Below are 144,179 nucleotides of genomic sequence, written 5' to 3' on the forward strand. Positions count from 1 at the left end.
GATATCAGCAAGTGTGGATAGAAAGCAACAGGGCATTTTTAATTGAATTTATTAATAGTCATCATTGGTAGTCAAATAAGAGATTGCCATGCGCCAGAAGGGTTATTTCATATTATATTGAAGCAATCTTATATGTGCAATACCAAATTGTACTTCAAGTTATGTATACACACCATATGTGTACGTGAGTTAATTAGGCAAACATGGTTGATACATTAAATAAAAATCTCAGCACTACAGTTTTTTCTAATGTTCTTAGATTTGATATACTGTGCTCATTGACTGCAGTTTCACAAGGAATTATTGCCTTATCACAACTGCCTGCTTTCCTAAGTAATCACATTATAGACTTTTCACATAAAGTGGCGTTAATCTCCTTTCCCCCAACATGTGGCATGAAGAGTATTCTGCCAGAACATCAGAAGGAAACTAGATTAGAAACAGCAATGCTTTCACGAGAAGTTTAAAACTCGGATATACTGCTGAAGGCATAGTGGTTTTTAGCCTGTAGAAATCATGGCTAATTATATCCCCCCTTTATGAATGGGAAATGGGAAAGAGATGGCTTGGAATCAGTGTTACAAAGGTGTGGGGGTGGGTATACCATTAAAAATGTCAAAAAGTATTTTAAAGTACAGGAAGATACACTTCCTAGCATCTTTGTCGAGTTGGGTAGTAAGGAGCAAGGAGCCCATCCCTGCTAAATCCAACTACAAATCCCACCCAATGCTTCCAGCACTAGTCAAAAAGTTGAGGCAATATTATCACGAGATGTAATTAAAGACATCACAAGAAAATTTCCATGAGGAAGACAAAATCCCACAAGGTAAACAAAATCTCACAACACTTAAGCCAACTGTTGTTGTCAGTAAAAATTCCTTTGCAGCCCCATGAACCAGCAGCTAACTTCTGTTCACAGCAAGATGATGCTCTCCAGAAGACAAGAGCAGGTGAGAAGGAAATCATTCATGATGAAGTCAAAGCCAGGCTAAGATCTCTATGTACTGTATGGCTCAGAAGTGGATCTGAAGAAAGAGCTCTCTCTGGTCTGCTCTCTGGAGACCAACACAGCCAACTCGTTCCTAAGGTGGGACCTAGGCCACATCACGATCAGATGACTACCCTAGACAGACTGCTTTCAAAACATCTCTCCTTTCCACTCACTTCCATGCACCAGGTGTAACCCAGCATCCCCAGTACTTGAAGAGCCAGTCATAAATATTTATACAAGAAACAAAATATTCCATATAAACCAATTTAAGGGGAAATTACTTTATACACAGGTGGTAGAAGGCACCAGTTAAGGTGAGATGCATATATTTAATAAAATAGGATAAATGTTGGAGGTGTCAACACTTTCATATTCCATGGACTTGACCAACAGAATGAATAAACAGGTTGGCTGGAAATGACCGTAGTGAAATTTCAGCCAAGCTGTGAACTTCTTAAGGAAAGACACAGGTTGATCTACACAGAGCTTGTTCTCCACAAGCTCTTTGTATCCCGTAAAATATTATGGATGGTACAGTATAGAACATTTCTGAATCTGAGAACAGGTGTCTATGGAACATAAAATACTCCACAAATCTCTTGGGGTAGTTTTGCAGCACCTCTGCTTATTACATACAAATTGTTACAGACAATTAGCAATAACAAAGGGGTAGAGTAAAGCCAATATGGATTTTCACGTCAATCTCACCTGCAAGTGTTTGGACAATTATTTTGTACAAAAAGTAAAATGGTTTACAGAGAGGTCGAGTACATTCATTGATCAGCACAGCAGGCCAGATGTCAAGGACTCCTGGGTGTTGTTCCTGCTTGCTGTTCTAATTTGTTTTCAAATTACCTCTCTGAGACCCGGTTTATTCATCTGTAAAAATTGCTCAGTATGGATATTTACTGCAGCGGTATGCAAAGACACTCGATGTTATGAAACATTCAGTAGCCTTAATATAATTTAAAATTACAAACTGTTACTAATAGGTCAAACCCCAAACCCCAAATTAGATCTTGGTGCTTTAAAAAACTCTGGCCTCCTCAGTTCTCGACCAAATTCTGCCTTACAGACGATGAAGAACAAAATGTTTAGTAGCTTTCCTGTTTGCACATACAATGGTCCCAAAAAATCTTGAACACTGGGTCGACAAAGCTACCGTGTTTCTCATATTATAAGACATGTCTTATATTTATTTTTTCCCTCAAAAAACACACTATGGCTTATTTTCAAGGGGTGTCTTATTTTTTTCCTCCTCCTCCTGCCGCGGCCCACATTGCTGCTGCGCCTATCACTATGTCTTATTTTTGGGGTATGGCTTATATTCCTTGAATGCTTAAAATCTTGCTATGGCTTATTTTATGGGTATGTCTTAAAATATGAGAAACAGGGTACTTGCTCTGGCACTATGCTTAAATTGCACAGAATTAACAGAAAGTGTGTAAAAGGAGTGTACAAAATGTAGTGCCCCGGGCCTCCCTGTATAAAAACAACCGTTCTCAGTTCTCTGGCCAGCTTCAGATGGCTGGATCTGGAAACCATCATTTTAATTTCTCATAATGTCCTAGAGAGATGCTACATCAATAGGATTGTGGGGAATTTAAATGGTGGCTTCCAGACATGGTTGTTCAATGGATCACTGCCACTGTTGTTAGGTAAGTCCACCATTGACACACGTAGATTTAGAAAAGCACTTTACTGATGGCCAATTCTGGAGAGTCTATGGATCAGTATGAGCAAGCAAGGGTTGCTTTCTGTTGCATCTTGTTTTGGTTTTTGGATTGGCCAATGCATGGCTAAGAACCCATTTGTAGCTCCTGGTGTACATGTGTGTTAAATGTTCAGCAGAAACAACCCATGCTCATTCTTGATTTTTTTTCCTCCATAACAAAGAGAAGCATAGTCTTTACAAACAAGAAGAAATTAATATCATAGTCCTGAGATTCGTATTCAAGTGCTATATTCTCTTATTAATGGCCCACTTGCAGGCATCAAGGTTCCTGGGCCTTCTGGGATCCCCAAGTGCATTTCTAGGGGAAAAAACAATCTCATGAACAGGATTTTCTTCAATTAGCATTTCACCTAATTCCTAAATCCAGGCAAACAATTGTTTCTAGCTTTAGCATGGCTACTGTTGTGGGAAATTCAACATCATTTGAATTCTTTTTCCATTTGCTCAGAAGAGGCTTTTTAGTCTCTTGTCCACATCATGTTTGTAAATGTTACATCCATATTGTGTATGTCTATAGTTGAAATCAATACATTCATTAGGCCTTTTCTTTTCCAGGGTACAAAGGCAAAAAAAGAAAGAAAGGGGTGGGCAGGGGGCGGGGGGGGGGAATAGTCTGTAGTCTTGGATGCATGGAAGAATTAATAGAGGAAATTATTTCTAGGATTAGGGCATCATGTGCACATATACATATAAAGGTATGCCATTTGTGTCCCAAAGCACAACCACAGCAGCTCTTACTTGAGAGTATTACTATTTATTATTATTCCACTTTTAGACCACTTAAAATGTGAAAGGTATTGAAGTGACTTACAATACATGCATATATTTTTATATGTGTATATAGGTGTGTGTTTGTGGTAAAAACATGCCAGATGGTTCGCATAGGAACAAAATAAATGATATCCAAACACATAAATACAATATACAAATAAATAAAATCAGAAAGCATTACAGTATAACATTTAAATCAGTACATGTATACAACCACACACCTAGTCTCACTCCCCATCTCATGCCATCACAACAACCATCCAGGAGTTCAAATCTTACTCAGTCAACCACCCATTCATAAACCACTTAGGCTCAACAATATTACAATCCACACACAAAAGGCCACAACCAAGCACACACATATAATAAACTTCCTTAATATCTAAAGCACTGATGGGCTCATTCCCCACTCCCACTGAACTATATAACACTCCTCTCTCATTTCTCAGTGGATAAGGACCCAGCACCAGAGCACACTTTCACCATGAGGAGTATAGAATTACTGTCATCCATTCATTCCCAACTACAGAGTCATAACATGCATGGTACTGTACAACCTCAACACCTGATAAACCAACAGAAAACACTTTTAGTAGACATATACATCAACATCACACCCTAGGCAGGGGCGTAGGAAGATAGGGGCGGTGGGGGCGGGCCGCCCCGAGCGGCGGGCTCCAAGGGGCACCATCGCGGGTGCCCCCGCCCCCAAAAAGCGCACCATGCCCCCAGAATGTGTGCCACGGCCCTCCGGGAGGCGCGCCACAGCCCTGGAATGTGTGCCCCACCCCCAGAACGGGCGCCAGCCCCGCCCCCGGTGCCAGAGCATGAAGCTCCGTCACTGACTCTAGGTGATCTGAAGGTCACTATAAACTCAGATTGTTGTAGTCACCCAGCAGCAACTTGGCCTTCTCCATCCCATGCTCTAGTCAGTGTCAGGGGTGCAGAGTTCCACTTATGAGACCTCTGGAGTCAAACCTTTCTTTCAGTGTTTACATTACTGCAATAAATAGCCTGTTTCATTCCCAACATTAATTTTTGCCCAGAATATCAACGGATATCGCACACACACACACACACACACACACACACACACACACACACACTGTGAAAGTTAGTGCCATGGCAGCCTGATCTGCTTTGGAGAATATATGGTGTTGGCTTCAGACAGATGTCAGTGCATCAGAAGTAAACATTTCATTTCAGGAATATTAGAGCCATGGAACATTAAGATGCTAAATGAGGCCTAATATTTTAATAAGTTGAACAGTGCACAATCCTGTTTACGAAAACCTATTTCAATTGCAGTAAGAGTTGTGTCTCTGTGAAGAAACATGCTGTGGCAGAGAGTGACATGTGTCCTCAATCTTTTAGTAAGGACAGACCCTGCTATTTAGTAATGAAACTGATTTTATGAAACTGATTTTTTTTTCATATAAAACCCACTTGAGACCTAGAGTCTTTGTCTACAGGCAATAACACAAATAAGATGTGCTTCTTTTTCCCATCCATGCTGCCTCAAGGGCAGATGCCCCTCCTACAGTTATTAACTTTCCCAAGTTAAAAACCATAAGCTTTTAAAAATATATGGTTGTCTACACATTACCACTCACTCGAGCTCCATGAGCTCCCACTGCTGATGTTTGAAGCCATGTACACATAATGTTAGCCACAATCCACATCTATCCTGTAGTTGCTTGAGAAATGTTTGGTGTGTTCTCCCTCACACTGGCTTCCATTCAATTTGCTAACACAAGCAACATTTGTGTTTAAGTTAAACTGAGATGTACACATTTGAGACAGAGATTGTACATGTGAACAGGACAGCTTCATGAGTTGGGGGTTGCAGGTGTGAGGAAACCAAATAGGTAATGCACATTGGGTGAAGACAACCCCACCACTTTTCTGGTGTGTACATGTCATAGTCTTGTGCTGAGCAACAACAAGCATTGCTCAGTGGAGTGGGAGGCCAGCCAAACAGAAGAGTCTCTGGAGGCAGATTCCATATCCAAAGTCAGTGTCATTCCTAGGGTCAGGCAAACAGCAATCTACATGGTTAGATGCTCTAGAGCTTAGGGAAACCAAGAGCCAAGAGTCAAGACAAGCAGGAGGCAGCAAGGTATCAGCAATGACAAGCATTGTCACCAGCATCTGACTGCTGCTAGAAGCTCTGCTTATGAAGGCTTAATAATAATAATAATAATAATAATAATAATAATAATAATTTTTAAAATTTGTATCCCGCCCTCCCCGGCCAAAGCCGGGCTCAGAGCGGCTAACATCATATAAATAAGACAATATGCATAATACAATATACAATATGCAAATAAAATAACATTCAACATCCATTAAAATAATATAGAATAATATTAAATACCAGCATTTAAAAATTAAACAGAAATCCACTCTTAACAAGTACAATAAGTAATTTCTAAACTCCAGTCAATAAAACACAGCAAATCACAGTGCACAACATAATACAATGCAAAACAAGAAGCAGAGACTGGAGGGTGGTTCTCATTGTCTGAGTCCTTGAAGGCTGATCAGCTGCAGGTGGAGTCACTCTGCCTTCTCCCTCTTCAGGCTGTTGTTCAGCAGGCGAAGCTGGCTCCTGACCCATGACAATGCAGCAGGAAAGAAATGACCTTGGTAATTTTCAAACTACTAATATGTACACAGCTTATTCACTCCCAGGGTTACATTCTGGCCCTAAATGCAGACAGGAGCAATTTATTCCATTTTGTTAGTGTTTAGGAAGAGAAATGATGCAGCCCAAAAACAGGGTGATAATTTTTACCAGTACTGTACTGTGATTTCAGAAAAATGTTTTTCAGATTGTTTTCTTTGCATATTTTGTTGCTTTGCGAGGATTTGTTAGGCATACATTAAAATATATGTAATTATTAAAGAGAAAGACTGTCATTGAAGCCTGGTCTCTGAATGGTGGCTTTAAAATTAAAGCAAATCCCAAAATCCTTGTACAGTATACAGAAGCATGAGGTTCTGCATTTGTGTATCCTCTAAACAGATGGTCATGCTGTCCACTTTGACGACATGATCATCTGTGTAGGCAGAAGATTTGACAGTGATGGTCTCTGTTACAGGCTCATATAGAGCCTTTGTAACTGGATGTGCTTTTATTCACATTTTTATAAGTTTAATACTTCACCCATTGATGATCACAGAAGCATGCTGGGACAATAGAATATCACAGGCTTTTGCTTTTCAAAATGCTTAAAGGTAAAGGGACCCCTGACCGTTAGGTCCAGTCGCAGACGACTCTGGGGTTGCGGCGCTCATCTCACTTTATTGGCCAAGGGAGCCGGCGTACAGCTTCCGGGTCATGTGGCCAGCATGACTAAGCTGCTTCTGGTGAACCAGAGCAGTGCATGGAAACGCCGTTTACCTTCCTGCCAGAGCGGTACCTATTTATCTACTTGCACTTTGACGTGCTTTCAAACTGCTAGGTTGGCAGGAGCTGGGACCGAACCCCATCGCGGGGATTCAAACTGCCAACCTTCTGATCGGCAAGCCCTAGGCTCAGTAGTTTAGACCACAGCGCCACCTGCGTCCCACTTTCAAAATGCTTACTCTAGACTTTATTTTATTAACTTTAGTGGGACTCCAGATGCAATGCAAATATATTCATTTATACCCAGAATCCCCATTTGAGAGCTTGTGGCCTCTCAAATTTGGTGTGGCTCCAACTCCCATTGGACTGAACCAACATGGCTACCAGTCAGTGATGATGGAAGCTGTACTCCATCAACAGCTGGAGGGCCATATGGTCTGCACCCTGGATTTACTTATTGCCTTTATGTTTAGGCATCCAAAGTCATTTCCATTTAAAGTACAATTATTCTTATTACTATTTTTTACAAAAGTTATAACAGAAAATGTTAGTGGTCTCTTCAGGAGCTAATGGCAAGAGTTCCATGGCCTGGAATTTTTCTCTCCTACAGTTTGAAGACAAAACTTAACTTCTTTCAGGTTGTGAAATAAAAAGAAGAAGGTTATAATTATTCAAAGACTGCAAATCTTAAAGTAGAGTATTGTTGTTTTTAATGAAATACAATTCCTGGGAGCTTTTGAGGTACTAGACTTCATTGCTTATTGTGCATTGCTTACCTTATTTAGTTCAACAACATACATCAATAAGCAGGTGGCTAATCACTTCTAATTTTTTATGTCTTTTAAAATGTCATTGTTAATTCACGTGGACTCTTTTATCCCCCAAATCCTTCAATTATTTAGATTGCAGTCCTCTTGGGGACAGAAGTATTTGCATTTGGGGAAACTGCTGTATGCTACACTTTGTTGAAAGGATACACTGGGACAAAAATCCAAATAATAATATAACTTAAAGACCATTTCCAGTCTAACTATGGAAGTAACCAACGCCTTCAGTGTTCACAGTAACTAAAAGAAGAATAATAAAAAAATTCCTTCAGTAGCACCTTAAAGACCAACTAAGTTGGTCTTTGTTAAACTTTAAGGTGCTACTGAAGGAATTTTTTTATTTTACTTCGATCCAGACCAACACGGCTACCTACCTGTAAAAGAAGAATATTTATGGACCATCTTTCTATTTTCCAAGGGACTCTATCAAGGTAGGCTATAGGGTCTAAAGCAAGAAGAGGCTGTGACAGAGAGCAGTCTAGAATCTGAGGCAGAAGGAAAAGGGGTCAAGAGGCAGAGTGGAAGCCGGCTGCTGAAGAAGCCAGCTTATCTCCATCCTGCTATAGACCAGCCCTACTCCCCCTTGGTCTCTCAGAGCATGCAAAGAAATTAAGAGGGTGCAGCAAAGAGAGACAAGATGAAGATGCCTCAAGTTTCTGGGTAGGAACCAGGGGAGGAGCCTTAGAGAGCAGTTGGAAGGCAGGGACCTTCAGTCCTCGCAACTGTATCATTGGGGCAAGACCTACTGGGAAGAGATGCTGTGATTACTAGGCCTGAGTTTCTTTTAATAAAGAGTTAACTTCACTGACATTGGGTGTTTTATTGCTGATCTGCCCTTGACTTCGTCTCCTGACAGTGTTTCAGCCTTTTGAAGTGTTCAAATATGTATATTTTTTTAACCTACACATGGCATATGCACAGCATGCTCTTGCCTCGCACTGTTTGTGTGTTAACCATCACATTTCCATTCATCTCATATTTTGCTTTTCAATATCTTCAGGTAAAAGATGATCAAATACTGAGTAGATGTAAATGGAACATTTAACTTGGGTTTTACATCTTCAAATGTGCATACCCATTTATATTTAACTTAATTAAAAGCAGGGTCACAATTATGCATCTGGAAACTATACATTCAGTTGCATACATGTACGCACATTTAGCTTTATACAAGTAACATGCAATTTTATTTCAGTGAATGTGCAGAAGTCAGAAGCTCCCAGTTCCCTATACTCCTTGTGTTCTTTGTTGTACATATATCTGAAAGGGACTTTTGTATCCCCTCTTTTATCTTCAATATTCTACATCTCCCCCTCCCACTTAAATCTATCTTAACAGAGTTAAAAATGAAAATGTCCAGGACGAAAAAACCTGTGAAAAATCCTTTTAGGCCAGATTAAAATGTATTCTAATATTTACATTCTGAGAACTGGGAAGTCAATTCAATTTTTCCAAGCGCACTTCCCAATTATGAAAAACCATTTGTTTTGTGCAAAGACAGCCCTGTATACATATTGCGAAGTACACTTGTCCATCTGCTCAGATGATATTTTAAGAGGGTGATCATCTTTACCTAATCATTTATGTAGGCAATATCAATAGCTCATGACCTGAGGGCTTTTCATCATCAGTCAGCTTTCCCTTAACTTCTAGTTTAAATAATCCCCCTTAAACCTCATTAATTTCCTGTCCCAGCTGCCTGGATGCACTGTACTTAAGGTGTGAGCCTAATCCTCCAGCATAGGTTCTTGCTTTCTTAGCATGCTCTCCAGTCCCTTTGATATTTGACATTTTCAAAAGACAGGCAACCAGACCTTCATTTTGCTTCGATCTAACTGAACGAATTAAACTTCATCACCTTGGAAGCCTCCTAAGCCATTTTAATGGGAACAGAGTTAGGCTGGCACTGCTTAAATCTTATGAAAAGCTGAACCATACCATTTGCTCTGGGGAAACAGGACTGCTTCGAGATTACCGAAGCAAAAAGTGGGGAGGAAGAAAATGGCTTGGAGCCTCAGCTTTTTTAAAAAAAAGGCTTGATGGCAAGTTTATAATTGTAAGTCTGCCTTTGTCATGGGGGAGGGAGAAGTTACTATGATCACACGCCTTATCAAATATAATACATTTCCCAGACTCGACGCCCCTCATTCTGATACACAGCTCAGAATGGTCCATATAAGTCATGAGTTATTATCTAGCTATGTGTTTTTAGATAGACAGATAGATAAAGCCAACTTTTCTTTATACAATGTCCTCGTGGTGGCATACAATCACATTCGTAGACATAAAAGAAAGGGAAACAAACACAGGCTAAAAGCTCATGAAGGAGCTTCGCAACTCACGTAAAGCTTTAAAAGATGGGGCCAACAAAATCTCTTGTGGTTCCACAAATTGGGTGCTCAGTAGAAAAGGTTATGTTCTACACCCCAAGCTATAATGCTTTTGAAAGTGGTGTGATGCATAGCAGAACCCATAACAATTGTGCTTTTGAAAAGGCTTCAGTCACACTGGTCCACTCGGTTAATTAAACTGCCCAGAATACTGTGAATATGCCATTGTTTAATCCATAAAATGTGAAACCTTCATGACCAAAATGCAATGGAAGCCTGGTTTAGGCTTTTTTTTGTACACCCACCAGCCCCCACAAGTTTCTCCTTAAGATGGTCTACGTCCAAGGTTGAGATCAGTGTTTCTGGCAGCATCCATGTCACAAATAATTTCCCACTGAGGGAATCAGAAAATCATTGTACTTGACAGTTGGTATGTTTTATCACTACAGTTTATGTAAGTCACTTAAAACTTTAGAAGTCTGATGATGAATATAGGACATAATAATTAATAGTCAACATCATCTTTACGGCTCTGTCTGATATGCATTAATTAGCACACAGGGCCTCTAGATATACACCTGCACAAAATCAAAATATGGGGAATTTCCTCCACAGTAATATCACATGCAAATTCAGCACCTAATAGTTATGCAGGTCAAATAGGCCAGGAAAAAAGTGCTGCATTTTCAGTAGTCAACAAAGGAAAGCCAAGTTAGTCATAACAATCTAGGCCATCTGTACTTGTGGATGGCAATAAAGAGGCAGATACATGAGAGGAATTAAATAGGCTGTTGCTCTATACCATAAAGTAACATTTTAAACATGTACTAAAACCAGTGATGAGCAGAATCAGAAATAGTTGTCCAGCCAAATGACCTCCAGAGCCTGATCTGCCCCATCATGGCAAGCAGGTTGCCAGCCCAAATACCAGCTGTCCAGGCCACTGCTGCCCAGGCAATACCCCGCCTCACCATAAGACCATAGCAGCTACTGGAGCCATTCTGACCTCCCACTATCCTCTAGCCGATATTTTACATCGCAAGGTGTCTTACCCACATGAATGGTTTCTCCTTGATCACTGTCCCACTGCCCAAGTTGTGGCAAAGGAAAAGGAAGCAATCAGCGCAACTCAGGTTCAGCACCTTCCCATGCTTTGGGGAAAGGTGAAAATGTGCATCACATAGGCCACTCTTGCAAGGTGTGCATGGAAGATAAGACTATCAGGGGCTTCTAGACACAGTGACTATGTTGTACCGACATTGGCACAGGTGCTAGGCCTCCAAATGCCAGTTGCTGGGAATCCCAAGTGGGATGAGTTCTGTTTCACTCGGGGCCTGCAAGGTTAATCCCATAGGTTAATCACAGTGAGAACACAATGCTGGACTAAATGGTCCATTGGCATGACACAACAGGGCTCTTGAAAAAAATTCTTCCCCATCCCATAAAGGCAGCCAGATACCCTTGGGACAACTGCAACAAACCATGAGAGATATTTAATGCCTTGCGACTTGCCATTATATTTATCGATTATAGTTTAGTAATTCTTTATTGTAATTGTTAAGTGCAAACTGTTTCATTATTTGCTGATATATAATTTTACTGTTTACTATTATATTCTGATGGATTAGTGAATATTGCTTTATTTGATACAAGCTTTTTATTTTAAAGTTATGTTTTCATTATGACTTTTTTTGTATTGGACCAGATTGTAATTAGATGTGTGATCTTTGCTGTCTGTTTTGTTGTTTCTTCAGCTTGTGACCTTCCTTGTGTAATATAGAAAGGCAGTATACAAATCATAAGTGAAATGAAATGAAATATACTAATTGCATTCATTACAAATAAGGAGTACAGTCTCTTTGTTAAACAAATCCATGTTTTTCTTAAATTATGCAAATATTGCCATTATGGATTTTGCTATTTATCCATCTTGCCCTGCAATACTCTAAGGCAGGGGTGGGGATCATGTGACCTTTCAGCATCATCAGACCCAGCCAGCTTGGCCAATGGCCAGGGGCGATGGGATTAGTTTTGCCACAACAGCTGTAAAGCCACAAGTTCCCTGCCCTTGCTCTAAGGCAAAAGGTGTCTATTAAGCAAGTACAAGGAGAATTAAAACCAAATTATATGAAAGCTGGGTGTTGCATGGCTCAAGCAAGTCCTTCTTTCTGAATTTAAATTCAGAAACAAGAGGCCGGCTAATCCGTAACCATGTTTCAGCCCGCATAGCCCAAAGCATTTATTAATGGTCATAAAATTATTCAGCCTATTTTAAAACCTTGCCAGAGAATTACTGCAGTGACCTCCTTCTGCAGTAAATTACACAGGTTGGCTTTTTTGTGCTACGTGAAGAAATATTTCCTTTATACTGGTAATAAATTAACTGCTACTCTATTTCATGGGGTGACCCTTTGCACTTGTGTTTATATGAGACGGTACAAAGGAGGAGGTGAGCATTTTTCATATTCCCTTTCATACATTTGAATAGCATTTCGCTGCACAAAAGAAATCTGTGCAAGCCACACCAATTCAGTTAGGGGCCGGATTCGGTGAGTGGGGGGCAAGAAGGAGATATTGCAGGCAGAGAATCTGGCCTGCATTGGCTCCTTCTCCCCATCCATGCCCACTGCCCAAGCCACATGTTTAATTAGGGTTTAAAACTCTGCTTGAACATGTGGTTGGGCAGTGAGGGGTTGTATACCCTCCAACATTTCTCTGATGAAAATAGGGTCATCCTATTCCATAATAATGGGGCACAGGTGGCGCTGTGGGTTAAACCACAGAGCCTAGGGCTTGCTGATCAGAAGGTCGGCGGTTCGAATCCCTGCGACGGGGTGAGCTCTCGTTGCTCACTCCCTGCTCCTGCCAACCTAGCAGTTCGAAAGCACATCACGCCAAAAGTGCAAGTAAATAAATAAGTACCGCAACAACAGGAAGCTAAACGGCGTTTCCGTGTGCTACTCTGGTTCGCCAGAAGCGGCTTTGTCATGCTGGCCACATGACCTGGAAGCTGTACGCCGGATCCCTCGGCCAATAATGCAAGATGAGTGCCGCAACCCCAGAGTCGGTACCGACTGGACCTAATGGTCAGGGGTCCCTTTACCTTTACCTTTATTCCATAATAATAATACCCCACCCATCTGACTGGGCTGCCCCAGCCACCAAGGGTGGTTTCCATCATATATAAAAACATAATTAAACATTAAAGGACTTGTCTATACAAGGCTGCCTTGAGATGGCTTGGGGTTTGGATAACTTCATACTCTCTAACTTTTCATCCGATAAAAATGGGGACATCCTAAGAAAAAGTGGGATCAAATCGGAAACCAGGACAGCTTCTGTAAATCTGGGACTGACCCTGGAAAATAGGGACCCTTGGAGGGTTTGGAGTTCAGGAGAAAATGCAAGTGGGACCCTCTTCCTGCATCATCTTCTCCCTCTTTCTCACCACCCAACTGCATGTTTAATATTTCCCCAGTTTTGACAGTCTACATTGACTGGCAGTGACACTCCCATGTTGTGATCAGGGTATCTCCCAGCCCTACTGAGATGTGCCAGGGTTTGGATCTGGGCCCGTCTTCATGAAAAGTTTGTGCTCCACCACTGATCTATAGCCCCTCTCCAGTTCATGTATTTCTCCATTCTCCTATCTTCACTGAATTTGCATAAAGACAGGAAGTAACCATTATAGTTGCAGCACTGAAATGGACACAATGTCCTTAGCGTGTGATTCAAAGAGTTGATGGGCCAGGAGAGTGGGTTGGAAGCGTGGTCCAGAGGTCAGCCAGTAAAAGCCCTTTGCGACGGCCATGAGAGGATGTCCCTAATTGCCTTCAAAGCTGTGGGGTTTCTCCCTTCAGCCCAGTTAAATGGAAGGGCATATCTCAAACAACAGGAAAAGGGTATTTCCATTCACAATACAAGAAAATTCTGATAATGCTTCAGGCATTTTTAATTCTTTATAAAGTCCTAGGCTCTCAGAGGATACACGAGAGAGAAAAAAAAACATCCTTTAGCTAAATGACTTCAAAGATTAGGAAGGGAAACCAAACAAGTTATTTATAGTCAGATAAAAAAGAATGATTTTGAGAATGCAGGAGATACATAAATGGAAGGAGTGATGGACAAACTCTTCGCAGCTGTATTTGAAATGGGCTCAATATTTACGAGCTTTTTTGGCAAGTGCTTGGAAGAAGCTCATTGCTTTCAAGAGTTTACTCTTCCTGCTTTTAATGTTGGTGTGCATGTCCTGATCATGCTGCATGTGTGCATACTGTGCATTCCCCTGGGAATTGGATTTGGGTTTCGCCTGCCCTGCTTCCACCCGGGACAGAGAAAAGGGAAGCAAGTATTAGGACCAGCAAAGAAAGCACTTATTCACACAGTACATAGTTCGACTATGGAATTGCTCCAACGGGAGGCAGTGATGGCCATCAACTTTAAAAGAGAATTAGGCAAATTAATGGAGGTAGAAGCAATCAGTGGCCACTACCCATGATGTCTATACTTTGCCTCCACAAACAGAGGCAGTATGCTTCTGTATGTCACAGCAGAACAACCGGGACAGGGAGAGAATGTTCTTTGCTTGGATCCTGATTGGAGGCTTTCCAAGGGCATCTGGTTGGCTGCTGTAAGAACAGGATGCTGGAATATATGGGCCAATGACCTGATACAGCAGGCTTCTTGTGTTCTTGAAGGACAAATAGCACACAGATGTGTTAAAGAAATGAGAAAAAAAATGCACAAATCGGGTACTCACCAAACAAGAGCGTAGGTGGTCTGGTCCCAGAGGAATCAATTGCAGTTTCTTCGAGAGAAAGGAACTAACATTTTTTCAAAAGACATTGACACGTCCTTCTCCAAACCAGTTGCTTTAGGACACTTGTCTGCTGAATGCTTAACATTTAACCATTTCTTTGCGCTCCTGCCATCGGGACAGAGATACAGAACAATGAAGGCGAGGCTTCTCAAGAACAGTTTCTTCTCTAGAGCAATTTCGGCCTTAAATCGAAAGTCTGGACTTTGAAGTCATCTTATTTTTACTTGCCATTTCGTATTGTATTGTTTAATTAATGTTTTGTAGTTATTTTAAATTTATGTGGAGTGCCTTATCTGAGTGGATGGAGCAGCCAAGTAATTTCGTTGTTCCCGCAGGGGGGCAATGACAATAAAGATGATCTTACCTTACCTTACCTTACCTTACCTTACCTTATCTTATCAACATTCTGAACCATAGAAGAATTTTTGGAAGAAACAGCACTCCATTCATAATATAGCCAAACTTATGATCTGGACAAATTCATTTTCCAAAACAAATCAGAATTGTGTATTTTTGCACATTGAATTGTGTGTTTTTAAGCCATTGCTAATACATATCCTGATTTTCATTTGGAGCCATAAGTGTTTGTTATACTTTGCTGACTCTTAGTGATTTATTACTTCAAAAACCATTCAATTCTTAACACAGAAAAATAACATTTTTGAGAGTAAGTCATTATGTTAGCCTCTTCAGTGTGGGCAAGAAAATCACCTGGCCACAACAGACATCCTACCAAGCTCTCTAACACTTTTGGACTCCATTCAATTCCCAAACTCACAGAAGCACTTATCTATATTTTCCCCCGTAAGCTTTCCTAGGCCTGAAATCTGGTATTAATCTATTTTCTTTTGCAAGAGATTAATGGTGATAGAAAATTTGAATCTAGCTGTTTCTGGACCCAGCAGACCCATCATCTCTCTGAACTGTTGAAAGAGCAGATATTCCCCTGTTTAGTGTATATGAATCACAAGCTTTGAGGATTCAAAAACACTGAAGATTCCTGTTGCTAGTGCCATCTGTCTTCTCAAAAGCAGTTACGCTGAACAACCAAGTCATATTCTCATCCCTATCAAAAGGTCACTTTGTAATTGCATAGGTAAGATCAAAACTGCAGCCCATGGATTAAATGGACTGCAGTTATCGGATTAAATTTTAGTTATGTGAAAAAGCACTTTAATGGGCTATATGAATCAGGAGAGGGAACGATTAAATTATGCAGAGTACTAGCCTTTTGTAGGCATGCAGTTGCTTCTCACTGCAGTTCTTTTTCCTTGTGACAATCTTGAACACACACACACACACACACATGTATGTATGTAGTGTTCCCTAAGTAGCTATCTTATACCAATGTCCCTCTTGCCCAGTGATCAATATTCTGATCAGCAGCAGATTTCCAAGGCCTTTGATGAGAGTCCCAGCAAATGCAGAGAAAAATTATTATGGGACTCCAATATGTGGCTGATTCCTCTTCAGCTGAATTCCAGTCAGATATCTGAATTTCATAGTGTCAGAGCAGGACAAATTTTGTGCAGGCACCATTCCTGCTCTTAAAAAAGCTTTATAAAAAATAAAATAAAAACCTATAAAAATGTAAAAAAATTCACCACTGGTCTATTTGCTAGTTAACACCCCCCCCAAAAGCATTTTACCAGTGCAGTTCTCCCAAGAAAAACTCTGAAAATATCCTAAGAGAATGCAACCCCAGAATGGGTTCAAAAAACCGTGCAGGAAATATGGAACTGCAAAATCTGAGGAAGCAGATTCCTTAACCATCACAATCCCCTTAAAGGTAGCAGCAAATATTCCCTGGAGTCTGAGACTAATAATGCTTGCAAAGTGTCTGCTATACTAGTACCAAATTTTACAATACAGTTATTGAAGTTATTAATTGCTTGTTTTCTGCACTTAAGACTAAGCAAGCATATGTTTTTTTCTTTTCTTAATCTTTTATTGTGAGTTCATTGGGTAAAATATTGGCCATGGCAGCACAGTCCCTGATTGGTTGATAGAGTTTCCATGGCTACTATGGATGTGTCTTGCCTTTTTTACACCATTGTGGGTCCCCCCCCCCCTGTTTGTGTGTTTTCTCCTCCAAGACAAAGCATGTAATGGAATACAAAGGTTGTTCTAATGGCATAGGAGCAGCATATCTGCAATTTAGGTGCAATGGAATTACAGCATAGCTCTGCTCGTGTTTTTATGAAAGCAAAGTAGAAAGTTCAGAATGCCGAAAAACTAAGCTGTGTATAGTTTCTGTTAAGAATCTTACAAATATTGCAGGAATAGTATTTTCTTACCTTGGTCATATTTTAGCGCAACTACCAATCTAACTAAGTCACTGTGTTGTTGCTTTTCAAAGGAGGTAGGGGCCTTTTTGCTAAATGGCTTCTAAATCGCTTCTGAATTGTCAACCAAGTTTGTGAGCAATTTGAAGCAGACAGACAGACAATCATGCAGTTTAACGGCATCAAACCACATCTCATTTTCCTGGAACCGAAGGCAGAAATTGGTTTATATCAGTCAGTCAGTACAGTTTGCTCTGAAGCAAGCAAGAAATTAAATAAAGATTCCCAGGAAACTTTAGGACATTTAGAAAGATTGGTTTTCCATATTTTTCTAACTTAAAATGGTTAGATATTAGAAAAAATCCCCAAAACATTGCATTATTGTTTTATACATAAGCAAATGATGCCACAATTGAAAACAGTTACAATTTATTAAATATGCTAATTTGTATTCCTTTATTTCCATATGGATCACTCTCTATTTCGGTGGTTTTTCACCAATAATTCTTTCTACTTCCTTCCCTTCTGAATACAAGTGTTCACAGATGTACAATTGTTACAGCGAATGCTATCAATGCAAAAAAAAAGTTCAATATATAGTAAACTAGCAGCAGCAGCAATTGGTGTGGCACAGGTAGGGCTAAATTGCTGCCCTCCTTGCAAATGCCACACTTTGCTGTCACTTACTGAGAAGAAGGAGGGAAGGAGCAAGTCATAGGGTGCTAAACATGATGTGGCTGCAGTGGTGGGAATGTCGTATTGGCTCTGATGCCTCTGTTCCCACACCAAGCTGAACTCCCGCTGCCTTGTTGCTCCCTCTCTCATCTCAGTAAGCAGCACTGATGTGCAACAACACTAGGGAGGGAAGCCAGCACCCCAGTTCCACCTGCAATCAGAGGCGTAGCAAAAAAAATTGTGCCCCCCCACATTGACCAGGGGTGACATTCGGCACACTGCACGCCCGCGACTCCCAAGCTGTCAAAATGAAGACAAAGTGGCACAGCTCCCCCCTTCCTTAAGGCACGCTGCCCGCCTACAACTCCCAAACCTCCTCCGAGCTGTCAAAACAAAGGGCGGCACCACTTTGCCAGTGGCCTCCCCCCTTTGTTTTGACAGCTTGGGGGGAGGCTTGGTGGTTGCGGGCAGGTGGCGCACCAAATGTCACCCCCCCTCATACCCCCCTGAGCGATGATACCCGGGGCAGTCCGCACCCCTGCACCCTCTTCCTACGCCTCTGCCTGCAATGCTACAAGCACAACGTGGTCTTTGCCATAATCCAGTCAATCCAATGTGTCCAATACACCCATTCAGCTCAATCTCATACTGGAGAATGTTCTACTTTTACAGACCCTAGTACAGAAATGCATTGCAATTTTGAGGAACTCTTAATGCAATATTAAAGGCTACGTTTAATATTTGTACATCTACCTGTGTACAGTTCTAGTCACTTCACCACCAAAAGGATATTGTAGAGTTGGGGAAAGTTCAGAAAAGGGCTAAAATTAAAATGATCAAGGAGATGGAGCAACTCCCCTGTGAGGAAAGTTTGCAGCATTTCAGACTTTGTGCTCAAATTCTGCTGGTGAATTTCCCACAGGCATCTGGTCGGCTACTCTGAGAACAGGATGCTGGGACAGATGGGCCATTGGCCTGATCCTATGCTCCATACTGAATTACCATAGCAAACATCTAGGCACAGTTTTAAAATGAGAGTCTTGGAGAAACAATGATGGGCAATGTGTGTTAATGGTTAAACACACATTGCCCATCATGTTTCTCCAAGACTCATTTTAAAACTGTAGCCTTGTAGAAATCCATTAATATCTCAACAATGAAAAATGCTCCTATGTTTATATTGGGAATCAATGGGGGAAGGTGCAGATTTACAATTAACGTTATTGGCTTTTCAATAACACAGAAAATTACATCAAAAAGAACCTTGAAGATGAACCCCTGACTTTGTTATTGTTTCTGATTAACATCTTCCAGTGTTAATTCAAATTTATTTATCTGTTGTATTCCAAAGACAGGGCAGGCAAAGCTGAGAGCTTTTAGCTGTAGCTAGGCCAACTGGGAACAGTCTGGAAAGCTGTAAGAGAGACCATAGTATCATTGTTTGGTTTTCTAATGCAAGATCAGGCCTTTGGCTGTTTTTAGGCTATGCTTGCTTCCAATAGGTTCTACTTTTTTCTTTGTAAATAAAACTTTTAACAAGGACACCACAAGTCTCTGGCTGGCTCTCTTTTTCTCATCCAAAGGAAGGACCATTCTTTTGTGCTTCACCTGACTTAGCATGCTGCCCTTGGGTGTCTCGTTGCTTGGGGAAGTGTGGAGTACTTAACAGTACATTTTGACGAGTGAAAATTAAAAATGGTGCACTTGCTAGTACAGTAGTACATTTTTCAAAGATACTGTCACAGCTCACTATGAACTCCTAGTCCAGTTGTTGTTGTTTAGTCGTTTAGTCATGTCCGACTCTTCGTGACCCCATGGACCAGAGCACGCCAGGCACTCCTGTCTTCCACTGCCTCCTGCAGTTTGGTCAAACTCATGTTCGTAGCTTCGAGAACACTGTCCCACCATCTTGTCCTCTGTCGTCCCCTTCTCCTTGTACCCTCCATCTTTCCCAAAATCAGTGTCTTTTCTAGGGAGTCTTCTCTTCTCATGAGGTGGCCAAAGTATTGGAGCCTCAGCTTCAGGATTTGTCCTTCCAGTGAACACTCAGGGCTAATTTCCTTCAGAATGGATAGGTCTGATCTTCTTGCAGTCCATGGGACTCTCAAGAGTCTCCTCCAGCACCATAATTTCGAAAGCATCAATTCTTCGGCAATCAGCCTTCTTTATGGCCCAGCTCTCACTTCCACTACTGGGAAAACTGGGAAAACCATAGCTTTAACTATACTGACCTTTGTCAGCAAGGTGATGTCTTTGCTTTTTAAGATGCTGTCTAGTCCAGTATCTCTGGAAATCTATGGTTGGGGAGAGAAATTCAGTTCAGTTCACACATAATGTCAATGTACCTAATCTGCATTTTCTGAAACAATGGCATGAACCACAATCCTCTGCACCAAATGTTGCAATGAAGTTCTCTAGCCAAATAATGCAAACAAACAAAAAATGTAAAGTTTCCATAAAATTGCATCTCTTCATGATAATAGCATTAATAAATGCATTACATTGGGGAAAGGCTCTGCAAAAATGTGTATATTGGACAAAAATGCATACAACCATGTGTATCTTAAGTAAATATTTGCTGATGAAATACAGAGAACTGAATTTAGGATTGGAAAAATGAGAAACCAAGATAAGCCGGCGTGCAGATGGTGCTCCAGAACAGGCCATTCATTCTCTTAAGTGTTATGCAATATTCTGCAGACATGGTAGAGATTCACATACTGTATATTCCTTACACATACAATTTCTGTCTTGCCTTTGTCAGAGATTTCAATCCTGGGGAAAATATTTTCTGCCATTTTTCTATGTGATCAAAGCCCCTTCTAACAGACATGGCAGCCACATTAGGATAAATTGTGAATTGGGTTTGAGGAAACAATTATGTCAATTGACCAACATGGGAGTCCAGGTAACATATTCACATAAAGCATGCAGTTAACTAAGGATCATTCGCGTGCCCCTTGCATTGTCTGTCACATCTTGAATACTTGGTTCAGACTTCACATAGGTACTGGCAGCAAACAGGTTCCCTTAATGCAGCTCCTTTGTATGGTTCTAAGCACAAGCCTGCAACTGGGTTTTTGGAGGGGCAAGAGAAGACAAAAAGAAGGGATGAAGAAGGACAATGCACAGTTAACTGTGTCTTAATGTAACATAGACACACATTGAAAGCATGTTTGTCGAAATGTTTTCAGCTGCACACTAATTTCCACATTTCCCCTTCCGTTTTGACCAATTCATGAATGCCAACAGACATATGTGATGATTACAACCCCCATTTGAAGCAAAGTGGGAAGGCCATTGATATTATTTACTACCGTAGCTAAGGACCTGTTAAGAGAAAGAAAGAAAGAAAGAAAGAAAGAAAGAAAGAAAGAAAGAAAGAAAGAAAGAAAGAAAGAAAGATTAAATTGTTTGGGAGCATTTCATTTTATTGTTTTTTTAGTATTTATTTATTATGCTGTTACCATTCATTCATTCATTTGCAACACATGTGAGATTCACAACATGATTTCAAATATAATTTTCTAAGAAATGATTTGTCAGCTGGGAGGAGAGCGACGTACACTGAACTGCGCAGGGCTAGTGCCTCATATTCTCCTTAGACATTGCACTGGCAAAGACTGCACATTTCCCAGAAGGTAAGGGGAAAGAGATATCCGTCTCAGGCATCCAGCTAAGCAGAACCTGTCAAGCTCCCCACCCCCCACCCCGAATAAAATCAGCTGTCTGTGGCAACAGCTGATGCTATCACTACAGAAGCAGGTACAGAATGACTCACATCCTGTTAGAGCATATTAAAATGAGCAATAATGCACATAGGCAACTTGGCGGTGTTGAGGATCCATGTCCTGTCCCAACACCCTCTCCCTAACATGTTCCTGCAGTGCCTCATTTTGTCCACCACCAGCAGTCAATGGTAGCAGAACTGAATGCCACTGCACTGCAAGGACCTTTTGGCAGCCGACCTGCCACCCCTGGGCTGGTGAGTTTCCCTCTGCTCTGCCAGGCCAGGACTTCCACTGATTCCTGAGGCTCCTCAGCCTCCTTCAAGAATTGCTCCATAATTGCTTTTGCTCCTAGTACTACAATTTAATGTGATTTTTGTGATTTTATTGTGGGGCAAAGACATGCTTGCAGAGTGAATGAAACAATGACTGCTCATGTCTGCCATCAATTCTGACAACTCTTCTTTTGCACTGTGTGCTCTAAAACCCGCTAATGCCTAGAAGGCTAGAATGAGAAGTTAACCGATTTGTATTTATATTAATGTTAGAGACTAGCTGATTATTTGCAATGATTTCATCTCCAGGATGTGGAACATACTACCTAGAGCTGCCGGCTTTCTCTGTCTCTCTCTCTCTCTTCCCTCCTCCAATCTTATCCAATATAATTGGAAATGTAAATGAATACTTAATAAGTTACATAGCCTTCCGCATATCTTAATAATCGGGATGGTTATGCCTTGCCCTTGTCATTAGAATCATGCTGTGCAGGTGAATTTTACATTAGAGTCATCATTTTAACTAGGGGAATGGGGCAAAGGAACATTTCGGTACCATATCCATCACAAAGTCATTACATCAGTGAAATAGAAGTTCAAATGTTAGTCTATAAATCAATAGGAACAGCAGCCAAAAGAATATATAATTTTAAATGACAAAAATGTTCATTTTCATTGCTGTGCTATACAAAATCAACCCAGTTCCAAATAATCACTAGTAGTGATCACAATAAAATTAATGTTTTTATACACATGCATACATGAGTTCACATGCATGTGTGTGTGTGTGTGTGTGTGTGTGTGTGAGAGAGAGAGAGAGAGAGAGAGAGAGAGAGAGAGAGAGAGAGAGAGAGAATGACAAATAATATGACATATATACAAGTAATCTTATGAATGTATTCATCTGTAATAAATTCCTAATAAGTGGTCAGACTACCAGTTAGCTTAGAGACCATTTTCCATCACATGCAGGTTCCCTGATGGTTGTCCCTTAATCACGTTAAAGTCTTCAAAGTCGCTTTCCCCGAGCCACAAGCTGTGATATGAGATTATTAACAGAACTTCACTTGATCCTAGTTTCTGGTCTTTGGGGAGAAGGAAGAAGCAGTGGATCAAAGAGAGATGTTAAGTCTTAATAGATTCTGGCAGAAAGATCTATACCAAAGTGCAAGGGAGCTCTACCAGGTGCATTGGTATTGATACTGCATCCAATTATTTCAATAATATATTTAGGATGGATTCCATTAAAATAATGTATTGCTGTGCCCTGCAAAATTAAATTAGCTCCCCAAATCATAGCTATGCTCTAAAGATGTGCGTTATAGAATGGTAAGAAAACACTGCTAGATTTCAACGCCTCAGGATATGTAATACAGTGAGCCCACAAATTACACGCATTTAACCCATGCACCTTCACCTTTGTGCTTGGCAATTTTAATAATAATAATAATAATAATAATAATAATAAGGGATCAGAAAGAGGCTGAGTGTCCAGGAAAAATGACTTTGGCAATTCTACCCACCATTGAACCCAATGTGTTTTGACTATATGTGGTTTTGGTTTTAGGCGAAATAAATAAATAAAAATTTAAAAAATTGTCCAGTAGCACCTTAGAGACCAACTAAGTTTGTTCTGGGTATAAATTTTTGTGTGCATGCACACTTCTTCAGATACACTGAAATAGAAGTCACCAGACCCTTTTATACAGTTGGAGGGTGGGATGGGGGTTTTCTCAGAAGAGTAGTTGGAGATGGGTGATTGACTCAATGGGTATGGTAAACCTGTTGACAACTGTTAATGACTGCAATTAGTCCTACAGGAAAAAGCAAGGGATAGTATGCAGATGATCAAAAATAGCTTTAGCATGTGAAATGAGACACTAATGCAATATGTCTATTCTGACCAGGTCTCTCCATATTATTCAGTTTGGTAATATGTTGTAATTCAGCAACTTCTCTTTCAAGTCTATTTCTGAAATTCTTTTGTAATAAGACAGCTGCTTTGAGATTCTGTATTGAATGTCCTGGGACTCTGTTCTGAAACCGTATGCCATCAGGGCATTTCCTGTAGGACTACTTGCTTATACCCAGAACAAACTTAGTTGGTCTCTAAGGTGCTACTGGAAATTGTTTTTATTTTTTTATTTATTTCAACTGCGTCAGACCAACACGGCTACCTACCTGAATTTGGTTTTAGGCGTTATCTCTTGAATGTAACCCCCATGTTAGTTGGGGACTTATTATCACCTGTGCATAGAGGAAGTTAGGGAACAAACAAATAATTATTATTAATATAATTACTATTATTTATTAAGTTTGTATACCACCCTTCATCCAAAGATCACAGGGCAGTAGCTGGACACCCTTTTTTATTTCATTCAGTTGGGTTCCTCCTTCATACTAGTAGTGTAAATGATAACACCTCATCATAAGATTGTACATACAATTCTTATAAGAGGATAACCTCATGTGGTCATCACAGCTGCCTGTAGTTTTGGACTCTCCTTGGAGGTGAGGCCGTGGATTTTCCTTAAGGGTGCAGCTCTTGAGGCTGTCGTGATGAGCTTCTGGATTTCAAAATTTGTCCCATTGAAAGCAACGGGGTGGTTGCTTTTAAAATTAGGTCAATAGCCCAGAAACAAAGAACTTCAGGCATTTCTTACAGTGGATGCAAGCGCAGGGAGATTCATTTTGAACTTTTATTCATCCTATTTTGACCTATGGTCCTAGAAGTTTTATTATTTCCAATGAAAATTCTATCCTGGTTTCTTATTTTCAACTGTTGCTTTTCTCATGTGTTGATAAATTGAAAGGGGCACAATCCCACTTATTACAGCAGAAAGGAGTTAAGAACGTGATTCACTTTTCCATTGCAATCAGTGGGACATAGGACTATGGACTTGGGGCTAGATCCTAATACGTTTTTGCACAAGTTTTTTCTGACTATCTGAATAGGAACAATAAAGATGAAATAGAATTTTGAATGCATTTAACAGTAGGACAGTCATTTTCTTCCAACTGCCTTCTAGGGAAAGATGTAGGCACTTGGTCTCATTACAGCCAATCAGAAAGAAAGTGCATTAACACAGTCCTATTCATTCTTGTATGCACTGAGATTTTCTAACACACTCAGAGCGAGACCTACTTAAAAGCCTGCGTCTTTCTGATTAAGGTTGCAAAGATTAAAAAATATGCATCCCAGATAGTTACAGGTTATGAACAGGCAATCCTGGCTAGAGCCTTATTAGGTTTAACCTCAGTTTGTGCACAATCTATATATTACTCACTGTGCGCGTCAGCCAGGACTAATGAACTGGTGGCACTTTTCTGAGACTCTGGGGAGATCACTTTGCATGCTCATTTGCAGCAGAAGTCAAAGTGGCATCATTTCCCCTTTTCAATTAAAGAAGAAGGAAAAGCAGCAACTGGTTGAAGCAGATGAGCCCACATGCATTTGCTGGGTTTGATTCCCTCACCACAAACAACAGTGTGCTTTGTTTCACCTTTATCCAGTCTCCATTCTTTATTGTCGGTATCAATCTTCTCCATTGGACACAGGACAGGGCTGCCCCCCAAAGCCAAGTAACTGATGTCTGACTTCTCTATGAACATAAGATAATGACAGCCTTATATTGAGTCAAACATCTGGTCCAGCTATCTCAGTATTGTCTACAGCAGCTGCTCTCTAGTGTCTCAGATAGGGTTCTCAGCTCTGCCCAGCTGTCCTTGGTGATTCCCCAGTGACTGTCTTCCCCCCTTTGCTCCTTATTTGGGGAAGCGGCAAGGCAGATTCTGCAGCCCTCCCCACAATGGAAGGGGTCAGTCCAACCTCTGTCACTAAGGTGGCCACTTACGCATCACCAAGAAAAAAACAGGACAAAGGGGGACACATCTGTGTAAAATCTCACATGCATATTTATGGGGGATATTCAACTAAGTTTGACTCAGGGTACATTCATTGAAATTAATGGAACAAATGTAGTCAATGTTCATTGATTTCTATAGGTTAAGTCTGAGTCAAACTTCATTGATGACTGCCCTACTGTATATGTAGAGATGCAAATTTAGAAATCATTACTATAAGGTCAGTGGCGATGAAATCTTCTAACCATAGCAGGGGAAATTATGACCAGCTGACATGTGTGCCTGCTCAGTCTGCTATCCAAATGGGCAACAGCACAGCTCCTGCTCTTCCTTCTTTTGGTCCTTTTCTTTAAACCAGAGTTGGATCAGACAGCCCTACCAATGGAGGACAACCATGGAGGACAACCTATTTCTGTAAAATAGGATACATGTCCACTCTGTCTACCATTTGCACATACACTAAGTAGTATTAAAGAAAGACCATAAAGAAGGCTGATCGCCGAAGAATTGATGCTTTTGAATTATGGTGCTGGAGGAGACTCTTGAGAGTCCCATGGACTGCAAGATCAAACCTATCCATGCTGAAGGAAATCAGCCCTGAGTGCTCACTGGAAGGACAGATCCTGAAGCTGAGGCTCCAATACTTTGGCCACCTCATGAGAAGAGAAGACTCCCTGGAAAAGACCCTGATGTTGGGAAAGATTGGGGGCACTAGGAGAAGGGGACGACAGAGGATGAGATGGTTGGACAGTGTTCTCGAAGCTACGAACATGAGTTTGACCAAACTGCGGGAGGCAGTGGAAGACAGGAGTGCCTGGCATGCTATGGTCCATGGGGTCACGAAGAGTCGGACACGACTAAACGACTAAACAACAACAAAGTAGTATTAAGAAACTGGCTCTTATGTGCACTTGATCTCAGCATGGTAGACAAGCATGTGGAACGCCAAGCTGAGCTGACTTAGACACAATATCTTCCAAAGGTTGTTGAGCAGCAATCAGTAGACCCCATGAAAAGGAATCAGATGGCTTCACAGTTACTATGTTTCATGTACTGTATCCCCTTGGCGATCTGTTAAAAATAACTATCTTTCTAATGATAATTTCTACTATTACTTTGCTTTTCATTCTTATTACCAGTATGTCCTTTATTTTTATATGAATAAAATATTATTATAATAAAGAAGAAATTTGCTTGAATCTCAAGGCCTCTGAGTTTGATTAGGAATCCATCTTTTGTTACAGTATTGTTCCTTATTCTTTGTGCTTCAGTAAGGGCTCTCAACCAATTAAAGAAGACTTTTAATCAATTAACTATCTGGTTTTTAAGTGGTTTTAAACCATTTAAAAGGTTAATTGCTCGACTTAATCAGGTTCAAACAAATGTACACACCACAATGCCTTAAAGGAAATGTGCTGCTTTCTTTTAAGAGATTCCACAGAAAAACTAAGGGGAAAGGACGGCTTTCCTTTAGTATAAAATAATTTAGAATTTGAAAAATTCTGATTGCTTTATTACATAAACTAGAATGAAGCAATAAATATAAGTTTATTTTTTAAAAATATGCACTATACACATATTGCATAGTTTGAGGCTGCAATTTTATTCATACTTACATAGAGTAAGTCCCAGTAAAAAGAATGGGACTCACATCTGAATAAACATGCATAGGATGGCATTGTATGTACATTCTTTAAAGTGACATAAAATGATTTCTACATGCTTGGCAATGGAATTCCACTTTGGCATCAAGATCTTCTGCTTCTCTTTTCCTCCCTTCAGCTACCCCAAAATCACAGCAAGGCTCCAGGAGGTAAAATGGAGGAATCCCATTGTGGCTGCACACACTGCTCATGCTATGTTGGATCTCATCCTACAAGTTTTAAATTATACACATAATGTAAATTAACAAGATAAAAGAAGAGGAGGGGGAGGGGAAGGGGGAGGAGGAAGAGAAGGGGGATGAGGAAGAGAAGGGGGAGGAGGAGGGGGAGGGGGGAGGAGGAGGAGGAGGAGGAGGAGGAGGATTTGATCACTACCCAAAGGAGTCTCAAAGTGGCTAACATTCTCCTTTCCCTTCCTCCCCCACAACAAACACTCTGTGAGGTGAGTGAGGCTGAGAGACTTCAGAGAAGTGTGACTAGCCCAAGGTCACCCAGCAGCTGCATGTGGAGGAGCGGGGATGCGAACCCGGTTCCCCAGATTACGAGGCCACCGCTCTTAACCACTACACCATGCTGGGATTAGCTATGGGTCTTTCTCAGATTAAGACTCACTGTTTTACTCTCTAAAGTTTACACTCAATACAGTAGTTTGTTTCAGTGAAATGCATAAGATTGCCTTCCTGATGGCTTCTGCCCTTTCCCCCCATAAAATATCACATCGTGGGGGAAGATCTGACAAAAAAATATTGGCTTCCATAATAACAAGGTGTCTATAAATGTCCAAGTCCTACAGGTTAAGGGTGGGAAATAAATTCTAACTAAAACTTTCATTGATTAAATACACATTGAAAAACTTGCAGACCTAGTCAGTTTTTGAAAGAAAATCTGCCAAACTTCCGGAAAGTGATCTGAAATAATGTTGTGTCATTAGGTTTAACAGAATCTAGGAAATTCTGCTGACTGTGGGGTGATTCAAAGACACCTCAGGTCACAGGTAGCAATGTGGTGTTGGCTGTAGATATTGTTGGACTACAACGTACATCAGCCCAAGCTAGCATGCCCACCTTTTGCATATGGCACTGGTTTTATGCAATCTGGAGGTCATGTAACATTTTCTTTTATAAGTGGACATAAATTTACAGAGTTAAAAGGTTCACCACCAGGATACACATTAAATATGCAATCAAGATTTGGATTCTGGACAAATTGTAATGTAAAAAACACTTTTCCTTTCCACCATGAAAAAAATCTCTTATATGGAAATTCAGCATACGAGTAACATCATGCCTCTTGGAAAAAAAGCTAACTTTATTTAAAGTAGAACAAGAAATTATTGTGCATGCCGCAAACTTTTGGTGAGACCCAAAGGTATAGTGTAAAGTTTGACTTGGTCGAAGGTCCTAGAACCGGGTGATCCACCAATATTTTTTTGATGCTGCTTTCTCCGCCTCTCTCTTTGTTCCTGGGTCAAGAGGAAGATAAGCCCAGCATTTTAGAATTACTTCACTCGGAACCGAGAGGAGAGCTATCTCATGTTTAGTACTTTTCACATTCCTTTAATTTTATTTTAAAAATAAAGACTGGCGCCTCAATGTATACTTTCTGCCTAGTACCAAATGGCATTTTTGGATATCGTAAAAGCTACAGTTAGGCAATCATACTATTTTAGTTTCATGTGGTAAATATGTGGCACACATGAGATAATCACGTGGCAAGAGGTAAGCTCTTAGAATTTAGAGCTTGGATTAAATCTGTGCTTGATGTCTATGAAGAATCCTATTTTTAGGATTAGTTACCAAAATCCTTGAATAGTTTAATATAAATAAGCTCCTGTCTTACAAAGACAAATGAGTGGCCTTGTGTGGTTTTTTCCCCCTGCCCCAAATTACATTGTATTGAACCACATTTGTCATCCGGTCCCTTGCCAAACAGTGCTCCATTAGCTTAAACTAATCAGTCTGAGGCAGATGGCAATTTGACAGAAAGAGAGATGGCGAGCTGACAGCTTTCCCTCAAAACATGGGGCACACACTGTGTTTCAAGTGCCAAGCTACCTTGATATTTAATTTTAAAAGTAACATAGCATAGCTCTTGCACACACACACACACACACACACACACACACAAATAAAATAAAAAACCCAGAAGTCTCTGCAAAATCAATTTAGCTTTATTTAAACCAGAAATCTTGATGCCTGGAAGGCAAATCTCTTTTCTTTTCTTTTCTTTTTTTTAAAAAGAATCTGTTTTGTTGCCATAGGGGATATTGATGGTATTAAAAATGCATAGTGAATGGTCTAGGCCAGGGGTCCCCAAACTACGGCCCCCGGGCCGGATGCGGCCCAATCGGCCTTCCAATCCGGCCCGCGACGACCCCCGCCGCCCGCTGCCGCCGCCCGCTCTCACGGCGCGCGGCGCAGCGGCGATCTGAAAAATCGGCAAAAAATCGCCGAAAATCCTTTGTGCGCATGCGTACGGGCCTCTCCCGACCCGGAAGAGGTCATTTCTGGTGCACTTCCGGGTCGGGGGAGGCCCATACGCATGCGCACAAGCGATTTTCGCCGATTTTTTTTCCGCCCGTGTGCGTGTGCGCATGCGCACGGGCGAGCACTCCCCCGCCCTCCGGCCCGCTGCGCGCGCACTCCCCTGCAGTCCGGCCCACCGCGCGGTCGGCGCGGCGGGCACCGGCCCGCCGCTCCGTAAGTCTGGGGACCCCTGGTCTAGGCCATTGGATTTGTCTCTAGAGAGGTACAGAAAATAATAGTGTTTAATAAGCAACATGAAGTGCTATGAATGCACAAGTATATCGCTGCTATAATTAGCAAGCAATAGGGCTAGCATTTTTTTCCAGCAAGTTTACATGCAATAACTGTATGAGCACAGAGTATTATACCGGTACATAGCTGTGGCACCAATGATTATCCCCAAGGCAGCAAAATCCCCGAAGAGGACACATTGTTAGCCTTCATGGGATTGATTCCCTTCTTTGCTGCTCATAATGTGGCAGAGATTCAGCTCCCAAGAACAGCTATTCTATAAACATTGCAATAATCTTGGACAGAAATTAAGAGTTCATATTCACTTGGCATTGCATTATAGCTGAACTCTTATCCTTTGTGGCTTATTAAATCTATGAGCGGGGGGGGGGGGGCAGATATCTAGCTGGGTCCAGGAGGCTGTAAATGTCTTAAGAGAGGGAGCAATTCCAGCTTCTGAAATCACAATCTAGCTTCTTGAGAAGAAACCTAGTCTGATCCCAGGAGATGTCAACTGTTGCGGAAGTCATTCTCTTTCTGGGCAAGGTGCTTGAGAGAGTTGTGGTTGACCAATTTCACTCTTGAATGAAACTGATTTACCAGAACCATTTCAACTGGGCTTCTGACATTGTTTGGTGACAGAAACCTCCTTGCTTCCTTTGGGACATTGTGCTGCCTTTGAGGTGACCTCTACCAAGAGAAACAGGGGGTGTACAACCCTGCTGATTTCCTTGGAGCTCTCAGTAGTTTTCAGTACCATCAACCATGGTATACCTGTGTGAGTTGGGTGTGGGAGAGACCACTTGGTGATTGTCTTGTTGCTACTTGGATGGCCAGATTGTTTTTGAGGAACCTGCCTGCAATATTGGTACAATGGCATGACTTCCTTTAGGATACCTCACAGAGACAGAACTGTGGTCAGTCAAGCAAAACAGCATGTCCTTTTTGCCTCAAAGAAGGTGTAATCACAGCTTTTTTTTCAGCTGGAACTCTGTTCCAGCACCTCTCAGTTGGGAGCCATTGCCATTCTAAGAGAACAAGGGAGACATTCACGGTGAGTTCCGGCACCTCTTTTTTCAAGAAAAATAGATCTCTATATAGACTGAATTGCGGGGAGGGATCCGGATGCCGAATTTAAAATTATTTTAAATTACTGTTAGGAACTGAAGTCCCAGCTCTCTCCAAGACAGCAGGGAAACTGCTGCTAATTAGTTTACTGTTATATATTACCACTGTGGTGTGTTTTAGTTGGGTTTTCTCCTTTGGGCACCAACATATTTGGCACTTCCTTTGCTTGCAGCAGTAGAATAGAATAATTTAGAATAATAATTTAGTAATTTATTGGCCAAGTATCAACCATACTTGGACTTTTGCTTCGACTGCATTGCAATGTAATGTAGTCGAACCAAAATTCCAAGTATGGTTGATACTTGGCCAATAAATTATTCTATTCTATTCTACTGCTGCAAGAAGTGAGCCCCCACACACAAGTAATGCAGTAGCTGCACCAAAAGCAAGAGCAATATCAACACACACACACACACACACACACACACACACACACACACTTCCAGAGAAAACAGGGGGCAACACAAGGACATGTTTCAGTTCTTCCCACAGGCAATACTCATGAGGTCTGATTTATGTGCTTTCATTCCCTACTCATTCTTGATTGCGTACAGCAAACAGAAGCTTCGCTGTTCATCGAGCTATGACAAATGTCCCAGGCAGTAGTAACACTGTGCCACCACCAGTTCTCATTTGCAAGTACAGACTTTCTCAGATATGCACTAACAGAGGAGGAACACATTCTATGAGCAAAAGGGGAAAAAGAAAGATCTGTGTGCAAATAGCCTTTCAAAATTCTCCACCCTGTTTGAGGCCAGATCATTTGTGGGAGGTCATTTTCCCCCTCCGGGGACAAGTTTCTCAGAAGTAAATCCCATCATGTTCAATGGAACTATGTACCGTATGCTTTGGATTACAACCATAGATACTGTTGTGGATCTGCAATCCACAATCCTGTGTGCACTTACCTCAAAGTAAGCCCCACTGAACGCAATGGGACTTACTTCTGAGTAGGCATGCATACGCACAGTCAGTGGATTTTATATGTGCCGGAAGCAATGTGGAAGAATTACTGAAAGATTGCTATCCTTGCTTATTTTGATGTTGTCAAAGCTGCAATGTATAGAATTATACAGAATCAAATTATATTTGATGAGCTTGAAAAATTCACTCTTAACCTACCGCACCAGAATAAGGTGAAAGCAGAGAGATTAGTTTTTACTAGTTGGTGCTCTATTAGTTCTTCATGACCTGATAAGCATCACATGAGCATGCTTTATACTTAGCCTACTTCATTAGCTGTAATAATCCATGGCATATATTTAGTACAAAAAAGGCGTGAATGTTTTGTAGCAAGGTCAGAGTGTGGTGCTGATAATGCCAAGGTTGCAGGTTCAATCCCTGTTGGGGCAACAGCACATTCCTGAATTGCAGGGGGGTTGGACTAGACTAGGTGATCCTTGGGGTCTCTTCCAACTCTATAATTCTAAGAAAAGTTCTGAAGTTGTCAGAACTTCTCTCTCACACAAGTATACCTTCTTTTTTTATTGTGTGACCTGGTGGCGACAGCCCCCGCCCCCAGGGATCATAAGGAAGGAATAAAGACTCTGACAACGTTATATGGAACTAAATTAGGCCACAACTTTATTAAACTTCTGAATGTAGGAAGAGCTTGGCTTAGGCCTTGGGCGTGTATCCCTCCCAGCCCCCCCCCAGCCGGGGGGAACTGGGACTCATCAGGGTAAATGGGATATGGGGGTGCCTGCGAGATGTAAGTGTAGCAGGCAGCTAAGCCCATATCCCCGTACTCAGGGTAGTTCACTGACAATCTTTCGGTGTATAGCCATATATAACCCCTTTAAGAGGGTGACCTTGGAATTGCCGCCGCAGGGGGGTGAGTCACCACTTCACGCTCCCCACCCCCCCACCCCTGATAGGGAAGAAAAGACTAAAGGATTCCACCCAAGGCCATAACCGCCAAAGTTGTGACGAATTGGTACGGGGAAGACAAAACCTGCCAATGTAGGAAAATTTCTTCCCGGTCCTTCAACAACAACCAGTTAAAGACCATAGCAGCACCCGTTAAACGGGAAGGAAAAGTTAACCTGCAAACAAGAAAACATTAAACAAAGGGAGGGTAGGGAGGGTGAATCTCCACAGCCAATTTCCTGGCTATTGTCAGCTCCACCCCCTATTTCTAAATGGGGCTGGCCCCACCTCCCAGCAAGAAACTTGATTATTGAGGCTGGACGCAAACCTCCAAAAATTAACACTGAGCGGCAAGGCAGCCCCTGTTTGCCAGCAAGTTCCCTGAGAACTGTAGCACCATTCTATGAAAAACTGAGCAGGGGATGAAGTAAACCTATGTTCCCCTTGATACGGTGGTGGATTTTGGTTTTCTTTTCCTTCCTCCAGGGAGGCCTGACAGATTGCATGAGATTGTGTTCTGGATGATCTCAATCAATATGCAAATATATTAATTGTCTTCCTTTGCTCACCGATGTCCACCCTTTCTTTGGTGTCATCTGAAGTTATGCTCCATCTTCTCTTTGGAGTCACATGAGCTAACAGGAAAGCAGTGCAAAGGCAGCCCCTTTGAGCTTATGAGCTATATACCAAAGCAACTGTATTGTGTGGAACTGCCACAAAAAAAGACTTGCTTTCGTTTTGGTTCTTTGTGAACTGTGGTTCACTAGATGGCAGCACCGAGTAGCAGCTTCGCCGGTGCTGAAACTGAAGAAAGAGGCACAGAACAGGGCAAATGATCTTTTGGTGCTTAAAATGTTGCATTGTTTCAAAGCTTGCATGTTCTTAATCGTATGTAAGGATTTCACAGCAAACACAGAAATGGAGCAGACGTAGGTGAACCAACTCTGTTAGCTGTCATATGGTTCATAAGAGGAATTGAAACGATCCTTCAAATGCCCCCCTTGCTAAAATACTCAATGAAGTCCTGTCACAAGTAATGCCCATTGCATCAAGTACCCATAATAAGTCCATCTGGCAGGCAGCAGCCTGCCAGGGTGCCGGGTATCAGCTCTTACCATCCTTGTAGCTGGAAATTCCAGAGATCGAACCTGGAATATTGCACATGGTCAGCCACTTAGCAACAGGTGCTTCCTATGACATGGGGAAACTTGACAAAAGCAGCTTCCCACTGCTTCGTTGTAGAGTCAATGAAGGGAGAAGCTATGCCAAGTTCATTTTTTTTCCATTTAACTCCTAAAAGTAGGATCCTGCCAGGAAATGAAATATGGTGGCCCTGTGTTATATGTTATCTGCCTTGTATGGTAAAAATGCTGAACGATCAGATTGAGCATCAGAAAGTTGGCACTTGGTGAGGGAAAATGTTTTATTTACACCAGGGTTCAAACAATTAAAGGACTTCAAGGGCCGCATAGTCTCACCCCCTGCAATACAGATGCTGTAGCAAAGGAAAATACGCAGCAATGTTCCAATGGTTTTTCAAGGTGGTTTTGTGAGTGAGGTGGCTGCCTCAGACATCAGATGCTGGAAGGGGAGTGTGCAGTGGCACTGAGGTGCTGGAGTGGGACAAGATTGTGGATACACCCGAATCTGCCCTGCATCCCATAAGCTAGTTTACTGCCCTCAGGTGCAGTGGATAATTCTACCCTGACACAAATGCTGAAATGAGATTTAATACTCAGCCCAATCAACTTCTGGAAGGTGAAGGGTACCATCTTGTCCTTTGCTTCAGACATGTCTTGGGATAACCCTGTTTGAGCTTAATCATTGTGTTTTATTGGTTCAATTGTTGTTGTTGTTTAGTCGTTTAGTCATGTCCGACTCTTCGTGACCCCATGGACCATAGCACGCCAGGCACTCCTGTCTTGCACTGCCTCCCGCAGTTTGGTCAAACTGATCTAAATAGAGATCTAAATAGAGATCATTATTTGTGGCACTAAACCCTTTGTATTTATTTTTGATTCAGATTTGTCATGGCCAATGGCTAGTTCAATAATGTTATTTGGATTGGATTGATTGGGTGGGGGAGTCTAGGTTCAGTACAAGTGGTTGAAGAACCACCTGACCATGCATTCAGAGATATTAAAAGGGTAACACACGTTGGACTATGCATGGTTCTGAACCCAAAGAAAGGTTCCAGGTTCAATCCCTGGAAATCTTGCTGAAACCATGGAGGAGGTGGCTAATACTGAGCTAAATGGGGCAATGGTTTGACTTGGAATATGGCAAGTTCCTATGTTAAGATACAGAAGGACTGCCAGAACAAGATGATTACTGGACCTGAAAGATGACCCCTTCCACAAAATCCCTGCTACATGTGTATATTGATATTATGATCACTAATGGATTGAGGCTTCTTTATTCTCATATGTTATATTTACAAGTTGTAGCATGCATGTGACACAGGAAACAAAGGTAAAAACTCCCAACCCTGACACCAGAATGTATCACTCCACTTATGGCTACTTTAACTTTTAAATTATTCTGTTCCCAAACAGATATATTTCAGGCTGTAATATTTGTCTGTTCAGTTTATTGAAAAAATAGAACTGAGAGAGTTAAAAGTGATCAAGGTCCACAGAAACCTGTTAATCCTGACAAAATGCTGCTACAGAACCTGCTTCAAATTTTCCTCCAGTTGTGTTTGAACAGCTGTTTAAGCTGGAAATGAGATTGTGGATTTGAAAACACACAGCCTCTTTCCTCAGAGAAGAAAAACAATCCCATTATTCAAGAACCTTCTTTGAGAAAAGTCCACAGTCTCTGCCTACTGATTTTTGATCTTTGGATTTTTGCAAATATCTCAGCCATATTTCCACTGTTCAGTGTCCAAAGGGAATATATAGCCTCCTTTCTCCCAGTTCATAACTATAGCGTGGTATCCAATGTTCGTCAGACTCAGAGCAAACCCTGTGAAATCAATGGACTTAAATTACCTGTCCGTCAATTTCATTGGGGCTCCTGTATGACTAACTTGGAATATCACCTATAGATACAGTGGTACCTCGGTTTATGAACACAATTGGTTCCGGAAGTCTGTTCATAAACTGAAGCGTTTATAAACTGAAGCGAACGTTCCCATTGAAAGTAATGGAAAGTGGATTAATCTGTTCCAGACAGTCCGCAAAGTACTTAAACTGAAGCGTTCATAAACTGAAGCGAACTTTCCCATTGAAAGTAATGGAAAGTGAATTAATCCATTCCAGACGGGTCCGCGGCATTCATAAACCGAAAATTCGTAAACCGAGGTGTTCATAAACCGAGGTTCCACTGTATGTCAATGTCACATGAACAAACTGAGCACTGTTTATTTAGTATGTTCCTTCCACAGTGGACTCGTTTCTTAATTTTATTCAGTTCTTTCCTGAATGAACACTTTCCCTTTTGTACCACTCGAGTACTTGCGGGCAGCACGTAAGAAAGACAACAGTCGAAGCTGTAGCAGTGCTTCAACACATAATAAAATATAGTTTTCTTTGAATAAAAGTGTGAAGCCTCTGCACTTAAGTATTCATTGGTTTGCCTTATGAAGCAAGGCCTTCTCTCACACAGTGCTGCTCTTTCCAACACCCATTTGACACTTGTGATGCTTGCTTGCTGGCACCTACTCAAGTCTCTTCAGCATCAGGGGAACAGACTTACGGAGCGGCGGGCCGGTGCCCGCCGCGCCGACCGCGCGGTGGGCCGGACTGCAGGGGAGTGCGCGCGCAGCGGGCCGGAGGGCGGGGGAGTGCTCGCCCGTGCGCATGCGCACACGCACACGGGCGGAAAAAAAATCGGCGAAAATCGCTTGTGCGCATGCGTATGGGCCTCCCCCGACCCGGAAGTGCACCAGAAATGACCTCTTCCGGGTCGGGAGAGGCCCGTACGCATGCGCACAAAGGATTTTCGGCGATTTTTTGCCGATTTTTCAGATCGCCGCTGCGCCGCGCGCCGTGAGAGCGGGCGGCGGCAGCGGGCGGCGGGGGTCGTCGCGGGCCGGATTGGAAGGCCGATTGGGCCGCATCCGGCCCGGGGGCCGTAGTTTGGGGACCCCTGGCCTAGACCATTCACTATGCATTTTTAATACCATCAATATCCCCTATGGCAACAAAACAGATTCTTTTTAAAAAAAAGAAAAGAAAAGAAAAGAGATTTGCCTTCCAGGCATCAAGATTTCTGGTTTAAATAAAGCTAAATTGATTTTGCAGAGACTTCTGGGTTTTTTATTTTATTTGTGTGTGTGTGTGTGTGTGTGTGTGTGTGTGTGTGTGTGCAAGAGCTATGCTATGTTACTTTTAAAATTAAATATCAAGGTAGCTTGGCACTTGAAACACAGTGTGTGCCCCATGTTTTGAGGGAAAGCTGTCAGCTCGCCATCTCTCTTTCTGTCAAATTGCCATCTGCCTCAGACTGATTAGTTTAAGCTAATGGAGCACTGTTTGGCAAGGGACCGGATGACAAATGTGGTTCAATACAATGTAATTTGGGGCAGGGGGAAAAAACCACACAAGGCCACTCATTTGTCTTTGTAAGACAGGAGCTTATTTATATTAAACTATTCAAGGATTTTGGTAACTAATCCTAAAAATAGGATTCTTCATAGACATCAAGCACAGATTTAATCCAAGCTCTAAATTCTAAGAGCTTACCTCTTGCCACGTGATTATCTCATGTGTGCCACATATTTACCACATGAAACTAAAATAGTATGATTGCCTAACTGTAGCTTTTACGATATCCAAAAATGCCATTTGGTACTAGGCAGAAAGTATACATTGAGGCGCCAGTCTTTATTTTTAAAATAAAATTAAAGGAATGTGAAAAGTACTAAACATGAGATAGCTCTCCTCTCGGTTCCGAGTGAAGTAATTCTAAAATGCTGGGCTTATCTTCCTCTTGACCCAGGAACAAAGAGAGAGGCGGAGAAAGCAGCATCAAAAAAATATTGGTGGATCACCCGGTTCTAGGACCTTCGACCAAGTCAAACTTTACACTATACCTTTGGGTCTCACCAAAAGTTTGCGGCATGCACAATAATTTCTTGTTCTACTTTAAATAAAGTTAGCTTTTTTTCCAAGAGGCATGATGTTACTCGTATGCTGAATTTCCATATAAGAGATTTTTTTCATGGTGGAAAGGAAAAGTGTTTTTTACATTACAATTTGTCCAGAATCCAAATCTTGATTGCATATTTAATGTGTATCCTGGTGGTGAACCTTTTAACTCTGTAAATTTATGTCCACTTATAAAAGAAAATGTTACATGACCTCCAGATTGCATAAAACCAGTGCCATATGCAAAAGGTGGGCATGCTAGCTTGGGCTGATGTACGTTGTAGTCCAACAATATCTACAGCCAACACCACATTGCTACCTGTGACCTGAGGTGTCTTTGAATCACCCCACAGTCAGCAGAATTTCCTAGATTCTGTTAAACCTAATGACACAACATTATTTCAGATCACTTTCCGGAAGTTTGGCAGATTTTCTTTCAAAAACTGACTAGGCCTGCAAGTTTTTCAATGTGTATTTAATCAATGAAAGTTTTAGTTAGAATTTATTTCCCACCCTTAACCTGTAGGACTTGGACATTTATAGACACCTTGTTATTATGGAAGCCAATATTTTTTTGTCAGATCTTCCCCCACGATGTGATATTTTATGGGGGGAAAGGGCAGAAGCCATCAGGAAGGCAATCTTATGCATTTCACTGAAACAAACTACTGTATTGAGTGTAAACTTTAGAGAGTAAAACAGTGAGTCTTAATCTGAGAAAGACCCATAGCTAATCCCAGCATGGTGTAGTGGTTAAGAGCGGTGGCCTCGTAATCTGGGGAACCGGGTTCGCATCCCCGCTCCTCCACATGCAGCTGCTGGGTGACCTTGGGCTAGTCACACTTCTCTGAAGTCTCTCAGCCTCACTCACCTCACAGAGTGTTTGTTGTGGGGGAGGAAGGGAAAGGAGAATGTTAGCCACTTTGAGACTCCTTTGGGTAGTGATCAAATCCTCCTCCTCCTCCTCCTCCTCCTCCTCCTCCCCCCTCCCCCTCCTCCTCCCCCTTCTCTTCCTCATCCCCCTTCTCTTCCTCCTCCCCCTTCCCCTCCCCCTCCTCTTCTTTTATCTTGTTAATTTACATTATGTGTATAATTTAAAACTTGTAGGATGAGATCCAACATAGCATGAGCAGTGTGTGCAGCCACAATGGGATTCCTCCATTTTACCTCCTGGAGCCTTGCTGTGATTTTGGGGTAGCTGAAGGGAGGAAAAGAGAAGCAGAAGATCTTGATGCCAAAGTGGAATTCCATTGCCAAGCATGTAGAAATCATTTTATGTCACTTTAAAGAATGTACATACAATGCCATCCTATGCATGTTTATTCAGATGTGAGTCCCATTCTTTTTACTGGGACTTACTCTATGTAAGTATGAATAAAATTGCAGCCTCAAACTATGCAATATGTGTATAGTGCATATTTTTAAAAAATAAACTTATATTTATTGCTTCATTCTAGTTTATGTAATAAAGCAATCAGAATTTTTCAAATTCTAAATTATTTTATACTAAAGGAAAGCCGTCCTTTCCCCTTAGTTTTTCTGTGGAATCTCTTAAAAGAAAGCAGCACATTTCCTTTAAGGCATTGTGGTGTGTACATTTGTTTGAACCTGATTAAGTCGAGCAATTAACCTTTTAAATGGTTTAAAACCACTTAAAAACCAGATAGTTAATTGATTAAAAGTCTTCTTTAATTGGTTGAGAGCCCTTACTGAAGCACAAAGAATAAGGAACAATACTGTAACAAAAGATGGATTCCTAATCAAACTCAGAGGCCTTGAGATTCAAGCAAATTTCTTCTTTATTATAATAATATTTTATTCATATAAAAATAAAGGACATACTGGTAATAAGAATGAAAAGCAAAGTAATAGTAGAAATTATCATTAGAAAGATAGTTATTTTTAACAGATCGCCAAGGGGATACAGTACATGAAACATAGTAACTGTGAAGCCATCTGATTCCTTTTCATGGGGTCTACTGATTGCTGCTCAACAACCTTTGGAAGATATTGTGTCTAAGTCAGCTCAGCTTGGCGTTCCACATGCTTGTCTACCATGCTGAGATCAAGTGCACATAAGAGCCAGTTTCTTAATACTACTTTGTTGTTGTTTAGTCGTTTAGTCGTGTCCGACTCTTCGTGACCCCATGGACCATAGCATGCCAGGCACTCCTGTCTTCCACTGCCTCCCGCAGTTTGGTCAAACTCATGTTCGTAGCTTCGAGAACACTGTCCAACCATCTCATCCTCTGTCGTCCCCTTCTCTTTCCCAACATCAGGGCCTTTTCCAGGGAGTCTTCTCTTCTCATGAGGTGGCCAAAGTATTGGAGCCTCAGCTTCAGGATCTGTCCTTCCAGTGAGCACTCAGAGCTGATTTCCTTCAGAATGGATAGGTTTGATCTTGCAGTCCATGGGACTCTCAAGAGTCTCCTCCAGCACCATAATTCAAAAGCATCAATTCTTTGGCGATCAGCCTTCTTTATGGTATTGGTTCAATAGCAAATAATAATTATTGGGTGGATCCTAAAAATACATATCTGAAGTGTCACAAGTGTGCTTGAATTTGGTTTGTGGTGTATTTTTCCTTTAAGAGAAATGTAGGGAATGGTTGCTACCACAAGGGACAGTTTTTAATTAGCCGTGCCTGGCGGTCCTGCTCTAGGAAAATATGGTTTGCTCTTCTGTGTCTGGATTCAAATAAACAAATCTCAAGGCTTACAGAAGACTTGGTTGTCTTGATGTCTAGCTAACTGCATGTCTAGGCAGCAGATATTATAGGTTTTCTACCAACAGGATAGCAAAGATGAAACTAATAAACTGTAAGATCAAAATTGTCACCTCTAGCAGTTAGCATATTGGTCTGATGTACATGATGGACCTTTCTGTGCATAAACTAAAAAGACACAATGATTCTTTAAAACAAAAGAAAAAGACTCACAAGGTTTGCTTCAAGAAGATGGAATAGTCTCCTTTGCTGTTTCATGACATGATCGTGTCACCTTGTTTGTTTCATTTTAAGAAAGAAAAAAGTCTATCATATCCCGCTTGCAGACTGCTTGAAAATTAGATATCTCCTGTCAAGTCCCATCTTTCCATTCACTAGATCCCAGTGGCCTTCATAATCATATTATTACTACAATGAATATGTCATAAAATTCAGAGTCCTGCTTTGTGCAGATGGAGTTTTGCACATGAGCAGATCAGAGAGAAAAATTGTCCCTTGTAATGCACTACTGCAATTTTACAATTTAAAAAATATGAGAAGTTAAATGTAAAACCAGGCAGGCAACAGAAATTAGTTAAGCAAAAAAGAAACAAGTAACACATTTTATTCAAGAAATACAGTGTTTAGCTCAACTGGAATATAATTATACCGCACAAAGTTTCTCATCCATAACATTTTTCAAAACATGTTAACAGCAGGATTTTTTTATTCAATTTAAGAATGAAAAAGCAATGTGTCCTGTTAATGTGGCAGAAAATAAGTACTTCTGCAGTGTTCCTATGGTTTAAATGCAACATGCCCTGAGGGTTTCAATGCTTTGCTTTGTTGGGGCGGGGTGGGGGGTGTAGGAAAAGGCCGTTCTAGTACACATTTCATATTCATGGCTGTTAAAAAATAGATCAGCTGCTCTTACAATAAAGGAAAAATATGTCTTTTTCTGCTTCGTATCTCTGTGAGAGTTTATTGCAAAATCTCTAAGGCATTTAGCATTGAATGTTGTGCGTCCAAAGAGGGGTCCTTTTCATTTCTAGGTCTGCAAGACTTAAAAAGATATTTCCAATTCGTTGGCTATGGCGATGGTGCAGCACACTGTTTTGTATAAAACAATCTCGAAGACTAACATACGGCTCTCCTGGCAGTTTCTGGCTTGTAATGTTCTCAGATTTTGGCAGTGTGTCATGGTGCATCACGGATGAATATCTATCTTGCCTTGGAAGGTTGCTTACTGGAGCATCCTTGACTCAAAATAGACTTTCATCGCACTAGGGTGTTAGATGTGATTTGATCAAACTGTTAATGGAGGGATACTATAGCAAAGGAAGTGTGGGGATTGTAAACTTGATTAAGCCTTCATCTCCTCCATACATTGAGCAAAGGAGGTGGGCATGGAGAATTTTCTGTGTAACTTAATGTGCAATGATTAAATGTTCATAAAGGCTGCAGGTTGCTGGGCTGTGTGCATTATCACAGAAGAAAATCAAATTGCTTTCCTTTGGACTTGCTTTATGAAGAAATGCACGCCAAGCTGTGGCCATGCATTCCAATTCAGCCCTTTGCTTTATACATGTGTGGAACAAATATTCTGCGCGCACAAAGTGATATATATTTGGTGGAAACAGAATACTGAGAATCAGCCCATGGCAAGTATAAGTCAGCAATGCTATAGGCAGAAGTGCAAGTGAGCCATGATGGAAAGATTGACTGGTAAGATTGTATAAATGCCCATGGCCCTCTATACTTGCATGCAAACCTCAAAAATGCAAACCAAGAGCAACCCAGGAAGGACAAACAAATCTTCCTTTTCAATATTATTTTAGAGAGCAATTTGAAAAGCACCTTGTATAATTGCATTTTAAGAGTAATGAACAGGCTGGAATGCTATACATAACAGGTGTAAGCTGCATTCAACTCAGTGAGGATTATTAATATTTGTACTGTTGTAGCAAGATGTTACATGTCAAGATGCTTAGCTAGAAAACAGTTGGCTCATCCACACTGGCAATTCTTCTGTTTGTTGTGTCTCATCTACATGTAACACTGTAAGCTATTGCACCATAATGTGGCTTTATCCTTCTGTATGTTTTCAATTATGGCTGTAAAAAAAAAATGTGATTTTTTTTTTTTGTTAGCTTTTTCGCAAACCTGTTTTGAGGTTTTTTTCTACTATCAAGCGTCATATAAATTTTATGAAATAAGCAAATAAATAATCTTGATCAGCTTCCTGGCTGTTTTTCAGGGGCAATTTCCAGACAAGTTTAATATATTAATTTAGTTTGGGCTCTTGGTTTCCCTATAAATTAGTTCACCACCTATGCCATTTCATAGAATGTGCAGTGCAATCCTATATATGTTTACTGAGAAATATATCCGACAGTTTGATTGCGGTTTATTCCGTAGTAATTGTGCATAGGACTGTGGACTTAAGAACATTCTAACTAGTGTAAATTTCTAGGAGGGTATTTCTCACTACTAGTTCCGCATTGGGAAAGTACAGTAAACGGGAAGGTTTTTGTCATACTGACAAAGAAAATATGATGGCATCACCAAAAATTAAATTGCTTGAAAGGAAGGGGGAGTGTTCCTTTTGGGGTATGTGGAAGAGGCTAGCTTTGTCTTTCAAGTTAGAGTTCTGAAAGAGAAAGAACAGCATATTTCACAAAAATGCCCCCATTTATCTAAAGTCCTATTGATTTTGGCAAACAGAGATAACTTTCAAGGAAGGATTACAGCACAGTTTTAAATCTCGTTTATGATTCAGTTGTAATTTCCAAGTCCCAGCAAGTGTGTGTGTGTGTGTGTGTGCGCACGCACGCACACACGCGCTTCTGACTAGCGAATGATAACAGAAAACTTACTTTACTACATACATAAGGTCAGTAAGTGTGTGTGGGGATGTGCTACTTACTGGATGCACCTAAACTACTCACACTCCATCCCCATCACTGCCTCTGCCTGGACCAACTCAAACAGCAGCTGTATCTTCAGGATTTCTTTGGATCCTGCTTTAGTCACCTAATACCGGTACTACACTATTCTGGGTTAGATGCTGGAGATGGGTCATTGGGTGCTTCTTATGTCATGATGGCTAAATCACTTCCAGTATCAGAAGCAATAAGCTTCTCAATACCTGTTGCTTGAGAGAATATGTGAGAAAATGCTATTGAGCTCATGTCCTGTTTGTAGGTATAGAGGGGAAAGAAATTTGTTCCGTTCACATTTTAATGCAAATCTACCTAATCTGCACTTCCTGAACCAATATGCAAACTTCACTTCTCTGAATTTTGCAATGTAATACTCAAAGAGAAAATCATGTACAAAAATGCATTCTATAATGGAAATTTGCATGCAAAAATGCACATATTAGGAGAAGTGTGTCCAAAAATGTGTATACATTTTCATGGGGACACAAAGTTCAGGTAGCTGTGGGCAGCACTGAACTGAAGGTTGGAAAGATGAGAAACTGAGAGATTTGCTGATCACCAATTGCTGACTTCCCATCTGGCTGGCCAATGTGAGAATAGAATGTTAGACTAGATAGGCCTTTGATCTGATCCAGAAAGGTTATTCCACTTGTTGTATTATCGCCGCCTTCCATTCCTATATTTTCCCATCCTGAGCTCCAGCTCCATACCACATACTGTCTTACTGAAACCATCCCCAGCTTCTTAGCAACAATCATTCCTTCTTTCTTAAAAAGACACAACGGACCTTTCGGATTCTTGATTCCACAGCTGGGTATACTTCTGCCACCTTTCAAGGCTTGTGACACATGATTTATATTTTATTCTCAAGAGTGACCTTGTTAAAAGAAACAAATGGTGAGTCTTGTATCAGTTGGTTTTGCTTCTAAGGGCAGAAACATAGAGGTAGATGGGATGCATGAATGAACTGATCTGAGGGAATCACATTAAAGGCAATTAAAATGTATTTTTGCCAGCATTTTATCATGATATGAACAATAGCCCTAATTACAAAAATTTCCCTTTCATCAGGACTTTGTGGAGTTGATTGTGGAGCACATGTATCTGCGGCATTTACAAAATGAGGCAAGATGTAAGCAGAAACAGCCACACGGATTAGTCCACCAGCCATCGGCAGAACTGCTTGTATTTTGTTTTTGTGAGCTCTGGCACTTTCCTCAAGCATAACTCAAACACGTAATTCTGTTTCAGATAAGGTCACTGTTCTGCATTTCAGCTATGCATACAAAAGTAAAGAAATCCACATTGTGAGGGTGGGGAGAGACTGGTAAACTATATCCAACCTGAAATTAGGGCTCTGCAGAACATCTGAGTGCTGATTTACATCCTGCATTATTTTTTTCTGTGCAGAAAACAATTCCATGGGAGGGGGCGGAGTTACACAAGTCATTGGTAAGCCACTTACAACAAAGCAAACACTTTAGCTTAGTCTTCACACAAGATGCGCTGTGCATCTATTTCAGGATGTTTGCTATGTGGGAAAACATCGAGGCCTCCCCACATAATTTGTGTTTGTACCTTTAGTGCAGATGATGTAACATTTTGGGTGCAACTCACAAGGTTTTTATTGCTCTGGAGGGTTGACCTAAGAATTGTGTGTATTCTGTCTTTCTGAAGAGTACTATTCCCTGATGATAGTGTGGATACCTTTGTAAGTAAAGAGAGAAAAGTGGAATCAAGTAACATTAAAGAAGGAAGAAGCAGCCAGAAAATTGATGGCAATTGTAGCAAGCAACACAGACAAATCGGTAATGAAAGAAGAAATGAAACAAGAGAATTCTGAAAAGAAGCGGGGTTATCAGACTGTTGCCATCTTTGTTAGTTCACTGCTTCCACTTGTCAAATTTACCAAAATGTGCTAGAACAATAACAGAAGGTATCAGACCATTCTGTGCCTATTCAAAAGGATTTGTTAGGCTCAGCAGACAGTAGCAAGTTAAAAGAGGGGAGAAGTAATAACTGTATAGTTAACAAGAATTAGACTGTATGCCGGATCACTGCAATAGCACTCTCACTTCTGGTTGTCTATCTGCAAGATCCAGTGCTCAGGAAGGTTGGGACTGAGGTTGTTTGTTTGTTTGTTTGATTGATTCCTTACCTACCCTTCACCATAGGTTCCCAGGGCAAATTTAAAAATACAGTACTAAAATCAATATAAAACAAATTACAGTCAAGAAAATAGGGTAAGCTCTAACAATATTTGTCAAATGCACTTTTATCTGGAGGGAATTCCACAATTTAGGAGCTGCCACAAAGAATGCCCTCTCTGGGGCTGCCACTCTCCAAATTTCTGAGGGTGGGGGAACTACCAAGATGCTGCCCCCACTCCCCGCCAGCAGCCAATCAACACCAGAGCAGTCCTGTAGGAAAGGAGGCAGTATTTCAAGTATCTGGGGTATATATTGTTCAGGGCTTTAAACACTGGTCCCCTTGAGTTGGAACCAGGAACAATCTTGAAGTAGGATGCTAAAGCCAACTAAAAATATTTAATAAAAAACAAGGGGATTAAACAATGTATTTATTATTTATTTCATAAAAATTATGCACTGATTTGATAGTTAAAAGAAAGGGGGGAAATCAAAGTGGTGTGCCCCCTCTTCAGTGGAGCTAACAGTAACTTCATGGGATGCACCAGGAAAATCAATCTGGGAAAGGATTCAACTCTCTATCTCTGTGTACACACATAGCAGCAGCATTTATCCAACCAAAATGGTAGCATATCCTACCCTTTTAAAAAGTGCTTTAAAAAAGAGAGTACTTAAACCCTGAATCCCTCTCTGTCTCTTACTCACTTTTGCAACTGGTCACAGCTACCTAGAAGGCTGACCATGGTGGAATTTGGCCCTCAGGTTGAAAAAAATGCCATGTTTCTGTTTTAAACAAGGTACAAACAGATAAATAAGGACCCATTGGTCTTGTTCCCTTATATGTTGCTAGTAGTATTATCTTCTCCATCTCTGTTGCAGATTTATCATCATATAATTAACCTGTTGATTGACATTTCTGACTGACACAGGGAAATAATCTACTATGCCAAAAGGTCTGAATGAAATATTGTAACATCTCTGCCTCTCAATGGTGTTTGTAACCTTTGAACAGTTTAATTTGCACAAACAGCACCTGCTGATTCCATCAAAAACAGTGCCAAAACAATTTCGAAAGGAAGCTCAGAAAAACACATTTGATTGTGCCATCTTTCAGCATGTTTGGAACAAGGGACTGGCTGGTGAGAGGTCAATCTATTTTCTGGAAACACAACAGACCTGAGGCCTGTTCTAGCCTCAGAACATTGGAACTGACTGTACCCATTTGACTAGTTAACATAAATCCTCTTCACAAGTTCTGAAAGTCATTCTGTGGAGATGCTGCAAGTTTGCAATTGCTGACTTCACCTCCTTCACCCCTGATCTTCCTGCATTAGGAAGGAAGGTCTGAAAGGGAGTTCACAGCAAAAGTCATGCAAAGCTGTTGCTGACTTCACCATGTAGGGGTACATTCAAAATTGATTGCATCAAATTTGGGGGAAAGTCACAAATCCATGCTTTCCCCCACCCCACTACACACAGTGGTTTTCAGGTGTTGATGACTTCCAAATTTTCCTCCACAGCAGAGATGGAGAATATTTGGCCTTCCAAATGTTGTTGGACCAAAACATCCATCATCCTTGACCTTTGGCCTTGCTGGTTGAGGCTCATTGGAATTGCAGAGCCTTTGGGATCTGGCCAGTGGCCCTTCCAGTCGAACATCCTGTCCTCGCAGTTGCCAACCAGATGCCTATGGGAAGCCTGCAAGCAGCACTTGAACACAACAACACTGTATCCTCCTGCAGTTATCAGCCGCTAGTACTCAGAAGCATACTGCCTCCGACATATGGATCAAGGTTGATAGCCATTAACATCCTTTGTGAATTTGTCTTATGCCCTTTTAAAAGCCATCCAAGTTGGCTATCGTTGCCTCTGTAGGACCAAAGGTCTCCCATCCCTGATGTAAATGAATGAAATTGACATAATAAGCACAGGCTGGAAAATGCTGTGTTTTGATATCAATGAAATTGAAAAATATCAATCTCATTTCACTTGAAGCCTCCTCAGTTATTTACTCCACACATTAAAAGAACATGTAGAAGGGGAAACACATGCCATCACCATTCCCATTGTTCCCATTCCTACTGCCCCCTATTGGCCTTGCCCTCGTGACCCAAACATGCAGAGGTCCTGATCATGTGGTGGAGTCTCTCCATTCAGATCTTTCACCTTCTGATCTTCCATGGATATCTGTAAGAGTGGAACCAAAGAAGACAATGGCATTGGGGTCAGAACTAGTGCAGATGGACAAAATGTTTGATGGTGGTGTATTTGTTAGATTTATATTGTCACCCGTCAATGAGGATTCCATGTGCAGCTTACAAAGCATATCTAAACACAATATGCACAATTGTAATAGAGAAGGCTTCAAACAGATGACACCTCCAATGTTCAGAAAGAATGGAGACTAAGAAATCACGCCACAGAGAATTTCTTGTGTCAAAAATATTGTATAAAGCAATGTACAGACTTCTTTAGAAGTTATAGTGTATGAAGGACAGAGATCCTTTCTTCTCAACTAGGCAAGAAAAGAGATGTTCTATTTCCACACAAACACACCCAAGTATTGAAAACAGTAAAAGGAAATGATAGACAAGCAAAAAGTTGTTTCTTCAAAGCTGGTTAAGTGCTGCAAGAATAGCGGGTAGTAACACGAAAAGCAAGACCTGACTGCTCTCTTCACAGAGCAGCTTTGCTCACAGAGATCGCCAAGCACTTTCAAGAAGAGAAACTGACCTTGATGGATGAGCCCCTCCATTTATTTCTTTTAAAAAAGCTGCTTGCCTTGCAGCTAGAGCCACATTAATTGTTCAAACATAGATGAAACGATAAATCCTCTACTGAACAGATAATGTGAGTAATTATATTGCTAAGCCCCTCAAATGGTGACAAAATTATTTTTAAAACATTCTTCTCTTTGAAGCTATAGTCATGCTGTCTGATTGCAAGGAAAATCTGGAAGGAAAAAAATGGGGACCTGCGAGAAAACAGCTCTTGAAAAAACAGAAACCCTAACTATATATATTCAGAAGTCCTACTAAATTCAATAAAGCTTACTTCCAGGTAAGTGGCATTAGGATTGCATATTAACTCTGCTATTCTAACTATATTTACCTGGGAGTTGCTGATCTTTAACTCAATGGGTTTTCCTGCTGAGGAGACATGCACTGTACAATACTTAGCTGCCAAGTATCCCGTTTTTCACGGGAAACCCCCGGATTTTAATCCGTTTCCCGCTGTTCTCCTGAATGGAGAAAAATCCCAGAAATCCCCCGGATTTCCTACCTGCCAGGGAGCAGTTTGGTTGCTGCTCTTCCCATGTGTGGGCACTGGAAATTGGGCAGAGAATCACCAGAAGTTGCTTCTACGCATGCCATGCGGCCACCACCAAGATGGCCGCCGGGCATGCGTAGAAGCGACTTCCAGTGCCGCTCTGCCCGATTTCCGGTGCCCACACATGGGAAGAGCAGCCCCGGAAGTTGCTTCTACGCAACTTCCGGTGCCGCACCGCTGCTGATCCTGCATTTTTCAGCGGGAGACTTGCCAGGTATGGTACAGTACAATCCTCTGAATATTCACTGCATTCAATGGAGCTTACTCCCAGGTAAATTTGCACTTTAAATTTATCACATAGTTGCCTATACAGACATATAATGGAGATGTGTTTATGTCATTTATTTATTTGTTTCAGAATTTGTATGTCAGCTTTCAGAGTAGATCCTCTCACCATAGCTCACATCAAAATAGAGCATTAAAACTATGCTGAGTCATATACCAATAAGCTGGTCCTAGCCTGCAGGCCAATGATTCATGAACCCTGCCATAAAACAATTAAAAACAAGCAGAGCAGACTAAAATAACCAACTTCAAAACGTTTGGGCAAATAAATAAGTTTTTACCTGGTCCCACTAAATGGTATTCAACTAACTTTTACTCACTGAAATTAATGGACCTGACATAGTCATGCTAATTAATTTCAATCAGTCTACTTAGCTTTCAATTTCAATTTTGTTGACCTTTCTCTGTAAAAACTCATTTTCTGGATAACCTCTGATTCCATCTCTGTTTCTCCACCTAGAATACCTTACAAGGGCACCCTATTCCAGGCATCCCCAAACTTCGGCCCTCCAGATGTTTTGGACTACAATCCCCATCTTCCCCAACCACTGGTCCTGTTATCTAGGGATCATGGGAGTTGTAGGCCAAAACATCTGGAGGGCCGCAGTTTGGGGATGCCTGATCTAAACTAAAGTGCATAAAGCTACATATCTCATGCTCATGTATAATTTGGTAAACATGCTAATTTCTATGCTATGTCTATGAGACTGACAGGCCTGTCCTCCAGCACAATAGAACCACAGCTGCAGAGGGCTAAATTCCTCCAGTCATGCATGTTCTGGAAGGGCCTGTTCCCTGGTCACAAAAAAGTAGTTTTCCAATGTGTAAAGAGATATGTAGCCCAAGCAAGCATGGCAGCAATACTGAAAAGGAAACGTTAAGTTTTTGTGGAATTGCTGCTTAGAGTAGAAGAGGCAGTGTTTAGACCAGCTTGAAAAAGAGCGGAACAGTTTTTTATTATAAGATAGATCATGGAGAAGTACCAAAAAAGCAACAATATTGTTTTGACTGTCAGAGTTTTGGAACACAGGAGCATTTATTAGTAAGCGTCCTCTCTAGGAAATAGATAAAAAGATTTTGAAGACGACGACAGAAAAGTGGATTAATCTGGAGGGTGCTCAAGCTGAGGTGGATCTGAGTAGGATTGCAGAATGAAGATGAAATGCTAATTTTTTTTTATTTCTGTATTGGGTCAAAAATATGACTGGGAGCCATAATGGTCATTGAAAGAACTGCAAAACTGGGGGCATTCTTTATGGAAGAATTGCATATAATCACAGGGTATGAAAGGATACTGAGATCATAGCAGTGGTCATGAAAGAGGTATTGAGAATAGGCAATAAGAGGAAGCAGCAAATTCAGAGCAAAGGTCACTGCAGAGAGTGGGAGATGATTAGAGGATGAAATAAAGAGCAAAGCTGGATGCAAAGGTCTAAAAGAGATAGAGAAAAAACGTGTCTTTTGCAGGCCAGTTGTGAATATGATGCAGATGAAAGGTGATCAGGACAAAAGAAAACATGATCTGAAAGGTTAGAAGTATTTAGAAGAGGATTAAAGCTAAGCATCTTAGTGATGTCAGTTTCCTTGTATGTGTCAGTACTGTGCCTTAGATGAATCGTTTTAATTAACACAGACTTCTGAGGCTTTTTGTTATCATTTCTTCAGAGAGCTAAAAAAATAGAAAATGAAAGTCAACTAGGACAGAAGATTATAATACTGTTGTGAAGTTTGTTGCAGTGTACTAAGAGGGCCTAGTCATTCAAGACTCAACCGTGAAGCAGTGCATGGTCCATATGCATATCACATCGTGCCATGCAGACCCAGAAGGGGATGGCGAGGAGAACAGGATATCTTTCCCATATATTGCAAAGAGTGAGAAAGAAGATAAAGCAGGCAAGAGATAAAAGCAGGTATCAACCTGGTCCATTGCATTACAGTAGTACCTTGGGTTGCAGACCCAATCCGTTCCAGGGTGTCGTTCACACCCCGAAAAGTCTGCAACCCGAGCGGCGATAGAACACATGCACGAAAGCACGATAAAGCGCTTCTGCACATGTGCGAAGCGTGCAGAACACTTCTGCGCATGTGCGCATGGCAGAACCCAGAAGTACTTCTGGGTCCACCGCGTTCGTATCCTGAAAGAACGCAACCTGCAGCAGACGCAACCCGAGGTATGACTGTATTCTTCTGATGAGCTCCTTTACAAGGAATGCTGGTATTTAAACACAATAAATTGTAATAGGTAAATAAATAAATAAAATGACTGAAAGAAATCAGACATTTCCTGGTTGCATTATTTCAGAAATACCTGAGGCCATCTTGAGCACCACTGATTTTTATTGGACCAACCCTTTGCATACCTACCTCTGAGCAAGTATCACTGAACTTAATGGGACTTACTTCTGAGTAGATATATATACAGTGGTAAGAACAGCCCTGTTTGCGAACGATTCAGTTTATGAACTCTGCAAAACTGGAAGTAGTGTCCCAGTTTGCGAAGCTTACCTCAGTCTAAGAACAAGGCATTGGTCGCGGGAGGCCTCATTAGGGAAAGCACGCCTCGGTTTAAGAACGGTTTCGGTTTAAGAACGGACTTCCAGAACGGATTAAGTTCGTAAACTGAGGTATCACTGTACACACATAGGCTTGTGCTGCAACTGCATGAATTCAATGCTGGTTCTTCCAGCTCCCATTACACATTATTAATGTGACTACTTTAGAGTTTGGTTAATCCAGCAGGACTTTTCCTTATGGTCTTCTAATTCACTTCAAGACTTTGGAGCCATCTGATGAGAAATATTCAACATACTGAAAGGTCAGCATGGCTATGCCTCACTCTCCACTCCTCAAAGGTGTCTGGGGGGGGGGAGCAGTGTTTCTTTCCTCATAAGAAACCTGACTTTATTTGCACACAGTTCTTCCTTCTAGGCCCAATCCCAGTTTGTATGCATTAAGCCTTCTTTAAAATGTATGAATAAATTTGGTCTATTGTTTAACAGCCTGCCTTAATACATTTTACACAGGCAAAAGACACAAAAAGAGAGAGAAAATTGCATAAGAGAGCACTTGCTGTTACCCAGAGAACACATCTAACTCTGTCTAACGGTCACCATAACAACATAGTGCACTTGATTTAACAAAATCAAATCTCATATTTGTTGCAACTGCTCCAAATTGGATAGCTTTATAGGCTGCAAACTTGAATGTATCACTTTTAAAAATAATAAATGCACCAATCACCTGTTCAGAAGGAAGGAGAATGAGGAAGAGATGAGGTGTTGCCCTGGCCAAATAGCTTATAGTATAGTTTATGGTTATTGATCGGGGATTATTGGAGCAGTCGAACAACATGAGGACACCAAGTTGGCTACCCTTGTCTTATAAGTTCATTGGTTGGTTGGTTGGTTGGTTGGTTGGTTGGTTGGTTGGTTGGTTGAGGCATCACAAATGCAGACTCAGCAGCTTGACTAAAGTGAGGCACCCTGCTACATCACAGTGGGTTCAGTTCTTCAGCCAGCCAGGACTAGGCATGTAACAACCTGTATCTCTGTATCTACGACCCTTTGTCAGCTAAGGTAAGACTTAGCTGGATTGAAGCTCTGGATCTTCACTGCTCTTTTAAGGAAGGGGTAGCTATAGGCTAGGGTTTAGGAACCTGTTGTGGCTCTCCAGATGTTGTTGGACTCAAACTGCTATCAACTCCAACCAGCATAATCACTGGGCAGGGATGGTGAGCGTGCATGACTAGCAATAACTGAAGATTAGTTCTAATGGTACAAAATTGTATGAAAAGAAAAAGAAAAAGAAACCAGCAGGTTTTCAAAGGAGATACACCAAGTAAAAAGGGCTAAAGACCTATGGACTTGCTCCCTGAGTTTCAATAAAGAAAAGAAATTAAGAAAGAGGAAGACGCTTCAGGTCTTATTAGAAACTGGAGTCTTAATTCTCTTCAAAATTGACTCCAAGCTTCAGTGAGTAAAGAGAAATCCTTAATTAATCACCTTCAGATTAAAAAGCTCCTGTTAAGGGTTTTATACCTAGTGAGGTATTTAAGGATAATATAGATTGGCTGGCTAATTCTTGCTAAATGATGTACATGTGTAAATGATGCAGTAAAGTTCCTCAACAGCCAGAGTATGGCTACTGCTGTCTGATTCTTTGATAAAGGTGAGATATGGAGGCTTGCTTTGGGACAAATACAGAGCCATCAATCTATGTGATTTAAAAGATTTATATCGGATTTCATCTAGGGCAATAAGACTGGAAAGAGAGGCTGTTGTTACGAACTGCATTCCACTGTAGATAAATAGCATTCCTTCTTTTGTTTTCTGCTCTGTCAAAATTTAGATTGTAGCCTCCTGTCTTTTTCTATTAAACTCTGTAAAGCACTATGCATGTAGCCAGAACTATATAAATTAAAAAATAATAACCTCAGATGGCTAACTGAGGGCAAACAAAGGGCTTGTTTGCATTGCAATTTATTTTGTCTCTGTCTCATGCAACTTTGGTTATAATTGTTCACAGTTCATCTGAATCTGCTTCTCTAATATTTTCTAGGTGTTTCCAGTTGCAACTGGCATGGAAGTGGGAAGTGCTGACAAAAAGGGGGAAGAGGTTGCACAATCGCAGCCCACTGCCACTAGAGGGAAAACAAGGTGGGCACATGCTGCAGAAAGTATTTACTGGTGACATCATCACTCAGTGCCTCTGGAATCTAATTATAAGCTATTATAGGGTTGCCATATTTCTAGAAGTAAAATTCAGGACACAAAAGTTGTTGAACTATATTTTCACCAGTTAAATCCAAGACATGTATGGCAGCCCTATTAACAGAAGATTCTGGACAAACATTGAGCATAAATTGTCTTTGCACTATATAGACTTGACTTGCTCATCAGCTATATAGATTTATTCAGTGCTATTTTTCTAGGAAAAAGAGGTTCTGAAACTCATCACGAACATCTCCCTTGCTCTCTTTTAATGGCAATGGCACCCACCTGAGAGGTGCTAGTTTCAACACTGATGCAATGTAAACATTTAATTTTCCAGATGGAAAACAGGAAAAGACTTCACTTGCTGGGGGTCAATGATTTCACCCATTGAAGTGGTTTGCTTTTAACAGTGGTAACACAATCACAGACTACCAAAGCAATGGAAATGTGTCCTGTATTTCATTTCATTTCACTTTTAATTTGTATACAGCCTTTCTATGTTACTATACACAAGATGAGGCATCATTGTCAAAGTGTGAAGATGAGCTATTCCTTGTGTTGCATTAGGTTTCTTACATCTGACCGCATATGTCATTGCCTTATCACATAATAGCAGAGAAGCTTGTAGTTTGGAGGGTATCGGGTAGTTTTAAGTGAGGTTTGGGATGATTATTTGGGATTGCTTTATCTTTGAAGCTCCAAGATTGTGATACCATTGTTTTAACTTAGTGCCTTCTCACCAGAATATATTTTCCCCTAAGCACGCATTTTCTCACTTTAATGTCATCACAAATATGTACCAAAAACCTATCTACGCCTCAAAAGTAAATGATGGATGAATCTACTTTTCATGTATTATGTCCCTACATATCCACATTTCTAGTGAGCTGCACATTGTAAACATAAGATGAAAAGATATTTCTTTTCTGGAAATATTTGTGGGTCTTTCATGTTCTGGGGAAAGTAGCAAGGCCTGTTGTTGTTGTTGTTTTTTTAAAAAAACCAATAACTTCCTTCCCAACACATTTTCTATTTTACAGTAAATTGTGCTCAGGTCTTCTACTTAAGTGAAAGCAGGCAGGGAAATAATTCCAATATCACTAATTTTGGGGGTTGGTTTGTTTTTTTCCAGGGTCACCTCATGATTACCTTTGATTTTTAAAACAAGCTTCTTATGGCAGTTTAAAAAATAACAGACTTATGAGATGGCATATGAAAATCAGTAGTGAAAGGAATCCATCCATTCAACATAAAAATGAATGAATTTCAATCCTATATAAAGATCTGAGACATGCCCAACATAGCACTAACTTCAAGCGTTGTTCTGCTAGTGGGTCATCGTGCACAAGTAGATCTTTTATGGAAGGATCATAGCTCAGTGGCAGAGCACCTGCTTTTCATACAAAAAAAATCCCTGGTTCAATCTTCAGAATCTCCATACCTAAATTCCTGAGAAGTCAATGTAGACCAGGGTTTCCCAAACTTGGACTACAACTCCCTTTATCTCTAGCTAGCAGGGCCATGCATCCAAATGGGGCAGAGGAATCGCCCAGATCTGATCCTTAATGAAAAGGGCCTCTGCTAATACAACAGTACATATGTAGGGCTTTTTCATAATACCACTGGGAAACCTGAAAAAAGAAGGATTTCAAATTGTGTGGAGAGGGGTGCACTCAAAGTCTATTTTCAGGTCTTATTATTGAATGCATGGAGGTTGAATGTATGCAATCCATCCATGCTTCATATTTCTCTCAGTAACAATGGATACTCTGGGAAAGTATCATTCGTGACTGAGGAGAGGGAGACCCAGTTGTATGAAGAAACCTTGAAATTAATTGGCATAAGTCAAGGTGAGAGCACACTACACATTCTATTGCCCTACTACACAATCTGAAGGGGGCTTTGGGATGCTGAATGCATCAAGTGAGGAATTTGAATGTGTGATCTGGTCCTAATTTGGGTCCCATTCACATGTTACTGCATCATTAATGCGCAAATCAAGCCTGAATATGCTTGCATTTTAAATACAGATTCTTGAGATTAAAAGGGAGACTTGCCAACTTCAAAGTGTGTGGGACAAAGTCTCATCTAATATGTAGGACATTCCCCTACCTTTCAACTGATATGTTAGCATTCAAGCTTTACTTTGTAACATTTAGAATCCCATATCTTTTTGTATGTTTAATGGGAATTTACATATTCAATTAGGCCCAAGGATAGACCCTGTAAATCTGCAGCCCGCATGTGGCTATCTGAATACTGATTACATTTGTTTCTAAGGATGAGCCAAACCAGGCCTAATCAGTATGCAAGTGCCACTCAGGAGACAGATTGGAGAGTCAATGGAATCAAAAAGGCTTAATCCTCCAACACCGACCAACATTAGTGAGCACTACTGGGATTATGGGGAGGGTAGAGAAATGCATGAAGGAGAAGCAAAGCAATAGTGTTTAATTGCTTCGAGAAACTCTGCAGGGTATGTTCTTTCAAAGAGCAAAATCTTCTTGACAATCTAGTGACAGCAATTGGGCATTCCTGCGCTTAGTCACTTTCCAGGAAGACCTGGGTACTAACCTCAAGCAGATGTTACCCTTGCAACAGATGAGATAGTTCTTCTGCAATAAATAAATAGCTGTCCAATTTCCCTTACTCATTGCCATATTCAAGTTAAATAAGTTTAGGTTTATTCCCAGCTACTCCAGGGTTCAGGAAAATTATTTATTTATGTATACATACATACATACATACATACATACATACATACATACATACCCCACTTATCCGGCTGGGTTTCCCCAGCCACTCTGGGAGGCTCCCAACAGATTAAAAACAGAACAAAACATGAAACATTAAAAACTTCCCTAAACAGGGCTGCCTTCAGATGTCATCTAAAAGTCAGATAGTTGTTTATTTCCTTGACATCTAATGGGAGGGTGTTCCACAAGGTGGGTGCCACCACCGAGAAGGCCCTCTGCCTGCTTCCTCCATAACTGAAAAAAACAGACTGGTTATGGCAAGTGTGGGGATTCATATTTGCTAAACCATAACTCCCACCACTCTTTGCTTGATAGGGCTGATGGGAGCTGTAGTTCAGCAGCATCTGGAGACCAAAGATTCTCCCTGCCTGGGTTAGGGTATGTATTTCATGGTGAGAAATTCTGCTCTGCTACCACCCTAGAAGTACAATTTTGCACATTCAAGAGGGGATCAGTAAGAGCAGTTAATCTTCAAGAATTAGGGTATAAATTTCTCATAAAATAAAAAATAATCATCTGGAAGTTTCCTACAGGGCAACCTGGTGTTTTCAGTTGTTTTGGACTGGAATCCCATAACCCCAACCAGCACCACCAAACAGTTATGCCTAGAAAGTGGTAGGAAGCCAACAGAGACCACTACAATAGTTTGTGACCCTCTGTTGGTTTGCAATGAGCACTGCTTCTGTTCAGCTACAGTTTGGCTTCCACTGAAACCATCACACTATTTGCTATGGCCGTGACTTAACATAATCAATTACAGTATGTATTTAACTTAGATGCATTTCAGTGAAAGGGAAACATCAAAAGCAATGCAGAAAATAATGTATTTAGCTATGTAAGATTAGTGGACTGGTAGCCGGCTCTAGGTAGAGTCCCGGTGGCGTGGGGTGCTAGGGTGCCGGGCCGGTAGGCGGGACGCTGTGCAGCAAAGCCGCGCGGAAGCCATGCTGCACCCTGCGAGGGTAGATGCGCCGGAGCGATCTCCGCCCCTCAGCGCCAGGGCGCCCAACCTGCTCGAGACTGCCCTGAGTGGACTAAAAAGTAAATAAAACCATCAATAGTGAATATCGTTCCTATTTGCTTGCGTGATTTCCATTCCTGGCTTTCAGCAAACATGCAAATTGTGTCAATTCCTACTCTCATTTCTGTTTCCGACACAATTCTCTGACATTGTTTCCAATGTTTTCTGTTATACAGTAGATAGAAACTGGAATTAATGGCTGTGTTGGAACATGGAAGTGACAAGATGATAAAACAAATTAGTCAGCATTCTTTTAAAAAACAGATTTATAAAGCTAATCTCAATACACTTTGAAAATTTATTTTCAAAATTATTTATATATTGTCCACTCACACAAAATATTAAGGTGGTGCACAATGTAAAATACCATAAAACAGTACAAAAGTACCACCAAAATGATGAGCTCTATATATAAAAAATAAGTACAGGAGAGACAAAGACTTTGATTCCTGGAGGTTACAGGTCTATTTAATGATGTATGTTTGCTAAGGAGCCACGCACTGGTACATCCTGTGTGATCAGCAGCCCATGATAGCAAGCTCAAAACATTCAGTCAGTATGAACTGTAGATACAAAAAGAAGAGATAATTTGAGACAAGCTTCTGTATACTCAGTGGAAAGCAAATGCACATCTTTGAATAACAAAAGCAGCAACAGAAGCAGCATCTTTGACCATAGTCCAAATTACTTTTTTTAAAAAAGAAAAAAGCAAAACAGATCACCAAAGTAATTACTTGGGCAAGAATGTAGGAAATAATCATTGAGCACACATAACAGACAGGCAAGTGAATGTTCTTCCTGCAATTGGAATGCATTAGTTTTCTGTGTCCCAAGATGCACTACATAATAATTTATTATTGTATTTAATTGATTTCCATTGAATACCACTGCAATGTCACTTTTTCAGGCAACAAGCATGCCTGTTTGGAATCAATACCCAAAAAACTCCCAAAGCAATTATTTGAAGGAAGTTGAGGCCTGGCTGAAAATGAATGGGAAGCCAGAAAAAAAAAGAGAAAGGAAGTATTAGTTGAACAAGTTCTCCTTCTGCTTTATGTAAAAGTATTCTATGCATTGCGAGAAAATGACTATGTGTACGTATCTATTTGCCTAAGTGAGATGCTCATTTTATTACCAATAAAACTAGCCTAACATTGCTGTGAATAGTTTAATTCTGTACATAAGAGCATCAGGGCTGCCCTGCCCACTGGTGGAGGAACGGGGGACAGGGGGAGTGCACTGCCCCCGGCACCATCGGTGTCACGCACCTAGGACGCATGCTACGCCCCCGCGGATGGTGCACCACGACCCCGGGATGCACGGCCTGCCCCCATGGGCAACGTTCCACACCCCCGCCTACTCTCCACCCCAGTACCAGAGCATGCAGCTTCTCCACTGGCCCTGCCAGATCAGAACAAAGTCCCATCTAGTTCCACATCCTGTTCCACAGTGGCCAACCAAATGCTTGTAGGAAACCTCAAGCAGGATCCAAGTAAAATTTATTGAGGAAATGCACAGTAGTAAGTTCCACTCAGTAGTAAGTTCCACTGTGTTCAATGGAGCTTTCTCCCTAGTAAGTGTATTTAGAATTTTAGCCACAGTGTTTACTTTGCTTTTGTGAGCAGACCCTCCTCTGGTGCAGCAAGAGGGAATTGGGTCACTCGCAGGCATCCCTCTTGACAATCCTGAAATTCTGTGACAAATCCCAAAGATCTTGATACTCTTACATGCCACCCCAATCTCCATGAGTGTTGCAAGATTCCAAGGGTTCCAGGCAGGGTTGTGTTTCTGTTGTGAGGATTGAGGCACAGCAGAAGTTAGCGTCTTTAAGAAATATGGTTTATTAACACATATTTACACCTGGAAGTCTGCAATAGAGGAGGCACAGAAAATTCTACCCAAGGAGTGTTTCTCATTCTCCATCTCTTAGCTTAGTCCAGTGGTTTTCAACCAGTGCGCTGTGGCACCCTGGGGTGCCTTGAATGGTCAGGGGTGTCGTGGTCACACTGGCCTCCGTCTCTCTTTCCTTCTCTTGTGTGTCTGCTTCCCAGAGGCTTGCGCAGCTGTTTGTTGCAGCAGCCCTGGCTACAAGCTCCCCAGGCGAATGGTGCCTGGGGGTGCTGGTTGCCAGGAGCCAAGACGGCTTCAGAGCCTTAGTCAGTCATGGCTCCTGGTCTCTTAGTTCAGCTTCGTCCAGCCAGTGGCACATGGAGTTCTGGCCTGCCCTTGCCTTTGTTCTCCCACTTTTTCCACAGCACACCCATAGATTTTCATAAAGAACAAAGTTTCCTCTGACATCACCCCCCTCCCCCCTCACCATGGCCACTTGCCAATTCTCCTGCCTCTGTCCACTCCTCAGGGTGGGGGAAGACAGTTCTTTTGCATTGTCAATGGCCCTTAATGACACTCCATTGTTTCTTAGTGGCTCTGCACTTAGCCAATTGGTTTGCATAGACCAGGCACCCCCAAACTCAGTCCTCCAGATGTTTTGGGACTACAATTCCCATCATCCCTGACCACTGGTCCTGTTAACTAGGGATCGTGGGAGTTGTAGTCCCAAAACATCTGGAGGACAGAGTTTGGGGGTGTCTGCCATAGACCAATCCCAGGAATTCCTCTGCAAAGCGCCACCTGTAGAATCATAGAATCCCAGTAGATTTGGAAGGGGCCATGAGTATCATCTAGTCCAACTCCCTGCAATGCAGGAATATGCAGCTGCTCAATACAGGGATCAAACCTGCAACCTTGGTGTTATCAGCACCACATTCTAACCAACTGAGCTATCCAGGCAAGCTCAGTGTTAGCCACACTGACTGGCAGTGGTTTTCTAGGATTTCAGACAGGAAGTCTTTCCTCTGCTGTACATGGAGATGTCATTGGAGATTGAACCTGGGACCTTCTGCAGACCATGGGTTAAGGGGCACAATAATTGCTTTGCTCTGGGTGCTGTCAACCCATGCTATGACACTGCTTCTCTGCATGGGGGATTATCTGAAATTAGCAGGGTGGGTAGTCCTGATCCTCATTAAGCCACTAGTGGTGGGAGAGCTTTGCCCCTCATTGTGGTTTCAATCTGGATCAGAGGGCCTGCTTACAGAAAAGCTAGGGCAATACAGTATTTCAAAAGTCTTTGAGATGTGTAGCCAACCGACTGATACCTTTGTACCTGGACGTACAAGATCCATTTGGATACAAGTGCTGCAAAACTGCATCTTCTGAGAGTATAATTCTATTCAGGGCAATGAAGATTCTTGTATTGAGAAGACAATTCTTATTATTTTAGACCTGTACAATAGCAGGCTCTCACGCAGGCATTAAGAACAGCTCATTCATACATTCTGATCACTTACGGTGATTGCACTATTAGGTTATTAGCCAATCATGGCCATTAGCTGGTCCACTGTTCTATAATCATCCTAATGATGTTTGCTTGCCTTGTAATAAAGATTAAGTGACAAAGAAATTAATGATGAGATGCTAAGTCAGCAGGGTAACATTTAAAAACGAGGTAAAAATTATTTGGTTAATGCAAATGCCGATGATTACATTAGATAGCTCTTGTTCCAACAAGGAAGGTGGTTATTGTTTTGTTTCTTTAAAAAGGAAAGGTGAGCAGCATGTTCTATTCCCCATCCAAGAAGCGTAAACAATATAGTCGTACCTTGGAAGTCGAATGGAATCCGTTCCGGAAGTCCGTTCGACTTCCAAAGTGTTCAGAAGCCAAAGCACTGCTTCTGACTGGCTGCAGGAAGCTCCTGCAGCCAATTGGAAGCCCCATCGGACATTCAGCTTCCAAAAATAGTTCGCAAACCGGAACACTCACTTCTGGGTTTGCAGCGTTCAGGAGCCAAAACTTTTGAGAACTAAGCTGTTTGAAAACCAAGGTACGACTGTACTGACAATATAGTGGTTTGGAGAACTATAATGGCCGAGACATACCCTGGAGTCTCTGCTTCCTAGACCTAGTTCTCACTGAGATGCACAGCCAGCCTCATCAGTAGGAAGAGAGACCTGCCTGCCGCAGCTGGCAGATGCCTAGTCCAGTTGTTTCTCCTGAAGCCTTCAGCTGTGGAGGACATCATCTTCACTTCAGGCAGCATAACATTCTAGGGCAGCCCTGTCAAGATGATGAACCTTTACCACTTCAAACTGGTAGCAGAGAGAATCAGGCACTTCAAAACAGACACTTCAGATGCTCAAACAAAACAAAACAAACATTTCAAGGGTTTTTGAGGGTTCAGAGCACCCAATTGATTTTCCAGGCAAGCAGCATGTTGCTCACTCATCTCTGTTTCCAGGGTCATGGGTCACAGTCTTCACAACACTACACTGAACCATCTCTCAATCAAATGTTGTATGATACACATAAATATAACCTGAAAATAAATGTAGGAGTATCTTATAGGAAATAAATCCCTATATAAGATACAGGTACAGGGGCTAGGAAAGGAGGCTCTGGAGTGGGCTCAACAAAATACCCATTGCACCAAAGAAATGATGGTCAGAAATGCCTCCCAAACCAGGCAAAATATCAAAACTACTACCCCCCCCCAAAAAAAACAGAATGCAGAAAAAATAAATCAGGCATGGCCCTCCCAAAAATAAGCAACCCCCTACAAATAAATTCTTTTCTTTTCTTTTTAATGCAAAGGTCCCTTGTTGAGCACCAACAATGGTGTCTGAGGGTGCTGTGGTGCCCTCAGGCTCCATGTTCAGGACTCCAGGAATAGTCACTTGGACAGGGGAAGACCTGAGTTCAAATCCATTCTGGTTTGATCTTGCACCAGGTACATACTGAGAGTCATGCCTGCCTTATAGAGATAAGGGGCAGACTTTGTTAATATGGCACCCTGAGCAAGGACAAAATTTGGCACTTGCCTTTGAGTACCATTAACCTCCATATTTACCAATATAAATATAGGTTTATCAGCATCATCTATCTTGCTCCCTCCTCTGCTTGGCACCCTGTGCTGGGGGGAGGGATGCCCACACTGCCCTAAATCCAGCACCAAGATAAGGAGCAATCCCAGTCCCTATGCTGAAACAGACAGATACCGTAGGTAGCTTTCTATGGAATGAGGAATACTGTTTTTCTTCCTACTTGAAAACTTTGTAGCAGGAATGGGGATTGTCCCTGACTATAGTCCATGTCGGTTGGGGGGCTAATGGAAGTTGCAGTCCCAACCCTGACTTTACAGAGATACAGAGTGGAAATCCACCATGACAAAGGAAAAATAACAAGACTTCTGATGTATCGAGTTAACAAATATGCTTCCTGTCTCCCCAAAGGAAGCAAACCAAACCTGTTAATTGCAAACTGGATAGAACTAAATTTGATCCAAATTTTGGGGGGGGGGGGGTGGAATAAGAATGAAAGCTGAAAGGAACAGCAGAACCCATATGTACAGCAGCTTGCTTTAATGAGACAATTAACCATTAAAATGGAAAAGATCTACCTCCAAGGAGCAATGTGAAGTTTAATTATTAATGTTTGTAAAGCATTTTGATATCCAGAAGATGAAAGCCACTATGTGCTATAAATACTAAGTATTATTATCCTCATATTCATATTATAGTTAATCTGGGTGGAAAGTGCAAAATCTGTGCTTGCAGTACTAGCATTATTAAAATGACTCCAAGGGATTCATTGCCATCGACATCAAATCTGTTTTCTTTAAAAGGAGGAACATTAAGTGGCCTTGATGAAATTATTTAAAAGGAGAAATAATATGTTTCATAAAATGCAACCCTTAATAAGGCTGTAGGTCCTGTTCCAGCCAAAGAGAGTTGTGACCGATAGTCCAATCCTATACATGTCTTCTTAGCTGTTCTGAGTTCAGTGAAGCCTATTCCCACATATAGGATTTCAGCCTCAGATGTCTTGACACCATTGAAGCAAGTTAGAGTTTGTCTCTTTGTGGGAAACTGGTTTCTCAAAATCCAGCTACACCAACCTTCCCCAACTGTTTGCTCTCCCTATGTTTTGGGCTACAACCTTCAAGTGTTACACAGCCCAAAACACAGGGTCCAACAGATAGCAGAAGGCTGCACTACATGTTGAACACTGAATTAACCACAAGATTTATGTGCCACTTAATCAAAAATATCTCAAAGCAGATGCTTTGAGATGCTACTCAGGATCAGTGGAGAAGTTGCTGGTTATGGTGGAGCCCAGGTACACAAAATCAACTGCCACATCAAGTGTGTGGTCACCAATGGTGATGTATGGAGTGCTGGTTACATCCTGACCCTAGATGCTGGTCTTCGTCAGGCTGATGGTGAGGCCAAACGCCATGCATGTTTGGGCAAAATGGTTGATGATCTTCTTTGGAATGCGTTGTCAAGGATGCATCATCTACAAACAACATCTCTCAGATAAGAACCCACCACACTTTTGTCTTGGTGTGGAGACATGGAGACCCCCATTGCACACACTGTCTTCAGTTGAGCTGAAGGCATCACAGGTAGAAGAATACGACAGAGAGGGTTGGACTGAGAATGTGGCCCTGTTTCACACTGTTCTTGCTAGAAATGAGGGGTTAATTTTCCTAATCTAAAATGTTCCACATCATTTCCCCTGATCTAAATTGCTCCCCACACGTGCCCACACCGGGGAGTTGGAATGCACAGGTATTGCAGGAAATGTGATCATGGTTCTCATGGAGTCTTATCTATTTTAACAGCATCCTGCTGGCACTAAGCAGCAAAGGCCTTTTGAAATAGAGGGAAGCTTTGATATACCACGAGAATCCGCTGTTCAAAGTGGGGAAACAGTCAAAAGCCCCACTGGGTGAGAGCAAGCCTCCAATCCCAGCCAATTATTTTTAGAGGACATAAGTGCTCTTGTCTTCTTCTTGCGGCCAATGGTATGCTGGCGACTCCTTTATGTTTCTTGCACTTTGGTTATGCTGAACCCTGCTTTTAGGTTTTTGTAGTGCCTCAAGTCAAAATCTCTCATCACTTCCTCAGACGGCACAACCAGTGCTACTGAATAAGGAGAATGTTCTTCTATGAATGACCTTGGCAGCAATTTGATAATGCCTATGACATAACTAGTGCTATATAACACTTTTTTCCAGCTTACTCATGCCTCATTTACTCTTGAATCCATGACACATCTAGGCAGCAGCTGCAGCTGCTCTTGTCTCAGAGGGCAGAGCCCTCAGGTCCTGTCCCCAAAACCTGATTGTTCATGGGAGAAAATGAAAAGTACCATGAAGAAGTCATGCAGAGGATGCATAAACTAGACCAACTTTAATAGAAATGGTTTACAGGGGGGGGGGGGACATGCATCAGGCCTCTGTTTGGGAGGCAGAACAGAAACTAAGACTGTGTGCAAATTAGTGACTTAAAACATAGCAAGGTCATTTCAACTCGTGTTTGTACTTTGTGTGGCGATACCCCGATCCCTCCCAGAGTAAATAAAGACACAGGACACATTGCATAAGGATAATGGGCGTGAAAGGCCACAACTTTATTATGGATGTAGAGAGGTATTGGCTTAGGCATTGGATCTAACCGTCTATATCTGACTCCAGCCCACTCTGCTGGCAGTCTGTGAAGGGTTAACCACCGTTGGGTGAGCCCTGCGATGCAGATCAACTAGGAACTCACCCTGGGGCCACCGCTAGGGGGCGTGCCTTAGGCCCTCACCTACCACAGCTTCGGACATGGCCACGCCCCCAGACTCCTTAAAGGAGTACCCTTCAGCATTTTGGGGGAGGTGATGGCAGAAACCTCCCCCCCCCCACCACCACCTGTAACCTTTCAGAAATAATCCAATGCCTACTGCCAAAAAACCAAAGTTGTGACGAGTTGCTACGAGGTAGGCGAAAACCACCAGGACAGAGCCAATTCGCCAAGTGGGAAAATTCCTACCAGGCCCCTCAATGGCAACCAACTGAGGACCATAGCAATGTCAAAAAGGGGAGCCCTACCTAAAGGGAGGTGGGCAGAAAAAACAAAGCGGCTCGGGGGTTAGGTAAGAGAGGCTGAATCCCGGCCGCTCGCTTGCTTAAATCAGCAAGCCATGCCCCCCAGGAGCGTCCGGATTGGACGCGCCAAGGGAGCGTCGCATCCGGGAGCCAGCCAATAGGCTGGGAGGATGGCAGCCATCCCCCCCAGCACGTGTGAGGGCTCGTGGTGCCCACAATCTCCCCTCCTTCTACGGCGGAAGGAACTTTGTTGTATACATCAGTAGGGTTAGGTGTGCTTCTAAGATGCCCACTATCTGTCCACATCAGAGGGCAGAAAGATGGCATGAATGCCTCCTCTATATGGCTTATGTTTTCAAATCGGATTGAAGCTAGTATGAAGAGAAACAAATCAAAATGCAGAATTTCTCCAGAAACTACAGGGCAGATGTGGATTGTGGCTAAAGTTGTGTGTACACTGCTTCACAAACCAGAAGCAGAAGCACAATGTGAGTCCAGATTAAACAGATGTGTGTGTAAAGTCTTAAAGTACAGTGCCCGAGAAATGACTCAAGTGATTCCGGGTATGGCAAGCAAGAAGGGCCAATGCCCCACAGAAAGACTGACTTTCTCGTGCTGCTAAGGTTGCAACATCAGGAGCATCCCAGACCCTGAGATTTCAGGGCCCAAACCTGAGACCCAGGGAGTGGCCCCTGATGCTGTCATGGGATGGGGCCTGGAGCCAGATTGAGAAAGTTTTTAAAGCTACTTTTCTCTGAAACAATAGGATCCCCATTTCTAGCACCAAAGAGCACAGTGGAAAGGGAAAAGCTAAGCTGTTTGGAAAGCAAAGTATGCAATGCTGCCAGCATAAATCTCCTGGTTGCATTGCAGCAGCCAAGGCAGTCTCATAAGATCAAGTGCTCAAATGTGATCCATAGTTCTTTCCCCCCCTCTAGAACATAATAATTGGCTTTAATTGTGCTTCTCTGGAGTAAATGGGTGGGGAAACCCCAGGGTATAAATAATAAAATTATTATTATTATTAAATAGAAAGTGTAATACAGCCTTGACAATGAGGGCCAGGATCCAAAGAGTTATTTTAGGGCAACCCCCATTCCAATGGTTTTACATCTTTTGCATGTTCTTATTTGAACATTTGAGTCCAAGGCCTCATAAGAAGCAATTTTTGAATGTCTCCTCAATTACAAAAAAAATCTTCTATATTCCATATTGGACTGCTAATAGAGAAACTCAAGTTCTGCATTTTTTTTTAAATTCCACTACAGACATTTTATGCAAAAACAGTCACACCTGGAATACCAGCCCAACCCCTGGTGGATAAACTCAACCCCCAAACTCTGCAGTTCTTCTGGTTCCAGACATGGTATGCAAACACCTTCATCATGTGTTGACTTTTCTTACTCAGAAGAAGCATGTTTGGCACGCATCCCCCCCCCCAAAGCAGCCTACAAGAAATGGCCCTAGCTAAAAACATAATGTGCAATTCAAATAATGTGAATTATTGTGCATGTTGTCTATAAAAAGGAATATTTTTCCATGGATGGTTAACATATGATGGCATGACTGAATGAATTTCAGAAAAAAGCATTAAGTACGCTTGGATCATTCAAGTAAGCACTGCTTTGCAATGAGAAGACATCCCCATTCGTCCATTCTCAGTGCTTCCTTGCCCTTCCTTGTGCTACAGACTGTAACCTATATTGCTGACTCTGGGATATTACATGCTTAGCCAACTTTATGGGTCTCTTTATCCATAAGCGACATAAGCTTTCTATAAAAAGTCTATAAAAACAGTTCAGAATTCAGAGATACAAGGGATTGGTTTTGACTGCATGTAGCAACTGATTACAATAAAAGTCTCAAACTGTGCCTGAAAAAGAGAGGCAGGAAAGTTAAAATGTATTTCAGGCAGGAGGATGTGCTGTACTTTACAATAAAGAACTCTTTGGCTGGTTGATTGCCATCCTGTAATGTCATGACACATTACTTTTTACAAGCATTAACTGTACTAGCCTGTGCCTAGAGATTATCACAGCGTCTCACTGTTTTAGCTGAATGGAATGTAAAGAACATATCACCATAAGAGTCACAGAAATGCAATGTCATGGGTGTTCCAGGGAGATGATGGCCCAAGGAATCCATTACTAGCACCATGTTTAATAACTTCATTTTTAATTGAATCCAGAGAAGTTTTCCATTCAGAACACATTCCTTTCTTCTTCTTCTTCTTCTTCTTCTTCTTCTTCTTCTTCTTCTTCTTCTTCTTCTTCTTCTTCTTCTTCTTCTTCTCCTCCTCCTCCTCCTCCTCCTCCTCCTCCTCCTCCTCCTCCTCCTCCTCCTCTCATTTTAGCTATCCAAAATTATCCATTTTAGCTATCCAAAATTCAAACTTTAACAGTCTGAAGATTAGGGTAACATCCCCTCCTCCCAAAAATCAAACCAATGTGTGCACATTTGTGCTGTCCCCAGGCATGATTGGTAGTGATCTATCCATTGAAATTCCAAAAGAGACCAATGTGACCAGCTAATTGGACCTCCTCCTCCTCGTTTTCTGCAGTGGCTCCTTGTTTGTGGAATGCTCTCCCCAGGTAGGCTTGCCTGGCACCTTCGTTATACAGGTTATAATTTAGGTGCCAGGCAAAAAAATGTTCCTCTTCAACCAGGCCTTTGGCTCATTAACATCTTCCATCCTTTTAATTGTGCTGAGGTGGGTGGGGATTACTTTATTGGTTTTGTTCTTGTTATTGTTCTTGTTATGTATTTTGTGTTTTTATCTTGTATTTTTATGCTGTGAACCACCCTGAGATCATTGGATGAAGGGCGGTATACAAATTTAATAACTAAAATAAGAATAAATAATGGGAAATGGGACAAGTGGAATGCAGTAGGGTTCTTTTCCCGGGCCCATTGTTGTTTAATATCTTGGGTAAACTGCTTGGATTGAGGGGATATTCATCAAATTTGCAGATGACACCAAACTAGGGGAGGTAGGCAATGCCACTGTATACAGAATCATTATTCAAGATGACCTTAATAGATTGGAGAACAGGGCCCAAACCAACAAAACGAATTTCAATAGGATGAAGGATGTAAGAAATCACTTGCCTCTGGTACATATAATTTTTACACTAGTGCTGTGTCAACATAAAAGAGGAAAGGGAATGGGGTGTCACATGCTTCTAATTTCCAGCACAGGAAATTAAATCAGCTTTTAAGAAGATGGTTTGCACTGCCCAGTTATCTTATAAAGGCTCAAATTAAACCCTCCAAGTAATTCTTGGCTGCTTTTAAAACCATTTCAATTTTCCAGCAGCCTTTGGATACCATAAACAGTTATTATTTTAATATCGTTCCCCTGGCAGCTTCATGCTGCACATAGAGGTTTCATAGATATAATCACCTTTCTGCTCCTAGTTGATATTCAGCAACAGCAACCTGTCATTATTTCCAGTATCTCTGTGAAGGGTGCTGCTTGCACATACCTTAGAGATGCTAAGACAGCTTTCCCCTCTTGCTACACTGTGGAGTACCAATAGCAAATCTTGTCAATTTTGCATAAATATTTACATCACTTTTTCATATATATTTTTCTTCTCTCACACACACACATATACACAAGTCTTCATTTTGAAGAGCAGGTTCACACACCACAGTGCCTGGCTCAGCAACATTTCATTTGTTTGAATCGCCAACCCAAAGGGCTTGTCAAAGCCTCCTGTAGGTTTTGACCACTTGTTTGTTTTTAAACAAGGATTAGCAGTAGCTAACACCGTGGGGCTGTGTAACAAATGCCAGATCTTACATTTTCTTTAACGATATTCTGCCCATCAAAAACTCTCCTTACAGGAGCCTATGATGAACATCTAGGCCAGCATCCTGGTCTCATATTGACCAGCAAGATGCCAACGGGAAACCAGCAAGCAGGACATGAGCACAACGGTTCTCTCCCCCTTGGAATCTTGTGATTCCCAGGCAGCAACTGGTATCCAGAGATATGCTGCCTCCAGTAAAGGTACGTAAAGGGTAAAGGACCCCAGGATGGTTAAGTCCAGTCAAAGGTGACTCTGGAGTTGCAGTTCTCATCTCGCTTTCAGGCCAAGGGAGCCGGCGTTTCTCCACAGACAGCTTTCCGGGTCATGTGGCCAGCATGACTAAACCACTTCTGGTGCAATGGGACACTGTGACGGAAACCAGAGCGCATGGAAATGCCGTTTACCTTCCCGCTGCAGCAGTACCTATTTATCTACTTGCACTGGCATGCTTTCGAACTGCTAGGTTGGTGTCAGGAGTGTGAGCAGAAGTCAGACTCTGGGACCTGTAGTGCTCTGCAGGACTGAGGCCTGCCTCAGCTTGTGCTGGAGAAGCTAGGAGTGGCCACTCAGGTGAGGCCACTTGATAACTCACTGCACCCGGTGGCAAGATCTGGGAGGGATAAAAGCTCAGCATTTCCCTTCAGCTCTTTGCCACAGCAATGTGATCCCTGCCTTGTTGCATCTGGCCTCCTGTTCCTTGATCCTTCGCCTTGCTCCTTGGACCTTCACCTTGCTCCTCGACCCTTGGACCTTCGCCTTGCCAACGCCTTGCTCCTCGACCTTCAGACCTTCGCCTTTGTGACACCCTGCTTCCCGACCTTCGGTTCTCTGACCCTGCGACTTCCTGCTGCTTGACCCGCAGCCCCATGCCACCTGGACTCCCGTTCCTGCTTCCACTCTGCCATCTTGCCTCTGGTCCTGACGTCCTGTGTTGGGACTGCTACCTCCCGCCAACCATACCGTGACAGTTGGCAGGAGCTGGGACAGAGAAATGGGAGCTCACCCCATCGCAGGGATTCAAACCGCCAACCTTCCGATCGGCAAACCCAAGAGGCTCAGTGGTTTAGACCACAGCCAGTAAATTGACATCATGGCTAGCAGTCATTATTAGCCATATCCTCCAAGAATTTGACATGACCCAGAACCATGTTTTTAACATAGCCTTCTGTTCCCCACCACCACCACCTTCCTGGAAGGCTCTTTAGCAATTATAAGAGTCACACCACAGCTCCTCTGGAAGGTCAGGAAGCAGCGGCAGCAGGAAAAGCGGAAAAGGTGTGGGGTGTGTGTGCAAGAAGGTTGGTGGGAAAGCGGCAGTGGCAGGAGGGGGGATGGTGGGGGATGGTGCGTACTGGCACCTATATTTGGGGGGGGGCTGCTTATACTGGACAAATCCTGGTCAAGGATAAGGCTGCAACAATCTTTTACAGGATTTGGTTCTTATACTAGACCAGATGAGATCAGTGGGCCAGCAGGAAATATCTCCATCCATAACTGCCATCCCAGGCCTTACATTAGGTCTTGTTGTCACATCAATTGATATGGGTCATTTTACAGTGACTTCTCTGTGGTGGCACCCTGGATGCAAAACCACCTACCTTTGGAGATCCAGATGTCCCTTCACTGATGATTTTCCAATGATCATTTGGGGTAGGAATGTCAGTCTAGGTATGGTTAGTTATTTGCCCTGCTGAATAGGTTTTATGATTGTTGCTGTTTTTGTGTTTATTTTTTAATTTATTGGATACGTTGGTTTGAATCCTTCTATCTGTATGCTGGCTTGGGATCCTATGAAATCATCATCATAATAAATAGGAGAGAACTAGTGCCCTTAGTTAGTATCCCTTTATATGCTTACAGCTGTAGGCCAACATGGAGATTATTTTATTCCAGTCACAGTCTGCTCACTCAAAGAATCCCACAATTTGTTAAAGTGTCATGTTCAAGGAAAAGGTGGACCCACTGTCTGCATTGTACAGCAGAATGACTGCTCTCTCCCCGTGCATGTGCAGATTTATGAACTGCATACGATGTTCTGGAGGAGATCCTTGACCTCTTGTAAGCTGCAAATTTATTTCCCTTGGCAGTGAAAAACAATGAAGGATTACTAAGGAGAATTGATTGTATTCATGTATTATAAATTAGCTCAAATCCTTTCCACCAGTGGGCTTTGGCAGTGTTTATACACTGATGTGCAGCAATGTTTGCTTATTGTGTTTTTATTCTGCTGAGTAAGACCAGCTCAGGTTGCGAATAATGTAAAAATGGGGAAAGAGAGCCCATCGCAAACTCAGTGTATGGACAAATGTGTGTTTGTGTGTGCGCACACACGTACATTCATACAATATAAAAATACATTCATATTTCTAAATTCAAAGTCTCTGTGCAATGCTACTGCACATTAGGTCAACATATTTCTCTGTATGATCAACCATCTGATTTGATTATAAATTTCTGAAGCAAATTTGCTTCAAAACTGCTTGAAAACACAAGTGGAGAGAAAAATAACGCTGTGTGTGTGTGTGTGTGTGTGTGTGTGTGTGTGTGTGTGTGGAAGAAACACAGCTATCGACTCAATAAGCTTTCATTATGCCTGAAATTATGTGCCTCCTTTCTCTACACACACACACACACACACACACACACACACACACACACACACACACCAGCCTACATGCAAAGAATGGTACTGAGTCACTTCAACTCTGGAAATCCAGCCAGCAGGGAAAGCAAAATGAACAGGTAACATCTAAACCCGCTGGGCCTTGTCATCTACAGCTCAGTGGAGATCTGGATTTCTGAGGGCTTCAAAGGGAAAGAGAAGAAAGCAAGCAGGTGGGAAGTGCAATTTTGCTGTGGCTGCTGAACAGAAAACACTTCACCCATTCAATGAAGTCACAGTGATTTTTTGTACAATAATCTTTGCAGGCCCTGAGAACACCCTGGGAGAGCCTTTAAATACTTCATTCTAGTGTGTTTCGGTGCACAGAAATATTCCTCTAAATCCAGCTTGCTAGTATCTTCTCCTCATTTTTCTTCCAGTTCCTTCATTAGATCTGTGATTTGGGAATAGGGAGAAAATATATATTTTGTAAAAAATATCTTCTTCTTTTTTGTAAAAGTCTGTATGAAAAACACACCTTTCTCACAAAGGCAAGCATCCAACAGTCTCTCTTAACAAGGCACAATGCTGATTCCCTGGCACTTGCCCCTAGTAAATTATTTGTGGCATGGTATAATGAATTGGGGTAACAGTTCTACAGAACACAGAGGATGTGTTTTAGAATGAGGAATGTATCTTAATAAAGAACTATAGAAGCTTTGGATTTTAGAACAGGACCTGGAGTTCATCTGGTCAAACCTTCTAGTGTAAGATTCTTGTGGTTTCAGCACTCCTGGCAGATGATGGCTCACCCACTGCTTAACTACCTCTAGAGGAGGAGTCGACCACCTTCCAAGGCAGTCTGTTCCATTGTTTATCAACACATACTGCTGGAAAGTTTCTCCTAATGTTGAGCCAAAATAGGCTCCTTTGCCATTTCCACTTAAAAGTTCTAGTCTTGTCTTCTGAAGGACAAGGGTGCAATCAGACATGGGGATTAATGCATTAGTTTTCCTGGTCGTAATGCTAGCACTTCTGACCCAGCTTCTAATGCTCCTTTTACACTGCATTATCCATTACATTGCGGAACCGTGGATTTTTTAATTGCTATAACGCCATGTCATGCTACATTTAATTCACGCCACAGCAAACGTCATTGACGTGTCACCACCACCCTTTAGGAGCATGTGCACGCCTGTTCTCCCATGAGTCACCCATGAAATCAGTGGAAAAGAACTATATTTTGGGATACTAGACAAATTTCATCCCAGAAAATTCTGGGTTAACACGGTTGCAAACAGATTTTTGCTGGAAGCTACTATCATGGAAAGGAATGCTAAAATTCACTTGATATCCAGACAAGAGTCAGCAGTATTTGAACACTTCCCTGATAGTGATGGGCAGATCTGTAATTTTTGTTTTTGCACAGTTTCTCATTTTTCTAGTCTGAAATTCAGTTCTCCACAATTTGCATTGAAATAAAGAAAAAGCTATTGTGAAAATTCATCAACATTTTAGTGCAAATTTATCCTAATATGAACATTTTTGTATGCTGTTTTGCATATTTTTGCAAGGCAATTTCAGCAAATATAATACATTTTATAGGTTATTTTTACTAATATATGCATTTTTATATGCATAATTTACCCTAGTGTGTGTATTTTGGTAGACAATCTGTGGCTGAAGAACTGCCCTGCAACATTCAGAGATATGGAGATTTAAAGGGTGGGTGTGACTTAAGTATTTAAGTATGTAAGTTATGCAATTTTGCCACAATGAACACAGAGATGAACCCATGTTGTGGAAGATGAACTACAGCTGATCTTTGGGTGGAAGTTGAACTGCAGTGGAACAGAAGCAGTGCTGCATGCAACAAATACAGGGCAGAATAGAAAACAATACCTTCTTACAACCCTAAGTGCCATTCCATCCAGGTTTTGTACATGGAAAGGAGAGTCAACATCTTTTTATATACTGATGAGCTTTTAAACTTCTTAACTTTATTTTCAAGTTTCTGAAAATACATATAACAAATAATCCCCATATACTCCCACACCCCAAGAAACACGCCAAGCATATATAATATAAATGATGCAGTCAATCATTAAGCAGGTTTGTAAACAGGTTAGAGTTGATTATATCAGTTAGGTACCATCTTAAAAGATTGTCCCAAAGTGAGCTGTGGGTAGCTGGTTGTCCTGTGCATCAGACAGCAAAATGTCTTGGGCTAGATCTGAGACCATGTCAGTTGCTGAACAAGCTACTCTGTTCTTGTTTTTGGCATGGTTACTATGCCCATTCTGATCCCTAAATATTGTCACCAAAAAGCAGTTTTCGCTCAGATGCCCTACATCATAAGAGCGTTTTAATAAGCTGAAAGCAACCAGTTATTCCATCCATTGCTCAAATGCTCTTTTGAACACAGTTTTAGTATGCTCCAAAAGAAAAGAAAATAATAATTGATTACTTGTTACTTCACCTGACAAGGTGTTACTTTTTAGGGGGAAGGGTAATATCTTTCTTTCTCCATCTTTATGTTTTGTCTTGTGAAAAACAAAAGGTCATGTCCAGGGTTCAGCTACTGAGGCTGCAAGAAAAAGAAGCAAATGTCAGGAAGAAAAATGATGAAACTTTGCTCTTTCTAAAGTGAGATGCCAGCTTCCTAAAAATCAATCACTAAACCATGCCTTATATATCTTCTTTGTCTCCTCAGAGCATGAAAAGTGAATGTCAGGAGCAGCAAGAGAGGAGTTTAAACAGGTTTACAGTGCATGCCTATGCATCTCGCCTCTGAAGCAAGTCCTAGACAGCACATCGGGGCATCCTTCCAGGTATGTGGATATAGGATTGCAATCTTAGACAGATATTATGGAACAAATGTAATAGGATTTGCCAATATAATTATTCCCAGCTGCTAGTACATGTAGACAAGTGACATGGTTGCCAGTTGGGACACTGCTGTAAGCTATTCATCATGTCCTAGCAAAAGGCTATAAAACCTCTATTATTATTCAGAAAAACCATAATTATTGGTAAACCAAAGGCAAGTGGTTTAATATTGTAGAAAGTGGCACTTGCTTTCCAAAAGGGCCCTTTGCAAAAGTCCTGAAAGGTAGGCTAGTGGTAATGTCTTTATTGTTTCACATAGGAGAGATCTTGTCACTTGCTAAGTCTACAATCAAACTCAGATTTCTGTCAGAAGCATCCCAGCTCATAGCTCTCATTCAAGTCCATTTCCAGCTTTGTGGGGAGGCTATCCTAGGCAAGCTGCTTTTGCCCAGGTAGCATAATGCCTTCATCCCATGCTACTTACTTATCAGGTCCTGGGTCTCCCAGCCACCACTGGTTTTGCTGGAAGTCTTTTGTGCAAAGCAACTTCACACCCTGTTCATCATTCCCGCTGCTCCATCACAATCTCTCTTTTCCACAGTTCATAAATCAGAACATACACAGGGAGAAATGGATGGCAGTATTTTATATTCTAAATATCCTCTTGGCTATGCTCACGGAAAATCTCCCGCTTGTCGTATTTGTGTTCCCATTTTGTGCTGAGGTACTTGCATGCACAAATATAACAAAGTCATTTTGAGACGTTAACCTCCCTTCCTCTTCCCTACACTTTCAATTATTAAAATAACTGCCACACATTCATCTCACTAAATAATGCATTGCTTGTCATTCAAAGTTCATGAAAGGTGTTATTTTAACACAGTTTGTGCATTAAACATGAAGATAATCCATTAAAGGATCCATGTATTACTTGCTGCTCATGTGTGGGTACCATTAATTCTATTAGGGATTTCATTCCTGTCTTGTCCCCCACCCCCACAGATTTGGGCAAATTGTTTAACCTCAGTTCACCTACATTTTCTCATCTTTTGGGAAAAAAACACCCCATGATTCCTTCATTTGCCCACTCTGGTAGGCAGGTGAAAAAAAGTCTCCAAGTTATATTGCACAATGCTTGGCTTATTAAAATTAGGTCTAGTGCAGGACCTGGGTTTTTTTTTGGGGGGGGGGTTACTGGATATTTACAATGTAGCTATTTCAGAAATACATGATATATTACCATGTAGTTTGTTACTCTATGGCTAAAGAGAAATTTGGACCAATTTACATGAAGCTTATATGCGTGTCAAAGCCGATGTTTGCCATTCAGTTCCCAAAGTGCTCACCATTATATTAAAAGTCATCACACAAAAAACAGTAAAGATTCCTTAGCTTACCAACCCTGATCAGCCCTGCAGCTCCCATCTGGGGGAACCCAATCAGGCTGACCTACCCTGGACCAACCCAGAGTCCATATGCCGTGCCTCAGATCAAATCCCAAATTAGTTCATAGGACAGGGCTAATGTTTAATTTGGGTAAAGGTAAAGGTACCCCTGACTGTTAGGTCCAGTCACGGATGACTCTGGGGTAGCAGCGCTCATCTCGCTCTATAGGCTGAGGGAGCTGGTGTTTGTCTGCAGACAGCTTCCAGGTCATGTGGCCAGCATGACTAAGCCGCTTCTGGCAAACCAGAGCAGCGCACGGAAACGCCGTTTGCCTTCCCACCGGAGCGGTGCCTATTTATCTACTTGCACTTTGACGTGCTTTCGAACTGCTAGGTGGGCAGGAGCTGGGACCGAGCAACGGGAGCTCACCCCGTCTCAGGGATTCGAACTGCCAACCTTCTGATCGGCAAGCCCAAGGCTCTGTGGGTTAGACCACAGCGCCACCCATGTAATTTGGATAAACAACCCTAATTAAACATACAACTAAGAGGAGAGGAGATGTTGCATCATCTTTCCACCCTCTTGGAGAACAGGGGGTTACATTCTGCAGGGTGTTCCTTTTGCAAGTAGGGAAACTCACTTGTGGATGAGGTTCCTGCACCCTGTAGGATTGATGCCTCCACTCAACTGCAGGAAAGCTGCTTGTGAAGCAGAACCCATGCCCTGGAGAGTCAGGCAGTATCCTACCACATCCTGGTCTCCTACCTTCCAGGAAGAGGCAGCCAGTGGTCATATAGGTCTCTGCCTTTTGTAGGATTTCCTGCCTGATGCCCTACACCTGAAAGCTCTGGATTGTTCTGGGCCATTCAACCTAATCTGTAGCACTCCATGACTGTCTAAACTCTATGCCTGAATCCCTCAGAATAGATCCAATATGGTTTGGTCCTTGGGTCTTGGCTGAATTGGGTGCACAATGGAGTTTTCGCTTAAGAGCAAATTTCATAAACAGTTCCTCCCCACAAGGTTTCTCTGCTTTTTCTCATAATTGCTGGAAGCAATCAAAATTGAGCCTGGGGCTTCTCCCTTGTGCATTACCACAACTAACTTATGAGGGACCACTACGGTAGCATGAGGGTTTCATCACAAGTGGCTGTCGCATCCTGCCTGAAAACAAGCTTTACCCTCAACAGCACCACTTTGTGAACCGTTCCTTATGTGAATATCTGCCGGAATATTTTGAATTGCCTTCCACTGCTTGTCATAATTGAGGGGTCAAAATACATTTCTTCTCCACAGACATCCATATTAACAAAATAAAAATATTCATTGATTGTCTCTTTGTTTTTTCAGTTCTCTAATGTTCTGATATCCATAACATGTACATACTGAAACTGCTGCAGACAATACATAGTGGTATGTATAATCCTTCCAGATTACTGATACCTCAGAATGAAGGGTAAATCATTCTGCAGGGCTTTCTACATCTTTGAGATCATATTTCAAGAGGAGGGGAAAAATCAATACATATTTGACAAAGAAAGAAATTATGCTTTGCAGCAAAGTGGCAGGCTGCTTTTCCTTAACAAGAAAATCGCATCAGGATCGTGAATATTAGATCACTGTAAATGTATTTTTTTAGTTTTGTTGATCGGGCCCCACAAAATGATACACTAGATTGGTAAAATGATATCATCTAGTGGACTAACTAGCTGTTTTAATATTGGAAGCTGTCAATCCATCTACTGTTAGACGTGTAGCCCCAAATAAAGCAAACAAGAAGGAATTATTATCCAGAATGGTTATTGATATGAGGTTACAAGCAAAGCAAAGATTAGCCAGTTAGCCTATATCACGGGTAGCGAATGTGTTTTTTCCAAATGATGTTGGACTACAACTCACATGAGCCCAGCCAGTATGACCAATGGTCAGGGATGATGGAAGTTGTAGTCTACCCGCATCTGAAAGGCATGTTGGCTAGCTCAGGGCTATAATGTATGTTGAAAGGGATTTTTGGCGTGTTCTCCAACTTTACCTTTTTGAGATCTTCAGGAAAAGCCAAGCTCTGGGTATTATTTACCTAAGATTAGGTTGACAAGAGAACAAACAGGGCTTTGTCTTTTATCGCAGGCCAGTTGTGGGTTTCCCCCATTAATGGAGCTTTTGATCATTTAGAAGGCAGCTAAATTTAAGAGTAATGATCTGGGTAGCACTAAGTTATTTGTTGCAGACCCAACACACCCGCAGGAACACAAACCAAAAAGTATTTTTTAAAAAAATTACGTGATGTGATAGCCACCAACTTTAATGGTTTTAAAAGAGTTTTAGGCAATTTTATGGAGTAGCTACTAGCCATGACAGCTATGTTTTAACTCCACTGCTAGAAGCAGAATACCTGTTGCTGAGAATCACAAGTGGAGAGAATGAGGTTGCCCTCAGGTGCTGCTTCCAGGGTTCCCTTAGGCATCTGGCTGGCCACTGTAAGAACAGCAGGCTGAGTTAGATGGGCCTTTGGCCTCATCCAGCTGAGTTCTTAAATGCTAGGAACATTAACAGTTAACATGGTGTCTTGACAGGATTCATTTCTGCGGCACTGTATTTAGACATTTTCTCTTCAATTCTTAAAGCCATTTTCCTGGACAAGTCTTTGGCATATACATTTTTCAACAGCAAAATATTTTCACTTTACTGTCTTTTACATCTTGAAAGGACTGCTAATTGCTGTCTAAAACAGAGTTGCTAATTGGTGATTGTATTTAAAATAGCTTTTTAAGTCACTCTTCCCTGCGAAACCTGCATGTGGGTGGGGAGTATTATTCACATTTTTTCTTGTAAAATGCGATACAGCCTGTACAATAAATGAGTTCCAAATATAGACTGGAGGTAGGGGAAATTCATGAGTTGCAGGCCCAAGGCACCATGAGCTCTCCACCCCCAACCAGGCATATGAATGAATAACCACTCATGACAATGATCTTTGGTTCAAATGAGGCCACACCTTTATTGAGTGCCCATGTAAGGGGCTTTGGCTTAGATACTGGGCATACCCTGGTTCATCCAGCCTGCTTGTTGGAAGATTTCTGTGAGGTTGAGCCAGTGAAGAAGTTCTATGACATACATCAAATCAGTATGACTCATAGCTGCCAAGTTTTCCCTTTTCTCGTGAGGAAGCCTATTCAGCATAAGGGAATTTCCCTTAAAAAAAGGGAGAACTTGGCACCTATAGTATGACTCCACCTGGCTCACCTGGATGGCTGCTATGGCCCTAGCCCCTAACTGGGCATGCAGACAGGAGCAACCCCTCCAGAATCCCTTTAATGGGATACTCCATTCCCAGAGGCTTACAACCTCCCCTGCAACTGAGACTAATGTTCCACTCAATGCCAAAGTTGTGACAGGTCAGCCAATAGACCTGAAAGACAAATTCCTCCCCGGCTCTGAATACAGCAACTGATTGTCATCCATAGCAAAGTCAACGACCCAACATACATCTGAGATGGGAAAGGTGGGTGGTAGATCCAAAAGGACAGAGGTGCCAAAAAGCGGACCTGAGCGAAGTCATTGTGAAGGAATGACGCTGGCAGAGAAGGAGATATTAAATTGTAAGCACAGAATGAGAAATGGTCATCGTAAACGAAGGACCCTGTTGGAACATGAGGGTGTTTGGTTAGCACATTCACTACCGCACATCCGTCAGACCCAAAATGGACACGATGGTTCCGGAGTTCATCAGCCCAAAGGTGTACGACTACAAAGATGGGGGAAATTCAAGGAAGATGACATCACATGTGATACCTACATCCTTCCAATGGATGGTGCCAGATAAGGGGCAGGTGCTCCTTTTAAACTCAAAGAACGAACCTGAATGAAATCCTCATGAGGACTCAGTCAGCTCCGCCCCCTGGCTGGGCCTGCCCACTGGCCCATCTGTCATTCACCAATTTGCAGGAGGGCAATTTAAAATTTCCTAGCCCCTGGGAGAGGCTTCCCAGCTAGAAACGCAGCTGAGGGCAACAGTTGGGTGAGGCAGGGCACCGCCGTGTCACAACGCTGTGCTACTTGCAAAAGGTAAGTGAAATTAGTGAATATAATGGAGACTGACTGAGATCAGTGGACTTAAAGATGCTTACATCCATTAATTTCAATGGGTCTTTTCTGATTTTTTTGGATATAACCCAGTGACTTATACGTTATGGGATATGTGGTTGCATTAGAGCCACTGTTTTTCTTATTAAATTTATTTTAACCAGTGGACTCAAGGAACCATTTCATGTATATTGTCTGCAGCCAGATTATTCTATGCCAGTATGTTGAGAACACCAACAATACCAACAACAAATTAATGACTTGATAGATGTTGGGGTTTTGCTTTAATGGAAAACTTGACTCACTTTATAAGAAAAAAAAGATGGAGAAAAGACAGCTTTGAAAAGTCAGAAGCCATCTGTGGATTATTGTAGAGTAAATGTGTTACTTCCACAATGAAAGGGAGCTTTTATATTCTTTTGAATTAGTCTGTTCTATGAATAATTATGAAGGACTGAGCAAATATTTTGAGCAGTGGGTCATATTCAGGAGTACCGTGTTTCCCCCTTTTTAAGACGTAGTCATAAAGTAAGCCATGGCAGGATTTTTAAGCATTTGAGAAATATAAGACATACCCCGAAAATAAGACATACTTCCACACCGCGGAAACCAACCCCCACAGGCACCTCCACTCACAGGAGCGTGCTCAGTTGTGAAGCCATGCTCCAGTCAGCTGTTCTGCAGCACTCCGACGCAGCGGAGGCGGCAAGCACGGGGAAGAAAATGGCGTTTAAAAATGCCATTTAAGAGGACCCTGTTTCTTGTCTCCCTGAGGGCAGCGGTCCCGGTGGCGGGCAGCCCCTCTGCCGCAGGAAGACACTGTAAAGTCTCCCTGGAAGAAGCAGTGAGCCCAGCTCCTCGATTCGGCGCCGCTGCGTCTCCAGCATTTTCTGCTGGTTCTCTATGTTCTTGAGCTCTCCACGGCCCGGTTGGGGCTCTCCGAGCCGGGCACCCCGGGGCCGCCCCCCCACTCCCCCGTCCATAGAGAGTGAGAGGAAGAGGGGCGCGCGGGCACATGGCGCAGCGCAGCGCAGCGCCCGGCGCCCCCAGCTCCTGATCGCGGCAAAGGGCACCACCCCGCACCAGCTACGGACCTGCCCCGCAGCCCGCCGAGGACTGCCGGGCTACGGCAACCATCCTGCCTGCGGGAGCCTCGGGGAAAGAGCCTGCGGGAGCGCGAGGAAGAGCCGCTACTGCCGCTGCTGCAGAGGCACTGCGAGCACGCCGCCCGGCGAGCCCAGGGCGAGCTCCAGCCCTGCGGGAGGGGCCAGGCACGGAGCAAAGGGGCGACACCGGAGGGTGGCCTCGATGAATCCCGGCCTGGCGGGCCATCTCCCGGCAGACTCGAGCACAGCCCGCCGCTGAAGGAGGCGCCGAGCGAGAGTCCTCAAGGCTGAAGCACTAAGGAAGGGCTCGCGCTTCCCCTTCTCCCTCCCTACCACCGGCGCGCGCTCCCCTGGGGAGGGGGAAGGGGTCAGGGGTGCTCAGATCACGGATCTGGAGAGAAAGGGGCGTCAGGGGGCGGGGAGGGGAAAGGTTGCATGGAGTTTGGTTGGGGCGCTCCCTTGGCAACAAAGTATCCCGAGGCCCAAGACACATCAGAGAAGATGTCTGCAGCTGCAAAGGCAACTGCAAAAACCCTCTCCTTAATTTCTGGCTTGGCTGCGAGGGAAAGCGTCGGCACTGATTTTGGGTGCCGTTAAAGGCGACATGTTGAGAGATGTGCGCTATGAGGGGCAGGAAGCAAAAACTCCTGTGAAGTTCCCCTGCACAAGCACCCTCGAAAGGAGCCACCAGTCGCTGCATCCTGGGAGAAGCGTGGTGTTGCTCCTTCCTCGCCATCTCCAGGGGTGAGGGAGAGGAAAGCCCCCTTTCCTTGACAGCCACTGGGGTCCGATATGGGGGAGTGTTTGCCCACAGACGGCAGCTTGTTTGCCATCTCTTGTCGGTGGCAGATGGCTGGCTTTCTCCTTCCTCCCTCCCTCCCCACGCATGGGTGTGTGTACCGTAAAAACTGTATCGGTAATAATAATAAAAAGACATCCCACCAAAAGTAAGCCACCCTGTGTTTTTTTGAGAAAAAAATGTTATAAGACGGTGTCTTAAAAAAGGGGAAACACGGTATGTAGATGTATAGAGAGCAAATAGTTGACCTATGTGGTAGAGTTGATTAGAATAATATATGTGAGCAGGAATATAAAAGAGATGTCTAAGTTTATGGTTAGCATATAGAGCAACAAATTTCTAAGGCCCTTTATAAATGATTAATGATAAAAAGCAACCATAATAAATTCAACCCGCCGTTAGACAAATTGCACCACTAACTCAAAAAATGTTAAGTGGGATCCCATAGTCCTATATACATTTCTTCTGTTACTATCAATGTCATTTTTCTGAGTGTGAGCATTGGGAAGTCTGTTTCAGAGATAGGCAGATGCTATCCATGATCACCACATCTAAGGTGCTTGAAACAAATTCATTACAGTGACTGAGGGTTGCCATATTTCCAAAAGTTGAGCTTTCTTTAGGATGAGTGGTATTAAGAATAATTTGCTACTTTTTCCATCATGTTGCCATATACCTGGCATTTTCTTGACATTTTGCCAATTTGGAAAAAACAAAAACAAAACCCTGACGCCATTTTTACACCAGAAAATCAGGACATGTCAGGAATTTTCCTGGTGTATGGCAAGCCTACAGTGACTGCTTCTCATAAGAGCTATAATGTGTAGAACAGACTATACCACTTCTAACATAAGATGTGGGGTGGCTTTTTAAAAAAATTCTACACTCCCCACCCCCACCCCATCCTAAAATACACAGAATACTAGCAAATCACAAAGAAGGTAGGGTAGAACTCTCATTCCTCAGATTATTATTTTAAATAAATATTAGGGCTATGTTGAAATGCCTTCTCCACTTCCAGTCCAAAGTGGTACAGTCCAGTACATAAACCTGTTTGTCTAGGCCAGTTTGGGATCATTGCAGTGGGGGGGGGGCTAGAAGGGAGTGCAGTATATTAGATTATAATTACCCATTTCAACTTACTGAAAACATTTTCATTCTCTTCAAGGCTACGGCTTGCAGAATCATGAGCAAAATTTTAATGAAAGGCATGTGTCACCCATCTGTTCAGGCTGGCAAGAATACCACTGAAATATCACTTCACAGTGGCTGCTGCAGAAATGATTAAAATCTCTCTGCAAACTTGCAGTAGCTGCTGCAATGAAGAAAAGTGAAAGCTGTCTGAACAAGCTAAAGTATATTCCATTTCTCCTCAATGTGTGCCCTGAAAATATAAGTGAAGCTCAACACAAGTTCAACACAAACTTGCAGAGCAGCTCACAAGCTTCTCAGTACAGTTGTAAAATGAGAAATAATTGGGGGTTGATGTTTTAAATGCATTCTTGCCAATGGAATGAGTAGAAAGTGACCTCTTTTCCACATATTTCACCTACACATAGGTGGTACTAAGAATAGACATGATACACGGCAGAATTGAATTTACAGCTAATTCCATATTGATGTGAGCAAGACATCCCCACCTTAAAATTTTGGGTGGATCTTGGCTCAAATGAAAGATGCTATGGTTGTACCCTTCACTTCTCCCTATCCATGAAGCAGTACTACAAAACATTTCTTCATAGGTAAAGATGCAGAGATTGAAATATAGTAGAGTGCAGTGGTTGAAGTGTTAGATTTGGATGGGGAGCCTAATTTCATATTCCGGCTTTGCCAAGGGATTTGCTTTGGGCCCTATCAAAGCATAGATGCCAAGGAATGACAGTATGTGGCAATTTCTGCAAATCTGGTCACATTCCTTTAGACATCTGAACATCCCAGGTTTTCTGATTTCATGTAGAGAGCCCTTCACAAGCATGGAGAACCCAGTTTAGTTATGGGTTGATCAAACTATTTCCAGTTCGTGTCAGTTTTGTGTGTGTTCATAAGTCTATTCTGTCCCATCTCTGTGATTTTTTTTTTCATATTTAAGTGCATATTTCTATTTTTTTTCCTTCTAATTTATACCTTTTTGGTACTTCCATTTTTTTTAACTGAGAAAAAAATTCAGGGAGATGTGAAATCTGAAGGTTAACTGTATTCTGTATTCACACAATCTTCTGTAGCATGTGAATCAGAGTAGGTCACACTGGAACTTGAAGGAACCAATTTCTCAAGCATCTCTTTTTCAAAGGAACACACATAGATAGGGGTCGAGTTTGCCACCCCAATTTATAGTCATTAAGACAGATGCCGAATGCCTGAATAGCACCACCACCAAATTGTACTTGCAATCTGCCACATAGCACTTGAAAAAAACATATAATATAAATGAATACTGGTAGCAGATAGGTTGGCATGATGTGAGTACAAGACTATCTTTGCAAGGAAAGAGAAGGAAGGTGTAGAGAAGAGGAACACTTGCCTGAAAGGCCAGACTTCACCAGCCTGGTGCTTTCCAGATGTTTTTGGACTACAACTCTCACCATCTGCTGTCTGGGAGTTATAGTTTAAAACATCTGGAGGGCATTAGGCTAGCAGAGCCTGACATAGGATAAGAATTCCTCTCCACATTTCTCTTTCTCTTCTTTATTCGCTCATTGGCCATCCCTGCTGAAGTGGTTCTGGAAGATTACTTTTCCTATGCAAAGTGTTGCAGTGGCTCAGACTAGCTGCTGTCTATCTGAAGACACTCTATAAAGATGTTGATAACAAATAACACTCTTGGTGCCTGCATAATAAACAAACTGGCATCTAAAAACAGTGCATGGTGTTTTTTTCGCCGAATGCCTCACATATCCTTCTGACATGTTATATTCACAGAATCTTGAAACTGCCTTGCTTTCAGTAATGCTTCTTTGCAGGATTGAAGATGTCTCGCTCTTTTGTAGGCGAATCCCAAAATAAAACATGACAAATATACGGGCAGAAGGACATTAGAACATCAGGTGGAGCAGAGTTGAATATGCAGCTGTCAAAAGCAAAAACTTGTGGGCAGAGTATGCGGAATAAACGTCTAAGGCCAGCAGTACCTTCAATAAAGGAATAATTTGTTCCCTGCCGAATGTGGAGTGAACTGAAAATCAAATTAGACTCAATAACATCAGTATCCTTAGAAGGTATAGAAGGACATAATCAGTTTTTCAGACTGCTAGATCTGAGGAATACTTCATCTTAGTGTCATAAAGTACCTTTATGCAATGAAAAAGTCCTTCAGTCTATGGAAAAGCTAGAGAGGCATAAAAGAATAGCTGGAACAATTCTCCTTTGCAGACATATTAAAAATAAGACAGGATGCTTATTTAGCTGTACAAATGCAATACATCGACTACACTGCCAAAATCATTTATGTTCATAGACTTCAGCAGGATAGATAACCCACTGGGACTCTGATATGTACAGGGTGAAGCAAAGTCAATGATGTTCTTTTTTAAAACAACAGTCCTAAATTTAAGTTGTTGTTTTGTAAACTTCTCCATTAGAACAAGTTACCATACTCTTTTTAATGCATTGATTTAAATTAAATCTGACTTTAAGAGACCAGCAATATAGGTGGAGGGAAAAACCACAAGATGCGAGTGGAATATTTTTCATACATTAATTTGGTGATATGGGTGCAAGCCATAGAGAAGTGGTTTCACAGCTGCAACCATGCCACCTAGGTAAAGTGTGAATCGGGCAAAATATATCCAAAATATATTACAAATAACATAAGGACCAGGGGAGAAAGTTTGCCTCCATTGTTCTTAATCTTAACCACCATGTGATGAGCTGAATATATGCTCATAAACTTGTATGTATCTAAGGCTCTTTCTGGGAACTTCGGAGTTCTGCTTTTACAGGATTTCTAACTTCAAGGAGAGAGCCTTACATGTATTTAGCTGAAGCCATTTGCAGATTCAGCCATAGGCGTAGCCAGGAATTTTGTTAGGGGAGGCAGAACCAATGTGATTAGTTAAGTATATCTCTTGTTTTACTTGATCCAGGGGGACAGCTGCCCCCCTGCCCCCTGGCTACGCCCATGGGTCCAGCACAGGTGATCCTGCCGCTCACCCCTTTATCTGAATATCTGCACAGGACATTAAGGAAAACCCTGCATGCAACATGTGAGCAAGGTGCAGACAATCAGCTACAAATTCACTCTTAAAAATGTGTCAGATCAAATAGCCAGTATACCACTATAAATGGTAAGTGAAGAAAGGCCCTTAGTCAACACTTTGGGAGTGTAAGACTGCGGTTTAAATTCAGAAATATGATGCCTGAGCAGATAAGGAGGAGGAAGAGGAGAACTGAGGGGATGGCAGGTGTCATTATTAGAGTTATCGAAGGCGTTGACCCAATGTCAACACTCATATGGCAGGCAATGGCTTGGGGCCGTTAAAACTTTTTCCTGACTGAAATATTTATACTGCTCAGCAGCACAATTCTTATATGGTTGTGCTAGCAGGGCTTACGCAGTAGTCTTGCTAGTTGGATTTTGCCCTTTGCTTCTGATGCGAAGGCTGTCAGCATTTTGTTCTTCACTTATAAGCACCAGAGACCCTGTTATTCTGAACTGTCTCTCACATTGGGGTATGTTATGGGAAACTTGATGTGAAATCTGAGGCTGTGAATATGAAACAATTGGCAAACGGCAGAAGTCGGTAGTTGCATTATGAATGTTATGTCTCAAGACCAAAGTAAAACATTTTATTTTTTGGTCTAGATGTACTTGAAGGTTTATTCCCTTAACATTTATGCCCTGTGGTTTCTCTGTTATCCCATTCTTATTAATCTTCATTCATTTCATCATCTTCCCTGGAAAGGCAAATAAATATTTAATTTTGACTCTTTCCCCACATTCTTAAAAAAACAATGTTACTAAACATTGTTCCTGCTTTTTTAAAATCAGGTATCCTGCCAAACCGAGTGTGCTAATATGATCACCATATTTTTCCCTCAAACATATAGAATTTATGGATTTTATCTAATCAATAAGACCCACCTGAAGCTTGCTTCCACTGCAAGAAGCTAAATAGCATCATATCTATAACACCACCTGCAATCAGACAGTTGTCCCTTTCTGTCCCTTTTACTGTTTGATTGTTTTCTTGGGGAGCTTTCAGACAATACAAGAGTGCTTCCTGTAAAGATTTAGCTTGTTTCTCAGGTTTTTGCTGCCCTGAAGAAAAAAAAAACATTCTGGTTATTTTTCAATTAGCACCATACCGTTGGATCTAGTAGCCATAATTATTATTCTTTTTTTGCATTGTCCTAGAGCAAAGCTTTGTGGGTCGCTGATCTCTGTCAAGATGGACACTTCTTATTGGCTGGTTTATATACTGGCATTCTCCACTTACCTTTGGAGCAGAGCTGTTTATATACAGCTCCTATTAGTATCTTATCCACACTTGCTTCACTTCTATTTTGCTCCAGCCCCAGGTACTCCTATTTCATTGTCTGTGTCGTTAGTTTATCATTATTGGTGGACAAAGCTTCACTGCAGAATACTTTTGTTACATACAGATGACCTAATTCCAAGGTACTGTAATAATTCATGTAAATTTACGCAATAGCTGTCTGCTGTCACATCACAGAACAATGTCAAAACTTAGCACTCTATAACCTTTCTTTCTATTAGTTGCTGATGTTTAAGGTGACCTCTGCAATGGTGGGTATATTTTCACAGGGCATGTACAATATGCCAAGGGCAACGACATCTAAATGATAATCATAACGTCATTGGTTCCCAGTTGAATATGTAATGTAAATTCTTGCAGCATAGAAATAGAACGGAAAGCCTTTCTAAACTGTGTATGCATTGGTATTTTATTTTATTTTAACCTTTAGTCTGAATGCCATACTACTGCTTCCCAGATACAGGTTGGTTCTTTTACTAAGGGGCAGTGTAAGGTTCAAAGATGGAGATGGGAGCCACTTACAGTAACCTTCAAACGGTACAAAAATATCACAATTGAATGTGACATTCCCTTTGTGTCTCATCAAATTCCATGCAGTGATAATTTTCAAAACTGCCCATAGGGAAATTCTTGTTGGACTTGATCTGGACCAATAGAGAAGAAAATCTGGTTAGCCCTGTCTGGTGAGAGACATGTTGTGTTACAGATGTTATGGGAGGCACAGCACAAGGAATGCTCATGAAAATACCCAAACATGTTTTAATAGTAGAAAATTATCCTTGAAAATGCCTTTCTGCACTGTGCTTACCTTGTGCAATAGACATTTGTCTATTCTACGCAACTGAACTATGAATGAGAAAGTTTACATTAGCCATATCCTTAACCTTCCATCTGCAATATGAGAACAAACCTCGCAAGCTTTTTCTAAGGATTATAGCCAGCAGTGATGGGTTTAAATATGGACTGGGTGTAATCATAATCTAGGGAGACCTCAGCATATTTCCACTTTTTAAAAGGGGGCAGATTTTACTATCTATTCCCAATTGCTTAGTAACATTAACCATATGATGATTCTATGATGGTATAATAGTGCATACTTACTGTTTAGAAAAGTTCACGGAGCCTTTAAAGCTACTCAGAATCCAATGATGAAGTCAACTATGAAGCGGTACATGTGTTCAGATCACTGTCAATCATTACAGCATGTGTTCTGAGAACAAGTGATGATTCTTTTACACCATTTTGGATCACAATAACATTACATTTTGACTTTTGGTGAAAATAATAATGAATAAGCAATGTGAAAGTGGTGGTAGTAAACGAAAGCAACTAAAATAACAGAAAGGAATCCTCAGATGTTTAAAGCCAATCACATGTTATGACTTTGTGCAGCAGGCATATGCAACCCTAAAATAATCCCCCAGATACAGAACTTTTGTGTTCACAAACAAAAGAAAAGCAAGTAGATGAGCATTCTGAGCAGACTGAGAAACACCCAGAAGACAAGAACCTCAAGGAGAACTGTTGTCAGTAACTACCGCTACAAGTATAGATACTTCTGGAGAAAGTGACAGGACCTACAGCCAAAGAATTAACACAAGGCACTGAAGGAACATGTCAGGAGTTAGCTACAGGAAAAGAACCAGTTCAAGCTCATTGTCATCTTAAAGAATTGGAAAACAAAACAAATGATCTGAGCGAAAACCCTAGCATTGCAAACACAAACATACCAACTACTAGTGATTTCAGAGACAATAACGACATAGGTTTATGGACCACATTAAATAACAAGGAAGTATTATTCTGGATTGAGAAAGGTCCATCAGAATGTCAGCACTTTAAAGTGAACATTTTAAAAAAAACCAAGCTCAGTTCTTGTTATGTACTGAGCTGAATCATAGAACAATAGGATCCAGAATCAGCAGTCTGATTGGTCCGCAGGAGCCACCCAATCCAACTCCAGGTGGAAGTGAATCCGCAACCTGATTGGCCTGCAGGAGCAGCCAATCAGGCTGCTGGCAGAAGTCAATCCACAAACTGATTGGCCCACAGGTGTAGCCCTGAAGTAGCCAACCACGCAAAGCCCATTGTGTAAATAATGTATATAAGCAGATGGTTTTGGGAAAAGGGCATTCTTCTCTTCTCCTTGATGACTAAGAGCTGAATAAAGAGCATGAAATTCACTCTCGACCCCGAGTATATTTCAGTTCTGCTCAAAGAATTTGTTCTATTCTATTGCACCAAAGTAAATACAGTGATACCTAGGGCCACAAACGCTTCGGGTTACAAATGCTTCAGATTACTGACTCCGCTAACCCGGAAGTACCAGTAGTACCTCAGGTTAAGAACTTTGCTTCAGGATGAGAACAGAAATTGTGTGGCGGGGACCCCGGCGGCAGCGGGAGGCCCCCTTAGCTAAAGTGGTACCTCAGGTTAAGAACAGTTTCAGGTTAAGAACGGACCTCCAGAATGAATTAAGTTCTTAACCAGAGGTACCACTGCAAACCTGCCCTTGAGAATTGCTAGTGTATTCTCCCACAAAAGAAAAAGTAACTGTTTTATGTGCAAACTTTTATCTAACCAAACTATATCAACTACAGCTTTAGCTTCTACTGGATTCACTGATCGGCACCATGCTCATCTTGTTCAAACCTATGGAAACTGTAAAAATAATAACACCACTACCACTACCAACAAGGGGCGCAGGTGGCGCTGTGGGTTAAACCACAGAGCCTAGGGCTTGCTGATCAGAAGGTCGGCGGTTTGAATCCCCGTGACGGGGTGAGTTCCCGTTGCTCAGTCCCAGCTCATGCCAACCTAGCAGTGTAAGTAGATAAATAGGTACCGCTCCAAGCACAAAGGTAAATGGTGTTTCAGTGTGCTGCTCAGGTTCGCCAGAAGCAGCTTTGTCATGCTGGCCACATGACCTGGAAAGCTGTACGCCGGCTCCCTCAGCCAATAACGTGAGATGAGCACGCAACCCCAGAGTCGGTCATGACTGGACCTAATGGTCAGGGGTCCCTTTACCTTTACCTTTACCTTTACCACTACCACCAACAACAACAGCAGCAATTATTAGTGATGCAACAGCAAAAAAGCTACTGCCATTCAAGGGTGCATCAACAGAAGTATAGTGTCCAGATCAAGGGAAGTATTAAATGTAAAGGTAAAGGTACCCCTGACCATTAGGTCCAGTCGCGGACGACTTTGGGGTTGTGGTGCTCATCTCACTCTATAGGCCGAGGGAGCCAGTGTTTGTCCGCAGACAGCTTCCGGGTCATGTGGCCAGCATGACTAGGCCACTTCTGGTGAACCAGAGCAGTGCACGGAAACACCCTTTACCTTTTCATCAGAGTGGTACCTAGAATCATAGAATCATAGAGTTGGAAGAGACCACAAGGGCCATCCAGTCCAACCCCCTGCCAAGCAGGAAACACCACCAAAGCATTCTTGACATATGCCTGCCAAGCCTCTGCTTAAAAACCTCCAAAGAAAGAGACTCCACCACACTCCTTGGTAGCAAATTCCACTGCCGAACAGCTCTTACTGTCAGGAAGTTCTTCCTAATGTTTAGGTGGAATCTTCTTTCTTGTAGTTTGAATCCATTGCTCCGTGTCTGCTTCTCTGGAGCAGCAGAAAACAACCTTTCACCCTCCTCTATATGACATCCTTTTATATATTTGAACATGGCTATCATATCACCCCTTAACCTTCTCTTCTCCAGGCTAAACATACCCAGCTCCCTAAGCCGTTCCTCATAAGGCATCGTTTCCAGGCCTTTGACCATTTTGGTTGCCCTTTTCTGGACACGTTCCAGCTTGTCAGTATCCTTCTTGAACTGCAGTGCCCAGAACTGGACACAGTACTCCAGGTGAGGTCTGACCAGAGCAGAATACAGTGGTACTATTACTTCCCTTGATCTAGATGCTATACTCCCATTGATGCAGCCCAGAATTGCATTGACTTTTTTATCTACTGTTTATCTACTTGCACTTGACGTGCTTTTGAACTGCTAGGTAGGCAGGAAAGGGAAGTATTAATACCACTCTATTCTGCCTTGGTCAGACTACACCTGGAATATTGTGTCCAATTCCGGGCACCACAACTTAGGAAGGATGTTGACAAGCTGGAACGTGTGCAGAGGAGGGCAACCAAGATGATCATTGTGGTATGAAGAAGAAAACCCAAGGCAGGAGTCTCCAAGTTAGTTAAGTAAAATGCCTAGAAATAATCAGACTAAATCCAAATATTTCAAGTGCTTTGAAGGTTTGGCAGTGAGAACATGTTTGATGGGATTTAATCATTTCTTTGGACAGGCAGTGTTTGAATACAAATTTGTATGCCAGTTTCTTGAAAAACAGTGGATGACATGCTGGGACATGAGGCTGTGTTGTTGTTTTTTTGAAATGGAATTAGTAGTGTTTTTGCTTCCAAAATCATAATTCTATTTGCCATGGTGTGAATTTATTTGAAAAGTAGAAGACTTCACCCTCTTATCCTCTACTTCTTTAAACATTGCAGATCACATTTCATATATATTAAAGAGCAGAAGCTCACTGGAAGAGAATTTTATTTTTATGCTCTTCCCATCTCTAATAAGTGATTTGACCCATTCCTTAACCTAGTTTAATGCATGCTTTCCTGCAGACAGTTGAAATGAGTTTTCCAAATTTCCATACCCAGGCGCTTTCTGTTCCGTAGTGCGAATGTCCCACACTAACCTTTTCTCCATTTCCTGCCACTGGATTTTGACACATTTCTGTTAAGTTTTGATGTATGTTTTGGTCTAACTATGGTATTCGTTAAGAGGTGACCTTTCACTTAGATTGTTTGGCTGACTTTGGTACTAATAAGCTGAAGGATGAAGTAGCTAATGAATCCTGTATATAGAAATAATGATAGATTACTTATTTGAAATTCTACGAACACAGCATGGTAGACTACCTGGAAGAGTCACGGGAACCAAACCAATCTTATAGCAGGAAGTTTTATTGATTACACTGAGAGAGCACATTTTCATCATTTTTACAGCACTGTACAGCCTGAAGAAGTAAAATCCATCAAACAAGGATTATAAACTTTGTTTTAAACTGGATCCTAAATTGTTTCTTGATGTACAGTCAACAGCACTCTGTATGATCAATCTCAGTTACCAAGGCATATTAAAATCAACATGTTTGATTTTAATTGCTCATGCATCTGACCCTCTAGAGAGGCAGCTGTTCTTAAACCTAAATTGCTTTCTCTAAGATACAAGTTACATTTCAGTTTATGTTGGACATTTCTCCCCTCCTGTAATCTAACCAGCCTTTATCTTACTTTCCTTTTCTCCCAGTTCCTGCTGTTGAGTACAGCTCTCATTCCTCTGCAAACACGTCTCTCCCTAGGCCTTCAATCCTCATTAGCAGAAAGTTACTTTGCCAGTAAATCAAATATAATAAATAAAGGGGAGTATTTCCATTAAAGTTACAGACCTGATGACTTGTTTTGGATAGTGTTAAATACATTTATGCCATTAAACAAAAGTAGCTACATTTTGGGGGGATTTTTAATGAAATATTTCTATAGCTTAGCACCAATATTTTGATACTGAAGGTCAACAAGAGGTTTGTGATGATGCTTTCTTTCTACAACATATAATTCATAAAATTACTATCTGTTCATGTAAGGTAAAGGTAAAGGGACCCCTGACCATTAGGTCCAGTCGTGACCGACTCTGGGGTTGCGCGCTCATCTCACATTATTGGCCGAGGGAGCCGGCGTATAGCTTCCAGGTCATGTGGCCAGCATGACAAAGCCGCTTCTGGCAAACCAGAGCAGCACATGGAAACGCCGTTTACCTTCCCGCTGTAGCGGTTCCTATTTATCTACTTGCATTTTGACGTGCTTTCGAACTGCTAGGTTGGCAGGAGCTAGGACCGAGCAATGGGAGCTCACCCCGTCACAGGGATTTGAACCGCTGACCTTCTGATCAGCAAGCCCTAGGTTCTGTGGTTTAACCCACAGCGCCACCTGCGTCCCTTGTTGGTACGATAGCTACTGAGCACATTGGAAGAGATTTTAAAGCCTTAAAAGAACAGATAAAAGGAGCTAAAGGCTCAGGGAAAAATATATGGGCAACACTAGAACCATCAGGATTTTAAACCTTGTGACAATATATACCCATAAAATGTCCACATAAACTTTCCTTATGGTGTTTTTTTTTAAGGTTGTATTGGACGTATTAAGGACAGGATGATTTCTGGTGGCATGAAAACTGAGGCAAGATTATAATAACTGAGAATAAACAGCTAGTTGTCCTGGGCACGGATGGAGATTCTCGAAATCTACAGTAGCGATAAGGGAACTGAAGGGCTATTCTGTTTTGTGCCTCATTCATATGTTTAGCTTCAGATAAATGTGAAATAGTGTCCTCAGAGAAGATCGGCTGAAAAGGAAGATTGGGCCAAGAGGAGCCATGAAACTCAACAAAAGTAAATGAATAGAGCAATTCAGTGGCTAGGTACCCCTCCTCTAGTACAAAAATACACCCCAGAAATGAGTAAAGGGGAGTAACGGAATCTGTTTCAAAGAGAATTACTATATCTCAAATTCTATATCTGTAGGAAATTCATATGGGATGCCTGATTTGATGGCATGGTGCCATATCAAGAATATCCTACCTGTCTAATCAAATAAATATGAATGGTTTTCTGCTTGAGACTGAGATCTTTGCAAGATATCCAAGGTGGTAACTACAACCTTCTATAACAGGACTTGATGGAGCCACATACAGTACCCCGGTGCATGTGTTATCCATGGCAGTGGAGGGGATGCCCCTTCACTGTGCCAGCTGTCAGGCTGCTGCAGCAAAGAAGCCTGGATTGGGCCCATTATCATCAGGTGACAGGAGCAGGACACGCTCGGGATGCAGCTGAACCTGTGCCAGCCCCACCTTGCCCTCAAAATGTCCCATTTCAGAAGATTCTACTGGCTACCACTAACATCTGGCTGCCCCCCATTTATGCAGGTACATTGGAATAATTCTTGTCTGTGGGGGGTTCCCCACTGAAGGCGCAGAGCTTTTCCAATGTGCCAGCAGTCAATACCTTTGTTCTGAACTGCAATGGTACAAGGTGACTTTCTTAAACAGACAGCTTGTAAGTCTTTCTCACATTCCATAATGTTGCTGTCATCCAACCCATTTCTGTGTTTTGTGGCTGTTTTCCTAAAACATGTTGGAAGACTTCAGCCTGTAAGGAAAGAGGTGTGAGCCATTGTGAGCCCACAACAGGTGTGACGCGACTGAACTCTTCCGTCTTCCTTCATCTCTAGCACTGCATTTATTTGACTGAGGAAACAGAAAGAAATAAACAGAAATGTCATGTTAATTTCATGCTCCATTAGAATCATGGAGAAAATTCAGTGTTTACTAAATGAAAAGGACGGCATGGGTAAGAAAAACCATTTTTTTAAAACTCTGGTTTCTAAAGAAAAATTACAAATGATGGAGTTAACAGCCTGGATTATTCTTTCCAATGCATCACTGTATTTCTAGAGTGTCTACAGTAAATTCATAGTTGCTCTAGATCTGCAGCCTCATTTATACAGTTTAGAATAAATAGGAGTTCTCTGATCTGTATCCCCTTTTCTAACATCACAGAACCTGATATGAATAGCAATACAGTTAGCAAAATATCTATATCTGTTTTTCCTTGATTTTTGCTTTGCTTTTGAATTGTCTGATCAGAACTGATTGGTATTTAAAAAATAAGAATACATTATTTAGCATTTGAAAAATGAAGTTTGATTGATTCTTGACATGATGTCCAAGGCTTAGTTTGACTTTTTTGTTTCTCAGCTCACGTCACATACCCAAAATGTTTGGAAGAGTTGCTTGAGCAGAAGGGAATGGAACTCTCAAGGTTGACTCGTAATTTGGTGAACCGGGTTCGTGTCTCCGCTCCTCCACATGCAGCTGCTGTGTAACCTTGGGCTAGTCACATTTCTCGGAAGTCTCTCAGCCCCACTCACCTCACAGAGTGTTTGTTGTGGGGGAGGAAGGGAAAGGAGAATGTTAGCCCCTTTGAGACTCCTTAAGGTTAGTGATAAAGCGGGATATCAAATCCAAACTCTTCCTACTCCTCCTCCTCCTCTTCTTATTCTAAGGATGTGAGGGTTAATGTGAAATGTCCTATACAGGTTTATCAAGACAACAGGTACTTGCTGATAAAGTTACATCGTTCAAGGGAGTGTATTTGGAAAGAACTCATTCAAGTGTCCTACATGCCAGGAAACGAAATTCCTGCAGATCTGTTGTCTAAGGTTGTTAACAGAGAACAACTTCAGGTTTATGTACAGCGGTTGCAGTTAGGTTGAAATACTGCACCACAGGTTACATGGAAAGGGGGAGGTTGTTGGGATTTTCCATTCCACTTTTAGTTGCAGACATGGGATTGTTATGTGACACATGTCTGTTTACATTCCAGCACAATTTGCTGGCGTAAGTGGAAATTCCTCTGTATTGATTTTGTTTTGACTCTCTCTCTCTGAGAAGACGGCAAGGAGAAATGACATGTTTCTTTGTCTTGATTTAAGATTAATAATTCCATAGTTCATAGTATGTATCCACACTGCTGAATATAGTGTGCTCAAGTCTGGGAGGCTTGAGTCACTGATTTATGTCAGAGTCAGAGGTTGATGGATCTTTGCAGTGGGACGGATGAGAAGGAGACAGGGTTAGCCAGCTGGCCTTTCGACCCCCGGATGCCAACAGACAGTTGGAGACATTGCTATTCCCCACCCCTTTGGTGTTTAGTTTGAGATGAACTCAGATTCTCAACCACATTACTGTTTGTGGTTTACAGCACCAAGATGGAAGAACGTACAGAGGCAATATTTGAAATATGATTAGCTCACAACACAACTGATTCATGGCATGGCAGGATCAGTTCAAGTCTCTCTCCCTTAATTTCTGTTCTCCTCCCTTCTACCATTTGCGTTGTTTTTCACCTCAATCACTGCATTATCTTCATTTCTTTCACATTGCTTTGTTCAACTCAGATAAAAAGTGACTTATAAAATCCATTGCAATAATTAATGGAAAACTGACTTACTTTAACTGCCGTATTCAAAGTGCCTTTGAGCTACAGAACCCATTTATGGAATGCCTTCCCAAAGTCACTTGACCAGCTTCAACCATGTTGACTTTTCAATGTTAGGCAAATACTTCTTTATTTGCTTAGACCTTCCAGCATCAAGGAAATAGCTTGATTGAATAGGCTTTAGCCACTCAGCAGAATATTTTTCACTGAATTCTATGTTTCATTCCATGCTTTTTCAGTTATGCTTTTAAATATTATTATACAATTTAGTTGTATACTACTCTTATAGATTTACTAAAGAATGGCCTAATAAAATTGAATCATTGTTGTCTGGAATTCCCCAGGGGTCACTTTCTGCCAAATCCCATGCCATAGACTGGCTTCCCCCTAAACTGGACCACTTCAGATTGCAGGTAAGGACACACATGAGGAAATGCTAACCCAGCCCTACTCAAGGAGAAGGTTGCACTTGAACACTTCACCATAACATATTGGTTTTCTGCAGACAGGGATATTTTGTATGGAGAAGCACTCAGTCATTTGAGCTTCCTCCTACCGGTATAGTCAGAAGTGGTGCAACCCACTGGTTTTCCAACTCCTCTGCAGTTTGAGCAAACTAGGAAGTAGCCCTTTGGCTAATGCAAAGGCAGGCAATTCTGGACCAAGCATTTTCTAAGGCCAGGTTCTCATGTTCTTTCACTCTGGGATGTCAACAATGGAGGAGGAAGGTGGGGATATAGTCATAGTAATAGTATAGTCATAGTAGTATAAAGAAAAGGCACATCAGGTAAACAGCTAGTTGAAGGCCATTGGGAAATGTTCTTAAACCAGAGGACATGGTTTCTGGGAATTAGTCTGAGGACTACTATCATTTTCCAGATGTTGGAAAGGATGCTGTGGCTGCTGGAAGCCTGTTCTCAGCTGTGGTGTATTTCTTCTGTTACCCGTGCCACAGAGGGCAGAGTGGCCTCCAACCACTTGTTCTGATGTCAAAAAACCAACCATGAAGTAAGAAGGATTATTATGAAACACACAGGACTGATTATAAAAAATTGGCTTCCAGCCAATAGTTTTGCACCAATTATTGGTGTTTTTTCCGCCTTCAAGGAAATCAGAATGGAAAGGTTTGCTAGAAACTGGGCTAGTTAGCGCATAGAAATAGTAAAGCTATTTTTTTAGTGAAACCTGGAAAGAGGCCAGTCTTTTTCCTACATGTTCTATAACATAGTCACAGTGGTGTGTGTGTGTGTGTGTGTGTGTGTGTGTGTGTGTGTTTTAAATTAAAAAATACATTACATTTTTTCCTCAAGTGTGATTCAAATGAAGGGGGGGAAAGGATATGGGTAAGTTTTCAAAGTATATTGCATATCCACAGCCAAGTACTAAGCCTCCTAAAATGGGGGCTTGTAAATGAAATTTTGAATCCTACTTCAATTATAATGTCACAAGCTGTACTTCTTGAAAAAAACAGATTGTCAGCTACTAAGGATCAAATCCAACGCCCCCAAACATGCCAAAGAACTTTGTTTCTGCTTATTTAAAGCCTCACTTATTTCAAGGGGACTGAATCACCTTCAGTTTATGTCCTTCTGCTTTTGTGGTTGCGAATCAGGCTGCAAGATGGCTATTCCAGTATGCCAAAGTCTTCCATTACGGATCAAAACTTACAAAATGCTCTTTTGTAGGGTGGGGAAGTGCGAGAATTGCTTGTACATTTGATAAAGGGAACATGGCAAATGTAGTAGAACAGTGTAGGCGGCTGATGGGTGGTGTAGGGAGAAAAAGCAATTCCTGTTGTTTATTTCAGTCAAATTTCAAGTGTATCTGTTTCTCTGGGACAATCTAAATAACACTTAAGAAACATACACTTGCTCAGACAGCTTTAACTTCTCTTCCGTTCTTCTTGAGCTCTATTAATAGAGTGGCTTCCCCCTCTCTATGTCTCTTCTAGGCTTTGACTTTGCCAGCAAGTATTGATCTGTAGAATACCCTGTCCAAGGACAACAGTATCATTAACAGCTAAGTGATCTGCAAAACAATTAAAAATCTCCTGGTTGTTGGACAAACAGATGAATGGAGTTTTCTACCTGATCAGGGACAGAGGTTGTTGGTGAACCCAACAGTGTTGCTCATCTCTCTGTTTCCCTCTTTTCAACACCATGCTCACCATGCCATTACTCTATAGGATTATTTCCAGGAAATCTTTGATATATATATATATATATATATATATATATATATATATATATATATAGGCTCACGCATTGTGGGTTATGAATCAGAGCTTCAAAACAAAGGCCATATCACTTTCATAAGCAGACCCAAAACACTCACATCTACATCAATTTTAAAAGGCTTTGGAGAGCACAGATGTGGGCTTGGGTGATACCCTAAATCTTCCTGATGCAGCACATGTGGAAGGTGTTGAGGCACTACTCCTGTCGGTTGTAAGTTGCACAACTCTCTTCCATAAAGCAGCGTTCTCAACATGCAAGCCTGGTAGACCTTCATCTTGGTATTGGTCATTAGCACCACATTCTCCCATGCACTTTTGGAGAAGCAAGCCATTGCCACAGCTGCCTTGCCAATACACTTGTGCAGCTCAGCATCAATGGGGAGGTTGCTGGTTATTGTGGAACCCAGGTAGACAAAATTGTCTACCACCTCAAGTACGTGATCAACAAAGCTGATGGTAAGGCTGACCTCCCTGAAGGCTTTAGCAAAATGGTTGATGAGGCTCTGTAGAGCTTTCTCGGAGTGTGCTCTCAAGGCTGCATCATCTGCAAACAACATCTCTTGGATGAGGACCTGCCACACTTTTGTCTCATGTGGAGAAGTACAGGTTGTCACTTCTTGAATGAAACTACACAGTGTCTTCAATTGAAGGCATATGCGAGCATCTGGGAGAATAACATGCCACACAGAGTACCCTGGATCTAAACTGTACCTCTACCTATCTTCAACATGTATAAAAGGTAAAGGACCCCTGGACGGTTAAGTCCAGTCAAAGGTGACTATGGGGTTGCAGTGCTCTCATCTTGCTTTTCAGGCTGAGGGAGCCGGTGTTTGTCCATAGACAGCTTTTCCGGGTCATGTGGCCAGCATGACTAAACTGCTACTGGCGCATGGAAGACCGTGATGAGTGCCAGAGCACATAGAAACGCCATTTACCTTCCTGCCGCAGTGGTACCTACAGTGGTACCTCAGGCTGAGTACCCAATCCGTTCTGGGGTGCCGTTCGCACCCCAAAAAGTATTCAACCTGAGCAGCGCTTTAGCATATGCACAAAGCACCGATAGAGCGCTTCTGCGCACACGCGAAGCACGCAGAGCAGTTCTGCGCATGCACATGCGGTGGAACCCGGAAGTAAACACTTACGGGTCTGCCAAGTATGCAACCCGAAAGTACGCAACCTGCAGCATACACAACCCAAGGTATGACTGTATTTATCTACTTGCACCGGTATGCTTTTGAACTGCTAGGTTGGCAGAAGCTGGGACAGAACAACAGGAGCTCACCCCATTGCACAGATTCAAACAGCCAACCTTCCGATTAGCAAGCCCAAATAGCTCAGTGGTTTAGACCACAATGCCACCCACGTCTCTTTTGTGTATTTGTAAATAAATGCACTGATTACAAAGCACCATTAAACCACCACTGAGGGAAGCAAACCTGGGCATGTGCTGCACCTCTGGAACTTCTCACCATTCAGAGAAGTGGGCTGAGTGGAAGAATATGAATATATTTTGCATTAGTGAGCCCTGATCTGCAAAGGAACATGTGACTATTGTAAAGGAATAATGAATTAACCGTTAAGCAAGGGGCTTTGCATGCGGTGTCGATGGTTTCTTTTATAAAGCTGATTGTTTGCCTGTAGTACAGCTTTCATTCCTCTTCTCCTTTCCAAAAACACTTTCTAATAATAGCATTTCCCCAACACAAATCCTTCTTTCAACCTAATAGTGCCATTGACACTGCCACAACGGTCAGGTGACGTGATAGGTTAATAAACTAGCCACCCACATCTGAAAAAACCTGAGTTCAAAAGCACTTTGCAGCCCATCTTGAAATGAGTTCAGTGCTCTTGCCCTAATCCTCCATTGTATAGGAGAACAAAATATAATTTTAAAAACCTTGAAAAACAACTAACACTTGGCGACTTCCCAATTTAATTTTCCTGCACATATTCCATTGCCTGCCGTTCAGCTAAAAACAAGCAGTGAGTTTAATGCAGGTCATAAAGGAAGGCAACAGTTTGCAGGGGTGGCATACGCTTTAAGGGTCAAGGCTTCTACCACTGTACTGAAGTCCCTAGAACTCTACTGGTTGAGACTACAGTCCTTAGAAGAGGGGAGACTGACAGCACTCCTCACAACATTCTTCATTTTCCCGTATGATGGATGGATTCAGTGGTATTTGATCACCACTTGTGTCATGTATAGTTGTGTTGTTTTTTAATGGGCATTTAGCTAGATAATATGGTGTTCCCCACTCTGCTCCCAATCTTGTATTGGGCAGAGGATTGGTGCCTCAGCCACCATCTTCCTAAAGGGTGATCAGGCACCCCACCCCACCCCCCATGCACAGTATGCTGGATGTGGCAATGTGAAGGATGCAGCAGCTGAGCACATATATGCAACAGCCACTCCCTCCCCCCCCCACGCCCTTTCAGTGCTTGTGACAGGTAGGTGTGGGAAAGGAATAAAGTAGGGAAGTTGGTGACCCCCTTAGGCACCTTTGGGAACAATGGACAGCTCCTGAGGCATGCACCTCAAGAGTTTTAGGTTAGGACCCAAACCAATGACTTCAAGTTACAACAAAGGAGATTCCGACTAAACATCAGGAAGAACTTTCTGACAGTGAGAGCAATTGACAGTGGAACGGTCTCCCTCAGGAAGTTGTGGACTCTCCTTCACCAGAGGTGTTTATGGTTGTAAGCCATCTGTCATGGAGGCTTTAGCTGAGATTACCCTTGGGGTCACAGCCAACTCTACAGTTCTATGATTCTATGATTCTGTCCTCATAGCAGCCAACCAGAGGCCTGTAGGAAGCCTACAAGCAGGACCTAAGTGCAAGAGCCACCTCCCCTTCTGTGCTTTCCAGTAACTGGTATTCAGAAACACTGCAGCAGAGTACTGCCCTGGTTTCCTGGAGCTCTCTGGTGGCAGGGGGGGGGGGCTTTGGGGGCAGGGGAGGGGGAGGGGGACAGAAATCCAACCATAAAATGGACCATCTCTGACTGTTCACCTGCGTGGGATACTTCTGTGGCAGGGGAGGTCCCATGGAGGGGGGTGGGAAGAAGGTGGAAAAGGTGTTTATGTATGTACCGTTTTTTTGTAATTTGTAAAATCAATAAAAATTATGTTTAAAAAAAAAAGAAACACTGCAGCAGAGCAGGCATGGGCAAACTCTGGCCCTCCAGATGTTTCGGACTACAATTCCCATCATCCCTGACCATGGTCCTGTTAGCTAGGGATGAGTCCCAAACATCTGGAGGGCCGGAGTTTGCCTATGCCTGCAGTAGAGCATAGTCACCATGATCATTGATAGGCTTATCCTCCATGTATAATACTGAGCTATTATTATTATTATTATTATTATTATTATTATTATTATTATTATTATTAGCGGCTTCTAACAGAAAAATAAAATACAATAATCTACTAAACATTAAAAGCCTCCCTAAACAGGGCTGCCTTCAGATGTCTTCTAAAAATCTGGTAGTTGTTTTTCTCTCTGACATCTGATGGGAGGGTGTTCCACAGGGAGGGCGCCACTACCGAGAAGGCCCTCTGCCTGGTTCCCTGCAACTTGGCTTCTCACAATGAGGGAAGGCCCTCAGCGCTGGACCTCAGTGTCTGGGCAGAATGATGGGAGTGGAGACGCTCCTTCAGGTATGCTGGACCAAGGCCGTTTAGGGATTTAAAGGTCAGCACCAACACTTTGAATTGTGCTCGGAAACATACTGGGAGCCAATGTAGGTCTTTCAAGACCAGTGTTATGTGGTCTCGACGGCCACTGCCAGTCACCAGTCTAGCTGCCACATTCTGGATTAGTTGTAGTTTCTGGGTCAAACCTTCAAAGGTAGCCCCACGTAGAGCGCATTGCAGTAGTCCAAGCGGGAGATAACTAGAACATGCACCACTCTGGCGAGACAGTCTGCAGGCAGGTAGGGTCTCAGCCTGCGTAGCAGATGGAGCTGATAGACAGCTGCCCTGGACACAGAATTGACCTGTGCCTCCATGGACAGCTGTGAGTCCAAAATGACTCCCAGGCTGCACACCTGGTCCTTCAGGGCTAGATGGACCAAGGTGTGTTCCTGTGTTTGCCAACTTGATGACTCTTGGTGGACTAGCAGTTTTGGCCTCATGTCCCCAGGTGCTCTAGGTTTAGTTATTTTAACGCTGACATAGCTGCTTTATGTTCCACCCATCACAAATGCTTAAAGCTTCTTTCATCAAGGCACCTTAACACCCCTCCAGTTACATAGCTGTTTTGAGCTTCACTTCTCTTTGCTGGCCAGCTATTGCCCAGGCAGCATAAAAGCCTGCTGAGATGACCCCCGGTTGTGTTAATGAGGTACTCTGGAAATTCTCCAGCGGTTCACAAATTGAGGTTCTGTTGAATTAAGAATGAACATGAATAATGCCATTTGTGCTTTCATCACTGGGAGATGCATTTTCATACAGAAAACCAATTTTAGACTCTTGCCACAATTTTCTTGAACTGAAGATTGTTATACTGAGTGCTGTTATCAGAAGAAAGCCAGAGGCTTTGACAGTTGGACTGCAAAATATTGAGCATTTTTGGCTCCAAGGTATCGCTCTCTGCAGCTATATGATATACCACATAAGGAGTGGGAAACAGTTGGCTAATACTGGCAAAAAGACTGCAATGATTTGTGCTAATGACCTTTAGTATGAATACGTTTAATGCATAAATATTGGGTATGAAGCTAATCAACATGAAAACTCTTTAAATTCAGGGCTTGCTAGGAGAATATGCTAGCCCTTCATACGGCACTTTGAGGCTGCATTGTTAAACACACTGCAGTAAGTGCAAGTGCTAATGAGAGTCAACATTATTGTGATTCTAATGCACATCTTCAAAAATGATATCTTGTTTTGCGGAGTGACCCAAGCTCCCCACAGCTTTGTACATGAAACTTCATGTGAACAGGAATAGTTTTGCTCTCGTTGATTTGAAATGCACAAGGAGGGGTGGGATCCCTGTGGTGTACATGGAGAGTTCCCCAGTTCATTGAAAATAATTCTCAGAAGGACATGCGCAATTTGTGAGTACATGCAAGCCTCGTAACTGAGTGGCTCACAAGTGCACTACAGTGGTTCTGATTTCAAGTGGCTTTTGACCCTATTTTAAGGCGTGAGGGCATATTCCAGTGTTTTAAGATGGATGAAAATATAATGGGAAAGGTGTTTTGCTCATTTATTTGCCACCCAAATCGTGCATTCTGTGAAATTCACAAACTGGGCAAGAAAATGATCAAACTAGAAATACACGCAGCCTTCTTTGCATGTCACATGCTAGAATCTTAAGAATATTACAAGTGTATGCAAATTGACCAATTGTCTCTCACCATATGATCACTCGTGACCGACCTTGGATAAGGGATGACATGGATAAATGGGCGGACTGCTAATAAAATGTTGAATGTATGATCTGCTGCAGTCCTGCTCTTGAGATGGCTCCCCCTTCATGAATGAACCACATGATTATCAGGAGTGGGGCTCCACTGCTGGCCCCACGCCCATGCCACTGTACGTTGGCATGGACAAACCTGAAGAATCTCCAACCTAGAGTGCATTGTGTCAGGAATCCCCTGCTATAAATGATGACCTGGCTGTTTTGAAGTGCAAGTGTGTCACAACATCACACTTTTAGAAAAGTTTTTGCTCAGCTGTAACAATTGGCAGTGGGAATGAATGGGATCGCTGTTTCTTTGTGACACCTCCATTTCTGAAGATTTAAGGTGCTTGGATTTAAGGTGAAGAGAGATCTTCCCAAATATTCTTTGAGCAAAAGGCAAACAGTGAATGGAAGGTGTATTTTTCTTCACAGTAGGAGAGTTTCTACTTCCAGCCCTAACAGTAACAGATATGGCCAATGTCCTTGCAGAGCAAATAGCTTAAATTGCAGTTTGCTTGGTGTGAAAATGAAATTCCTTTATTAAAATAAAATTGGAATTGATTTCAAGGAAGTGCTTCACTTATCTCCATCAAATATATGCTCTGTCCCATGGTTAAGTTTCACAACCTTGTTGGACTAAGCCAGGAATGGGGAACCTGTGGCCTTACAAATGTTTTTGGACTCCAATGACCAGTGACAATGAAAGTTGTAGACCTAGTCCCATTATTGGCCTAAGCATATAGCCAACCTCTAATAGCTAACACCCAAGTAGTTAGAAACTGCCCATCACAAGGAACAGAAATCAGACAGAAGTATTAATTAGGGAAATGGTGTAATGCATTCTATAATTACAATTAATAATGTATAATCATTTGCTTAGTGGTCCAAAACAGGCAATTTAAACTAAAATCCATGTGAATAATTACATCCATATCATAATTTAGATGAATTAATTATGTTTCTACAGTTATTACTTCAATATAACGGAGCCTTTCATGCATATATTGGGGTGCAACTGATCATTACATTATAAGGAGGAATGGGGGGCAGGTATCAAATAACAATAACATGGACCAGATAGAGGCGACACAAAGAATATTGGGTTTTCACTCCCAAAAAAGAACCCTTTTTTAACACACAGGAAGTTACCTTATACCTAGTCTTGGAAATGGCCTGTGCGTCTGCGGCAATATCTTGGCAGGGCGTGGGAAGCCAAATCCTCAACGGCACATTCTTTATTATTGTCCAAAAACCCACAAAGTCAATTTCAAAAGCAAGGTACAGCAGAAATACATGAAAAACATTACTAAACCGTCACTATATTTTATCCAGAGCATGTTGATTTCTAATTCTTATTACCTCCAAGAGAAATTTTTCCACGGCCGCATTGCTCCATGGAGATCAGCATTGTCTTAACACTGACTACAGTGGCTCTCCAAGGTTTCAGACAGAGGTTTTCCCTAGCTCAACCTGGAAATGCTGGGAATAGAACCTGGGACTTCCTTCATGTATGAGCTGAACTATGGGACAGGCTATGTGGAGAAGTATTTCTGAGCAACAAGGAAGAGTTATAATTTAAAAACTGAAAATTCATAAAATAGATGTTTTTAAAAACTGAGCAACAAGAAAGTGTATACAGATATTACCTAGCTGCTTACTTAAGATTGCAAATTTATGCATTCTTCCCTGGGTGTAAGTTACATTGAAGTCAATGGTGCTTACTTCTGAGTAAACATGTTTAGATTAATGCAGCTCATCCAATATTTTCCCAACGAGTTGTTATAATCCGTGACTGAAAATAAATAGCTAGATAGAATCGAATCCATTGGCTGGATAATAAAAAGGTCCTTCTTATTTACAACACTCCAGAGCAGCATGAATGATTGCAGCTGAGGCCATCTGTCACTTTTCTGAATTATATTTACTGGTGGAAAGTATCCAGGACCACCATTGGCTTCTATTGCATCTAATACAGAACATGCAAAATATAAAGAGAACATTGCAGATTTTTGAAAGATTCACACATACCCAAGTGTAACAAAAATACTGTAAACCGAACAATAACATCTTTTTTTCCTAGTGCCTGGCCCGTCCTGATCTTTATTTATTGCCTTTGCCATTCTCCTGTAAAAAGTGTCATGACATTATATATATATATATATATATATATATATATATATATATATATATATCCATCAAGGCCACTCAGGAGGTATGAGTGATTGATCCTCAAATCGTGCATCGTGTTTTAATTATTTTTATTGAGTAAGAGTCCACACATCCCTGTCAGCAACAACATTACTGATAAGGTTAAACAGATGCTCTCAAGGGAAAAAAAACGTGAGGATATTTACTATTTAATCATAACAGGATATTGGACAAACAAGTCCACTTCAGCAAAGTGAAATTCCATGGGATGCAAACCAATCTTGTGTTTTCATGGGACTTGAGCTGGAAGATTTCCCACTCGGTTCTCCTTATGTCGGTTTTTTCTCGTTCACATAATCAGCCTTATACATCATACTGTATTGATCCAGTAATGAAATGAAAATGAAACAAACTATGGTTTCATTCCTCAAGCTAATAAGGCAATAAGAGCAAAGAGCAAAAATCTACATAAGCATCATGTTGAGGGGTTGCTGTTGTTGTTTAATCTGCTTATTATCTCTGTTGTGTTAATATGCAACATTTTGGTATCTGCGACCATTTTTCCAACCCTGATTTCTTTTTAGCCTTCATTGGAGGTAGGAGGAGGATCCCACTGTGTTGCCTGCCAAAGCTGTGCTGGAAGAGTGTTCCATAACATGAGACTGGTGGCTCCAAATGCCCAAATTCTGGTTGAGGCCAGTCAGGCCTCTGTAACACAGGCGACTAACTGCGCTCCTCTGGATAATCTTGTTGATTGAGCTGGGATATAAAGTCTCAGGCAGTCCTTAAAGGTACCCTTGACCCAAGTTGTTCCAGACTTTGTATATCAACATGAGAAGCCTTGAACCTGGTCTTGGTAGGGTAGGGCAGCCAATGTAGATGTTCTAGCAGATGTGTCATTTCCTGGCCCATCATGCACCAGCTGAACCTTTCAGACTAGGCCCAAGGGCAACCCTGGAGTGAACCCTGCCAAACAGATATATATTGGAGATATTATTTTGTGGAATGCAGGAAAAAATTGTTTTCCAGAACATGTGGAAAAGCTAGATTTGTTATTTCCAAACACATTTTAAAATTCTAACTATATATAGTATGCAATGTCTGACTTAATACAATGTGGGTTCTCCTTCATGGAGAGCACGTGTTGTGGTGGGGGCCTAACAAACTACCCCTGAGTTGATGGGGTGGGGGCTATGAGCTGGCCACCGTTCTGATTGGACCCAGGCTGTTGTTGGGGAGAAAAGCATGTCTCAATTTCTGAGGGACAGCCAGGGGTATAAAAGGCAGATGCATTACTAATCCTTGTTTTAATTCTGGTGACGTTATATAGGCAAATTCAGGACAGGGAAGATGTATTCTCATTTCTATATAATCTCATGCATAAGTGATATTAGACTCACATAATTAAAACAGATTATTTTTGTTACCCAGTCCTTATATATGCCTGCTATTATTTATTTATTTTAAAGGAAGGTTGATGTTGTTTTTTTATTTTTTTTTTAAAAAAACCTCGAATCCCTAGATCTTACAAACCAATTTTCAACACCCTTAAAAATGACAGCCAAATGATCACACCTTCAAAATGAATGTTTAGAATGGAAATGCTTATGCAGCCTTTATTATAGAGATTATGAATAGCCATAATGAAGGCTTCAATTGATGTTCTGGTGATTCTTTTACTGCAACACGTTTTCTGAATTTGTCTGGCATTCAAAAAGATTGCTTAAAGTGGCCAAAATGTTTATTCCACCATTATCATATTGACAATGTTTCTTTTATCCCAAAGGAAGTCAAATGATGAACAAATTCAAGCAAATGTGTGAAACATGTGCATATTTAGCATCTGTTATGCTCTTTCTTGGCAGCATTGTTTCAGGCACGGAAATCATGGCCAAGAGCTCGGCCACCAGCTAAGAAGCAGTTGCTGTGAATCAGACATTATTGGCCATTGTGCATTTGAAACAACCCCGTTAACGCCAAGTGCTAAAAAGTGTTTTTTTTCCCCTATTTCTTTTTCTTGTTATGATCCTCGTTTGGGCAGGACAGCAAAGCTTTGATTACGAACCTTCATATTCTTGAGTTTATGCATAAATCCTTTATGTGGTTCAGTTTCTCAGGCACTTGAAGATGTTCACACTTTCTCCCATCCCTTTATTTCATCTCTCATGTGGGTTTAAAATGGATTCCTGTTCAAAGTTTTAATGCAAGACAAATGAGGGGATACATCCACCTTTTACATGAATGGGGGTCAGGACAAGAAAACACTAGGTTTTGGCTCCAATGCACCATGACCAGAAGGAAAACAGCCAGTAGCCTTGTTCTGCAGAAACTTTAGAGTTCAGGCAGTGCTATCATAGTGTTACATGTTCCCCAAATAGTGAGATGTTCTGGGTTTGCTTCCTTGGAGGAGAGATGACTGTAGACTGATAGCTTTTTATATACTATTTGGCTTATACTATATATTTATTATTACCTTGAAACCCCACCTTTCTTTACTTGAGGACAAGGTGATGTGCATTGTTCTTCCTGCCCCCATTTTAACCTCACAACAATTCCATGAGGTAGGTTGGGTTGAGAGACAGTGGTTGGGCCAAGGTCTTCATTGAACCGTGGACTCCCAGATTGAGGAGGAGGTACACGAAGAAGGGCCTCAGATTGGCCAACATGCTAACCACTACGCCACACTGGTTTTCCTTATAAATATACAAGTTGAGCATATTTGGAGGGAAGCAGGATATACACTTTTGCCACACAGCTGATCCACTAGCCCATATTAGCTCCCCAGAGAAAGGCACACCACACTTCTTCAAGTCTTTAGCTCAAAGCTCTCTCTGACTGTTCCCAAGGCTGTCTTAAACAAACAAACAAAAAACCCTTATATAAACACCTTGGTTTTCCCATTCCAAACATTCCAAGTGTATCTCTAGCTCAGGCATCCCCAAACTTCGGCCCTCCAGATGTTTTGGACTACAGTTCCCATCTTCCCAGACCACTAGTCCTGTTAGCTAGGGATCATGGGAGTTGTGGGCCAAAACATCTGGATGCCTGCTCTAGCTCAAAAAACGATCTTCTACCAGCTAGCTTCCATAAAGAGGCTTTGTGACCCCTGGCAATACTGGAACATTAGGAAATATGTATCTTCTTTTGACAAATCACAGAAAACTTGCCCAAAGATAAACCAATACAATAGTTACAGTTCCACTCATAATAAGAAGACAACATTCTCATGACGATAGGTTCTATATCAGTTCTTATACTTCTGCTTGTACAAGATATTTCACAACACTCTGGTGTAAAGAAAGAAACACTTCTCATGAGATGCCATGACATAGACTCCTTTTGTGGATAGAAGTGTAACAATAAATCCATCTCTATGATCTTGTGAAGGCTCATTTGGGCTGTCAGAGGGCTTTACAGGCACCACATTCCCATACTCAGGATGTGCCTTCTACGTGTGTGTGTGTGTGTGTGTGTGTGTTTTACATTAGTACATGGAAATTATTCGTGACTTTTGTAAAATTACATTTGCGGCTACCTTTATCAGTCAGATTCCTGTTCATTTTCGGCAATGGGCTTGTTACATATATTCTCACTGGAAATCCTGCTTATCTCCTGTGGCAAAATGCAGTATTACTCAGGTTAAAGTTACAAATCCTAAGCAGAACTTTAATTGGAGAGCTGGTGGTGAGCAAATGGCTCCATTTAAAAGGGTTTGAGAGCTATTGCTATCTTCAAAATGTAATGTTGACTCTGTGTGTGTCCGATGCTTGCTTGTGTTTCTGCAAGTCCAGTGTGTGTGTGTGTGTGTGTGTGTGTGTGTGTGTGTGTGTGTGTGTAAGTAACAAAGGGAGATGAAGACCAACAAACATACATCAGCAGCTGCCCTGCATAAATCCTTATGTTTGGAAAATTGTGTCTCCAGAGAAGGAATCTTGGTGACAGATACAGGGCAACACTAAAATAAAACAAAAAAAGAGTCCTAATGACAATGCCTGGCACTGTTACAGCTGATGGCAAGCTTAACTGATAGTGCCTCCTTTCTCAGATAGCTAGATGTGCCTGGTGTCAGTACATATAAAGTCGCTTGTCAGCACTTGGCTGCACAGAGTGATAGGGAAGCACTGAAGTATCCCACGGGAGAGCAGAAAAAACAAGCTATTTTGCAGCAGACCGTCCATAGGATTCTGTCATTCTGCCAGCAATTGATGTGGCTAGCGTTGTCACTTATTTGCTGGTGCAAATGGTAACACTTCTGCCCTCCCTCAATAAAATTTGGGGCAACCCAAATTGCAGGATGATGCCACAAGGAGATTGTCTCCTATGATCACTAGGAGAAAGCTGACAGGAGTTGAGGAGCACCCAGTATGGGATAAGTCACACTTAAGGGATGAAAACGGAAATGTTTATGGTGATCCAAATGAGACAGGTGTAGAACCAGGCCAAGAAAGTGCAGAGGGAGATCAGAGCAGTTCAAAGAGGTCTGAGTGTCATAGCTAAAACATTTAGAATCACCATGTATAGGTGCTTATGTGCTAACACTAGAAGCCTCCAAGCCTAGATGGTGAAGTTGGAGTGCTGGGTTTTGAAGCAGAGCATAAAGTGGGCATTACAGAGGTACCTCGGGTTAAGTACTTAATTGGTTCCGGAGGTCCGTACTTAACCTGAAGCGTACTTAAGCTGAAGCGAACTTTCCCATTGAAAGTAATAGAAAGTGGATTCATCCATTCCAGATGATGAAAAACACCCCCTAAAACAGCAATTTAACATGAAATTTACTGTCTAACGAGACCATTGATCCATAAAATGAAGTCAACAATCAATGTACTGTACTATAAAATAAATAAGACAGTATTGTAGATGAAAAAAATAACATATTTTTTTTCTTATGTCCACTGATGATAGTCAGTTTGGATGGGGGGCTTTTATCCATTTCTGCAGTCACACAATCAACCAGTAGCTGAACTGGGTTCCACACAGTCACAAAAACAAGTCACAAAAATGAAGTCACAAGCCACAGTCACAAAAGCGGGGGGGGGGGACCCTCCAAATACAGTGGTACCTCGGGTTAAGTACTTAATTGGTTCCGGGGTGCCATTCGCACCCTGAAAAGTACATAATCTGAGCGACGATAGCGTGTGTGTGTGAAGCGCCGATAGAGTGCTTCTGCACATGCGCGAAGCGCGCAGATCGCTTCTGCGCATGCGCGAATATTTATTCTGCGCATGCGCATGCAGCGGAACCCAGAAGTAAACACTTCCAGGTCTGCAGAGTACTTAAAATGAAAGTACTTAAACCGAGGTATGACTGTACATAAACCTGGTTGAATGGAGAGAACCTGGGGAACATGGTTATCTCATGATACAGACATTTTATGAAGGACAAGAAATGATGCCCTGAATATGGTGCTGCTCAGTGCTATTCTTCTAGAAAAAGAGGTGCCAGAACTCACTATGAATGGCTCCCTTATTCTCTTATAATGACAATGGTGCCCACCTGAGAAGTGCCAGAACTGAGTTCTGGCAAGTTCTGGCTTTTAAAAATGCTCTGGTGCTGCTCTGAACATCTAAGAGGACATAGAATCCAATAAGGTACAATAAACACCAATAGTAATTCAGTACTGGGGAAGCACTTTTGTCTTCCTGAATAAAATGTTGAGGATGATCTTGAGATAGAGGATGAAATCAAAGAAGTAATGTTGCCCTGATGGGTGCCATCAATTACCATGAACCATGAGCCATACTAAAATGTGTCTAAATCAGACTAGAAATGGGGTATAATTGTTGAAGCAAGGGAGGTGTTTTTCAACTCCTCTCTCTTGACAAATATTTTTTCCATCCGTATGTGGGACTCATATACACATATTTCCATCTTATATGTAGGTAGGACCTGTGTTATCTCAACAGAGCTCACCACATCACTGGGGGGGGGGGACTAATACTTTGTTTGTTGAATATAAGAAGAACAGCATATAATCAAATACAAGCAAAAAGCAAAAGAAAAAAGAAAAAAAGAGGCACCATATAAAAGCAACGTTTAAACTCTTAAAAAGGTGGAGGTAGGGGGATATATATGAGCAAAGAAAAACAAAGCCAGAGTTAAATAATTAATTTTCATCTCTGATATGAAACAGCCATTTCCCTCTGCCAGTAATGAGTGAGCCTCAAATGAGATGGGGGAAAAATATAGTTTGAGGCAGTTCATACTGTTCCAGCCTTTAATGTAGCACAAACTGTGTAAACATTATACAGTAAGAATTGCTGTGCTGTTCTTTAAAACACTAAGCCTAAAAACTGTTTTTCAAGATCCCATACACACCCCCAATGCTTCTTTGCTCACAGTCTAGAAGGTACATTATTTTGCCTATGTTTTAAAAATGATTTGTATTTTTTAAACAAAACAAAACAAAACAAAAAAACCATTCAAGGCAAATATTATTTATTAGTTTTATTTACTGCCCTTCATCAAAAGATCTTGGGGTGGTTCACAGGATATAAATATGAGATAGAAACACAAATAACTAACTAAAAGAAAAACAACAAAACAATAAACCCCCCCACCCCCCAAAATGCTGTAGAACAGGCATAGGCAAGCTCAGCCCTCCAGATGTTTTGGGACTACATCTCCCACCATCCCTAGCTAACATGACCAGTGGTCAAGGATGATGGGAGTTGTAGTCCCAAAACATCTGGTGGGCCAAGTTTGCCTATGCCTGCTGTAGAATATTAATCAGCCAAAGGCCTGGTTGAAGAGGAACATGTTTTTGCCAGGCACCTAAATGAAGGTGTCAGACAAATCTCCCTGGAGACAGCATTTCACAAATGGGGAAACCCAGCCTCCAAGGAGCATGCTGCAGCTGCCACTGCAGCAATAGCAGCAGCCACAGGCAATGCATCCCTTGGAGACTGGATCTGCTGCCCCTGGGGGTCCTGCCACCCGAGGCAATTGCCTCCCTTTGCCTCATGGGTCTGCTGGCCTTGCTGGCACCTCCTATAAAGAAGATTGCAGCTAACAAGCCTGGAAAAGATATTTGCTTCAAACCTTGAAGAGCCACCACCCAACATAATACTACATTAGATGGGCAAGCGATTTAACCCAGTGCAATGCTAGTACTGCATATTGTGCTAGGAAATAGGAAATGCTTTTTTTTTTTTTTTTTTTTTTTGCAAAACACATTTCCTGATCAGCAGCAGTATAAAGGCAGGGGCATTTTTAGGAGCAAATCTCCCCTGAAATCTTTCCTGCATGCCTCCCACAATCCATCACCACTCAAATAGGGGTAGGCAGTGATGCAAGAACTGAATCTAACCCTTTATGTTTCTAATGGGTCTGTTCATCTATATCTATATCTATACCAGTTTAATTATGGAGGTTGCTGCTGGCCAATATCCGTAGCTGTGCAGTTCATACACTATGTTGTTATTCATGAACATAATGGTCAGAACTGCTCATGTGGGTATGTGATGCAATACTTAAACCAACTGGCCAACTAAATCATGTGAAAGTAGCCAATGGATCTCCAAGTATCAATGAGTTAGGGACTTTCACCATGTGAAGACAGGCTCTGGTGGATTGAGTGGACGAGACCAATAGTGGATCCAATGATCAAGAACAGGCATTCCCAAACTGCGGCCCTCCAGATGTTTTAGCCTACAACTCCCATGATCCCTAGCTAACAGGACCAGTGGTCACGGAAGATGGGAATTGTAGTCTAAAACATCTGGAAGGCCAAAGTTTGGGGATGCCTGATCAAGAAGGTAGTTTCTGCACGTGCTGTAGAGGAAAGTTTGCTGTATAGAGAAAATGCATACATATCTTGAAGTTTGAGGCCCAATCCAAGCCTCTTATTGCACAGAGGAATTTCTGGGTCAGAATTCATTTCTGGTTCAAGTAAAATACTGATTGTTTATCATACATTTCTCCAATATATTTATATCAGATTTGTATTTTGTTTCCATCAAGTGTAACAAATATAAATTTTTCCCTAATGGAAACAATATTAAACTAGCATGGCAACTCTTCAAGAGGAAATGCAAAATGTTAGTGCAATGAAAATCAATGTTATTTAGTTGAGGTGAGCAAAATGTACGGTACCAGGGTAACTTGAACGATTAAGGATAATTTAACATTTTCCTCACAACTAGGAAATGGCAGAAGATTGATCTCTGGATAGAATCTATGAGTTATACATAACTGCCTCTTTCAAATTCATTAGCTGGCATAGATAATGCCGTAATAGCACAAGTGTTTAAAACAATTGTTTTGATCAAGGTAGAATAACAGAATGAAACACCACAATATTCATTTTCAAAGAAACAAAATTATACATAATATGTGCATTACTGGGCTTTCAAAGGCAGAATTGACATCCGGGGGCGATTTCTGAAAGGCAGCGCTTTTTTGTGGATCTTAAGCAAGTCAATCAAAAAAATCACATTTCTTTTTACTTTTTTAAATATGGCAACCTATCCAGTGAATCACAACCAATATTTGACATGTTTATGGCAATGTGTCTTAATGAATACATTTCAGTATGCCAGAAATTAGGGATCTTCCATTCCATTCTTTTCGAGATCTTGTTGATTATTTTCACCCCATGGATGTGCGACCATCACTGTATTTATTGCATTTTTTAAGGTTGACATATTTTGAAGAGCAAAAAAGAGGACACATTTGCTGACTTCTGCTTTTAAAAAAAACTTTTAACTATAGATTGCAATGACAAGTCTACCCATGAAAAAGAGGACGTGTCCTAGAAAAAGAGGACATATGGCAACCCTAATTTTCAGTGACCAGCACAGTGGTTTCTTTAAATCTCCATGGAAAGAGTCAGAGATCTCAAATGGCATGGTTCCAGTGTGCTTGCCCTTCCTCCATATAATTCCAAGAAGGAACTGAGTCTTTTGCTTTGATTGCATTTAGCAAAGAGGAGAAAAATGGCAAGATGCAAGACTTTGACTCATGTAAATGTATTTTTGTAACATTAGCAATATCCATCAAATGATTAGAACTGCAGCTGTCAGTGAATCAGCTGCTATTATTATACAATGGTTATGATCTCATTATTAAACATCTTTATTAATGTTAATCTGAAGAGTATTGCTCCCTCAGAAGCAACATTAATAAAATCTTAACTGCTGAAGGGGTTGCAGTATCAGTTTTCAAAACTATTAGAAAAATGTGAAGGCTGCTGTATTATCTAGGCATTGATGAAATCATCCTTGAGCCATGATGTGCTTGCAATGGAGTTGGTCTTTTCTCCAATCACATTGGACATTGGCATATATCACTGCTGGCAGCTAAGCACATATACACACATAAGAACTAACCAAACTGGAACCAGACTTCACATAGAAGACTTGCAGCTGTACAAAAAAAAGAGGAAGAATTCTATAGCAAAATTGCCCCAGACTCTGAAAAAGAAACACTCATCATAGCATATGCAAACCATGCAATTCAAGGAATAAAGAATGTCAAGAGGAAAGAGCAGCAACCTCCTTTTTTTTAACATCTTTGCAAAATTGGGAAAGTTATGGCACCCTTATTATATTATAGCAGGGATGGAGAATATTTTTTTAGCCCAAAAGTGAATCCTCTTGTGGCAACCTTCATAGGTGATGGGCAGAGCCAGAAGCAAAGGTAGACAGAACAATAGATCTGATTTTTATTTTTATACAGTAGGTAACATTGCAGCCAGTGTAAAAGTCAGTGGTTTCTGCACAATCACACTGGCACACTACTCCATCCAATCAAGCAAGGGGCAATATCACAGTTCAAGGACATATTCTAGCCTAGCAAAATCACTCAGAGAGGGTGCAGAGCAGGACAATTGCAGGAGGTGAGACATGAAAACGTCCCTTAAGCCTGAGCCCTTGAGCCTCATATTTGGCTCTTAAGCTTGAGGTTGCTTGCCCAAGTTGCCCCTGCAGTATAGGAATGAGAAATTATCAAGCTGGTTATCCAGTAATGAATTAATATCCTGTGGCATATGCGAGCCTTTTCCATCCCACTAACTCCAATAAAACACTAACAGACAATACATCCATATTCTGCAAACCCTCTGTAACAGAGGTCTAACAACCTCCACATTTATCGGGTCCTCCCTCAAAGAGTGTTGCGGTGAGATCTGGAGACCGACCACCTGTGTTGTGGGTGGGTAATATTGGTCAGCCACAACACCCGATTGGTAGTTCCCTCATTGTTGGGTTCAATCTGGCCAACAGGGCACAGTTCAAACGGATTGAGGGACCTACCGTATATGCACATGACCCAGAGCTACCTCTTTCGGTGCGTGCATTCAGAACACCCGCCCACCTCTCCCTACTTTTAGAGCTTTGTTGCGCTTGACCTTGCTATGCCGTCATGTGTCGTCTGTCATTGGGACGGGGCACAGCAGGAATTTTCCCCACTTGGCTAATTGGCTGTTGCCATTTGGGTTTCACCTGCTGTGTAGCAAATCATCACAACTTGTAAGGTTGCGGATAGGCTCTGGTTCAGGTGATAGGGATGGGAGAACGCTCTCACCATCCCTATGTCAAGGGTGTTCTGTTAAAGGAATCCAGGGACTCAAATGGTTTGGCCAACCCCTGTGAGGGGGGTTGTGCCCGTGCCTGAGTCCAGGGGGACATCTGGGTGGTGGACATAGCCTGTTCCCAGCTTTCCACCTATCCAGGTGTTCACCCGAGGCTGACCTATGCTGGTGCCCTGGGTCTACGCTACCTGCAAGGGTGCAGGGAGCTAGTTGAACCAGAGCCTATGCAACCACTCGCTTTCTGTAATCAATAAAGTTGTGGCCTAAATTCTGCCAAAAACCAAAACTAAAATTTGAGTCATGTGTGAATTTATTTAGGGGGGAGGTCTCTGGGTCTGAACACGCAAATTTATTTCAAGGTCACAAAACACATACAAGGTGCACTGCTTTGTGTGGCATAACACTAGCCTTCTTTTAGTAACATGATGGACTCTGTCAAACCCTTCTATCGTAATAAGTTCTATTGGGGAACTGATCCTCACGAGGACTTCATGTTGTCCTGTAGTCCTATGCTTTTGATACTTGTTAGGGATATAATTGTGTTTCTTTTAAAGCTGAAATCCTAATCCCATTTAACTGAGAATGAGCATCATTGAATTCAACAGGACTTACTTCCATGTAGGCATAGTTACAGTTGTACTATTTGTGTACATCTCCCATAAACAGAAAAAACAAAGAGTTAATGTGACTCAGTTTAGTACATTTGAACCCCACTTAATAATAAAAAAGGCTCTCGTTAGTTTACAGTCATAAAACAATTTTGCAAAACAGCAATTCCAGCACAACAAATATATATCACAGTCATCAATATTAAAATACAAATAACAGTCGATTACAATGTTTAAAATATCATTTAGAGGAGAGGATAATTGGATGCTACTAAAATACAATGCTTTCTCATAAAAGGATAAGTAAAGCTGACACAAAATTTTAAAAGCTTTTTATCGCTGACTGAAAATGTGCAAAACTGGAGCATAGGCAGCTCTCCCTCAGAATTGGTTTCAGAAAGCAAAACCCTTAGTGCAGAAGAAGCCACTTGCCCCTCTTTCATGGGGAGCTCATGTCCTGAAAGAGGGAACCGCTTCACAGATATTAATAAAGATAGATAATGTGTATTGGGACATGTGTGTGCGATAAAAAATAAAAAGCAAATTATACATAATAATACATAGGTGCTTCTTCTTCTCATGGAAAAGTGAATATGAATGAGAATGGACTACTGAATCAATGATATCTACAAAACTGATTAATTTTAGCCATTTGTCACATGGATGACTAACCTATCAGAACTTGTCAAGTGTCTTATTTCATGGATTTCTCACTGTAGAATCTGTTTAAACACTGCCTCTAAAACAACTCAAGGTGCACATGTGAAGAAAGCAAGAAAGAGTTTACTAGCATTCTAAGCAAAGAACCCCAAAATAAAGCAAAACAAACCATTTGCAGAAAGCCACAATACACTGAGATGCTGCACTCAAAATGAATTTTACCACTCCAGGAGGCAAGGAGCTCCATTTCCATATTCTCCGGTGCTGAATAAATTGATGTTAAATATCTGTCCCTGTGATACAATGCAATCAGCCTTTTAACTAGCATCAAAGATAAGCTAAAGAAGCTTTCCCCCTCTAAGTTCCAGCTGATAACGTAAAACATTCTGGGGGGACTGTCCAAAACTTCAATAGATAGCAGAAATTATGGATGCCCACTTGCACCAAAACCCTATCTGTTTATTCAAGTATTCCAGGTAGCAAAGAAATTAGGGTAGCAACAAGCTATCCTGCAACTAGGCCCACAGAGACCGTGACTCAAGCCAATATTGATTTTGAGCTGACTTCAATTATGCTGTATTGTGCTCCTGGGTACAGCATGTAAGTTAGTAAGCAAGGGACAATGATTACAAGGCTTTAATGTAGTGCATTTCCCCGCTGGAATTGAATTTGGGGGCATTGGTCTCTTAAAATATCTATTTCAACTTCACTATCTGCATGAAGAGGATGAAGACACAAAACTGGATGACATCTGCAGGGTAAGAGACTGTCTCAATCAGTGGCAGAGATTTTCCAACTCATGGGGGGGGGGGTGCAGAATGATCTCCACCTCCTGGTACCACCATGGTCAAGGGTTGTGTATATGCACACATACATCAATTCTTCTGGGCAATATCTCTAGTAGCAGAGGCAGTACAGGTTTTTAACCCTCAGCCTGTTCAACAGAGGGATGAAAGAACTGGTCTCAGAGAAAGTGTATGCTTTGGCCCACTTCCCTTCTCCCAATGATTATTTCACGGATGTGGGGATCTTTACTGGCCTTAGCCCAGTCACATAGAGACCACAGGATTTATCCCTTAATGTTATTTTATTTTATTTTTAAAAACATGCTCATCCATTATTACTCAGTGGCAGGTCTCTTCACAGTAATCTCGATAACAAAAATATACACTTATTAATTTGGCTCTTGCCTATCAATCTGTTCTATTCTTGCTCCTTTTCCCACAGATGCATCTTGAACCAACACAAAGCACCATATAACTTTCTTTCACACGTGCCTAGGCTATAAAAATAAATTGGCACAATCCATTAGGGAGGGGTGGCGGGAATCCAAACACAACAATAAGGTAATGAAATCCATTACTAAAAAGTTGTGTGATGTATGAAACTGCGTTTTTAACTAGCCTCTTATTCAATATGGAGATTGTGCAGACATTCCATTGACAAATTAACACCATTTCTCAGAGTAAGGGCAGACAAGGGATGCTAAATAAGGTTGAAATAACAAAAGCCTGGGAAGTCTCATGTGCAGCTAGGAAGGCTTTTCCTCCATTTCTGTAGCTGTAAATAACAAACGGCATTAATCATGCTAATATAGTACAATATTTGCTACTGCCTTGACATAGTCCATTTAAATATTCAAGAAGCTGTTATGTACTCCTGCACTCACAATGTATCAAGCTGTATTAGTTCTATTCAATTAAACAGTTTGTTGTCAGATGCACTTGGAACAAAAGCGGCTACTTCATCACTGAGGGACCTGTCCTGATGATGCTAGAATTAATACTGGTGTTTGCAAACTTATTATTATTATTATTATTATTATTATTATTATTAAGCTGACATTGGTGTAACCCTTTGTGCCATACACCAGACGATGTGTTGTGTTTTGCAGCTACCAGGCAAATGTTTTCAGTTTGTTCCTCTGAATCTTGTTATTATTTGAATAAATATAACTTGAGCCAGGCTGCTTGGAACACTCATTTTGCTTTGCAACCAACAGCCTAGCAGAAGTGATGTCACTTGTTTATCTGCCAAACATCTAATCAATAAACTTCTGGGAAAGGCAGAAGCCAGACAGCATTGCACTTTCGACGGAAGATTAGCTGAGCTGAAATGTCTGACAGCTCCGTGTCAGCTTTTCCTGTTACAAAATGAAACATTATTCCACTCCCTTCACATCCTCCGAAGGAAATGAAAGAGATGTTAAACTGCCAGACACTTAAGTCATAGCTATTCATTAGGCAAGAATTGGTATATTAAAAAAAAACACCCTGCAATTTTGCTTTCTTGGAACCTTCTGCAATGTTAGCTATTACCTAAAATCCATGTCATCCATATGCCTTTTCACTAGAAGGTCAAGTTCAATCATTATAGTTTCGCTATTATCTCTACACTGCTCTGTGTCAGTTCTGTGATCTTATTACCCCTGTCAAAGGATTCACATTCTAGTTTTACTCAAAAAGGGCTGCGAGTGCAAAAGAATGGTGCCACCATGTGACTTCAGGTGTGGGGCATGAAGAGATGCAGCTGCTGGGGATAAGGTACAATTGAAAGCCTGGTTATGCACAGGCAAAGCAAGCATCAGTTTTGCTACCCATCATCTGATGGGCAGTAGACTCAAAGCCTGCTAGATCAGATGTGCTAGGGAGCTCACCACAGGTAGAAGCAAAAAAAGAAAGTGTATAAGCCATCTGGGATTGGCCAGCCTTGTTTCCATAATTGCTTGATATACAATTACTTCTGCCCTTTACTTTGACCATTCCTGACTTAGCTATACATATGCATACTACCCATCGATCAAGGCAATCTACAATTTTAAAATACTAAAATAAACAAGCAGTATGAAATGCAGAGCAATAGAGTCTTCTAATGGCAACTGATGGTCTCTTGAAGAGCTCCAGAGATAGGTCCCTTACCTGAACTTTCCTGCTTCTGCCTATGCTCAGTGGTCAAGGTCTTAAGCAGCCCCAGGGAAGGTGGAGGAGAAGTTCTTAGGATCCTCCTCCATTTAGACAGTGGGCATTTTGTATACTGCTTTAGACCATTTGTATACTGCTTAATCACAGTAATCTTTAACTGGTGTGCAGGAGATTCAGCAGAATGAAACTCAACAAGAGTTAAAGCTATACAATCAAAATTGTTTACCTTCCGGGAGGAAGGTAAGGGATGGGGAAGGGGTCAACTCAAATCAGGAAGAAAGGAAATTAAACAAGTAAAATAAAAAAAGGGAAAAGGAAGGGGATAACAAGAAAAATATCACCAAAGACGATCGTCGAAGGCAAATCTCTCAGCTGCACACAGGACATGTTGTTAGCTGTTCCGATGCACGAGCCGAAAGTGTAAGCTCTGGGTCACGTGCATAGGTATATATAGGTCCCTCAATCTGTTTAGACTGCACCCCATTGGCCAGATTAAACCCAGCAACGAGGGACCTACCAATCGGGTGTTGTGGCTACTCAATAGACCCACCCACAACCAGGAGGTCAGTCTCCAGGTCTCACCGCAATACAGGTACGTGCCCTCTTTTAGGGAGGACACGCTATCTCATAACACATAACTATATACATAGGGATATATCTTAAAAATAAAGCTTCATTATTTTAGCAGACACAAATTGAAGATTTCTGTTTTTGAAAGCTTCCTTGAAAAATGCCTTGCAGAATAATGGGACAGAAGTGTTTTATTTTTCAGATTTCCGCCATTATTCACATTTTATCATATATTCTTTTCCAGGTGCCTTTGTTTTGTGGCGAGCAGCATCAAGCTGCCAATCACACAAAACATGTAGCCTAAAGTAATGTTGAACATTAACTCTTTCAGGCCTTGATACAATGGTGAATTGAAACCATCAGAAAATGGGCTGCAAACCCCACCTGAATAATTCCTCTTTTGAAATCAATCCGGTGCCTTCACAGTACTCTTTTGGGCACCTGCTTAAAACATTTTTGTTTAGACAAGCCTACCAAGATGCTTAGAAAGTTGAGGTAATTTTAATATAGTTTAGTATTTTCACTTTTGTATGTTTTAAGGTTTGGTTTTATTGTTTTATTTTTTGGGAAACTGCTTTGAGGTCTTTATACCGTCAAACAGTGTATAAATTTTACGAAATAAATAAATAGTTCTATCTGTGATATAAGGAGCTGTCATATAAGAAGTCGCATGAACATTCCTCTTTGGTTTTAAAAAGCTTTCAGGGAAAATGGCAAGTCCCTCCACCAACAGGACCAAGTGCTATTTCGTGGGCAAAAGTCCCTTTCCTTAGTATAGGGTTCCAAGCTAGGGGTATCATTTTATGTAGTATTGATACAACTGCAACTGGATTCAGATTTGTGGTTCCCTACTTTTCTGTGTTGAGCAATCTCAGTCATGGTGCTTGTAAAATACAACTTTGTTGCCATCTTGGATTTCTTAGGTGTTATGATCTTGATAGACGTCTCTAGAAGTCTTATTGAAGTAAGCCAAGATCTTGACGTCTGAGCCAAACTATTTGAAAAGCTACTGGTTTATTTGAGCTTCTACCCAATTTGGGGAAGAGGAAGAAAACATGTAACTCTTTTTGCTTCACTCATTGTTGTTTCATCTGGCCCAACCCAAGTAATACCCTGCCACATGAATTTGCAATACATTTACATAAAGCTGTAGAGAAAAGAACATATGGCACCCAGTGGAGGAGGCAGAAAGTGTAGCAAAAACTTACCATCCATACTCAGCATGCTACTCTTATTTGCATGTTGGATAGAGTTGTCTGCCCAGCCACTCTTCAGGCAAGATGAGAAGAGGACCTTCTTGATAGAGCAGACTGGACTGTCCTGGGACAGCAATGCAGGCAGGGTGCCCTTAGGGAGGAGGAAGGTCACTCATTGCAGGAGATGACCCCCTGGAGGAACATGTCACACAGAAGAAAGACTACCATGAGCCATGCTATGTCACCAAAGCTACAAAATTGATTCCATGCCTTACCTCCAATACCGATTATGGGCCAGAGGAGCTATGACAACAATTACAGACCTCAGAACACACTGAGGTGGCTGTGCAAGGTACAGTACAGAACAATTGCTGCCTCTCCCCAGAGGAGGAAGAGACGTGTGGTGGTGGTAGGAGACTCCATACTAAGGGGGACTGAGGGCAGCAGTGTGTGAAGGTAACAGGAGGTGTGCTGCCTTCCAGGTGCAATGATTCAATATATGACTCAGACATCCAAGCTGGATGATATTTCCTGAGTAGGAGGCCGAAACCAGAACCTAATGTAAGAGAAATATCTCATAGACACTGAATCAAAGTCTGGGTGCAAACTCAAAGGTTACTTATATATTGGCTATAAATCTTAAGTTGAGATGCCTTTGCATTATCAATTGTTTAAAGGAAAATATGCAGCTTGGTATTATATTTCTGTTGTCTGCTTGGTTTCTTCACACAGTTACCCACCCAACTAAGTCAATTTTACTAAGTAGGGCTTCAAAGAGAGACATTTTGTTGTCTTTCATCAGAAAGGGGATGGCATGAACTTTGCAAGTATGCTCACCAGGTGCCTACTCTTGGCTCTAGGCAAAACCTTCTTTATTTGTTCAGGCTTTTTAATTCAATTTTATCATGGTTGGGTTTGTTCTTTTTCTGCTGCTCATATTGATTTTACTGTTTTTAGTATATTTTATATGTTCCTAATTTGCAGGCTTTGAATTTGTTATATTACATTTTGAAATTTTGCAAACTGTGCTTGGAATGCCATTACGTTGTAAACCTCTAAAATTATATATATATATTCATGAGAGGAAGAAGAAGAAACTTTTTTACTGCCACATTCCCATGGTGAGGCTTTTTCTGTAAATGCATCCTAACACGGTCAATTTTTATATAATCAGGCATAAAGAATGATCCCAAACTGTTTCAGAATCTATCTACAAGGGGAAAGAGAACATTAACATGAAACCTTCACCACAGGAAAATGATAAGAAAATGACATTGGACAGCATCCAAAGAAAAGAGGTGCCTGTGTGACTGAGAACCATATGTGCAGTTAAAACCATAAGTTCCCAGTGATAGAACAGCTCAAAGATGTGCCAGGAAACAGTAAGATAATGGACAAGAACCATGTGAGGCTCCCAGGATCCCTTGCAAAGGCAAGTCCTCAGGTGGTCATTAAGATCAGCCAATCAGATACTCTACTGAGTACAGAATTCCCTTTAATTACCCGCTGCCACCACCTATTGGCTTTCTATTGTTAACTCAAGTACATCTACCCTGTTTCTCCAAAAATAAGATGTAGCCATAAAATAAGCCATAGCAGGATTTTTAAGCATTCAAGGAATATAAGCCATACCCCAAAAATAAGCCATACCGATAGGCAGTTTAACCTTGTAGGTTAAACTGTACCATACTTAATAAAAAAAATAAAACATCCTCTGAAAATAAACCATGGTGGATTTTGTTTGTTTGTTTGTTTGTTTGTTTGTTTTTGTTTGGAAAATAAATATAAGATGGTGTCTTATTTTTGGAGAAACACGGTATATCAAAACTGCAGTGGGATATATGTTTTCCACCCAGAATCTACTCGGACCACCATGCACACAGCAGGCTCAGCCCTTCCATGAGGCAAAGTGAGGTAGCTTCGTCAGAAGGCAAATTCAGGGGGGCAGGAAGTGGCTAAGATTTGTGCTCTGTGGTTTCTCTCTCAGCCCCTAAGGAAGCTTGCTGCCCTAGGGTGCAGTGGAGGACTTCACTCCAACACCAGGGCTGAAGTAAGATTCAACTACCAGCCTAGTCAGATTTTGCGCACAGAACATCGTGTCCTTTGTCTCAGCCAGGAAAATGGCTTGGGCTGCTCCTGACACACAGTTAAACCATAAGCATATATTGAGCTAAGGAATATGGGTGTTTACATGATTTTTTTTCCCCAGGAGAAAAAATAAAGATGTATATTTTCCAGAAGTATATAAATAAACACATATATCTAGCATCAGAGAACAAGTTTACTGGCTCTGGAAGATTGGGTGACTGAGGAATTTCCCAAATAAGAAATGGTCTATGAAGCATTTCTTTTGAAAAATATTATTGTCGCTAAGGCAGTGAAACAGCTAAAAGACCTCTTTCAGTGAGGAGCATAAATATTAGTAGTTAGGCTCATAGAATGTTAGATCTGAATCTTTAAAAAATATAAATAAAAAATATTGTAGAATACAGAATATATCTAGAAAAACCTAAACCTACCTGGCAAGGAAGACTTCTGGAAGATTTGTCAGCTGTGATGATACTCTCTATTTCAATGAATTAAATTCATTAGTCTAGCATACAAACTATATTTCATTTGGTAATCTACCCCTATTTCAGTACTATGCTCCCCCCCAGTTAAATCTACCTCAATATCTGATTGCTTTTTTATCATTGCCTGTACAGATATATGCAGATGTGCCCAAGATTCAGGAGTGACTTAAATCAAAGATGGCCAATAGGAAGTACTGTTGTATCAAAGAGTAACTGCATTCTAACAATGATGGTGAACTTAACAGCTTGACTTGCCATCCTAAAGCAGAGTGCAATTATTCATGTGGCAATTGGACTGTTCTACAGCATCACATTCTGTAGCTGTAACTTTTCATCTTCCAGAGTTTTAGATGCAAAGCTTATTTTTACCTTTCTGCATTGCTGTATAATTAAAAGAGAAATTATTCTTAGTTAGAAAGAAACAAAACTACTGTATTTTAGAAAAGCAATTCATCAGAACGTATAATAACCAGAATGAAAAGCAGCAATCATTCATATTGTTCTGCTCTTTCCATAAACAGGGGGAGGGAGAATGGTTACTTTTAAGTTGGCTGTAATGAAGGTGCATCCAAGATGAAATCCAGAAATCTGAAAAGATGAGAGCAATCCGGTTTCTACACAGAAATATGGAGAAATCTTGATACAATTTTGTGGTTTCTACGCTAACATTGCAGGTCCAGATATACCAATAATGGGGAACGTATGACCCTCTAGTTGTTGGTGGTCTCCAGGTCATGCCACTTCCAGCCAGCAAGGCCAATGATAAGGATTGATAGAAGTATTCAGAAGCATGGCATTTGCTGAGCCAGGTATTATCCCTATAGGTTGAGACAATGTGGTGGCAAGTCTATAGACTATTTCCCATGTTCTTGAATCACATGACATCTCAATTAGAATAGTTAACAAATTAGAGAGGCTGTGACATGCTTGTAACTGGTTGCTCCTATATTCTTGTAAAGGTTGTGGATTTATAGCTCCTAAAATGTTTGCCCAGGTCTATGTTAGTTTTATTCATGTACTGAATATCCTGGGCATTTGCCTCCAATGATGTTTGATGCTTTAAAAAGCATACTCAACTTGCACAGCACTTAATGTTCTGCCATGGGAAGTAAAAATCTATTTATATCCTCTTCTTGCCAAGAGGTATTAAAAAAAAAGTGGGGCATTACTTAAGTAGGGCTACTCAATCAGTCCTTATCTATTTTATGGTGTTTATCTCACTAAGGAATAATTGAACACATCAGAAGATGACAAAATGAGCTAATTTTATCAAATGGTTAGTTGTAAATTATTTTTTTAGACTTTCAGCCATGCTTAATTTCTGTTTGAGCCTAGAAAAAAACCCGGAAAATGTCTTTTTTATGACTTAACTATTGTAGCATTTGTACTGCAAATTACTTCGCAAGGTACAAGTGTTAGAGCATGATGAAAAATAGGTAGTATGAAGTTTTATCCTTTTTTCTTTTTAGAACATTAAAATTGGAGTCATCAAATTCGCCTTACAAATTTATAGGAGTTAAAAGAAGCAATAGAGAAAAACGTAATCATGGCCCAATCTACAAACCAGCATATAATTGAATTGCATGAGAACTAGTTTCAGGGCAAATAAATGGGCTTAAATACAAGTATATCAGCTTAAAAGGCTGTTGTGTAGGCTGAGTTGTTGATCATTAAATTTGATCAAGCAGGGGTTATAGGTCATGGGCAGAGAACTGGTGTAGGAAGCCGCTCGGGCACACGGAGCGGCAACCCACTACGTAGTGCACATGTGCAGTGTCGCTCCATAGCGTGCATGTGTCACTATGTAGCAACGCTGCGAATGCACGCTATGTAGCAACACTGCACATATGCGCTACGTAGTGACGCTGCGCATGCGCACTATGTAGCACATTGCTGGTGGCGCTCCAGCACCGTGATCCTCTGCTCGTGGCTCCCCGCACCGTCTGTACGGCGCTGGAGCAGCGGCACCGGCAAACAGCGAGCAAGCCGTGGAGCGAGGTTGTTTACCAGGTGGCTTGGGAGGCGCCGTTGCCCTGCCGCCCGGTAAAAAGCCTCCCTCTGCAGCTTGCTCGCTCACCTGCTCGGCCCGCGCTTTGCTTCTTCCTCGCTCAGGCAGAGGTGAGGAGCGGGCCAGGGAGGGGCATCAGCGGCCACCGCTGACTCCCCTCTTTGGCCCGCCCCTCTCCTCCACCTGAGTAGGAAGAAGCAAAGTGTGCGCTGGACACAAAAATGATAATGGCAGAGCACATGTTTTGAATGCAAAAAATCCCTGGCATCTCCAGGTAGATCTGCAAAGAGATCTTTCTGAAACCTTGGAGAGTCAGTGCCAGTCAGTGTAGGCAGACAATGTTCTGACTCAATATATTGTAGCTTCCTATGTTCCATAATTCAGCAGTCATTATTTTAAACTGGAGACAGATCTTCCAGAACTGACAGGTGAAGAAGACAGAGGGGTAGGCAGGGGTACACACATTCCCAGTACCTTTTCTCTCTCTTTCCCTCCTTCCAGCTTCCTATCCATCATTGTGTGTTTATGTGTAATGTATCTCAAATTCTGGTAGTGAAACAGCAACTGGATCTCCAGTGACATGTACCAAAAATGGACCTGTATAAGGAAGAAACAGATGACCCCCCACCTCCACAGCATAAACTATTGATGAAGGATAAAGAATTACTTTGGCAAGCAAAACAAATGGATATATCAGCAATTCACAAAACAAGAAAATGTACACTGTATTAGAAGCAATGGGCACAGTGGTTTGCTATTGTTTCTCTTTTAATATGCATTGTCTTTTAACTTGTGATATGTTTGACCCTGTCCTGGGTGGCAGATAAAAGCCTGCAAAGTAAAGCACTCAGGCATGGAACATAATTATGATTTCCTTCCGATTTTAAGGGCAAGAATACCATAAAAAGTGAGCATGCCACTGAGATTATAAATCATTTCTGAAACATAAAAATCAGTGAAGCTCTGCTGGGAATGTTTACAAAAGTGTTCTATAAAGCAGGAATGGGGGGGGGGGTGGAACAAACAGATGAAGATTAAGTAGTTGCTATCAACCAACAACACATGCAGGAAAATCACAAAGTAATGGTGTCTATCTTTTCTGCTGACAGGATCAGGAAAACAGAGGCCTTTCCATGTTAATTTGTTAAGAAAAAAGGATACGCACAGTTTTAAATTTTCCCGGGGGCATTTGCACCTAGCAGCTTCTTCTGCTTCCAGTTGTTTGCTGTAGCCCACATTCATACCTATCAAAGTGTCTTCAGGAAAGGCAGGTATACGCTTTTCATTGGACATACCCCGCCTGCATTGTGGGAAGCCTACTATCAACCGAGGGAGATCTCATTATGGGCTGAAGGAAGCAGTCTCCATCTCTGAGCTGCACAGATCAAAATCACTGTATCTGAACAAGTCATCATCATTTTGCACTGTGATTGTGTGTCTCATCCCCTAATAAATATGCTTGCCAGAACTGTAGAGGAAAATGGGGAGTTATGCTGGTGATTTTGCTGAATTGTTCCTGCCAATGAGTTCATTCAAGATCTGAACTACATTATGACATCTGCAGTGCCAATTGTGAGGGTAACATAATCACAGCAGAAGATGAGATGCCTTCAGCATATAGTGGCAATCAGTGCAGCATACAAATACGCCAGATAGCAATCTGTCATTTTTTACTAAACTACTGTATCATCTAAAACTTGTTGTGGCTGTGGTAGTTCTCCCTATAGTAGGGGGGAAACCTACCCGCATATATAACTTATTTACACATACACATATAGAAAAGAACTAGAGTGTGGATCTGAATTTAGCAGGTCAGGGCTGGAGTCAGACGCAGGTCGCCATGAAAGATGCAGGGCTAACATTCACTTTTTTGCTGCTGCAACATGCTGTTGAGTCCTGTTAAGCTTGTGTAAGACTCCTAGATCCTTTTCACATGTACTACTGGCAATCCAGTTGTCCCCCATCGTATATTGGTATAGTTTGTGCCCTCTTCTCCAATTTGTAAAGGTCAACATGAATCCCTAATGTCTTGTAGCATTAGCTACCCCTCCCAGTTTGGTGTCATCTGCAAATTTGATGAGCATCCCCTCAATTCCTTCATCCAAGTTGTTTATAAAGACATTGAACAACAACGGGCTCAGGACAGAACCCTGCAGCACCCCCCTTGTCACTGTTTTCCAGGATGATGAGGAACTGTTAATGAACACTCTTTTATTTCAGTTAGTCAACCAGCTACAAATCCACCTAACAGTTACCTCATCCAGCCCACATTTTACCAGTTTTTCTACAAGAATATCGTGGGGGACTTTTCCAAAAGACTTACTGGAATCCAGATACGCTATGCCCACAGCATTCCGCAGATCCACCAAGCTTGCAACTCTATCAAGAAAGGAAATGAGATTTGTCTGTCATGACTTGTTTTTGAGAAACCCATGCTGGGTCTTAGTAATCACAGCATCCTCTTCTAAGTGCTCGCAGACTGTTTAATTATCTTTTCTAAGACCTTTCCTGGTATCGTCATCAAGCCAAGCAGTCAGCTTGGCTCTTCTTTTTGTCTCCTTCTTGAAGATGGGGACATTTGCCCACCTCCAGTCCGCCAAAAATCTATAATCATTCTTAAAGATTGTAGACAGAGGTTTCGACACCCGCAAGCTTTGACACCCGCAAGCTCCTTCAGTACCCTCGGGTGTAGCTCATCCGATCTGCTTTCCTTTTGGGTGAAGACAGAGGCAAAGTAGATGTTGAACAGTTCCAACTTCTCTCTGTCATCCAGTAGTATTTTTCCATCTTCTCCACACAGAGGACCTACTACTTGCTTGTTCTTATTTTGAACATAGCCAAAGAAAACCTTATTGCTATTATTATTATTATTATTATTATTATTATTATTATTATTAGTTACAGGTAGGTAGCCGTGTTGGTCTGAGTCGAAGCAAAATAAAAAAAATTCCTGCAGTAGCACCTTAAAGACCAACTAAGTTTATATTTTGGTATGAGCTTTCGTGTGCATGCACACTTCTTCAGATACCTTCAGGTATCTGAAGAAGTGTGCATGCACACGAAAGCTCATACCAAAATATAAACTTAGTTGGTCTTTAAGGTATTATTATTATTATTATTATTATTAACCTCTCTTGCAAGCCTGCACTCATTCTGAGCTTGGGCCTGTGTGAAACACATAAGGCCCTATAGGTCAAAAACAGGACTTTGAATTGAGCCTGGAAACTAATTGGTAGGCAATGCTGTGATGCCACGATTGGTTTTATAGACTTCAACAATCTTGCCCTGGTCAGCAATCTGGCTGCTGAATTCCGCCCCAGATGCAGTTTTCAAACCATCTTCAACTGCTGCCCCACATATAGTGCATTGTAGTAATCTAGACTAGAGGTAATGTCTGTGGTCACAGGATAGCTGATGGAGGGAAGAGCCTGGCTTCTCATGAATCCCTTTCTTACCTCCTCTATTACAGGCTGACATAATGATTGCTACCAGGTGATGGGGAAAGGGTTCTCTAAAGGTAGAAAGCTTGGCAACTATTGACCTGGACCATCTAGAATAGTTGAGAGAGAACTACCGGTAGTATATATCTTATGTGTTGCATTATAATGTGTGTAAACCAAAGTAAATTACAGGAGCTGGGTAGCTGGGGAGATTGTGTTACCAAAACCATAAAGAATGGCTAAGTTGTAACTGAGCAGGAGGAAAATAGATTGTAGCAGCAAGTCCCATTTCAACATGACTGTCAATCGGAACCTCTCACAAATATGTGTGGCAACCCTGTGAAATATTAGAATGCTAGGCACCATGAAAGAACCGAGGTCACACTGGTTAACTTGGTTCCATTGCGTGATTCAAGGCTTTGCTGAGTTGGGAATTGTAGGGAATTAGTCAGCTGTGATGCTCTGATGATTTGAGGCTGGGTAGAAAAGATAAGATTCCTGGGAGGCTGCCATGTGTCCATTGAGACTGCTCACTGCACCCTGAGTCTGAATAGCCCTTCTTTATTTTTTTAACAGGCAAGAGGAATAGTCAGCACCCTTTTGTCCTCCTGGGTGGAAATACGCTTTGAATACCACTGTACATGCCACTCGGTTGCCTCAGAGAGCAGAGTTTTTAAGCCTTCCCTTCCTATTCCACTGTGTTATTTTATCTTCTGGGATCCCCCTTCATGCAGAACCTTTGGAACAGCTTTGCTTACTCGTCAGTCGCATTGTGTGTTTGGTTCCAGCGGGAGATACTGAAGGCCACTTCACAGCTTTTGTATGGATTGTTGGGGCGTTTGCAGCCTGAAAATGCACTGTGGCCGCATTCACGTCATGCATTTAAAGCACCATGATATCTATTCCCCTCACACAGCGACAATTTCCAGAGTAGTTTAATCGTCAATCGCTCTTTCCGAGGGAATTCCGGGAATTGTAGCTCTGGGAGAGGAATAGGGGTTGCCTAACAACTCTCAGTATCCTTAACAAACTCAAACTCTCAGAATTATTTAGGGGAAACCATGACTGCTTAAAGTGGTATCATAGTGCTTTAAATGTATGGTGTGGATGTGACCTAAATCTACCAACTCCAATCAAGTCAGATTTATATATTGATTCAGGCACAAGTAAAGAGACTAAGTTGGATCCAAGCTCCCAAGATCATTCCCTCTTGGGCCACTTTCTGGGGGCTGCACATGCTAGTGTTTGGTGTGGCCATAGACAAGAGCAACAGATGTGACTCTTAGCTTTGTGGGTTACAATCCAGCCACACAAAATCAGAGTTTGCTTTCCACATACACCTCTGCATCCTGGCAATTAGAGGTGCTACCATCTTTCAAGAACATTGTTGCGGACCTGCTGGGTGCAGAGGAGTGGTGGGAGGCATCAACAGGTGACATATGAGGTTCTGTTGTGTTTGCAGATGTCCTCTCGTCACTTAGCTCCTGCAGAGCTGGCATGCCATAAAAACATCAGCAGAATGATCAACTTCCTGAAAAACAAATCATGTGTTTTATAAAGAAGGAATGGGGAAAGTGTTGGAGAAAGCTGGAATAAATAGCCTGGAGAAAGCAGATGGTGTGGTGGCTGAAATGGCCCATCAGAAATGTATCATTCCAGCTGGAATACAAACAAAGATGTCTCAGTGTTCCCAATACTAATAAAAGGCAACTCTCATTTGAAAAAAATAATAATCCATGCTTTGTTGTTGTTTTCTCAGGCTCCTTTGGTTTTATTTAACAATTACGAATGACCAAATTGTGCTAAATGAGCTTAGTCATATTACTAATATTTTGTTTAGTAACGTAGCATTTAGCAGCTGGTGGGACAAAAGTCTAACGAAACAGTATTTCTCTCACAATTGGAATAATTAGCACAAAAATATGTAACCCAAACCTAAATATTGTTATGAGTTTGTGGGTACTAAAAGGTAAAGGGACCCCTGACAGTTAAGTCCAGTTGTGAACGACTCTGGGGTTGCGGCGCTCATCTCGCTTTACAGGCTGAGGGACCCGGTGTTTGTCCGCAGACAGTTTTTCTGAGTCATGTGGCCAGCATAACTAAGCTGCTTCTGGCTCAACAGAACACTGACACTAGAGCAGCGCACAGAAACGCTGTTTACCTTCCCGCCGGAGTGGTAACTATTCATCTCCTTGCACTTTTGGTGTGCTTTCGAACTGCTAGGTTGGCAGGAGCTGGGACCGAGCAATGGGCGCTCACCCTGTCGCTGGGATTCGAACCGCCGACCTTTCAATCAGCAAGCCTTAGGCTCAGTGGTTTAGACCACAGCGCCACCCCTTCCAAATTCCTGGAACCAGTAAGTGTTAGAATTTAATAAATGTAATTAAAGGCTTCTAATTCCAAGAAATCGCCAGACCACTATAGGAAAAGTGTTATAATCTAATTAAGGCTGTGTGCTAGACCACTCTAATCCTTGGATCAATAAGTGTTGAGAGCTAATTAAGCTAGACTAGTTTTCTGATGAGATTATCATGTGGAGTGATGGATCATTAAGAAGACAAAGGACCAAAGAGTCAAGGTGTGAGATGGCAAATAGATGGGTCCCTCCCTCAACAGATAAAGTCGGGGTTTAGAGAGCTAGAAGCAATGTGAGTTAAAAGCTTAGGATAGAGGCGGAAGAGTCAGAGCAACATTAGAGAGCAATGATTGAGGTCTGTGGAATCGAAGGCTGGGCCTATCTATGGGAGAAGCGAACCCCCTTTGGGGTGTTGATGCTGTGAACTCCTCTATCGTAGGCTCAGGTTGTATATGTGTGTAAATAAACCATCTACTGTATCATAAAAATAAAGTCTCTTCTGTGTCTCATTTCCAAAAGGAAACACAGAGCCTGGATAAGCACCTGGAACCCCCAGAATCTAGCACCGCTCGGAGACTGAGGTAATGTGCAACAATACATTTACCTTATTGTTGAAATCAAAGGCTTTCAGTTGTGAACAGGTGCCTTTAGGATCTGATATTTGTTGTTGAAATGTTAAAGCAGGATATCCCATTGCAAACAAATCAATCAGGGGTTGGGAAGCCTTCTTTATTATTTAGGGTTTTTTTATTATTATTGAATTGATACCCTTGGGAAAAGAAGAAGAGAACCCAGAGGGCCACATATAAAGATCTGAGGCTCCCAGCTCAGTTGTAAAACAAAAATAACAATGCCTTTTGGTCAGACAGAGGGTCCAAGATCCTAACAGAAGACTGCTAGGAACTTTTCAGAGTGTTTCAAGCCAAAGAAATTAACCACAGTATTCACACATGAATGTGGTTCCCACTGCCTCTCATATTTGCTGTTGACTGCATACTCCTTAACCATGTACCAGTGGGATGGAATCTCCCAACTGAAGAGAAGATACAGATACTTCAGGCTGTAATGGTGGCAAAGAGGCGACTTCTTCAGCGCTTGAAGATGGGGGAATGGCTCAGCAGTTCATCACTGAACAGAAGAATTGTCACTCTTGCACAGCTTAACAGAGACAATAGCAGCTTGATGCCCACTTAGCCACACTGCGGAGAGCCAGTGGGGAGAGGCAGCTCCCCCTTCCTCTGGTGTGACATAGCATCTGAACAGCTGGATTCTACCCAAGCAGAAATGTTCATTTTGCTCATTTGTGCAAATGATTTACTTGCGATAGCTCCACATTCTTTCAGAAATGATTAAATATTAAATCAAGGGGATCAATACCCATCATGGGACTACACTAGCCCTGTCTGAACTTTAATCTATTGCCTCAGAAAATGCTTAGGAAAGCAAGTAAACAAGCACACAGAAATCCACATCTCCTGAATGCCAGGAGGTTAATGCCACAGCTTTTATCCTCAAAGCAATTCACTCTTATAAATGAACCATCTCAGTCCAGCCTGCTTTTGGACCATAGCATTATATTTTGATGTTGAAGTTGCAATACCTGTCATTGTGGGGAATCTGCTCTGCATCTGTGCTAGTTTCTAAGGTTCGGCCGACCTGACACTGCTAGCTCCCATTTTTAAAAGTGCAAAACAGCATTTTGGAGGGCGAGCAATGCAGGCAGGTTCAGCTACCCATTCCCTAGTCAACAACTGCAGGGAAGATCGAGTGTGGTGCAGTAGTTTGAGTGTTGAACTCAAATCATTCAAATGTTTACTGGTTCAAATGCCTACTGCATGCCTACTGCATCTTTCCAGTGCCTGGGTGAATCAAGTTATCGTGTCCTCCCTCAAAGAGGGCATGTGTTGTGGTGAGACCTGGAGACTGACCTCCTGCATTGTGAGTGGGTAAGATTGGACCAGGCAACCATTCAAATAGAGGGTGCCTTTGAATAGAGTACAGAGGAATGTTCTTTGTAAAGTAGAACATAAGGCTACCCTGCCCTGACTACATGTATTGCCTGGCTGCATGACACCACACATATAAATGAAAACACACACCCCAAAATATCCTGGGAACTATAGTTTGTTAAGGGTGCTGAGAAGTATAGCTCTGCGTGAAGTAAACTGCCATTCTCAGGATTCTTGGGGAAGCGGGCACAGATTTGCTTTAAATGTATGGTGCACAATGTGAGTCGTATCCTGGCTATTCAGGTAACAAGAATTTCAGAGTTTAGTGGTAGCATTTCCATTCTCTAGATAGAAGAAGTGAGAAGGGGGTATGTAACAGATGCTTTGTAGCTCCTCCACACTCAACAGGGCAACATATTTCATGGTTTGTGTTTGGCACAAAATTACAGTACGTCTAGTAAAGCAGAGGCATATAGCTATGCATCCAATATACTGCTTGTTCTCTGCTTCTGATACCCTGAGCTTGTCGCATGATAGGACAGATGGGAACCTTATTTAAATTTAGAAAGCGTGAATGCCACATGCTGAGCTAGACAGAACAATTGAGGCTGGTTTCCTTCACATGAATTTTATTTAATGCCGGATTCGATTTAGAAAACTTTCGGGATGGCACAAGCGCTTGATGAGAAATGCTCGGAAATACCTACATTTCTCAGGAGAAGGAATGTCCAATGCCTGGCTTGTACTATTAAGACTGTGTGAAAATGTGGCCAGAGGAAATCACATTTCCCAAGGAGTTGTCCGAAAAGACATTAGCATTCTGTTATTTATTGGTGTCATTATGAAAGTCCTGCACCATCCCCAAAGCGGGGAGGGGGGTGAATCTGTCATGGTTGCCAAGAAAAAAAAGGGGGCGGGAGGATTATCCTTGAAAGCAATCAAAGGATAGAATAGTTTTTACCAACTCGTCACTGAAGTTGCCATGGGCACCAGCTAAGAGGCTGGGTTTAAATGTCAGATTTCCCCTGCTTTGCTGTCCCTTTTTGCCATTCACCACTGTGGTATCATTTGATTATTTTTCTCTCCTTTGTTTAGGTTACTGTTTAGAATGCACCCAAATTCTGCTTTCTTTTCATGTCTGCATCATTTCAGTTTCCTTTAATGCTTATTTCTGGAGGAAAGAATTCTGTTTCTTAGCAAATGCGCATCATTCATCACATTTTCCTTTCATTAACAACAACAACAAAATAAAATGGGGAGAAGCATGGCAATATACTATTAAAGGGCCTTTGGAAACCATGGGCATATTAATATTTAGCCAGACCAACACCACCCCATGCGCACACTTTTTTAAAAAAGGCCCACTCTTTCCATTTAAAAGAATTGCGCAGTTATGAGCTAAACATGCTAAGTGCTAAACAAGTGGAGGCGTTCCAGTGATCATTGCTCTGCTTCCATGTTTCAGAGCATATGGTACATTTCACTATTGACTTGCTAAAATGCATTTTCTGCAGAGGAGGGAATAGAAAAAAGGAAATGGCCTGTGCGTCTGCGGCAATATCTTGGCAGGGCGTGGGAAGCCAAATCCTCAACATTTCTGTCGGGTAGCTAAACGGCACATCAATTGAATTAATGTATCTGTTAAATCAGGATAAAAAGGTTAGACGAAACAGTTTGCAGAAAATACTTCCCCCCTCTTTGCTATCCCTGTCTCCTGCCTACCCACCCCCAATCCATTAGCTCTACTAAGCTGGCATGAGACGACTGGGACCCGTTTCAGTTTTGATTTGGGTGGGGAGGGAAGTCTAGTGTGCCTGTGTAAAAACGAAACAAAAAACAAAATCAAAAGAGAGCTCAGCTTGCTTAAAAGAAAGAAAAGAGGTGGGGGAGGGAGAAATCTTGCGTTTGTGTTTTCGGTTTTCTTGTTAATACCGTTACCATGTAAATGAGCACTAATGGCCTATAAAGTGAACAGCTTATGAATGGGTGAGAAGTTCACACCTCCTTTGACACAATTGCTCCAGACTGTCTGGCTTCAGGCTGAGTAGGGCCACTGCACATTCATTTATGCCACTAAACACAATCTTCACATGCAAACAAGTAAACTTCCTGGAGGAGCAAAACAACAGCTTGACATTGCAGAGTTCGGCACTCGGATGCACACACAATACGGCCGTATGGTCTTCACAGCTTTTCTTTCCTTCTTTCTTTTGGAGAACATAGGTGAAATCCAAAGAATCAAGTAAACATTAAAATGCAAGTGAATCCCATTCCACCTCTGCTGGAACCACCTCATTTTGCTTTCATGTATTGGGATCAAAACTCCAGACTTTAGGGGCGCTCAGATTCATTGCTGTTGGAATCCAAGGCTGTGGCTATGGAAGAAGCAAGACCCTCTTGCAATGTGATGCTGGGAGCCCCTCCATCCTAGGCTCAGGTTTTCTATATGTGAAATAAGCCATATATCCTAAATACACTGTCTTCACTGTGCCATGGCATCCATGGGCATCAAATTAGAGTATAGGATGGTCATTGGTGTTAAATGCTAGCTTCAATGAAACAAACAGCCATTTCTTCCAAACTTCTTGTTATCATTAATCCATAGTCCATAAACCATAGTCCATTAATCCATAAACCATAGGACATAGATTTCTGATCCTGTCCCCTGCAAAAGTACTGTTTACTATTTTTCATATGATTTGCTATTCATTCTAAAACCTTTACCACAGTATAGCTCTGCAAGGTAGGTCACTTCATCGCCCTATTATAAAAATTGCTGAGACTCAGGAAGGAGATGCACAGCAACGGGGAAAGGAAAGAAGGAGCTGAACCCAGCTCAAAGTGAAGTTTCTATCCCCAAAACCATAGATCTGCATTTTGGCAGACATGCTGTGAAATGAGCACTTTAGACCACAAAAGTAAGAGGCTGCCACTTCCTATGCTGATCATATTATACTTATATAACAGGCAGAGAGGTACAAGAACAAGGACAAAGGAAAGGTAACCTAAACCAAAGGGAATAAACATGCTGAAAGATTTGTCTGTTCCATTCAGAGCTGCTTGATTGCATTTCACATCCGTATTTTTCCTGTTGACAAGCAAAGCTTGAAAGTAATAAGTGCTGCATGAATTAAATACATCACACCTGACTGCTTGGATACTGGTGGAGCTTCAAGCCAATCTGGGTTCTATCAATGTGCCGCTATTGATTTCTGTACCTTGACAGAAAATGGCTGAAAAACAAATTATGGAGGGCAACTAATAAAAGTTAATTTTCCTGTTACATCTCTTTCTCATCCAGCTAAAATAATACTGAACTTGTAAACAAGGTTTTGTACTTGTATTCTATCAGTAAAGTCAAAACACTTATCCTCATTTTCACAAAGAAAGCTGTTCAGGGGTCCGCCCCTGCCCCCATCAAAAGGACTTCACTGCCATCGAACTAGTGTGCTGATTTTGAACACTGGCCCCTAATTTATCTGTTTTGTTCCTTACAAATGATGCTGCAGAGGAAAAGATACCTTGGAGCATAGCCTTGTCATATTTTCTTGCTAGGTCGTTTCACCCCAAGCTGAATCTTTCTGGTCAATGGGGATGGGGTGGGGCCGGGGGAGAGGTTGTCTTAGCTCTGTAGTTTTCAAGCTGTGTTTCTAGGAAGCCTGGAGTTCTTTAACAGCTGATCTGTTGCTCCTCAGTAAGAAAAACATTGAGCCCTATCATGCTCCCCAACAGCTTGTCTGCCATTACTGACCTTCCCCCTATGAGGCATTCCTAACTCTTATTAGTACGCACCTAATAATACTATGCATGCAAAATGACACAGATTTGCACATGGCAATATACTATATTTACTTGAATGTAATGCACGCCTTTTTTTGTGTTGTGAAAATTAGGGTGTGCAGTAGATTTGATGGCACATTAGATTCAAATGCAAGCTTGAAAAACACCGCTGACATAGCAAATACTTTTTTGGTTTCAAGGTTTTGAAAATCGAGGTGTGCATTAGATTTGATGGCGCATTAGATTCCTGTAAATACAGTATATGTACATATGCAAATTTAGAAATAATTACTATGCTAAATACAACAGATCTCACTATAGTGGAGAAGATGGAAACCAGTTGACCTGTGCTCAGTCTGCTGTTTAGGTGTTAACTGTTGGTGGGCAAATTCAAGGTCCCTGCTCTCTCGTCTTAAAGTTCAATATTTTTATCCCACACTTGGACTGGACAGCCTTTCAAACAGATGAAAGTATTCCAGTTTATGAAATAAGACATGTAGCAAATGGCATATTGGGTTTATTGGACTCACCTGGTTCTGAGAAATTCAGCGGTGTTTGTTCCAAGTAACGATGCAACGGATTTCAGCTTTAGTTGGAAGGGCACAGGCCAGTGGTCCAACAGTTCTGTATCCTGTGTCATCCAAGTGCCCTTAGTCTCCATGTCTGCACCAATAAAGCCTGCACACAAGCAGCTGCTTGTGCATACAATTGGGACTCCTGATTGCAAGGAAGCCTACATGCAAGCAGGTAAGTCTCATCAATGTCAAAGGGTGCATGTTTAAGGAATAGAGGACAGGAATGTGCCTGATGCTGGGGGCATTGCCAGCAGCACAGTCCCATTCCCAAGGATAAATATGTTGACCTGGTGTGAGGGCTTCCTTTGAAAGGCAGCTGCACACTGACAATTGTTGTCGGGATTTAGATGGGAAGAGAAATAGCTACCCTCTCCCTCCACACTACCCACAGTCCTGAAGTTGCTCAGGCTCCTCCACAGATGCTACTTATATAACCCCAAACATGCATGTTAACTGCATTCACACAATTAGCATTGCATGGATGCAATTAGCATTCACATTCATAAGTCCCATTCACTTCGATGGCGCTTACTCCCAAGTTTGTGCAGGAATGCAGCCGTTGGTCTTTTTTAAATTCATCCACTTTATAGTCTTCTTAAGCAATTATTGCCCTTATTTTAGCACATTATGTGGTTAGCACAGAATTATGCTGCTTAAATATTGCGCACACTGGGTTCTTAGTTGTAAAGTGCTCTTCCAGTCTTAACTGGGTAATCTTCCCCATGAGATCAATTATGGCATAGTTGAAAATTGAAGCTGCTTTGTTCTGAATGGCTTGCAAGGTGGAAAGGTATGAAAGGTGAAGGGAAACCTTTGTTTATATAAGCCTTATGTGCCAGTGCTTAAAGGTGTATAAATCAAAGCCATTCACAACTTGTCATTGGAGAACTAAAAGAGAGGAGCTGAAGTGGTGGATTGCCAGTATGTGTCAACTGGGACAAGAAGTTTCCTAACAAATGAAGTAGCCCTCGATTCAGCCCTGTTTCACCATCTACTCTAGCAGTAGCTCGATGCTCATGGAGCTTCCCATAGATGTTGTGGGGGCCTCTGTGGTGGACATGGCCTCCCCATGGGCAGAGAGCCACCTCTACCCACTCCTAAGTCCCTCCAGCCAGCAGATCTGGAGGCTAGGATTGCTCTGTTGTGCAAAGTTGTGCAATATTTTTGTGGCACAGAGAAGTTCTCTTCAGCTTGCAATATTTTCATAATAGGGAACTGAAAGCTGAAAGAGAAATATTCTAAAATATGCACACACTTCTGGATAGGGACTCCATTCCTTTAGAGAGTGCAAGAAGAAGCCACCCTCTCACTCTGTTTCAGACTACACTTGAAGAAGGGTCAAGAATGTATGTTATTTTCAGTGGCTCTGAGTTAGAGTTTTAGATATACATAGTGGTGGGAGACCTGGCTTGAAATGAAACTGTTATACTGCTCCAATTTATTATTTTAATTGTGAATCTTGAAGTTTATGTTAAGCACGCACACAAACACATTGTATACCAGTTTGGAAAGAGGTTTGGATTTCGAAAGGCAGCTTGGAAATGTTAAAAATAAAGTAGGAACACAGATTCTATGTGTGCCACCATTGTGCAACCTAGGACTTAACTAGAAAATATGTTCTACACATAGATTGACTGAAGTTATAAATTGAATAGGCCTATTTGTTGGGTAAAGGTAAAGGTAAAGGGACCCCTGACCATTAGGTCCAGTCGTGACCGACTCTGGGGTTGCGCGCTCATCTCGCATTATTGGCCGAGGGAGCCGGCGTATAGCTTCCAGGTCATGTGGCCAGCATGACAAAGCCGCTTCTGGCAAACCAGAGCAGCACATGGAAACGCCGTTTACCTTCCCGCTGTAGCGGTTCCTATTTATCTACTTGCATTTTGACGTGCTTTCGAACTGCTAGGTTGGCAGGAGCTGGGACCGAGCAACGGGAGCTCACCCCGTCACAGGGATTCGAACTGCCGACCTTCTGATCAGCAGGCCCTAGGCTCAGTGGTTTAACCACAGCGCCACCTGGGGTATGTATTCCAAAAACACAGTTTCCATCATTTGAATACATTCAATTTGTGCTAACGTTGTAAGAGCACTGTCACCACAGGCATCTGATCAGCCACTGTAAAAATAGGATGCTGGACTAGATGGGCCATTGCCTGACCCATAAGGACTCTTCTTACATTCTTATGTCATTTAACAGTGCAATTATATTATGCAGCCTACTCGAAGGTAAGTCCAGCTGAATTTAATTGCACTTGTCATGGCGAAGAGGCTTGAATAACTCAGAGAAGCTATGAGCTATCCCGTGTGTGGGCCACCCAAGATGGACAGGTCATAGTGGAGAGTTTTGATTAAACGTGATCCACCTGGAGCAGGAACCGGCAAGCCACTCCAGTATCCCTGCCAAATAAACTCCATGGACAAAGGCAACAGCAAAAATAATAAATAATAACAAATGGTGTCTCCACAATTTAATTGGATGCAGTAATTAAAGAATGTTTCCTTAGACTTACCTTCTCCAAGCTAAATATACCCAGCTCTTTTAACTGTTCCTCATAAGACCCATTGAAATTAATGGTCGTGAGTCACACAGGGCTATTCATTTCAGTGGGTCTACTCTGAATAGAAGTTAGTTGTCTACAACTCTTTGTGTCCAGACCTCTCACCATCCTAGTCACTCTAAACTGGATAATTCCCCCTTGTCAATCTCACAGCTTAAATGTGGTACCGAGAATTTAGTGCTTTAACCTTGTCCTAGGAAGGAAATAACTATGTAGATAGCATTAAGAAAATGTATCCAGTTCTCCAAAGTGCTTATTGCAAAAACAGGAGGGTTACAACAACACATTTTTGGTAACCCATCTCTGAGGGTCCTTTAGTAAGAACAATGCTAAGCATTTTCTCCACCACAGCTGCAGAAGTCCAATCTATACGGCAGAGAAGGCTTGTAATGAGACATAATGCAGTTGTGAGACAAGACATCACAGGACAATTTCCTAGCAGGAAGAGTGAGATTTAATCACTCCGAGCTGCTTCTACAACTACTGCTGAGGCATGTGAGTTTCGCCATGAGGGAGGGAGATGCCTGTCAAGATCGTAAGGAAACTGAATAGCTGCCAAGCTGTTGCCTATAGACAACAGATGATTCTCATACACCATTTATTTTATTCCTGCACATTCTAATTTGGTGTGGTGTTGTCTTTGTGAACTTATGGGGCATTTCCACTCCAACAAAAGGAAATCTAATAATTGTTTTCATTAAAATGCCATGCATATGTGTGAGCCCACACCCACACGCAAAGGCTTTTGCTCCTGCAAAAAGAATCCTCCTCTTCCAAATTTATTATAGCTGATGTTTAGTTTAATGCCCTTCCAAACATATTATAGCCCTACCAACAACAAAAAAGGGGGGGAGCCATTATTTTTTTCTGGAGTGATAAAAGCTATGCAGTTTCTCAAAGAGAAAACAGAATGTGTTTATACAGGAACAACAGAATAAAGTATCTAATGATTTGCAATCAAGAAGAATCGTATCTCCTAGGTAACAATCATTGGCTCTTCTATAGAACCCACCCTGAGCAGAAAATTGAGGTAAGCCATTCATCATAAGAAATTGCCCCTTGCCCACCTCTTATATGTTTTCCAGTCACTGCTTTTCCTTAAATGTTAGCATTCTTGTCTGCCTAGTCATGAAAATTATTGCATTACATTATATGAGACCTGTGAGGATCATGAAGTTTGTATGTGGGTGTTGTCTTGTATTTGCGTACCATTATAAAACTACAGTGTTGTTTCTGTGTTGTGTTAATGTTCTGCTGGTTTGGTGTGCCTTGGGCATGCAGACTGCTACTGAGAAAACAAATATAAAATATCTATATTGTTATGTGTAGCTGCCAACCAGAGGAGGGAAGAGCCCTGCTCCTTTAATCAGAGGTTGGATGGCCATCTGTCATGTATGCTTTAGTTGAAATTCCTGCATTGCAGGGGGTTGGACCAGATGACCATTGAGTTTCCTTGTAACTCCACAATTCT

The sequence above is a fragment of the Zootoca vivipara genome, chromosome 9, assembly GCF_963506605.1.
Source record: "Zootoca vivipara chromosome 9, rZooViv1.1, whole genome shotgun sequence".
Taxonomy (NCBI): domain Eukaryota; kingdom Metazoa; phylum Chordata; class Lepidosauria; order Squamata; family Lacertidae; genus Zootoca; species Zootoca vivipara.